The 138,822-nt window shown below is 43.6% G+C and overlaps 1 protein-coding gene across 3 annotated transcripts; it reads right to left on the bottom strand.

The window, feature by feature from the left end:
- Positions 1 to 17,801: 17,801 nt before the first annotated feature.
- creb1 (cAMP responsive element binding protein 1) lies at positions 17,802 to 87,635 on the bottom strand. Of its 3 annotated transcripts, none has more exons than XM_033024357.1 (8): positions 87,437 to 87,632; positions 53,420 to 53,527; positions 44,368 to 44,514; positions 35,531 to 35,631; positions 29,900 to 30,039; positions 24,890 to 25,063; positions 24,132 to 24,288; positions 17,802 to 19,219 (listed from the first exon to the last, which is right to left on the bottom strand). In XM_033024357.1, the coding sequence occupies exons 2-8, from the start codon at positions 53,519 to 53,521 to the stop codon at positions 19,075 to 19,077; spliced, it is 966 nt and encodes a 321-aa protein (XP_032880248.1). In that variant the 5' UTR covers positions 53,522 to 53,527; positions 87,437 to 87,632; the 3' UTR covers positions 17,802 to 19,074. The 3 variants fall into 3 exon arrangements, with proteins under 3 accessions (XP_032880248.1, XP_032880250.1, XP_032880249.1); XM_033024359.1 differs by lacking the exon at positions 87,437 to 87,632 and adding an exon at positions 50,664 to 50,774 and having other exon boundaries at positions 19,050 to 19,219; positions 53,420 to 53,528; XM_033024358.1 differs by lacking the exon at positions 53,420 to 53,527 and having other exon boundaries at positions 19,050 to 19,219; positions 87,437 to 87,635.
- Between the last annotated feature and the right edge of the window lie 51,187 nt (positions 87,636 to 138,822).

Here is a 138,822-nt window from a genome sequence, read left to right as displayed (position 1 = left end):
ACTTGAATTTCATTTTCAAACTACTGGAGTAGTGTTAAAACAGACAGCTGCCTGGCTCTTATGTCTGAATCACCAATACGAAATCAAGGCTGACATCAGTAGATATGATCCTGACTTTCTTCTGGTGCTACGTGCTGTTATCTGATCTTGATTGAGACACTGCAATGAGAAATTGCAGTTAAGTTTCTTGGCCAGGAGGGAAAAAATGTAAAGCAAATTTCTAGATTACCAATAGACTCCTTCTGGAAAATGATTATTTGTTTTAAGGGTATCAAATAAACTCGATGCTCTGGTCCTTTGAGATAGAATAACCATTATAGAGGAAACGGCATCCTTCGACTGGAATGGCTTACTAAATGATGTTACTTCTGTTTGAGCTTGGGCAGTGATAACGCATGGTTCCACAGGGAGAGCTGTTCTTTGCTATTTCACCGATGCAATGCATTTCCATCTTCAAATCCCAACATCCCTTCCATATCCCATGGCTTATTGCAGGCTAAATATTTTTGATAGTTCGTTTTGTCTGCATTAAAGGATGGCTAAGTAAATCACCAAAACCTTCTATGATATGTACATTTTCTCAAGACTGTGAGATGAAATGTTCTCCACTTGCCTGAGTAAGTGTATTTCTAACAAATAACAAGGGTATTATATACAAGATTAATTCCAAAGCTTATTTGCCAATTTATACCAATTTTCCAAATGAGCAACCCCTATCATCTGGAAAGACAACAGCAAGTTCCTGAAATTCCGATCCAGTACTATCCGCTCGTAGAATTATCACTGCTTCTTCATCGTCTCTAGGTCAAAACCCTAAAGCTCCCCATCAAAAGCACTCAGAGCACTTTCATGATGTCTGTTTATGGTCGCCCATAGCCACCTTCACAAAGCTAATTAAATGTTGTCCTTCCAAGTGATATCAGACTAAATTTAACAGCAATCATAGTAGAGATAGTTTCCTCCAAAACCCTAAGCAATAATTATCGCAATCAACAACTAACATTATCTGGTTGTTTTCCCATTACTGTCTGTGAGGATGTACCACTCACATATTGTTTGCTGCAATTCCAACACACTGCATTGCAGAAGTACTTTATTTTGTTCAAAGTGCTTTGGGAGGCCCTCACATTGTGAAATCTATATTACTAAAAGTCTGATCTTGCCCGCTTTTGGCCCACTGTGCTGCGATTTCCGAGAGAACGCCGTACCCAACGGCCGACATTTTTGGCCACCTCACTCAGAGCCCCCCTCCACCTTCCGGGACTGGAGGATTTTTCCCATCGATGAAAAATCAGAGAGATATTAATGTTTTTTTTTAATGCCATTTTCTCTGCTGCCCCCGCTGGCGGCGGGGGGAGGGGCTATAAAACCTGGAAGTGTAGTCCCTCACTCAGTCTCTGCCAGACCCAGGAAGCGAGAGGGTCACGGCTCCCTGAGCTGCGAATAACACTGAACGCACGTCTACTCCACGGTGAGTCCCCTCGATGCGGCTGTAAAGTGGCTGCTGCCCAATTGTTTGCCTCGCCTTTTTAAAGAGTTTGTGTTCACAAAATGAATTTTGGTTGTCAGGTGGCTGCAGCCCAATTGTTTGCCTCGCCTTTTTTTAACAAGTTTATGTTCACAAAATGAATTTTGGTTGTCAGGTGGCTGCAGCCCAATTGTTTGCCTCGCCTTTTTTAACAAGTTTGTGTTCACAAAATGAATTTTGGTTGTCAGGTGGCTGCAGCCCAATTGTTTGCCTCGCCTTTTTAACAAGTTTGTGTTCACAAAATGAATTTTGGTTGTCAGGTGGCTGCAGCCCGATTGTTTGCCTCGCATTTTTAACAGGTTTGTGTTCACAAAATGAATTTTGGTTGTCAGGTGGCTGCAGCCCAATTGTTTGCCTCGCCTTTTTTTAACAAGTTTGTGTTCACAAAATGAATTTTGGTTGTCAGGTGGCTGCAGCCCAATTGTTTGCCTCACCTTTTTTAACAAGTTTGTGTTCACAAAATGAATTTTGGTTGTCAGGTGGCTGCAGCCCAATTGTTTGCCTCGCCTTTTTAACAAGTTTGTGTTCACAAAATGAATTTTGGTTGTCAGGTGGCTGCAGCCCAATTGTTTGCCTCGCCTTTTTAACAAGTTTGTGTTCACAAAATGCATTTTGGTTGTCAGGTGGCTGCAGCCCAATTGTTTGCCTCACCTTTTTAACAAGTTTGTGTTCGCAAAATGAATTTTGGTTGTCAGATGGCTGCAGCCCAATTGTTTGCCTTGGCTTGGCTTTTGAAATCGTTGCAACAGTTGGATGCCAACCCAATAATCCATTCGGCCCACAATGTCTATACTAGCCCTCTGGAAACCAGTACCTTCGGCCCGCAACACCCATACTAGCGCAACAGACAGCCCCCCCCCCCTACTGGCGAGCAATATTGGAATTGGTGGAGAGGTGGAATATTGCGTTGGTGACCAGCCCTCCGGTGTGATGCTGGGACCCAACGGGTCCCACTTAGTCTAGTATATCATAAATGTAAATAATTCCTGGTATGTTGATTCAGTCTGGTTATTGTTGCCACCATTAGGTGCAACAACACCATCCTTTGTTTGCAAACTGGTACTACACAATAAAGAGTCCTTGACCAAAAGCAAATTTGTAGATGCTAGAAATCTAATGGAAGTCAGTAAATGCTAGAAATACAGTAGGTCAAGCAGCATCCATGGAAAGAGAAACAGATTCAACGTTTCTGCTTAACGATCTTTCATTGGGTTTACTAGTACTCCCATTATTTCTGCATGAACATTGGCAATAAAAATTCAGCTTTCTGAACCAGCATGAATATTAAAAGTGTAGGATTAAAAGTGCAATTACAACATTGAGGCAAAACTGGCAAAGGGACAGAAAGTAATGATGGCCTTTCAATACACTGTTAGTCAATATCAGGACCGCTGCCAATATCAGGACCATCTGTTCTTGGGTACACAAAGCCAATTTTCAGTTTGCAGATGCTCAAAATAACAAAGAAAAAATGAAGCACAGTAAAACTTACACAGAACATGGACAGACAAGTCAGTGAATGTGAAGTGATACATTCTAAATCAGTGAATGTGAAGTGATACATTTAAATAGGAAGAATGAGAAGCAATGGAAACCAGAGGGAGGCACAAGAAACTGCAGATGCTGGAATCTTGAGCAAATTTTTATGCTTAGTTTTTTTTAATTGTATTTCATTTTTTCCAAGTCAAGAGTGTTTTATTGTCGCATGACCCAAACAAATGAAGCATAATAGTGCGAAGATGCCCCAGGTCCATGTAGTTTGGAGCATATTTGGAGGCTGTAGTTTTTAATAGTTTAATGATTATTGGGAAGCAGCTGCTCCTGAATCTGGACGTTAGTTTTCACACTCTTGTACCTTCATCCTGATGTCAGGAGTGAAATGAGGGTGTGGTGAGGTGGTGTGCGTCTCTGATGATGCTGGCTGACTTTTTGAGGCAGCGCAACCTGTAGATCCTTTTGATGGTGGGAAGATCAGCAGTGCTCACTTCTTCGTTCCTGGGCTTTTGAGTTGCCGAACCAGACTGATGCAATCGGTCAATATGCTCTGTACTGTGCACCTGTAGAAGTTCAAGAACGTATTCGTCGACATACTGAATACTTTTTCGATATGTTGTTATATTTTGATCATCTGCAAACTGAAATTTGGGTCCGTATGCCCATGAAAAAAATCAAAAGAGCAGTGGTACAGATATTGACTAATGATACAATGAAAAGCAATTATTACTTTCTGTTCCTGAGCTAGTTTTGTCTTGATGTTATCACTGTACCTTTAATCCTACACTACTGGAAGAACCCTGTGGGCTAGGCAGCATCTGTGATAGAAAATGGAAATCATACTTCAAACTTGGTGATATATTTTAAACAGGAACAGAGAGAGCTGAGGTGTGCATACACAAGCCATTGAGAAGGTTGTTGAAAAATCAATTGAGATTTCTAGTTTTGTAACAGAATGGAATATAAAAGCAGGGAAGTTATGACAAAGTTATCAAACACTGGTTAAGCCTCTACTTGGAGAATTATGTTTAAATCTGGGCAATGCTTTTTCGAACACATGTCGAAGACCAGACGAGGGAATAGAAGCAATTTACAACCTTTACGTTGCCAGTCAAATGCCAGCCTTATCACTGATGTCCACACCACTTGCACAGCAATCCAGGAGGTAGATTGGAGTCTTTCTCCAAAGGCCAGGCTAATAATTATTTCTTCTTTCAGTTTAGTTTATGCATTTAATTATTTGGAGATACTGGACAATAATGGGGTTGTCTCTTCAGACCAGAGATTAAAGGAATTTGAGAGAGTAAATAAGTACAATTTTTTTCCAGTGGCGGAAGGGTTGGTAACCTGATTACATGGATTTATGGTGATGGATGAAAGACACAAGGAAGTCATTTGACTCATTACTTGTCTTGTGATCAAAAATTAATTCCGAAAAAGCTGTTGAAAGAAAATCAGATGGCAATTTTGAAAGGGAATTATTGCAAGTGCAGAGCAATTGAGGTATGATTAGTACAGGGATCAGTGATGGATCGACTGTTTGTTATACACATTAACAATTCAAATGACAATTTAATTAACATTGTTAGTCAATTTTCAGATGACACCAAAACTGGTGGTAAAGTGGACAGGGAGGAAGGATATCCAAGTTTACAACAGGATCTAGATCGGTTAGGGAGGTGGGCCACACAATGGTAAATAGAATTGAACTCAGTTGAAGTTCAATATGTCAAACTAGGGCAGGACGTATACAGTAAATGGTGAAGACAGGATTTGGCACACTTGTCTTCATTGGGAAGCGTACTGAGTACAAAAGTTAGGGACATCGTGAAGCAACTGCACGTTATTGCGGAGACCACACATGGAGTACAGTATGTAGTTCTGGTCACCTAGCTAAAAGGATGTCATTAAGTTGAAGGGTGCAAGATTCACCATGATGTTACCTGGAATTGCAGCTTTAAGTTACAGGGAAAAGCTGGGATTTTCCGTACTGAATGGCTCTAAGGAAGTGATATAGGATGAGCAACTTAATGAAGGAGCCAGCTCTGGCATAATGGGCTGAATAAGATCTTTCTCTATTTTATCAGTAACCACCATGTGCTTTTGTAGTCTCATCCTTTCTCCATGCAGCTGGAACATAAAATCAAGATATTAGCTGAAACTAAAAGGACTAATGGATGACTGTTGGCAACCAGTAATCCCAGTGACCCATAGCTAACTTGATTATTCTTGCTCCCACCTTCCTTCTTGCAAGGAATCTATTCTATTCTCCCAATTTCTCTGCTGCATTTGTTCTTGACGAGACTTCCCACAACAGCAAATTTAAACATCTTCCTTTCTCCCTAACCAAGGTTTCCACATGGTTCAGATATTTTAAAACTGCTCCATTTCACCATGTTGGATCTTACCTGGGCAACTTGGGTAGAAGAGTTAGGCCTTTCTCAGTCTAATTATTCATACAAGCAGCTGCTCGTTTATCCATTGTTAATATTCATCTTGGCGGACTATACCTCGTCACATCTGTTTCAGTTTAGTTTATTGTCACGTGTACCGAGGCACAGTGAAAAGCTTTGAATGGTTGTACCAGAAGTGTTGGCTACCAGCATTGCCATGAGGAAGGTCCTGCATGAACGATATGTAGGTAAGGTCATTCTTTCAAGGTCAGTTTCATACAGCGCAGAAACAGGCACTTTGGCCAACTGATTCAGAACTGACCATTAAAACCTCATTTTTAGACTAATCCTACCGTAATCAATTTCCCCCCATATTCATGTTATTGGAGCAGAATTAGGCCATTCTGCCCATCAGGTGAACTCCGCCATTCAATCATGGCTGATCTATCTTTCCCTCTCAACCCCATTCTCCTGTCTTCTCCGCATAACCCAAAACCTGTACTAATCAAGAATCCGTCCATCTCCACCGTAAAAATATCCATTGACTTGGCTTCCACAACCTTTTTGTGGCAATAAATTCCAGAGATTCACCATCCTATGACTAAAGAAATTCCTCTTTATCTCCTTTCTAAAGGTACGTCCTTTATAATTTGGGGCAATGGCCTCTGGTCCTAGATTCTCCCACCAGTGGAAACATCCTCATTCGCTCTATCCAGGCCTTTCACTATTCAGTGAGTTTCAATGAGGTACCCCCTCATCCTTCCAAACTCCAGCGAGTAGAGGCCCAGTATCATCAAACACTCATCATGTTAACCCAATCATTACTGGGATCATTCTCATAAACCTCATCTGAACCTTCTCCAACGGCAGCATATCCATCCTCAGTCATGGGGCCTAAAACAGCTCGCAACACTCCAAACCTGGTCTGACCAGTGCCTTATAAAGCCTCAGCATTAGGACCATTTTTATATCATAGTCCTCTCGAAATAAATGCTGGCATTGCATTTACCTTTCTTACTACCATTCAACTTGCAAATTAACTATTTGGGAATCCTGTACCAGCACTCCCAACTCCCTTTGCACCTCAGATTTCTGAATTCTCTCCCCATTTAGAAAAGTCTACTCCTTTATACCTACCACCAAAATGCATGACTCCATACTTTGTTACGCTGTATTCCATCTGCCATTTCTTTGCCCACTCTAACAAACTGTCCTAGTCCTTCTGCAGAGTCCCTGCTTTCTCTACACTACCTGCCGTTGTACAGAGCCCTAGTGAGACCACACCTGGAGTATTGTGTGCAGTTTTGGTCCCCTAATTTGAGGAAGGACATTCTTCCTTGAGGAAGGGCCACATCTAACTCCCTCTTAAATATAGCCAATGAACTGGCCTCAACTACCTTCTGTGGCAGAGAATTCCAGAGATTCACCACTCTCTGTGTGAAAAATGTTTTTCTCATCTCGGTCCTAAAAGATTTCCCCCTTATCCTTAAACTGTGACCCCTTATTCTGGACTTCCCCAACATCGGGAACAATCTTCCTGCATCTAGCCTGTCCAACCCCTTTAGAATTTTGTAAGTTTCTATAAGAAACTTCTATGTTCCCGATGTTGGGGGAGTCCAGAACCAGGGGCCACAGTTTAAGAATAAAGAGTAAGCCATTTATAACGGAGACGAGGAAACACTTTTTCTCACAGAGAGTGGTGAATCTCTGGAATTCTCTGCCTCAGAGGGCGGTGGAGGCAGGTTCTCTGGATGCTTTCAAGAGAGAGCTAGATAGGGCTCTTAAAGATAGCGGAGTCAGGGGATATGGGGAGAAGGCAGCAACAGGGTACTGATTGGGGATGATCAGCCATGATCACATTGAGTGATGGTGCTGGCTTGAAGGGCCAAATGGCCTACTCCTGCACCTATTGTCTATTGCCCCTCCACAATTCCTATCAGTTCCCCCACTCATCTGTATGCCAGGTGCAAATTTACAGTGGTCAATGAATCTATCAATCTGCAGAGTTTTGGAATGTGGAAGGAAAGCGGAGCACCCAGAGGAAGCCCATGTGATCACAGGAAAATTGCATATTTTACATTAACAGGACTAGAACATGAGCCAGCAGCGCTATGACTTGTGCGACTGTGCCACCCTGTCAGGTACCTGTGAATCCGTATTTATTGACTTGAACCATAAAAGAGCAAGAGGGGATAATGCTAGAATAGTACAGCCTGAGTTGGGTTATAGCTACTACCTCGTAGGTGGCAAGGGAATTTATTTGCTGCTCACCCCTTCCAAATATGACACATCATGAATGTTCATTAGAAACAATCTCCAAAGCAGCTAGAGTTCTGCGATTTTCATTTTTGTCACATGCACAAAGCTCAGACTCAAACCACACCCAAGCACTACAATGACAATTCTTGCATTCTCGGTGCTTCCCCGATTCTGGTCTTCTGTGTTGGACATTTCCCTTGCCCCATGGCACACTTAGTTGCATTTACAGCTGCCTAAGTTCCAAGCAGCACGGTTCTTAAATCTCTCTCCTATACCAATCTTCGCAAAAACATTTACTATTTTTTCACCTGTCCTACAATCTCTGCAAAGGTGTGAAATCTTGTTTGGTCACACACCTGTGAAATGAGTTCTGGTTTTATTGTAAAGGCACTCAACGTGATTGTTGGCAAGCTTTAAGCACATTGCTTAATATTAGAAATTGAAGACAAAATTCAGAATTTTTAAACAGGAAACAATAAAGTTGCCGGTAGTATTCCTATAACATTGTCTAGATGAGAGATTGTTATCTCTGCCACATGGGGGGTGAGTTAAGAATGAAAATGTTGAATAAAGTACTCTTCTGTAACCGTGACAGTTTGATTCATGACTGCCTGAAATGTATTTCTCTTACAGTCAATTAGCTGCTAGGAGGCAACTGTGGCAGAACCTCAATATGAAGATGTTTTGTCTATTCTATGGAAATAACAAATGTTGTAGTATATTATTTTCAACAGGTTGCTTCAGGAGATATTGTGAGATCTGTGAGCAGATTCACCTTCTAAAGAAATAAATTATTTCATAAAAAAATTTTCTGTAACCAATCGGCTGAGCTTTTTTGGTACAAATAAACTTGGCTTTGGCATGGAATTTTTTTGTTCTCTGGGAATTCTTGTTTCTTCAAAGTTTTACACGGTTGTTACCTTCAAGGTAGGAGCCATGGACAGCTTTAAAGCTTCATTCACGGTACATTTACAGCTGTCAGAGAATGAGGGAAAGCAAAGCTCTGGACTATTTGGTCAGCTCTGGATAATTTCCATATGCGAGGACAGAGAGGAAACATTAGTACAAGCAAAGATTCTTGAGTTAACATGGTCCAATTTAAACAACATCACAATGATTTACTTAGTACTAATTTCTTACAAGATACTTCTCGGGGTATCTAAATCCAAATTTTATTCGTTATTTATGTTATGCCATCGGATGGAAGCTGCATACCAAATCTCGTTGCGCTTATGTGCAATGACAATAAAATATATTATTATTATTACATTTGCAGATAATTTTGCTGGCAATTGATCTTTAAGGTGATGACAGTACTAAAATCCCTCAGTAGCGGAAACTGGTTTTGAATGTAAGGTTCTATCTTTAAAATGTAGAGCTCAATTAAAAAATAAACCTCCACATTAATATCATTAACATGAATGAATGGTTGGAGAACAAATGCTTCTTCTTAACGTCATGACATCTATATTACTAAAAGTAAGATCTTGACCGCTTTTGACTCACTGCGATGTGATTTCCGAGAGAACACCACTTACGGCCGTCATTTTTGGCCACCTCGCACAGAGCCCCCCTCCGCCGGACTGGACCAGAGGATTTTTTCCATTGATGAAGAATCAGAGAGATATTACTGTTTTAAAATGTTTTGCCATTCTCTCTGCTGCCCCTGCTGGTGGGAGGGGGGAGGGATTATAAAATCCGGAGGTGGTGTGCCTCACTCAGTCTCTGCAAGATGGCGGAAGCGAGATGGTCACGTCTCTCTGAGCTCTGAATAACACTGAAACATGTCTACTCAACTATGAGTGCCCTTAATGTGGTTTGAAATGAAATATTGTCGGTTGAAGTAAAAAGGTACTGCAAATGGTTGTTTGGGGGTTTGGTTTGAAATAAAAAGGCACTGCAAATGGTTGTTTGGAGGTTTTGGGTTGAAGTAAAAAAGCACTGCAAATGGTTGTTTGTCTAAACTTGACAACTTCCTGTTTGCACTATATTGATTTTAGATAAAACGCTACCATTTACGGCTGTGATTTTTGGCCATCTTACTCAGCCCCCCTCCGCTCATCAGGTGCAGAGGATTCTTCCCATCAATGAAAAATAAAAGTGTTATTAGTGTTTAAAAAATGTTGAGAATCTCTCTCCTGTCAATCATGCCATGAAGGCCACACCTTTTCCGGTGGGAGGGGGCGGGATTATAAAACCCGGAAGTGTGGGTGTGGCTCAGTCTCTGCATGATGGGGGAGGGTGAGGTCACGATTCTGTCTGAGCTGTGAATCAACTGAACACACTGAATGTCTACTGAACTGTGAGTGTGGTGTTTTATGGTGGTTTCACCCTGCTTGAAATGGTATGAAACTGCATTTGAATGTGGTGGCCTTGCACCCTACATGAAATGGTATGAAACTGCATTTGAATGTGGTGTCATTGCACCCTGCATGAAATGGTATGAAACTGCATTTGAATTTGGTGGCCTTGCACCCTCCTTGAAATGGCATGAAACTGCGCTTGAATTTGGTGGCCTTGCACCCTGCTAGAAGTGGTATGAAACTGCACTTGAATTTGGTGGCTTTGCACCCTGCTTGAAGTGGTTGGAAACTGCACTTGAATTCAGTGGCCCAGCACCCTGCTTGAAGTAGGAAACTGAACCTGAATTTGGTGGCCTTGCACCCTGCTTGAAGTGGTATGAAACTGCACTTGAATTTTGTGGCCTTGCACCCTGCTTGAAATGGTAGGAAAATGGATTTGAATTTGGTGGCCTTGCTTGAAACGGAATTTCAAGGAATAGCCGTGAGTCAACTGCCAGCCCACCAGCCGTGAGTGAGCTGTCAGCACATCAGGCTTGAGGGACTGAGCTGGCACCCCAAGAATCCATTTGGCCCACAATGTCCATACTAGCCCTCTGGAGACCAGTAGTCCCTGCAACCAACAACACCCATACCAGCGCTCCAGAAAGCCCCCCCACTGGCCACCAATATTGGTGGAGAGGTGGAATATTACGTCGGGAGACCAGCCCTCCCGTGTGAACATGGGACCCAACGGGTCCCACTTAGTCTAGTATTTTCTTAAATGTAACACGTATATGCTTTTATACTCACCAACGTGCAATTATACAACACATTTAAAACAATAAGATATTTCAAGGACCTTCACAGGAATGCAAAAGGAGCTATCAGGGCAAGGTTCCATAAGTTTGATTACGAAGTCTGAAGAAACATCTTTGAGTAAGAATAGGAAAGGTTTAGGGAGGGAATTTTGGATGTCGGTGCCAAGATAGAAATTCCTCAACAGAATTTTCCTCCAACTAAATCTAAGGAGGCATAGCTACTATCGCCAGTATCCATCATAAACTCTATTCTGCAGCTTCCTTTATATGGAAGCTGTTTCAAAATGAACTAGATTGATCTCAACGTTAGTTCATAATTTTTGTTTTGTTTTGTAATTATTTGTTTTGAACTTTGTAACAGTATAAACACAAAAGGCGTCTATTTTTACCAGCATGACATTATCCTACTTTTTGCTTCTGCTGCTAAAACCCATTTCCATGCAGTTGTTGACACCAGATTCACCTATTCCATCAGCCTCTTGACTATTTTCTATTCTCTGTAAACCCAAGATATTGCAGAGGATTATGGATGCAACACAAACTAACCTCCCTTCCATCAAATCCATTTACACCTTACACTGCCTTGGCATAATCAAGGCAGTGTATTTGGTCCATCAACGCTTACCTCTCCTCAGTCCACTTAGTGCCCCCATCTCATCCTTCCCCCTCTCCTCCTTCAGGGTGCATGGCGCACATTTCCTACTTCCCCCTCTTCACTGCTGCAAGGTCTCAACCTGAAATATGACAATTCCTCCCCTCCCCTACTCTCAATAGATGTTGCTCAACCTTTGAGCTTCTCCAGTGGTTTGCTTTTTTATTGTTCCTTTCAATTTTCCAGATCAGCACTTTAAACTTTTAATCTCCTTGTTGTAAGTCCCACTCCAAGGAGCCATTCAGATAATCCTTTCTGCATACCTTCTGAGACCTTTGCATCCTTCAGATAGTTAAATGGCCAGAATTGGTTGAATATCCAAAATCTGGCTTATCATCGTTTGTCATGCAGATTTAACACCTTGTTTTTGTATGCTATCCTTGTATTTACAGATTCTGGGATATTATATTTTATTAAACATACACTGCCACATTCAAAGTGTACATCCAGGTTCTGCAATTTCTGCACACCCTTGTCATAAATTATCTCCAAAACAAAAATAAAGTGATCACAAACTGATTCCTGCGGAACACTATCGTCAATCACTCTCTAGTCTGAACAACAATCATTGCCCACATCTCTCTGCCTTTCAGTCAGTTTCCTATCCATGCAGCTACTAACTCTAATTAACTAGGTCTCATTTTGCTTAGCAGTTTCTTGGGTAAAACTAAGGCAGCATAGTGGAGCAGCAGGTAGTGCTGCTGCCTTACCACTCCAGCGACCCAGGTCTGATTCTGGCCTCTGATGTGATCTGTGTGGAGTTTGCATGTTCTTCCCATGTCTATGAATTTCTCTGAATGCTCCAGTTACCCCCTCCCTACATGGCAAAGACACACTAGTTAAATAGCTTAAGTGACTGATGTAAATTATCCCTCACACAGCTAGTTGGTAGTAACATCACGAAAGCAATTGATAAGGGAAATAGGATTGCTGTATGAGTTGGCAGAGACTCAATAGGCCAAATGACCTGCATTGCTACAAGCAAATATGAGAAGCTCTTATTGAAAATGTATCTGGATATCTACTACATTGCCTCCATTAACTTTGTCTTTTGCTTGAATTAAACAAAGTTAACTTTTAATAAATCCATTGTGGCTCTCCCTTATGGGCTCAAATGCCTCTTAATGCCTGAGATTTTAAAAAAATCTGTTTTCCTGGATTATTACCACAACCAAGGCTCAACTAACCAACTTTCAGTTACCAGATAGGTGTTTACAACTTTTTTGAATAAATGTGTTACTTCTGGCTTTTTTGGATCTTGGGCACCTCCTTTTGTTCAAGGAAGAAACCAAAGCCCTTGCATTCTCCACTCCATTTATACAAAACAACACAGGATGCATCCCATCTGGACCAGTGACTTCCATTCTCATACTCTCTATGCTCATTTTATCTTTATTTTCACCTTAACCTTTTCATTAGAGTTTTTCTCTTTTGCTATTATCTCCCTAAGGTCATTCAGGGAGCCTTGGTTAGTTCCTGTGCCTTTTCCCTTTGTGTAAATGTGCTCAAAATATCTGATTGTAAGTTATGCATCCTATCTCTAGTTTTCCACCAATATTTAGTTCCACTTTATTTGGGGGCAGTGGATGCTTTCCCCTCTTCCATTCATTGATTAGTCTTCTTTCAGTTTAGAAACTCTACTTTAGATTACTCCTTATCCATATCCATTATTAAACTAAACCTCATTATCCAATGATCAGTGCTCCCTGCACATTCTCAGACTTGATCCATCTCTTACTTAGCACTGGATCAAGCAAAGTGCTCTTCACTGAGTCAATAACATACTGATTAAGGAATCTTCCCCTGGATACACCACAAAATCCTCACCATTACTCCAATCAAGTGACATTGGTGTAACTGAAATTCCTTAGTATTACCATTCTACTTGAAGGAATGCTGGAGGATCCAAACACGTCAAATATCCTTACTTCTGGAATAAAGAAGAAACCAGTGATAAACTAGATAAATATTGCTGAACAAATTGAAGGCTAGCAAACAAAATGCGCAGTGTTTTAAAGCCAGTCAGCAACTACAATACACAAACTAGAGGAAGAATACGACTAAAATATATATATAAACTGATGTCATGAAAATCTGGAGTGCCCGGTCAATAAGCAGATTTAATGGTACTTGCAATGACAAAAATGTAAAAAGGAGCATTTAACTGAACAGGCAAAGAGGCGGGAATGAGACTAACTGGATAGCATTGTGTCATGGGCATGGGTAAATTAGGCACCTTTCATATATAATAGGATGATCCTCTTCCAAAGAAAATAACTGCTCACCAAGCTCACAAAATATATTATTGTTCTAATTTAACCCTTCTATCAAGCTTTTCGGTCAAATTTCTGATCAAGCTTTTGTACAGAACTTCAACATCCATTGTGCCTGTGAAGCGAGAATGTGGTCAGAACTGCTGAGTATTTTCCAGCCTTTTGTTTTTATTGGAATTTTCTAGTCCCTACAGACTTCTGCTCTTCCATAAGCTTTTCAGATACTCCCTGGTAGATAACTTTTACTTCTCAACTGCAGAGTATCCAAAGTTCCTTGCTCATTTTTTAATTTTTGTGGATATTAAGCTATTTAAATTCTGGAAACGAGAATCAGAATGTGAATAGATTTTAAAAAGGTCTCTAGCAGTTAAACTAACCGAGTTCCACAAGATTAGCTCTTTTAAATCAGGTCTCCTGGTTAGAATAGCTGTTACAAAGACGGGAAGAATGAAAATGTTTTTGAATGGTCACCATTCTTTAGTTTTTTTTTCATTTTCAAAGGCATATTTTTGGAATTGGGTTGCAAATTATTCTATGGCAGAGTAAGAAGCCACTTCTCACGTCTTCTCATGGCTGTGACTGTCCTTGAAAGTGTCATTCAATTAGTCCCAATTCCTCTATCCTTATTTTCTAGAATGTTAACAATTGCTTTTTTTTAAAGCTTGATGTTGAATTTGCTTCCACTGTTCTTTTTGTATTTTACTTCCACTGTCATTTTCGCATATTTGGGCAATTCATTCGGATCATAACTTGGTGTGTAAAAGATGGTATTGTTGGAGGTCTGACCATCTGTGTGACCGTCTGTGTGCAATTGTATATTTGTTCATCATCCTTGTATTTGATAAGCAGAATTTTTCCACCTAAATATTGCAGTTTGAAGCATTAATACATTTGTCTTCGCCACAGATTATTTCCCTGATAACAGTTCCATCCATACCCTATGCATCTCGAGATTTAAATATTCCAAGGTACTAACCAGCTTCCCATCCTCTAACATCTGTAAATCTTCTAAAGCTCTGGTGCAGCGCCTCACCTTATACCAAATTATTTTACACCATTATTATACACCATACACAAATTATTTTACGGCTTGCTGACCAGCGCAACCAGTTAAGCAATAATTCAATTGAAGATGCTGATCTGTCTACAAATTCCAAGTGTTAAACCCCATTCCGCCTCTAACCCAGAGGTAGTCACTGCTCTTCTACATGGATAGCTTCTCATATACACCGATTTTAATGGTTCCACTATCAGTGGCTTTACCAAGATCTTAAGTCCTGGAATTCCTTTGCCAAATCTTTATCTCTCATCCTTAGCATGTGCCTTAAAATATACTATTTCGTTCAAGCTTTAGGCCACTTGCCTTAATATCTACTTATTGGGACAATTTAATCACTCACACTGATTTCCAATGATTGCATTAATATCTTTAGGCTAGTAACCCTCCCTATTTAAATGCACTGATAACATCTTTCAATGACAGATTAAACCAAGGGCCCATCTGCTCTCTGTTAAATGTATACAATCCCATTGCACTAATCCCAAGAACGGCAGCTTTCTGGCCAATAGGCATCAGTCAACCAAACTTAACAATAAAAATCAGGTCTTTATTGTTTGTTGAGGACAAATTGGATGCAATATGCCCTAAATTACAAAGTGACTATAAAGTCAATGAACTACGTTTAAAACAAAGTATCTTGGAGTATGATGAAGATAAATATCTCTCTTATGAAGGTCATTTTTTGCACCTGGCTTTGTAGGAGTGATTAGCACATTAAGTGATAGATGCTGTAAATATAGAGCTTGCCACTTAGTTTTTGCATGGGAGAACGGTAGAAAAGAAACATAGAAAATAGGTGCAGGAGTAGGCCATTCGGCCCTTCGAGCCTTTCAATATGATCATGGCTGATCATCCAACTCAGTATCCTGTACCTGCCTTCTCTCCATACCCCCTGATCCCTTTAGCCACAAGGGCCATATCTAACTCCCTCTTAAATATAGCCAATGAACTGGCCTCAACTACCTTCTGTGGCAGAGAATTCCAGAGATTCACCACTCTCTGTGTGAAAAATGTTTTCCTCATCTCGGTCCTAAAAGATTTCCCCCTTATCCTTAAACTGTGACCCCTTGTTCTGGACTTCCCCAACATCGGGAACAATCTTCCTGCATCTAGCCTGTCCAACCCCTTAAGAATTTTGTAAGTTTCTATAAGATCCCCCCTCAATCTTCTAAATTCTAGCGAGTACAAACCGAGTCTATCCAGTCTTTCTTCATATGAAAGTCCTGACATCCCAGGAATCAGTCTGGTGAACCTTCTCTGTACTCCCTCTATGGCAAGAATGTCCTTCCTCAGATTAGGAGACCAAAACTGTACGCAATACTCCAGGTGTGGTCTCACCAAGACCCTGTACAACTGCAGTAGAACCTCCCTGCTCCTATACTCAACTCAAAAGGTTGGAGAAGGGCAGGTTACTTTATCGTGGAAAAAATATTCTGTGGAACCATTAACCGTCATGGATTTCTAAAATGTAAATCAGTACCACTGAATTTAAAATGTATCCATATTTCAAACTTCTGCTCAGAGAAGATAGTTGTAAAATAAAAGCAAAAGTCAAAGGCAATTGATCATTCATGCACTGATTTCTAAGAGATTAAGGACTTCCTTGTACAGGAGGTATGGTTTATACTGTTCCAAGCCTGTTAAGAAGCTAATCCTCAACCATGTCTTTCCTGCATCACTTTGTCTCCTGCTCATTATTTTCTTCTTTCTCCATCATGAAAATGTTCTAAAATATGTCACCTACTTTTCAGTGACTTGTATTTTCAGACGGCTATGAATTCAGAAGATCCAAGCACAAATGCCGAGCTGACAATTCAAGGTAGTACGGGGGAGTGCCATCATTCAAATGAAATGCGAAAATCAATATGCTTGATATCCTCTCAAACGTGTGCAAACAAGCCTGGTGGTGTTGCTGTGAACTCCCAGTATCCAGGCAAAATACATCCCTGAAGCTTAGTGTCCAAACCCATACGTTTCACAGGAGAGGCAAGTCATCAGGGATTTCTTTAGATCTGTGGTTGCATCATTATCCTCGAATTCAGTGGTTAAGGATTATGATTTTGCTATCTTGAGATTTAAATATTCCAATGAACTCCTAACCAGCTTCCCATCCTCTAACATCTAAAACATTAAATCTTATAAAGCTCTGGTGCAGCGTGGTAGGGGTGTCAGAGGTTGTGGGGAGAAGGCAGGAGAATGAGGTTCAGAGGGAAAGATTGATCAGCCATGATTGAACGGCGGAGTAGACTTGATAGGACAAATGGTCTAATTCTGTTCTTATCCCTTATGAACGTATGAATTGTAAATCTCCAACCCACTAAATAGCACATACATGCATGAAGATGACATTCCATTGCCCAGAAATCACTTTGTTGCAGATAACTATTTTCAGATAAGGCATTTCGAGGTCCAACAAGATATTAAAATAAATTCCTCTGGCATTATTTGAAAAGTGATTTCCCACCAATGAACTGGTTAGTAATCATCAATCAACTGTACTAAAAGGAAATATCATGGCTTTTAACCCAGTTGAAGGCTGCCACGTTTCCCTTGTTACTACGACAACCAGAATATTTAATTGGTTGTGAAGCACCTGACCATTGCCCCAAGGATGAGATGTCATATGAATATATATTTGATCTTTTGTAATATTTTTCCCTTTGCAATTTCCTCTTAGAAAAAGTTTTAACAGACAAGACATTCCATTCTGGAGTAGTTTGAACTTCTTAAATGTCAATAGGTTTCCAAGGCTGTGATTGGCAGCAAAAGCCTGACTATATAGAAACCAACTGTTCTGTGTTAAGTACGTAATAAATTTGGTCCGCAATCAAAGCGCTACTTAATACATGGTAGAATTGTCTAATAAGCACATCCTCAACACTATGCCCAGTAACAAGATGTTGATGTATTGCTTGTAGCCGATTTGTCATGCCCCTTCCAAAACATTGAACCTTTGTATGTACTGGTACACAAGTCTTTCCATGCAAAGCTTATTAACTCATTTGTACATCATTTCAAAAAAGGAATATTTGAAAAAAGTAGTTTGCTCTGTTAAAACTTGCACTGGACTAATTTATTTTGCGGAGTGGGGCCAGGATGCTGAACTTTAGGTTAACAGAACAGCATTGCTCTCCATACAGAGTGCAACCACAGATTTGCATCACAAGTCCTTGGTCTTTTTCTAGTTTTTTTCCTTGCAGAGTCACACTTCTTATAGAAATATATATACAGTATAAAAATGTAAAGTGTTATTAATACAGTGCAAAGGCATTCAACAAGGTGACCAGTTTCACAATAATTAACCCTGCTAAAAAAACAGCTCTTCACACCCACATCACCATGGGTGCTGCTTTACAGTATTAATTGGTTTTATGGTTTGATCCATTTCTTACTTATTTGTTGAATGATAAATACAAAACTAGCATTCCTTCCAGCCTCACCTTCCTTTGGCCATAGGTTCAGTCAGTTCAATTTCATTGACAGAACAATCTGGCTTGATCACAACACCATTTAAAAAGAGATAAAGAGGGAGAGAAAAATCTATATAGATACATAATGCAAACCAACAACTCTTAAAATTTCACACTGTTTAAAAAAAAGTAAACTGATTGAATGGCTGGTAAGCAAAGCAGTTAAGGCGCTTGACATTCACAACTCTCTGGTTAAAAGGGGGTATCAGCCTAAATGTGGGCTAACCAAATTGTTTCGTGTGGGTTTTATATTGTTGCTGGGCTGCAGTCAGGCATATTCTGCAAGAGGCACAGTTGAAAAAGGATAATATAGCCACCTGATTTGCCTCAAAGTGTGCGACTTGAATAACTTTGGCCTCTAGATGCAACAAAGGCATGGCCATAGTTGAAGATGCAAGATAATACTTTGCCTGATGGGGCGACTGCCATAACTCAGAGCAACAATGAGAAGGGAAATATAAAGATGGAGGGCAGGGTGGTGGGGAGAGTCACCACACTAAAATTTTGTGTGCGATTTTTTTTCCTGGTTACAATAATTTTTTTTTTTGTACCAATAAGTTAGTCTGTATATAAAATTGTTCACGTGGAAAAAACATTTGTCCAAACCAGGTTGCAGGTTGTTTCGGGTTCCAAACAAGATAGATTTGACCAGGATGGATCCTGCGATCCAATACATGATTCCTGGTGCATGGATGTGCAGCTGCCGGAACTGCATCCATGCAGTTTTGTTTTATTTTCACCCCTACGTAGGAGAGAAAGTAGAAAAAGTAGCAGAGTTGCCCAGCTCATGCCATAGTCTTTTGGGGCAAGTCTGTTTTATCATCCAGAAGAATGACAGGGGTGTGCTAGTCAGATTTATGGCAGTACAGGTCCTTGAGTGCCTTGAGCTCTTCAATAAGCGTCTTGTTTTGATTTTCCAGCACAGCAACTCGATTTTCCAAACATTTCACATACTCCTTTTTCTTGCGACGACACTCTCGCGCTGCTTCCCTGAAACGGGGAAGTGGAAAGCATTAGAAGATGCATTCAACAAGTGACTTCCCTTTACAATCTGTATGCCACCATAAAGCAAACATATGAGCTGACGTAGCTTCTACAGTCCTATACACCACTTCTGCCCCATCCAAAGATCTCTTTGCTCTTTCAACTGGGGCTTCTTGCACATTTCAAACACCACTACAGCCAAGCCATCAGCGGTCCAGGGCTGAAGCTCTGATTTCAGTCAAAAGTTCCCCGTACAGTCTCCTCTCAACTTATAATTTTTGTCCAAATTGTTTGCTACTTAGTGCAGTTAATTTGAAATTGTATTAGAATAGGTTCCAGTGAAATATCGTGAAGTTTTAAACCACATGGAATAAGAATACAATTAGAACCCCCTGAAGGCCACTTGCATCAATCTACATTTTTAGCCAGAATTAAGGCAAAATCTAGTTCCCGTTTATCCAAACAAAAGTGCATTCCCTAAGTGGAAACCAGCTGGCTGTACTGAGGTATGGTGCTGGAGGTGAAGGGGTATGGTGAGTCTGCAGATTTTGTTTTATTCCCATTCCTCCCCCAGTTACAGAAATCAGCAAATGCTGCTCAAATGGGTAAAACTAACAATGGAACGTTATTTGCATTGCATCGTGAAAAGAGAATTATTAGAAAAGATTCTGAGGGACATAAAATCATTTAGAAATACAGTTAAACCAAGGATGACTATCAGTGTTGCTTTGATAGGGGAAGGTCTTATCTGACAAACAAGCGAACTTTTAGGTTAGTACGATTAAAAAAAAGTAAATAAGAGCAATATATGTAGTGTGGTTATGCATGAATTATAAAAGAGATGTTTTAATAGGCCAAATAATCAGAAAAGGCCAATGAGAGTACGAAAAGTAGTAAATTGGATCACAAAATCGATTCAGTGGAAGAAAGTACAGTGATAAACAGCAGCTGTATCGACTAGAAAACTGTAGGCCATTCCTAGGTCTTTTGCTCTTCATGACAGAAAATCAATGACCTGGACTAAATACAGGAGTCATGTTTAAATTTGAAGATGGGTAGCACAGTAGTACAGTTGTTGGAGCTGCTGCCCCACAGCTCCAGCATCCTGAGACCTGACCTCGTGGAGTTTGCACATTGTCCATGAGGCTTTTTTCAGCTGTTCTGGTTTCCTCCCACATCCCAAGGACTTGCAAGTTGGTTGGTCAATTGGCCACTGTAAATTGCCGTGTGTTTGTGATGGATAGAATCGCGGGATGGGAGCGAGGTAATTGGTGGGAATGGGTAGAATAAAAATGGGATTACTGTAGGATCCGTGTGAATGGATGCCTGGTAGTTGTTACAGTACATCAGTGGGCTGAAAGGGACCATTTCCATACTGTATGACTATGATAAATTATTTTGACAGTTTTACTGATTGAGGAAGACATTTGTTGTTTGCAGGAAGCTATTCAATTGAGTAGTTGGACAGGCATTAAAAAAAATAACAGCAAGCAAAATTCAATCCAGTAAAGTGTAACATTTGGAGAGGGCAAAAAATAAATGGAATGAAATATAAAATAGGGGATAGGAAGTGGAGAAGGAGAAATGGATCTTGGAATGCATGTCCACAGATTCATGCAGATACTCAGATTAATATGGTAATTAAAATGACAATTAATATGGCCTATATGGTTTCTTATTTGCTTTGACTGGCTGAGGCACAAAATGTAAAAGTAGGGACATTTAATTGAGAAATACCATTCTCCCAGACAGATTTCCCTTCAATATTTCAGTCTTTCCTGACGATATAGGCCTTTCAACTCACCGAGTCTATGCCAGCTAACAGAACAATCTCATTTCCAGATAAATTTATCCTAAAAACTCTTTGTTCCACATTTCTATCAATTAAACTACCCACCTACAGTGCATTCAGAAAGTATTCAGACCCCTTCACTTTTTCCATTTTGATACAGCTGCTGTTGACCACTGTAGTTTCTTCCAATGAATCGATTTTGTGTTCCAATTTACTACTTTTCGTACTCTCATTGGCCTTTTCTGATTATTTAGCCTATTAAAACATCTCTTTTATAATTCATGCATAAGTCTTATTCTAAAATGGATTAAATTCATTTTTTTAAATCATCAATCTACACACAATACCCCATGATATAAAAGTGAAAACAGGTGTTTAGATTTTTTTGCAAAGTAATTAAAAAGAAATAACTGAAATATCACATTTACATAAGTATTCAAGACCCTTTACTCAGTCCTTTGTTGAGACACCTTTGACAGTGATTACAGCCTCAAGACTTCTTGGGTATGACGCTACAAGCTTGGCACACCTGTATTTGGGTAATTTCTCCCATTCTTCTCTGCAGATCCTCTCAAACTCTGTCAGGTTGGATGGGGAGTGTCGATGCACAGCTATTTTCAGGTCCCTCCAGAGATGTTCGATCGGGTTCAAGTCCGGGCTCCGGCTGGGCCACTCAAGGACATTCACAGACTTGTCACGAAGCCACTCCTGCGTTGTCTTGGCTGTGTGCTTAGGGTTGTTGTCCTGTTGGAAAGTGAACCTCCGCCCCAGCCCGAGGTCCAAAACGCTCTGGAGCAGGTTTTCATCAAGGATCTCTCTGTACTTTACTCCGTTCATCTTTCCCTCGATCCTGACTGGTCTCCCAGTTCCTGCCACTGAAAAACATCCCCACAGCATGATGCTGCCACCACCATGCTTCACTGTAGATATGGTATTGGCCAGGTGATGAGTGGTGCCTAGTTTCCTCCAGACGTGACATTTGCCATTCAGGCTAAAGAGTTTAATCTTTGTTTCATCAGACCAGAGAATCTTGTTTCTCATGGTCTGAGAGTCCTTTAGGTGCCTTTTGGCAAACTCCAAGCGAGCTGTCAAGTGCCTTTTACTGAGGAGTGGCTTCCGCCTGGCCACTCTACCATAAAGGCCTGATTGGTGGAGTGCTGCAGATATAGTTGTCCTTCTGGAAGGTTCTCCCATCTCTACAGAGGAACTCTAGAGCTCTGTCTGGAGGTGACCATCGGGTTTTTGGTCACCTCCCTGACCAAGGCCCTTCTCTCCCGATTGCTCAGTTTGGCCGGGCGGCCAGCTCTATGAAGAGTCCTGGTGGTTCAAAAGTTCTTCCATTTAAGAATGACGGAGGCCACTGTGCTCTTCGGGACCTGCAATGCTGCAGAAATTGTTTTATACCCTTCCCCAGATGTGTGTCTCAACGCAATCCTGTCTCAGAGGTCTACAGACAATTCCTTCGTCTTCATGGCTTGGTGTTTGCTCTGACATGCACTGTCAACTGTGGGACCTTATATAGACAGGTGTGTGCCTTTCCAAATCATGTCCTATCAATTTAATTTACCACTGGTGGACTCCAATCCAGTTGTAGAAACATCTCAATGATAATCAATGGAAACAGGATAAACCTAAGCTCAATTTTGAGTGTCATAGCAGAGGGTCTGAATACTTATGTTCAAGTTTACATTTATTGTCACATGCACCAATTGGTACAGGGAAATTTGAGTTACCTTACAGCCATACAAATAAAAAGAACACAATGCACGATAGAGTTTAATATAAACATACACCACAGCGGAATCAACGTTTCCCCACTGTGATGGAAGGCAAACAGGTGTTCCCGGCAAGGCACCGCCCCGCTCCGCGATGATACTTCAGTGCTGCACCGCTGCTGAAGCTCTGGGCCGTCTCCGGTAGGAAAGGCTGCGCCGATCCAGTTGGTAGGCCGCGAGGGAGGGGGCGAAGATGTGACACAGAGAAAAGACGCATCTCCGTCCAGGTAAGTGATTGAAAAACGGTTTCCCCCTATTTCAGTTATTTCTTTTTAATTACTTTGCAAAATTTTTCTAAACACCTGTTTTTGCTTCTTCATTCTGGGGAATTGTGTGTCGATTGATGATAATAATTTTTTTTTTAAATCCATTTTAAAATAAGGCTGTAATGTAACAAAATGTGGAAAAGGTGAAGGGGTCTGAATACTTTCTGAATGCACTGTATATTTGGGGCAACTTAATGGCCTGCAAACAGCACATCTTTAGAATGTGGAAGAAAACCAGATCCTCACAATCATAGGGAGAACGTGCAAACTCCACATAAACAGTACCCAAGGTCAGGAATGAAACTGGGTTGTCGGAGCTGTGATGCAGCTGTTCTACTATCTTTACCATTAAGACAAATAATTAGAGGGCATAGATACCGGTCAATAGTTTAGATTAGATTAGATGATAGTTAATTTTCAGCAGAACAGAGTCGATGGTGTCGAGTTCATGAAATAAAAATAAAAATTGCTGAAAATATTTAGCAGGCAATGTCCATGGAGAGAGAGTTAACATTTTAGATCTGGAACCCAGTCTACAGTTCATTGCCAAGGAGGTGGCAGATGCAGAAATCTTCAATCCATTGAAAAAAGCATCTGGATGATTATGTAATGAGACTAAAAGTTGGGGAGTGTGATTACCTAAATAGTATTTCTTTTGACTTACATTGGTTTAATTTGCTGAGTGACTTCCTTTGGCGACTTGCATTTATTCAATTCTAAACCCGATTTTTTCTGGAATGTATAGTTAAATACTGCTACATATGTTAGCACCATATCACTGAGTACCCCAAGTTCACTTGCATTAAAAATTGGAAAAATATCTGAACAAATGTGGGAAACTAATACCTATAGTCATCTCTCTCAAAATTACGGAAATTAAAAAAAACTAAATTCCATCAACCACTGCTTCGATTAAAATTAATCTAGAAATCCATAATCAGTGATTCAGAAATATAAGTTTTGACTTACACCAGGTGGCCCTTTTACCCACCAACCCAAAGAGAAGAAACTTTCATGGGTCACAAGGAACCTATTTGGAAAATCTTTCTAGGAGGATAAAACCATTGGCTTTCCAGGAAAATTACCTGTTTTTCATGAGGCGAATTTCTCGTTTGCGAGTGGTTTCCTCAGTGTTTTGTGGCTGGTTCTGAAGTACTGGGGATGATGCCATTACCATTCCCTGACCAGCAGTGGAGTTTGAAGTTGTACGAATTTGATAAGTCTGGACATCTCCCACGGCACCTGAAAAAACCCCGTCAAAAGATAGGCAATTAAGATCTATTTTGTCAACGATGCATGACAACAATGGAGAACTATAGCAAGTACATGACTTGCTATTTTAGTTAGTTAAGGAAGTGAGTGGTATACATAAGGCAGACAGTCAGAACCCTTTTCCCAAGATGGAAAAAACAAATAAGAGAAAGCATAGCTTTAAGGTGACAGGGGTAAAGTTTAAAGGAGATATGCAGAGCAACTTTTCTTTTTACAGAGAGTAATGAGTTCCTGGAACACATTACCAGGATTGGTGGTTGAGGCAGATACGATATTGGCATTTAAGAGGATTTTGGATAGGGATATGATTATAGACACAAAAAGCTGGAGTAACTCAGCGGGAGAGGCAGCATCTCTGTTGAGACGGAATGGGTGAAGTTTCGGGTCGAGACCCTTCTCCTGACTGGATATGGATGGATATGGGTTAAGCGCAGGTAGATAAGAGATGGTCTTGGCATCTTATTTGGCACAGACGGACCTGTTCTTGTGCTGTACTGTTCTACATTGAAAGCTGCCCCAGAGATGCAGAACTCGAGATATCAGTTTTATTTTTGAGAAATCCTTGACTCACCTTGTACGACCACTTGGCTGCTTGGCACAAAGATCTGTTGGCCATCAGGACTCTGGGTGTACTGTACAATGGTTGCTCCACCGTGGCCTGTTCCTGCGTTATTCATAGTTAGTGCCTGCAGTCCATCTGTGCCATTATTGGGCAGCTGCATTGCACCTGCCTGTGTGATGGCAACTGGCAACAGCAAAGAATAAAACAAATTGAAACTTACAATCCAAGAGGAACACATTCAGAAAGATTCAGTAAATTATCTTCAGTTACAATTGAGACAGTTAGAAGCAGTTATTCTTTAGCGATGGGCTGATATAAAATAGGTTCATAACAGCTCCCTCCAAATAATACCTAATCGAAAAGGAATTGCTAATATGACTCTTTTTGCAACAAGAACAGCTATTTATATTCAATATTTGTTTATTACAGAGCATTTTAAATGTGTAAGAGAAAACCAAAAATAATATAGCTATATGGCAGGATAACAAGACAAAGGGGTAGATTTCCAAGGAGATCTGAAAGGAGGGAGTGAAAACTGTAAATTTTAGGGAAGACATTTCACAGCATAGGCAAATTTGATCACAGCTGCAATTGTGAAAAATCGACAATGGCAGAATGGAAACAGCATTTTGTGCCAATATCCTTGATTGTTAATGCAGTTAACTGCATGTTAAGGACATTTGGTTCCTGAAAATTCATCCTTATGGAATGCACAAATCACCTGATTTTGGGATGTGGAATAATAATTTGCTCTTACAAAATTTGAGAAAAATATAAACAATTCAATTTATTTTCAATTCACAATTTTGCATCAATGACGAGGGTTCACATTAGGAACATCACAGGGGTTGGAAACAACTGCTAATTTATTTCTGAGAACTTGAATTCTAGCTCAAATTACAGGCACAATAAGGTCACATACTTTGCTTTTCTAAATAGGAAGGAGCACTTATTTTTAAAGTGTTGCATTGTGCAATGAAGAGGTTAAAATATAGCTGAGATAAGACTTCACTTCTCAACCATGTCCTGTTGCTGGTGTTTTCTGTCTAGCTTCAAAATGATAAATTGTTCTTCCAGCAGCAGCAAAGAGAAAACGTAAATGCTCATTGTTTAATCTGAATATTCTTCCCTATGTTAATATGATGACTTAATAGCACTAACAGGGTTTGATCAGATAGTTAACATTGGCATTCGGCAAGGATTAGTGCCACACCTTTTATAATAATTTAATAAGATCTGTGTTGGAAAGAACTGCAGATAGACTTAAACCGACGATAGACACAAAAAACTGTAGTCACTCTCTCTCCATACCCCCCCCCCCCCACCCAAGTTGTACCAGCCTCAAAGTTGGCTTGTTGAGTCTCATTTGCACCGAACGAACAGCCAACAATGGCCTGTTTCCTTTATCATCGTTACATTTTTGCATATCTTTCAATCATTTGTTCTATATCTCTCTACTTCATTTATATCGCAGATCATCCACGGTGAAGGGGCAGGGAGTAGATGGGAAGAAAAAGTTAAGGAAAAATTTGAGCTTCAAAAATTATTATTGGCTTTAAAAAGCAAATAGGGAGAAACAAATTCTACTGAGAGTTGGTTATAAAAGACCAGAAAAATGCATATTTCTGGTCTCCATATTTAAGGAATCACATACTTGCATTGAAGTGGGCGGAGAGAGGGTTAAATGCGAGAGGCGAAGGATTTATGCAGTTACATAAAATTGGAAAATTCAATATTCATACCGTTGGGTTGTAAGCTACCCAAGAGGACTGAGGTGTTGTTCCACCAGTTTGTGTGGTCTCACTCTGGCACTGGAGAGGCCAGGATACAATAGTCAGGATGGGAATGGGAAGAAGAGTTACAACAGATAGCAACTGAAAGATTCTGCAGTCAGTGGCAAAACGATCGTTGAGTCTTGCATGGTCTTACAGGCTGCAGTAGATGAGGTTAGAAGAGGTGCACGTGAACATGTGTCTCACCTGGAATGACTGCTGGGATCCCTGGATGGAGGTAAGGGAGGAGGTTATAGGGACCAGGTGTTACATGTAGCTGGGAAGGGGGTAGTTGGGTGGGAAGGAATGAGTGAACCAAGGAGTTGCAGATGGAGGAGTTGCTGCGGAAGGCAGAAAGTGGTGGGGATGGGAAGATAGAACCACAATGCATAGTTTCAAACTAACAGTCACCTATTTATGGCAGGGGTGAGAAGGAATTTAATTTGTGTTGCAAATTTTAAGATTTTTAAAAATCTGAGAGAACTGTGGCGGCAGAATTATTGAATATATTCAATGGGGGACTGACAGACATTTGAACTATAAGGGAGTCAAGGGGTAAGGGAAGAGTGGAAAATATGTGATCAAATTGATTGGTCACTATGATAATGTTAAATGGCACAAGTTCATGGGGTGAATGGCCTACATCTACACCTGGTATTTATGGTCAGAGATACAGAACTATTAGAACTGGTTCTTATAGTCAGAGAGATACAATGTGCAAACTCCACAAAAACAATGCCCGACATTGAACCTGGATCATAGGTGCTGAGAGCTCTAACAGCTGTGTCACTATGGCACGTTTTAATAATTAAACTAAGAGACCCAACAAAGAAAGAAATGAACATATCCTGGCACTTTACCTACGCAGCAAAAAATAATCAAATGCAGTATTTAGATCTATAAAATAAGATATTACGTTCCATCTGATAAACATGTAAATGGGGAAGATGATACTAACAACTAGGAATATTAGAAAACGTTCAATCATCTGACAAGTGAGCTTTAATCTGAGTGAAAAACCGTGGGATGGGACTGTATCAACACATCTTTCAGATGAATGATTTTCAAAAACAAGAACCAGATGAAAATTAAGAAAAACTTATTTACTACAAGTAAACATTTTGCCTCAAAGCATTGAGAGACTGAGCCATACTTTTTGTTAGGTACGCTTGACTGAAAAAAACCCAATGTTAAGAGAAAGAGGTAAAAGGAAATGGATAATCCTTTCAAGAGCTGAAATACAAAGAATGGGCCAAATGGTCTCCTGCATGCTTTACAATCATGGTTGATACCACAGTGCTCAAATAAACCTACAATTGATTGCAACTGTGTTATCAGGTGATTGTCCACCATTATTAAGTAAAAAAATGTACCTTGCTCCCTATGTCCAGTGGTAATTTATCTTGTGGATAATATGGTGCTTTTTTCTGTTTATACCTGTTAGTGGTTGCTCCTAATTTTGCAGAACAGCCAGTGGTTGTGAAAATATCATGATGCTCCTGCTTTATAGCCACATAATCAAAGGACAAAGCCAGAGACCCGGTTTCGATTCTGACTACGAGTGGTGTCTGTAAGGAGTTTGTATGCTCTCCCCGTGACCTGCGTGGGTTTTCTCAGAGACCTTTGGTTTCCTCCCACACTCCAAAGACGTACAGGTTTGTAGGTTAATGGGCTTTGTATAAATGTAAATTGTCCTTTGTGTGTGTAGGATATTGTAAGTGTGGCCTGTTTCCGCGCTGTATCTCCAAACTAAATGAAACTAAAACAAAATACGCAATGTTTTTTAATTTTTGTGCAAAAGATTATTGTCTGAACAGAGGAAGAATTTCATCGAAGGGTTGGCTGGAATCAAGAAATTGGACAGGCCCATAGAAATGTTCTCCAAAGTTTCATCCCAACAGTTTCCTTTCCACTGCTCTGTTTCTTTCTCCCTCTACTCCCTCCCCCACCCCCAGCTCAGACCAGTTGAGCTGAAAAGTCTGTTCCAGTGGAAATTCTAGGGGGAAAAAAACAACCCAAAGTGTTCTACAGGCATTATTTAAAAAAAAAGACATTTCAAGGTCTTGGTGCGTGGTGATTCATTTTCTTTAACCAACCAGTAATTCTGGTGAACACACTCCCAGCCGTAGTAGGAAAGTCCAGGATTTAGGCCTGCAATAACTGATGATGCATTTCCAAGTCAGGATGGAGTGCGACCTGGAGGGTAACCTACAGAGGACTGCGTTTCCATGAGCCTGCTCCCCTTGTCTGTATATGTCACAGGTTTGGGAGCTGTTATAGTATCTGCTGTGCATTCTGCTGGTGGGAAACACTGCAGCCACTGTGCTCTGGTGGTGGAGGGAATAAATGTTTAAGATGGTTGATGGTGTGCCAATCAAATGGACTGCTTTGTCCTGGACGATGTTTAGCTTCTCGAGGGTTATTGAAGCTGCACTCATCTAGGCAAGTGTAGAATATTCCATCACACTCCTGATGTGCCTTGCAGATGGTGGCAAGATCTTGGGGCATCACCACAAAATATTCTGCCTCTGACCTGCTGTTGTACCCACAGTATTTATGAGGCTGGTCTTGCAGAGTTTTGGATCAGAAGCAAATCTCAGTATGGGGGAACTCACAAGAAATATGCTATTGAACCATTTATGAAGCAGCTGGAGATGGTCGAGCTCAGGACACTGCCCTGAAGGATTCCTGCAGTGATGTCCTGGGGCTTGGATGATCGACAGCCACAACCATCTTCCTTTGTGTGAAGTATAACTCCAGTCATTGGGGTGTTTTCCCTATGATGCTCATTGGGTTCAGTTTGTCCAGGGCTCCTTGATGCCTTGCTCAAATGCTGCCTTCATGTCAAAGGCAGTCACTTTAACCTCACTTCTAAAATTCAGCTTTGTCCAAGTATGGACTAAGGCTTTGATGAGATCTGGAGCCAAATGGTCTTGCCATACTGGACACTGTAGAGAAAGTTGATAGTGATTACGTGCTGCCTGACCGCACTGTTGATGACACCTTAATTACTTTATTGATGATTTAGAGTAGACCAATACGGTTGCGATTAGCTGGGTTGGGGTTGTCCTGCTTTATGTGAACAGGACATACCTGGGCAGTTAAGTTTTGAAATGTAGTCACTGTAATAATGCTGGTTGATGATTTACAAATTTCCCACATAACTGAAAAGTTTCCAGTCCTGAAAAACGGGTTAGCTGAAATGATAGAATTTTTTCTAGTGCCTGGAGATGGTATGTGTACATACTGTACTGCCCGGTGCTGGTTTGATAGATAGGTGTTGGCATCGTCATTGTAGTAACAGTTGGAACAGACTCTTCTTCCGATTTCTCCTCTTCAATTCTTGGCACACCAGGGGTATCAGACGAAAGCTCGTTCAGGATTTTCCTTGAAAAGGAATGTAACAAGACAATTTGGTTAAGATTGTTGTAATGAAATCTCTCAAGCTGAACAATGAAATTGTCAAAGTGACTAAACATTCAATTATGTTTAACTTTCACTAGAAAACATTGCACAACAAAAGCTAAAGATAGCCATTGGACAAAACAAGCTTGCCAAATAACATGGAGACACAAAGAACCACAGATGCTGTATTTCTGAACAAACCAAGTACTAACCCAAGCTACTATGGACTAATATAATTGAAGATGTTTACTTACTAGTGTTATCTGTGACTTGCATTTATCCTTCACACACCTAATATTAACAAGTTACTTATTTTTAATGCACGTGGAAACCGTGTGAGGACGAGCTGTCACTTTGTGCTAAAAATCATGAGGGGTGACAATTCATTTAAGGAACATTTTTTAATCTTGAAAATATTCCAATGTGATACATAAATCACCAGTAAGAACAATATAGTTGAATTTATGAATTCAGCATTTAAATCGTGTGATACTGGAACTAGGGTAGAAGATTTGCAATTTTCAAACAACCATTAAGAAGCATTTCTTTGGCCAAATTGGTTGTTAACGTGTTAAATCTTTTTGCTAGATATTCTTGTAAGTAATTAAAATTGCAATTCAAATTTTCAAGATGAAGTAGCAATTCATCTGGAATCTAGTCACATACAAGTCATACGAAATTACAGGAAAAGTAGGTGACAAGGGCATGGTTTGTATTTCCAGCCCCCCCTTTCAAACATCTGTGAACTGTTCCATTCCAACCTTCCAAAAATTTAGCATCCCCAGTATTTTGGTCTCTTCTCCAATTTACTTCATCCCACAATAGTACAAAGTACCAGAAACTGAGCTTTAAGTTGAGAGGGGCAAAGTTTAAAGGAGGTGTACAGGGTAAGTTTTATTTTACACAGAGGGTGGTCAGTGCCTAGAATCCTTTGCCAGAGATAATGGTTGAAGCAGATACGTTAGTGGGATTTAAAAGGCTTTTGGATAGGCATATGGATAAGCAGGGAATGGAGGGGATATGGGTATGTGCAGATGATAGTCTTGGCATCATGTTCAGTGCAAAGTTCATTTTCTACATTGAAAGTCAAGCAGAGAGCGTGCGAGCAGCCATTTTGAGAGGAGTATTCAATTAAAAAAATCAGCAGACATATACAAAGAAAACTTTTCTTATTGAATAGGCAGGCCATTTAATGAAGCAAGCCAATAAAAGGAAGGGAAGATTTGGCAGAGGGCCGCACCGAGGGTTAAGCGCAAAACTGAGGCGCTGGTTCAAGAGGCTTCGGAAAGAAGGGCTGAGGTGGCAAGCGGTGTTAGTGTCACAAGGTACACAAAAATGCTGGAGAAACTCAGCGGGTGCAGCAGCATCTATGGAGCGAAGGAAATAGGTAACATTTTGGGCCGAAACCCTTCTTCAGACTGAGTTTCAGACTTAGTTTCACGCCTGGTGGAAGAGTAGCAGCGGGAAGTTTCAAAATAAGCTGTTCGGAATAAATAAAGTAAGGATGCAGAATCATGTGCTGTAGCTGCATGATGTGGGAGCTTTTGGATCCCATTGTGGTTTTTCATGACCACACCCGCTGCTCGAGGAATTCAGGCTCAAATTGATGAGCTGAAATTTGAGCTTCAAAGACTGAGGGACATCTGGGACAGGGAGAATTACCTGGATGCTGTCACATCCAGTGAAAGAGGGTGTGGCTGCAAGTGAGGCAGGTAAGGGGATCAAATAGACAATGTTGGAGGACCTCCGCGATTGTCTAACAAGTCTGATATTATTGCTCCCTGTGCGGATGAGTGGGGGCCAAAGGAAAGAATGCAGCTCTCTAGGACTTTGGTTAGACCGCATTTGGAGTAATGCTTGCAGTTCTAGTTGCTCCATTGCAGGAAAGATTGGAGGCCTTGGAGACGTGCAGAGGTTTACCAGAATGCTGCCTGGATTAGAGGGTTTCAGATACAGGAAGAGCTTGGATTGTTTCCGCTGGAACGCCAGAGGTTGTGGGGGGACTTGATAGAAGTATATACAATGAGAAGCATAGATAGGGTAGACCAGTGGATCCCAACGTGGGGCGTACGCCCCACAGGGGGGCAATTTGATTTTTAAGGGGGGCATCAGGTAAACATATGTAGTTTATGTTTCAGATGTTATTTTGAGTAAATTCCATTTTCTGAGAATTATTTCTTTGTCTGCTCGTGCTAAAATATGGGGGGGAGGCATCAGGATTTTAGAGGTGATTAGGTGGGGCATGGCCAAAAAAAGGTTGGGAACCACTGGGGTAGACAGTCAGAACCTATTTCCCCAGGGTTGACATTTCAAAAACTAGAGTTTTTCAAAAACTTTTTTTTAAAAAATAAAAAATTTCAATAACTACAGAGAAAGGAAAGATTTAATGGAGATGTGCGTTTTTTCCCCACACAGTAGTTGGGCCTGGTCGGCATTGGCATGGGTAGCGGTGGCATTTTAGAGGCTTTTAGATAGGCACATTACAGTGCAGGGAATTTGCACTACCTGTGGTGCTTCTGAATGGAGATTGTAATCATGCAGAGTATAATTTGACTGGATAGCATACAAAGCTTTAACACCGTATTTCAATACACACAACAATAATAAACCAATAATAATATTTATAGAAAGGATTTGTGACATAGATGGTGAGGTTTGTTGTTTAAGACTAAAACTGATGTAGATAAGATCAAAAATCAGACAGAACAATGGCAAATGAAAATTAATCTAGACAAATTCAAGGTTTGGCTTTCCAAAATGCATCACATGGGGAGATACATGCAGAGAAAATGGTCGGGCTCTAAGGTGTGTTGATAAACAGACATTCCCTGGGACACAGGTACACAGAGGTTGTACCAAGTATTGACGCATGAAGGTCATATTTAATAATAAAATGAAAATTTTATTCCTGTACTCAAATCTTCTTTGTGCAAATGTGATTTGATTTCTTGATTGCTTGTTGTACCATTCATGTAAAATGTATGATTATACTTAAGACCAAACATCACAGCATGGCTTGGGAATATCTCCCTCCATGAGAAATTTCAGAGAATCGTGGACGCAGCCGAGACCATCACACAAACCTCCCTTCCACTGACCATTTGCACTTTACGATGCCTCAGCAAAGCCATCAACATAATCAAGGATGAGTCTCATCCCGGTTACTCCTGCTTCTCCCCTCTCCTATCACGCGAGAGGTATAGAAGTGTGAAAATGCACACCTCCAGATTCAGGGACAGTTTCCTCCCAGCTGTTATCAGGCAACGGAATCATCCTATCAACAACTAGAGAACGGTCCTGAGTTACTATCCACCTCACTGGAGACCCTCAGACTATCTTTCATCGGACTTTATCTTGCGCTTAACGTTATTCACTTTATAATGCATCTGTACACTGTGAATGGCAAAATTGTAATCATGTATAATCTTTCCGCAGACTGGTTAGCACGCGACAAAAAGGTTTTCACTGTACCTCGGTACACATGACAATAAACGAACCTAAAACTAAACAATATGCTATTCTATTTTCACACCATAGTGACATTTTTCATTTCCCCCCATATTACCCGTCACATTCTTGTCCACTTACCCAACGGTCTCTATTCTTTTGCAATGTCTCCCAGTCCTCACAGCTTGTATTCCCATATAGCCTTGCATTGTGAGCAAATATGAATATATTAGAGTCTGAAGAAGGGTCTCGACCCGAAACGTCGCCCATTCCTTCTCTCCAGAGATGCTGCCTCACCCGCTGAGTTACTCCAGCATTTTGTGTCTACCTTCGATTTAAACCAGCATCTGCAGTTCTTTCTTACACATGAATATATTACTCATTTATGTTATTGATTATAAATTACAAATACCTAGACCAAGCAGGTACTATTCACTAGGTAGACCAAAATGCTGGAGAAACTCAGCGGGTGAGGCAGCATCTATGGAGCGAAGGAAATAGGCGACGTTTCGGGTCGAGACCCTTCTTCAGACTGATGAGGTACTATTCACTGCTGTCTTAGAATCTAAAGTTTGTCCCCTGGAAAATGACCCAACTTTTTAAATAGTTTTTTAATCCATTAAATCATCCTCTGTCGTATGTAATCCAATTATGCATAATAAGCACACATGGCAACCATATCAAATGCTTCTTGAAAATTCCAAGTGCAATTTATTCCCTCTTGTTACATCTACACAAAAAAATCTCTGGCTAATTGATCAAACACAATTTCCCGTTCACAAATCAAAATACAAGCATATTGACATGCGAAATGCACCCTTACCAAATAACTAATAATACATTCTATGTACTGGCGACTAAAAACCATGTAAATTCAAAACAAATTCATGATAGAATATAAAAGCCAAGAGCAGTGTCTCCATTCATTAAGAAGGGTCTCGACACGAAACGTCACCCATTCCTTCTCTCCAAGGTGTTGCCTGTCCCGCTGAGTTACTCGAACATTTTGTGTTTATCTCCATTCATAAATCTATACAAAGATTGTGCATTGGTCACACATAACTGGGAAAGTTCCCAATTTTTACTTTTAGACTTTAGAGATACAGCATGGAAACAGGCCCTTCGGCCCACTAAATATGCACCGACCAGCAACTGCCCCGTACTAGCACAATCCTACACACTATGGACAATTTACGGAAGCCAATTAACCTACAAACCTGTACATCTTTGGAATGTGGGAGGAAACCAGAACACGCGGAAAAAATCCCTACGGTCACAGGGAGAACATATAAACTCCGTATAGACAGCACTCGCAGTCAGGATCGAACCCGGATCTCTGACGCTGCAAGGCAGCAACTCTATCGCTGTGCCACTCCACTGGCTGCTGTATAACATGTTGCAACATATTCTGTGACATCAATAACTACATCCGCATGTCCTTTAACCTCCCTCCAATCCAAGTAAAGCAAATACGTTTCATCTTTGAATCCACACAGCCAGTGGAAAAAATGACAAAGTGTAATACGAGTACTAAATGTCCACACTTCGAGGCTGCTGTTCAGAAAATTATGAGCCACAGTTGGTTTACATCTTGCAGGCAACCCGCCAGACCAACTATTTCATATCATAAGGTCATAAGGAATAGGAGTAGAATTAGGCCATTCGGCCCATCAAGTCTACTCCGCCATTCAATCATGGCTGATCTATCTCTCCCTCCTAACCCCATTCTCCTGTCATCCTCCCATAACCTCTGACACCTGTACTAATCATTCACTGCCACGGTTGAGATCAGGTTTGGAATACAACTGAAACGGCTTCTTGTCTGCAAAGTTCAATGCTTAGCAGTGGCCCAGGCCAACAAGAAGTCTATTTATACAATCTTTATTTTAGCTTGTGTAGATGAGTTTCAAATTGGGAAAGACAAAATGGATAATGTTTATCTACTGTAGTTGCCTATTGGGAAGAAAAGCCTCTTTTTACCCAATAAAGTTATCAGCTTTGGAAGATTACTTGGAAGTTGGGTTACCTATACGAAGGTCGTCTTGATAGTATTTCTCTACGCTTCTGCGAGTCCGTCATGCTATCCACAGATTCTTGGGAGTCCTCGCTTTCTGGTATAGCGGAAATCTGAAATAAAATCAGTTTTTAACTCACTTGGTTGTTTATTTTCAGTTTACAATTTAGCCACAAAATAAATAGTCTGGCAATAAAAGATTAACAGAAACTACCATCTACAGACCATAACATATACGTTTGTAAAACTCTGATTGACTAATGACATCCATCAGACATGCCTGTGTAAGTTGTAGCATGTGGCTGATCCAGAAACTTAAAAAGTAATGATTATGAATTGTTAGTTAATTGCAGTTTTAATAGCATGAAACGATAATAGAATGGCAACATTTTGGAATGCCAAAGGATATGTTTTGCCTCAAATTCTGAATTTCCCAATAAAAGAAAACAGCCTTTAATGACCATTATTAATGCAATTGAAAATTGTGCTCTAATTCCTTCATGGGGCTTTCTCGGTAACCTCCACTTGTCCTATGACACATGGATCTCCTTGCCAATATAATACCAGTCTCTTACTAATCTCCAATTATTTTTTACCCCATACCCACATTTCCCTCTCCCAAATTGGCCACCAAGAGCGTCATTAACCAATAGCCTGGTTATATTCATACTTAGGTTTACAGAGTAAGAAAGTTATTTTCGGGGATGAGCTATGACAAAGCAAGAGGAGCAAAGAAAAGCAGATCCAGTTTTGGTCTGAATGTCCCTCAACCTTCCTGATGGAGTCAAAATGAAAACAAAAGGTAATTGGTCTTAGAGTGAGGGACCTGAGTCAAAACCATAAGGGATCTTTTGAATTTTTTGAAGACAGTTGACAAGATTCCAAAAGGCCATTAGTGCACAAAATTTGGCCATTTTTGGTGATATGCTTTCAACCTGCAATGTTCACGGTATTTCCCCATTTACAGATGCAACTGGCACGCTGCGAATAACTGGCATTTCAGCATTATTTCAGATTTCCAGCATCTATTCTGTCTCTTTTTGAGGGTCAGAAAGAAGTAAAACGCCTCAATGATCAGTATTTTTATCTCAATACTTACATTTTAGTTTAGTTTAGTTTATTGTCACGTGTACTGAGGTACAGTGAAAAGCTTTTGTTTCCTGCTAACCGGTCAGCAGAAAGATAATACATGATTACAATCGAGCCATCCATTGTGCACAGATACATGATAAAGGGAATAACATGAATAGCGTTTAATGTAAGATAAAGTCCGATCAAAATTTTGTCCGGGGGTCCCCAATGAGGCAGATAGTAGCCCAGGACTGCTCTCTAGTTGTTGGTAGGATGGTTCAGTTGCCTGATAACAGTTGGGAAGAAATTGTCCCCAAATCTAGAGGTTTCACACTTCTATACCTGTTGCCCGATGGAAGAGGAGAGAAGACAGAGTGGCCACGGTGCGCATGTCCTTGATTATGCCGATGGTCTTGCCGTGGCAGTGCAAGGTGTAAATGAAGTCAATGGAAGGGAGGTTGGTTTGTGTGTGGTCTGGGCTGCATCCACAATTTCTTGTGGTCTTGGATAGAGCAGGTCACAAACCATGCTGTGATGCATCCGATAAAATGCATTTTCGCCACTTCCAATGGGATCCCACCACTAGCCACATTTTCGCATCTGTACCCCTTTCCTCAGAGACCGTTCCCTCCGCAACTCCATGGTTAACTCGTTCCTTCCCACCCAAACCACCCCCATCCCAGGTACTTTCCCCTGCAACCGCAGGAGATGCAACATCTGTCCCCATACCTCCCCCCTCGACTCCGTCCAAGGTCCCCGACAGTCTTTTCAGGTGAGGCAGAAGTTCACTTGTACCTCCTCCAACCTCATCTACTGTATCCGCTGTTCCGGGTGTGGACTCCTATATATTGGCGAGACCAAATGCAGGCTCGGCGATGGTTTCGCTGAACACCTCTGATCAGTCCGCCTAAACCTACCTGATCTCCCTTTACACTTTAACTCCCCGTCTTATTCCCACACTGACCTTTCTGTCCTGGGCCACCTCCATTGTCAGAGTGAGGCCCAGTGCAAATTGGAGGAACAACACTTCATATTTCGCTTGGGCAGCTTATACCCCAGCGGTATGAATATTGACTTCTTTAACTTCAAGTAACCTTTGCCTTCCCTCTCTCCATCCTACCCCCCATCCAAATTCTTCGACTAGTCTGACCGTCCTCATTTACATTTTATCACTGTTGGTTTTGTTGTTACCTTCTCCTAGCTAACAATAATCTATTCTACATTTTCCTTGATCTCCATCCCCGTTTTCACACCTTTCTTTACCATATCTCTGTATCTCCCACTCCCCTGAATCAATCTGAAGAATCGACCCAAAACCATCCATTCCGTCTATCAAGAGATGCTGTCTGTCCCACATGGGTTACTCCAGCATTTTGTGTCTATCTTCGATAAAATGCTTTCTATGGCGCATCTGTAGCAGTTGGGGTCCTTTCTTGGCCATTGCTTTAAAATTGGGTGGCCCAGGAAATGTTGCTGGTGATATTTACTCCTAAGAATTTGAAGCTTTCAAACATCTTAACTACTGTGCCGTCAATGCATACTGTATACGGCATCGCTTCCTGAAGTTGATCACTATCTCCTTTGTCATGCTGACAATGAGAGAAAGGTTGCTGTCTCGACACCAGGTCACGAGGTTCTCAATCTCATTCCTGTACTTCGTCTCATCAAAGTTTGAAATCTGGCCCACAACAGTGGTGACATCTGCAATGGGGTCGGAGAACACATCCTTGTGGAGCGCCAGTGTTGCGGATTATCGCAGAGGATGATTTCCTCACTGAATGGTGTTAAAAACAGAGCTGTAGTCTATGAATAAGAGTTTGATGTAGGTGTCTCCCTTATCCAGGTGTTCCAGGGATGAGTGCAGGGCCAAAGAGATGCAACCAAATTAGGCAAGGCAATGAAGGGTAATCCGGCAACAAACCTATAACAAAAAGGGTAACAGGAAAAGCAGCAGAGGGAAATAGGACGAGATGAGAGTGAACCAGTTGGGAGTGGGGAAGAGCAGGGTTGGGGCTGGAAAACAGGGTAAAAGAAAGAGGCCAAGATTTGGAAGCAAGTGGTGAACAAGGAAAGATGAGAAAGCAAGGAGAAGCTCTCCCTAAGCACCCACCACCTTCCCAGTTAGCAGGAGGAAAAAATTAGGACATAAAACTAATTTTTCAGAGTCACAAGAACCTGTAGAGTCTGGAATGGTGAGTCAAAACAACTGCTGGAGGATGTTAATGGATCAGGCAGCTTCTGTGGCTTGAAGGGTAGAAGATGCTTTGGGTCATGACCCTTCCATACGTTATCTGTCCATTTCCTTCTATAGATTCTGCTGACTTTCTCAGACTCAGCTTTCTTACCTGTTTCTTCCCCCCCCCCACTAAGCAGTACATACAAACATTTATCAAAATTATCCCAAAGCTTGTGGGTGTAACCACAATTAATTTATATGATTAGTGTCCATCGAGTGCAAGCAGGTGTATTGGTTTAATTTCTTATGGCCAATTCTGATGGCACACTGAATGCAATATTGGCTGGAATTGAGACGTTCAAGAGGGGACTTCATTGGAACAGATAGCATTCCACCTTTAGCAACGGCATTCAGTCAAACAACAACATGCTGGAAATGCCCTCGAGCGTTCAACATTCAACACAATATTCCCCTATTTATGCCTTTAACTCATCCCATGTCACACACCATTTATAAAAAAACTCAATGAAAATCTCTCATGTATTGAAGGCATTATGCAGTTTCTTTTTAAATGAAGAAAGGATTCACAATCCAAGTGTGAAACGCAACAGTATCTCATGATACATATTTTCTGTGTCCAATTAACTATGAGATGAGAATATTTTTTATATCTTGGGCAGATTGTGTTTACTCCATCAATATAAATCACTTAATATGACTTTTATGAAGGCTCTTTCTCTTCAAGGAGCAGAACTTAAAAATGTGTCAAACAGCAGGAGGCTATTCCCCCTCCAAATCCTTAAATAGCTGGTCATTAATAAACGAATGCTATGCTCTTGTAGTTAATAAATTTAAGGATTTAAGGATCCTCCGTCAAGGATTTGGAGATGACAGCGGATTTTAAAAATCGGACAGAAAAATATAATTAACATTCAATACAAATATAATTTCAATTAATATTCTTAAACCAAGGCAGGCAAACTCTGAACAAAACGGAGGTGAATTACTGTTTGAACAGTGCTGATTAACACTACTCATTCTGTCTGTTCAACTAATTAATTTAGAATGTTTATATAATCCAACCTTGCTGTGCTAACAATTTCCTCGTATTCACACTTTCTTATATATATAGAGACAACTGGGTATTTAAATATCATAGTGGTCAATATATGAACATACAAGTTAGAACAGGAGGCCCTTTGAGCCTGCCCTCCCATTCAATAATACCATGATTGATCAGACAATGAACTCAACACTGAATACCGGCCTACCACAGTAACACATCACCTTTTGATTATCAAAGAACAATCACCTTCTGCCGTACAAATATTTCAGTCTGCTTCTGCTACCCTTTGGTGTAAATGAATTTTTGCTTTACATCTTAAATGGGCACTTTATTTTTAAACAGTAGATTCTCCCACATTCCACCCAGACATCTGGATCATACAAAAACCTAGCACCTAGACTGACACATCTTAGCGCCGATGGATTTGAAGCAACAAAACTAAATAGAAAGGAGAAAGGAATAGTATAATAACAACGCGTTCAAATAAATTATGGTAGAAGCAGTTCATGTGGTGTATAAACTAGAATTCCCTCAAGTTAAATTGGTCATTTTTGTACGGTGGAGTGTGATGAATATTGCACCCAGTGCTGTGCTAGTTCTCCAATGCCAGCTTTGTTGTAAATAATTGTATTGGCAGATGGCATTAATAAAACTATAATTATGGTAGAGGTAATGCAGGTAGTTATTTTCAATTTTGTGAAAAGATTAGGGTACAGAAAATGCTGTTGGTTAGATGTACAGATACATTATTCCAATGCAACACCTTTCACCTCTTTGCTATCGGTCTGTGACCTCATGCATGGTGAAAGTGAAGCCCAATACAAGCTTGAGGAACAGCACATCTTTTTCCAGCTGGGCAAGTTACAGCCTTCTGGAAGCAAAATTGAATTTTATGACTTCAAGTAACTTGATTACTCAGAAGCAAATATCAACGTTTTGGCACCAGTCCTAATTCGGGATCTCTACCCAAAACATCAATTTTTTGCTTCATATTACAGCATCTGCAGTTTGTGTCTTCATTTTACTACCACTTTTATCTTCTGCCTCTCTCACACTCTTCCAAATGTGCCACGGTCTGCAATTTTTCTCTATCTTTCACAGGATTCACTTTCTCAACCCATGGTTCTTCGTGTTTCTGACCTACATAAAGGATCGAAACTTACCCGCTTTCAGACCCCTGATGATGTGCAGGGGCACCACGTCAAGTTCCAAAGCAGGGTCTCAGCCTGAAACAATAGGTGCAGGAGTAGCCATACGGCACTTCAAGCCAGCACCGCCATTCCATGTGATCATGGCTGATCATCCACAATCAGTACCCCGTTCCTGCCTTCTCCCCATATCCCCTGACTCCACCATCTTCAAGAGCCCTGAAAGTTTCCAGAGAACCGGCCTCCACTGCCCTCTGAGGCAGAGAATTCCAGACTCACAACTCTCTGTGTGAAAAAGTGTTTCCTCATCTCCGTTCTAAATGGCTTACCCCTTATTCTTAAACTGTGGCCCCTGGTTCTTGATTCCCCCAACATCGGGAACATGTTTCCTGCCTCTAGCGTGTCCAACCCCTTAATAATCTTATATGTTTCAAAACATGCCCTCTCATCCTTCTAAATTCCAGAGTATACAAGCCCAGCTGCTCCATTCTCTTAGCATATGATAATCCCGCCACCCCGGGAATTAACCTTGTGAGCCTACGCTGCACTCCCTCATAGGCTCCAAAGCCACACTCAGCAAAATCAATAACCCCACTCTCACCATCGACGGCACCACTGTCTCCCCATCTCCCCAGGCCCGCAACCTTGGCGTGATCTTTGATTCCACCCTCTCCCTTGAGCCTCACATCCGCCATGTCATTAAAACCCCCTTCTTTCATCTCCGCAACATCGCCAAACTCAGACCCTCTCTCACACCGCCTGCTGCTGAAAGACTCATCCATGCCTTCATCTCCTCCCGACTGGACTATTGCAACTCACTTCTCCTTGGCATCAGCTCCACCTACATCAACCGACTCCAACTGGGCCAGAACGCAGCCGCCCGACTCATCACCCACACCAAATCCTGGCATCACATCACTCCAGTCCTCAAAAAACTTCACTGGCTTCCCATCTCCCACCGGATCACCTACAAAATCCTGGTCCTCACCTACAAAGCCCTCCACCATCTGGCCCCCACATATCTCATTGACCTCCTCTCCCCCTACCAACCCTCACGGTCCCTCAGATCCACATCAGCCGGTCTCCTCTCCATCCACAAGTCCAACCTCCGCAGTTTTGGGGACAGAGCCTTCTCCAGGGCAGCTCCCAGGCTCTGGAACTCCCTCCCCCAACTGATCCGCAATTCCGTGTCCCTCCCCATCTTCCAGTCCCGCCTCAAGACCCATCTCTTCACCTCTGCCTATCCTTAGCCCCACGTCCCCGTCCCTTTTCATCTGTGCATTAATTGCCTCATGCTGTGTTTTGTATTGAATTCTGTCTTTACTTTGTGTACTAGTCATGTCTCTACTATTTATTTCATTCCCCTTACATGTTTTTCCTATACATGCTCAATTTTTGTAAGGTGTCCTTGAGACTCTTGAAAGGCGCCCATAAATAAAATGTATTATTAATAGCAAGAATGTCCTTCCTCAAATTTGGAGACCAAAACTGCACACAATACTCCAGGTCTAGTCTCACTATGACCCTGTACAACTGCAGAAGGACCTCCTTGCTCCTATACTTAACTCCTCTTGTTATGAAGGCCAACATGCCATTCACTTTCTTCACTGCCTGCTGTACCTGCATGCTTACTTTCATTGACTGATGAACAAGGACTCACAGATCCCCTTTTCCAAACTTGACACCATTTAGAAAATAATCCTCCTTCCTGTTTTTCCTGTTTTTGCTACCAAAGTGGATAACCTCACATTTATCACCATTAAACTGCATCTGCCATGCATCTGCCCATTCACCCAACCTGTCCAAGTCACCCTGCATTCTCATAGCATCCTCCTCACAGTTCACACTGCCACCGAGCTTTGTCATCTGCAAATTTGCTAATCTTACTTGTAATCCCTTCATCTAAATAATTAATATATATTGTAAATAGCTGCTTCCACAAATGCTGCTCGACCAACTGAGTTCTCTCTCCGTTTGGGCTTGTCCTGCTGGCTTTTGTAACATGTACATTCTTTTGTCTACGTTCTCACCCTCGAACTGCTCCCAATACTCATTGAGCAGATAGCCGTGTTTATGTCATCCCCATGGTTCGCAGGTTTTATTCTATCAGAGATATTCCCCCCATCCCAACCACTTCACAGCTTTATAAGCTTCTTTTGTTTCCTTTTATTATTTTATTTCAGTTCTGACAAAGTGTCTCTCTCGGACCTGAAACATTGACTGCTTTTCTTTCCATAGACGTGAGCTGATCTTTTCAATATTTCCAGCATTTTCGGTTTTGGTTTAAAATGTGTTAAGCCTGGCTGGGAGTCAACTTTATAACAAGATGGTTAATTTTGCACTGAAATATCACAAATCTTCACGGTAAAGTCCCAGTATAAAAGGAAAGATCATCATCTGATTTAACTGAATGGTCTCATGACATATTTTCCATTTACAGAAAGTTATTAAACATCTAGTTTGACTAAACAGTTACAGATCCTTAGGATCAAGTACAATAGATACAGGAATGTAATTCCTGTGAAATTTTGTACAATGGTCAAGGTTCAGAAATTGAAGTCAATACTTAGATTTTGATACATGTGTTTTCAAATAGATAATCAAATAATCTGCGTTACATTAATTTGAGAACACAGACGAGTTAATATTTCCATGCTTTATGACATTAAAAGTCGCCATTCAGCCCATCAAACTCATGAGGTCCCAGAGCACTTCCCACAATTATAGGGAACTACATTCAATGAGCCAATGGAATAGAAGCATACTGTTACATAACAATGACATTGAGAAAAACGTTACTAGTTATTTCTGAAGACAAGAAAGCTATGCCAATTGAAAGATTTAAGGAGATGGAATCCAAGGAAAATAAATTTAAACGTATATTCAACCAATAAAATATAATTAAAGCTTTACGTTAAATAAAACTTCATATAAGACAACACATTCGCCTCTTTCAACATTCTGCAAAAGCTCTTAAAAATATGAGGGCTCCTGCTGACTTCAGTAACACCAATAAGAGCAGCGAAAACAAAGGGGGAAATCTGATGGTCACTTCTGGTCTATACTAATAAATTTATCATAAAGATTTCTCTAAAATGTGATAAATCAGCTAACATGGACAAAGCACAACCAGAAACCTCTAAAACAACCAAGTGATCTCAATAAAGGAAATGAAAACTGAGAATTTATTGACACACATAAAAATACTCTTTCCATGATTTAATTCCCTACAACCTATCGCGCAAAAAACTCTCCCAAGAAAATAATTTATGTTTGAATATGGGCAACATATTGAACAAAATCCAATTCTTTGCACATTAAGTATTTGTTATATTTTGAGTCAGTACACTTAGATCACAAAGAACATTGCTATTATCGTAATACTTACGTGAACAGTCTGGACATGAGGCGATTGTATAACTGATGACTGAGCTGCTTGGATGACTCCTTGGACTTGAACAGTCTGGCCATTAGGCAACTGCACTAAAGTTACTGTTGCGCTGTTGCTCGTTGACTGGATCCCAGGCATGGTTACCTGCAAATATGTACAACAAAACTTGATTAATGTACTCTGTTGAATCAATTTAAATATTCTATATTCCTACATAAACACGCTCAATGCACTGAAATACAAAAAATGTTACGAGACATTTTTTTCCAAAAAAGATGCACTCATTTGCCATTTTGCTTTGCAACAAAATAATGCTTCACCAATAGCCTAATAGCAAAAAAAGAGACAAAATGCAGGAGTAAAAATGGGTCAGACAACATCCCGGGAAAACATACACAGGTGATGTTTCGGGTCAGGACCCTTCTTCAGACTAATGGAGGGAGGGGGGGTGGGAAGAAAGCTTGAAGAGAAGAGGGGCAGGACAAAGCGAGGCAGGTAATAGGTGAACACAGGTGAGGAGGGATTTTGATAGGCAGATGGTTTACAAAGGGCAGAGATGAGGGGGAGGGTCATAGGGGAGAAAGGATAGGGTTAAATATTCATACATTTGGATGGTAAGCTACCCACATGGAATATGAGATGCTGATCCTCCAGTTTGCATGTGGCCTCAATCTGGCAATGAAGGTGGCCCAGGACAGTAAGATCAGTATGGGAATGGTAAGGGGAGTTAAAATGGTGAGCAACCAGGAGATCCATTAGGCCTTGGCAGACAAACATGGTCAACAAGTCTATGCTTGGTCTCACCGATGCACAGGAGGCCACATCTGGAACACCGGATGCAGAAGATGAGGATAGAAGAGGTGTACATGAATCTCTGCCTCACGTGGAAGGACTGTTGGGGTCCCTGGAAGGAGGCGAGGGAGGAGGAATAGAGACAGGTGTCACATCGTCTGCTGTTGCAGGGAAAGTACCTGGGAGAGGTGGTTTGGATGGGAAGGAATGAGCGAACCAAGGAGTCATGGAGGGAGTGGTGTCTGCTGATGGTGGAAAGGGATGGAGATGGGAAGCTACAACTGATGGTGGGATCACATTGGAGGTAATGGAAATGTCGAAAGATGACGTGTTGGATACGGAGGTTGGCGGAATGAAGCCAGGTCCAGGGAATCTCTATCTTTGTTTCTTCTAATCCATCTGTGACAGCAGAGAAAACCATGTTTACTAAAGAGGACATCTCGGATGTTCTTGAATGGAAAGCCTCATCTTACGAGCAGAACCCAAGAGGTTTTATAAATACGTAAGGAGGAAAAGGGTAACTAGAGAAAGAGTGGGACCCCTCAGGAATCAAAGCAGTCAACTCTGTGTGGAGCCACAGGAGATGGGGCAATGTCCTCAATGAGTATTTCTCCTCTGTATTTACTGAGGAGAAAAACAGGAGGACGGAGGAACTTGGGGCAGTCAATGGAAGTATCTTGAGAGCAGTCAGTGTTATGGTCGAAGAGATGCTGAAGACGTGTATGTGTATGTGTGTGAAGGTAGACAAATCTCTGTGGCCAGATCATATATATCCGAGGACATTGTGGGAAACTAGAGAGAAAATTGCGGGAGCCCTGGTTGAAATTTACGAGTCGTCTTTAAATACAGAAGAGGTGCCGGAAGACTGGAGGGTGGCAAATGTTGTGCCTTTATTCAAGAAGGGCTGCAGGGAAAAAGCTGGGAACTATAGGCCAATGAGCTTAACATCTGTAGTTGGAAAGTTACTAGAGGGTAATCTGAGTGATAGTATATACAGGCATTTAGACGGACAAGGGCTGATTAAGGAGTCATCATGGTTTTTGTCCGTGGGAGGTCGCGTCTCACAAATCTGATTGCATTTTTTGAAGACATAACTACAAGGTCGATGAAGGCAGAGATGTAGATATTGTATACATGGACTTCAAGAAAGCATTCAACAAGGTTCCTTATGGTAGGCTGCTCTGGAAGGTTAGATCGCATGGGATCCAAGGAGAGATAGCTGAATGGATAGAAAATTGGCTTCATGGAAGGAAGCAGAAGGTGATGGTGGAAGATTGCTTCTTGGACTAGAGGCCTGTGATTATTGGTGTGCCTCAGGGTTCGGTGCTGGGCCTGTTACTGTTTGTCATCTATATCATTGATTTGGATGAGATACACACGATTAGCAAGTTTGCAGATACAAAAATGGGTGGTTTTGCAGATATTGAAGATGGCTGTGAAAAATTGCAGCAGGATCTTGATCAATTGGCCAAATGGGCTGTGGAATGTTTGATGGAATTAAATGTAGAAAAATGTGAGGTGCTGCATTTTGGGAAGTCTAACATGGGCAGGACCTACACAGTGAATGTTGGGGCTCTGGGTAGTGTTGTAGAGCAGAGGGATCTAGGAATACAGGTGCATAGCTGCCTGATGGTGTAGTCGCAGGGTGGTCAAAAAGGCTTGGCTCATTGGCTTTCATCAGAGTATTGAGTATAGGTTGGGAGGTCATGTTGCAGTTGTATAAGATATTGGTGAGGCCACATTTAGAGTATTGTTTTCAGTTCTGGGCACCATGTTATAGGAAAGATGTCTAGCTGGAAAGCGTACAGAGAAGATTTACGAGGATGTTGCCATGTGTAGAGGGTCTGAGCTAAAGGCAGAAGTCGAGTAGGCTGGGACTATTCCTTGGAGAGCAGTAGGATGAGGGGTGAGCTTATAGAGGTGTATAAGATTATGGGAGGAATAGGTCGGGTAGATGCACAGAGTCTCTTGCCCAAAGTAGGTGAACTGAGGACCAGAGGACATAGGTTTAAGGTGAAAGGGAAAAGATTTAATAGGAACCTGAAGGGTAACTTTTTCACACAAGGGGAGAGAGGTGTCTGAGATAGTCCAGATAAATTTGAGGGCAGGGTGGAAGTTATTGGTAATGTTAATGAAATCAACGAGTTATGCACTGATGCAGGAGGCAGAGCCTCTGCAGTCATCGATGTACCAGAGAAAGAGTTGGGGGATGGTGCCAGTGTACACCTGGTACAAGGACTGTTCAACATAACTGACAAAAGACAGGCAGAGCTGGGTCTATGTGAGTGCAATGGATACACCTTTAACTTGGAGAACTTGCATCTTGTACTAATACATTATTTCTTTGTATTGTTTTGTGCACACATGTGTAGTGTGCAAAGTGCACGAGCAATGCGTGGAATTTGTTTGTCTATCCGCCTGTGATCCTGCTACAAGCAGGATTTTCATTATACTTCTACCTCAACATGTTTGTAAATGACAATAAACTCCACTTAATAATGTGTAGGAAGGAACTGTAGATGCTGGTTTACACTGAAGATAGACACAAAATACTGGAGTAACTCAGCCGGACATGCAGCATCTCTGGATGGAAGGAATGTCCCCGAGCCTCTCCATCCTCCACTCATTTTTGTTCATCCTATTAATGATTCAAATTTAAATGCTCAAATTTAAATGCTTAAATGATCAAATTCCTCCATGGCGTCTACTTTGTAAATTACATAACCACACACTTTACATACAAATAAAAAACACTGTGCTCTTCCTTCCCTGATCTATTTATGTAGAGATCGGGGTGTCATCAACAAGTCTAACATCTATTGCACGTCTCTAATTGTGTTTGAGAAGATGATGTAAACTACTTTCTTGAACTTCTGTTATCCTAGTGGTGAGGATATTCATTCAATGCTGTTGATGAAATTCCAGATTAAATCCAACAACAATGAAGAACCACCAATATATTTCCAAGTCAGGATGGAAAAGAACATCCAGATGATGGCGAATCTCTGCCTTTGTTCTTCCTGGCGGCAGAGGTAGCAGGTTTGGAGATGCTATCAAAGCAACCCAAATGAGCATTAGTGTTTTTAGCAGATGACATACACCACAGCCACTGTACATCAGTGATGGAGAGAATAAATGTTTGGGTTGGTTAACGGGATGCCAATCAAGTGAACTGTTTTTGAACCTCAAGTCATTAGCACTATACTCATCCAGGTAAATAGAGAGTATTTCATCATGCTCCTGATTTGTGCCTCACTGATGGTAGAAAGACTTAGACACAGCATGAAGCAAGTTCTTTATTGCACATACCCTCCCATCACTTGCTTTTTTGACTGTTTGTGTATCTAGCCTGTTTGAGTTTTTTGACAAAGGCAAACGTAGAGCGATAACAATAGTCTGGCTGTATTACTACCTTTGAATGTCATTGGGTAGGTTGTTTTCTTGAGGATGGCCATTACCTGGTACTTTTGTGCGACTAATTTTATCTACTAGATTTCAGCCCATAGCTGAATGTTGTTCATGCATTACATGTGGACATGGATGGCTTCATATAAGGAGTTGAGAATGAAATTGAACACTGCAAGTATTTCTACTTCCCACCTCATGATGGAGGAAGGTTGTTGAAGCAACTGACTGGTGTTTTGTCAAGATCACCACCATGAGCATCACCTGCAGTGATGTCCTGTGACTTCCAACAATCATAATCATATTTTATTAGCCAAGTATGTTTTGCAACATACGATGAATTTGATTTGCCATATAGTCATACCAATAAAAAACAACAAGACACACAAAATACATTTTAACATAAACATCCACCACATTGACTCCTCCACATTCCTCTGCGATGGAAGGCAAAAAAAAAGTTAAATCTCTTCCCTTCTTTGTTCTCCCGCGGTCGAGGGCCTCGATCCTTCAGTTGACGGGACGATCTTGGCTTCCGTAGCTGGCGGTCGGCCCCTCCGCGTCGGGGCGATCAAGCTCCCACATCCGGGGGATCCCAGCTCCTCCGCGCCGGAAGGCAAGGGATTGCAAGCTCCAATGGTAAGTCCACGGCCCCGCGGTGGGGCTCAAAGTCAGTCTCGCGCAAGGCCTCCAGCTCCATGATGTTAGGCCACAGAGCGACCGGAGATACGATCCGGAAAACAATCGCATCTCTGGCAAGGTAAGAGATTGAAAAAAGGTTTCCCCTGATCACCCCCCACATAAAACAAACCAGAGAACATTAACACAAACTTTTTAAATCTTTTGGTGATGCACAAGATGAGCCTTTGGAATGTTTTCATTTTAACTTTAGATTTACCAGGGTGCTTCGGTTGGTCATATTCTGCCACAATAACAAGGGCTATCACTCACTTTACATGTGGAATTCAATTCTTTATCCATGTTTGAAACAAGGCCGGATGTCAGGAGATGAGTGGCCCTGGCAAAACCTGCTCACTAAAGCCAATTTGGTTTACTGGTGAGAAAATTCCTCTTGGCAATGGCTTGGCAGTGAAGGTTGATTTGAAAATAATTAAGCAGATTAGATTAGATTAGTCCTGCACTTTTGAGAATGGGACACATCTGGACAATTGTCTACATTTTTGTATTTATTGTAACGAGTGGAACAGCCTGGTTTAGAGATGCAGTTGGGTTTGGAGTATTGCAATTTCTCAATAGTATGTGGAGGAATCAAACTGACTGATGGCCGACTGACTTCTGTGGTGAGGCATGGTTTAAAATGCTTTAGCCTTTTCTTTAGCATGCACTTGCCAGGGCCTGCCAAGATTTGAGAATGGGGTTATTCTGGGAATTGCCACCTCCCAGGAGCTGTTAATTGTCTATCTTCTTGTGGTGTGGTGTGGTGTGGTAGGACTTCAGCTTTTAGTTTAGAGATACAATGCTGAAACAGGTCCTTCAGCCCAGCTTTGAGCTGACAAATTGATTCTGACATTTTCACATTTATGGTGCCACAAAACAGTGGAGGGTATTCTTGGTATGAAGCCATCACAATTTCCACAAATATATACAGTGGTTACTTCTACCAGTTCTGTCATGGACAGATGTAGCTGCCACAGATAATTAGCAAGGACAAACATGGTTGTTCCTTTATTTCCGTTGCTTCGCTATCAGCCACAGACCTCGCCTGGCATAATATCAATCACGACAGCCAGCATGGTCTGTGGAGCTGTTTCCCACCCACTCTTGGTGTTGGACACTGAAATCCCCCACCAAGAGCGCATTCTGCACTTTTACTAGTGTCATGACTCCCTACATTTTTCAACTGATTCAACAACAGAGGGAGGATGGCATGGAGTAATCCAGGTTTCTAGATTACTGTCTGGTAACTCTACTGCTGCACCAATTTCTGTGTCTGACAATATAGAGATCACTTGGGGAGGAGAAAGGAGAAGGATTAGACAGTTTAAAAGGGACGGGATCAACAAATGTCATTGGGATAAAGTTGAATATCAGTAAAGTACGCACGTAAGCAAATCACGTCTATTTAAAGATCTCACCAAAACGACCTTATTGTAATGAAACAAATTTGGTCACAGGTGCATCAATGGAGAACTGCTGGAGTGGCTTTGAAGTGAGAAGAGTTGTTTTGATAGATGCTCATACTACAACTGAACAGACAACAGTTGAATCAACTGAGGGTAGGAAAAGCAAGCAGGCTACTGAAGGAGTGGCATTGGTGGAAAACATCATGGCAAGTTGATACAAAGATAACAAATAATTTTGTTGCGTTAATGCAATTGGAAGGGCAGTCACCTCATCTGGACAGATTGCAGGAGAGCATCGCAAACCTGAGATGACATATACAAGAGTTTTAGGAAAGGTAAATTTTAAAACATGTACTTTTTGAGGTAATAGACAATAGCCAATAGACAATACAGGGCTCGAAATTAGCAGTTGCCACTGACCTCCCAAAGTGCCGCCGGGCAACCTAAACGCAGAGCCATTTTGCCCGGCTTGGCATGCAGATACTGGTTTATACCGAAGATAGACACAAAAAAACTGGAGTAACTCAGCGGGTCAGGCAGCATCTCTGGAGAAAAGGAACGTTTTGTGTCGGCGACGGCTGTAATGCGTGTGTAAGATGCTAAGTGTGGCTTGACGGAGGGTTGGAGCGAATGACGGGCCCCCGCACAGCAGCAGCGGCGGCTCCATCTCCTCCGCCTCCCGCCCGGCCTGATTGCGGCCGCTGCCTGCCACTCTGCCAACGGCGCATTCAAAACAAACCCTCCCGCACGCCGAGGCCGGGAGGAGGGAGGGAGGCAGGCAGGGAGGCAGGGGGAGGCCCCCTTCCGCCATCTGAAGCATCTGCACCGCTTGGCCCCGCATCTTCCTGTTGGTTGGCGGAGGAGGGAAGGCAGTGGCGAGGAGATCCCTCTTGTTATGAAGGCCAACATGCCATTTGCTTTCTTCACTGCCTGCTGTACCTGCATGCTTACTTTCATAGACTGATGAACAAGGACCCCCAGATCCCGTTGTACTTCCCCTTTTCCCAACTTGACGCCATTTAGATAGTAATCTGCCTTCCTGTTTTTGCTACCAAAGTGGATAACCTCACATTTATCCGCATTAAACTTCATCTGCCATGCATCTGCCCACTCCCCCAACCTGTCCAAGTCACCCTGCATTGATAAAAGTGAAGTGAGCACCTTTGAAAGCATAATATGTGGGCTTTTTACAAGGGCAATTTCAGGAATTGACAAATAGCCAATCTAAAACTGATTTGGATAAACACTTGTATAATAGTCTCTAGATTTTAACGAAAGGACAAGATCATCTTAATCTTATTACAACAAAATCTAATCATATGACAGACATCAAAGAGCATGAATTATTCATAAAATGTTGTCCACAAAAGGCAAAGGAGGAGCTTTGTCGTGTATATCGCAGTGAAGTGCTTTGTCGTGTATATCGCGGTGGTGAAGTGCTTTGTCTTGTATATCGCAGTGGTGTACTGCTTTGTCGTGTATATCGCAGTGGTGTACTGCTTTGTCGTGTATATCGCAGTGGTGTACTGCTTTGTCGTTTATATTGCAGTGGTGTACTGCATGGTCATGTATATGTTCAAGAAGGAACTGCAGATGCTGGAAAATCGAAGGTAGACAAAAATGCTGGAGAAACTCAGCGGGTGCGGCAGCATCTAGGAGCGAAGGAAATAGGCAACGTTTCGGGTCGAAACCCTTCTTCAGACTGATGCAGTGTATATCGCAGTGGTGTACTGCTTTGTCGTGTATACAGCAGTGGTGAATTGCTTTGTCGTGTATCACTTTTTTTCCCTTCTCTCGTCTTCTGGAATCATTTATTTACATGGCCATAGTTTTATGAACATCTCCAGCCAACAGCTAAATTCTGGGGTCAAGGAAAGAGCGTTCACGATGCGGCCCTGTTTCCACCAATCTTTCCACCACCACGCACAAGACAGACATTGTACGCAGATGTCGGGAAGTGTGTTCAGCTTTGGCTGAACAACTTCTAATCTTGTGTGTGACTCGATAAGAAGAAGCTAACTTCTATCCAGTAAGGGCCCACACGTTTCTCTACAATGACAATGTAATTGATAAACATGTTATATTCTAGAACATCCAAAAGAAAATTATGTGTATAGTCTTTGCCTACATTCATGTTTTGAGTTAATAGATTGGAATTTACCTTATCACCTTGTAGTTTCAAAATGCATTACAGCCTATTATTTCCTTTTAAAGTGTCATGCAAGAAACATGGCACCCAATTTGTACCCAGTAAGCGCCCACAAGCAACAATGCAAAATGTGTTCCAGAAATGCAGATTGAGGATGTTGCTCAGTACATTGGGGAAAAATCACCCTGCTCTTTGAAATAGTACGAAGCAATTTATTTCACATCCACTTGAGATGGTAGACATGGACTCAGTTCAGCATTTCCTCCAAAAACCATGCCTTAAACAATGCAACGCTGCACGGGTTTTTGTCGACACAGCCTTCTATTTCAAGAGGAGAGTATGCAACTATAGTTAATTATTGGATGCCCATTAAGCAAGAACATTAGTTGATTTCACCTATCTAGCTGGACAACCGAGAACAACTGGAACTATCACCCTCACTAACGTATCTAACAGAATGGTCTGAAGCATTGGGCCGTTGCAAATACGTTGTGCTGGCCAGTGCACAAATTCTCTTAAGTTAGGTTTGAAGAATATTTTGAAAGATTTGCACTGATGCTGTAAATACTCAATCTGTCACTGGTCACAATACCATTTGTAGATAACACTGAAAGTATACCTGCGCTATAGTGGCAAGCTGTGCTTGTGTCTGCACTGCCAGCTGGTGAGTTTCCGCTTCTGAAATTGTGTCACCATGCTGAGTTTCTGCATTGGAATCCATTGTTACCTGCAGTACAGGAAAACATAGAATGAAATCATGCAGAAAGGCAATGCTGGCAGCACAAAATGCAGAGTCAAGCAAGGATCTATGACAATTACATATTTGCCCAGTTATTTTTTTTAAATGATCACTTTCTGATTTCTATAGCCATTTGTAAACATTGAGTGTTTTACTGTCATAAGTTCTGAAATGGTCATGTGTTCTGAAATGAAATTCTTACTTGAAGCAGCATAAGAGATATGAAAACACACTACTCTGAAAACACCATAGTAAACAAAAAGGTTCAGAATATAAAAAAAAACAATAATAGTGCGAAGCAAAAACAATGTATGTAGTCTATGTAGGTCAGAACTTATTTGGAGGTTGTGGTGTTTAATAGCCTAATAGTTGCTGGGAAGCTGCTACTCCTGAACTTGGACATTACAGTTTAAAAGATGTTTAAAAGCTGAAATTGTTTCCAATGGCAAAGATTGAAAGCAACTAAGACCCAGAAGAGAGAGAACATTTATTTGTCTGAAGAAGTCGCGAACTGAAATGTCACCCATTCCTTCTCTCCAGATGCTGCCTGTCCCACGGAGTTACACCAGCATTTTGTGTCTATCTTCATCTTAAATTTGTTTTGACACCATGAATCGATTCAATCTCGAATGGACTTGATGAAAGGATGAGAGAAAGGAACTGCAGATGCTGGTTTACAAAAAAAAGTGCTGAAGTCAGCAGGTCAGGCAGCATCTCAAAAGAATGATGCCGGCAGATTAAATCTTAGCTTTTAAAAATTACAGAACTCTGAGGAAGGAATTGGGAAGTGCAATTAGTCATAAGATCATAAGTGATAGGAATAGAATTAGGCCATTCGGCCCATCAAGTCTACACCGCCATTCAACCATGGCTGATTCATCTAACCCCATTCTCCAGCCTTCTCCCCATAACCTCTGACACCTGTACTAATCAAGAATCTATCTATCTCTTCCGTAAAAATATCCACTGACTTGGCCTCCACAGCCTTCTGTGGCAAATAATTCCACAGACTCACCACCCTCTGACTGAAGAAATTACTTGTCTCCTTCCTAAAAGACGTCCTTTAATTCTGAGGCTATGACCTCTAGTCTGGGACTCTCCCACTAGTGGGAAAATCCTCTCCACATCCACTCTATCCAAGCCTTTCACTATTCTGTATGTTTCAATGAGGTCCCTCTTCATTCTTCTAACCTCAAGTGAGTACAGGCTCAGTTCCGACAAACGCTCATCGTAGGTTAACCTGCTCATTCATGGGATCATACTTGTAAATCTTCTCTGGGCCCTCTCCAGGGCCAGCACATCCTTCCTCAGATATGGTGTCCAAAATTGCTCACAATATTCCAAATGCGGCCTTACCAGCACCTTATAGAGCCTCAGTATTTCATCCCTGTTTTTGTACACAAGCCCTCTCGAAATAAATGCTAGCATTGAATTTGCTTTCTTTTCTACCGATTCGACTTGCAGATTAACCTATTGTGAATCATGCACTAGCACTCCCAAGTCCCTTTGCACCTCCGATTATCTCCCCAGAAAATAGTCTACGGCTTTACTCCTACTACCACAATACATGACTCCACACTTTGCTATACTATATTTTATCTGCCACTTCTCTGCCCATTCTCCCAACCTGTCCAAGTCCTTCTGCAAAGTCCCTGCTTTCTCTACACAACCTGCCCTTTCACCTATTTTCATATCATCCGCAAACTGGGCCACAAAGCCTTCAATCCCCTCGTCCAAATCATTACTATGCAACATGAAGAGTGGCCGCCCCAATACTGACCCTTGCGGAACTCCTAGTAAGCTATAAATTGGGGCTATCGTCTAATGGCACAACATTAATAAAATTGCCAGTTAATGCATTAATTGTGCCTGTTTAAAGGGAAAATTACATTAGAGATTTTGGTAAAAAGTAGTAAAAGTAAATACTTCCAAAGACTGCATAAAGTACATTACAACTGACTAACATTTATGCAATGATTTACAATGATTCCCCGGTCTCCGGGGAGGAGGCAGCCGCTCCAGACTTTTCAAGCCGCCTGCGCTACCTACCTAATCTACGCTAAATATCTTCCATTCGGAAATACGAAATATTCCGAAATCCGACAAGTATCTGGTCCCAAGGCTTTCGGATAAAAGTTTGTGCACCTGTACCTAGATCAGAACTTTTGTCCTGACCATAGCCAGGAAATGAATGGGATGATCTTTGATCAGTGAATAGCTTCATGAAGAGTTCTTGGAAATCATTTTCAACAGCCTGACATCCACACCATGCTCTTCTGAACCAGGCATTGGTCATGTAAAGCACTCCCACTAGTTCAGCAGGCAAGTTCATCAGAGACCCACACCATCTTGGCCACACACTCATCTCACCACTGCCATCAGGAAGAAGGTACAGGAGCCTGAAAACTGTAGCGTCCAGGTTCAGGTACAGCTTCTTCCCTGCAGCCATCAGGCTACTAAACACTACAACCTCATATAAGCTCTGAACTACAATAGACTACTATTATTATTGCACTATTATTGTTTGTTTGTTTTTTATGAGTATGTGTGTATGTATGTATGTATGTATGTATGTATGTATGTATGTATGTATGTATGTATGTATATATGTATATATATATATATATATATATATATATGTGTGTGTGTGTGTATGTATATAAATATATATGTGTGTGTGTGTGTGTGTGTGTATGTGTGTGTGAGAGAGAGTATGTGTATATATACACTGAACTTTTTTTTTCTCTCTCTCGTTTATTATATTATTTACAGGGTACTATGTTTACATATTCTGTTGTGCTGCAGCAAGTAAGAATTTTATGGTTCTATCTGGGACATATGACAATAAAACATTCTTGACCTGAAATAGCCAAGAATGTAACCTGGAATAATGACGAACTTTGGGATTCAGCAGCTTAATCAGCAGAAATGAGAGAGAACTTGAGAGAAATGTTCAGTGCTCTAGTTTTTGACATTTGAAATGCTCAATTCCTTATAATACATTTATGTGAATTACAGAGTAGAAAAGGTAATCTGCTTTTTAATAGGAAAAGTAGTCTTCAATTAATCTCTACCTAGATTAATGAAATATAGGCAGTTCAAGTCATTTAAAAATAATATTTACCTGGCTATGTCTTGCCTTCCAGCACATGGCCCATGGCTCTGAATATTACAGCGAAATTACACATAGAAGTACTGTACAAAGGTGCAAGTTTCTTTCCCGACCCAACCTTTCTGGCAGTCAGTTCCAGATACTTACTGCCTCATCTCTCTTGTAATCCTCCTAATTTAAAATCTTTATTCCTTGTCTTTTTAATCTCTCTGCCAAAGGAAACAAATCCTTCCTATATATTCTGCTTAATTTCCTCAGAACTTTATATACCTCAATTAGGCTACTCCTCCTATTCCAAAGAAAATAGCCTGAGCTCAATTGGCATTTTCTCATAGCTAAACTTTTCCAGTACGAACAACATCCAAATAAATCTTCTGCACCCTTCTCATACAGCCCACTTTCCCATTTAAACCTGCTTATTGTCCGGAACTGCTAATATAAGAACCTGTCATCATACACTCCAAGGCTACTCTATTCCTCTACACTCAAATTCCTCCAATGTACAGTATATTATTTTGCTTTCATTGAACTTTACATGACTTGGTATTAATTATCATTTGCCACTTTTATCTCTGATTAATCATCTACATCTATCTACATTCTTAAGCTTCTCTTCTCAACATCAACCAATTTTTATATCTGCAAGCAGGGGTATTCAGCGAAACGATCGCCGAGCCAGCGGACTGAGCGGAGGTGTTCTACAAAACGATCGCTGAGCCTGCTGTGCCAACCTCACAGAAACTATGACAAATCCATGTGCACAAGATGTAGTGCAATGCAATAGACTGCTAGGCACAAACACTGCACTAATTTTATAGTGACTAGTGTACACAAAGTTTATCTGTGTTATTCATAAACATGTCTTTTCTCACACTTTCCATTTTACTATAAAGACGCATGTTCATCAGTGGAATACATCTGGGTCTGGAGTGGGATGAGCACAGAAACAGAGGCTTAAAAGATTTGGATAGTTCAACATGATCGCTGGGTACTTCATCCCTGTGTCATTGGTCTGAATCTGAGGCAGGACTACTTCAACAAACTGATGGATGGAAGATTGTTCATCGAATGGATCATGAACTCCTCAGGCTTTCAAATAGATATCGAGCAAGTAGACCTTTAATTCTAAAACACATCTCAATCTACCAATGTTCAAAGTCCATGCAACCATGGCCTTTGCTTGCACAGTAGCATATTGCACACTGACCTTTGGTCAATTAAGTCTCAATACGTTACCTGAATTACTCCAGCCCCAGCTTTCCATGGATCAAAAAGGACGTTGGCACATACTCCAAAACGCATTTCAGCCAGAATAGAGATGATTAGATAATACAGAAAAGTGTGAGGTGTTGCATTTTGGGACGTTGAACAAGGGCAGGACCTACACAGTAAATGGTAGGGCTCAGTGTAGTGTTGTCGAGCAGAGGAATCTAGGAGTACAGGTGCATGGTTCCTTGAAGTTCAAGTCACAGGTAGATAAGGTGGTCAGAATGGCTTTTGGCACTTTGGCCTTCATCAGTCAGAGTATTGAGTGTAGAAGTTGGGAGGTCATGTTGCAATTATATAAGACGTTGGTGAGAACGCATTTAGAATATTGTGTTCAGTTCTGGGCACCATTTTATAGGAAAGATATTGTCAAGCTTGAAAGGGTTCAGAAAAGATTTACGAGGATGTTCCCAGGACTAGAGGGTGTGACCCATAGGGAGAAGTTGAGTATGCTGGGTCTCTATTCCATGGAGCACAGGAGGATGAGAGGAGATCTTACATAGGTATACAAAATCATGGGAGGAATAAATCGGGTAGATGCACAGTGTCTTGCCCAGAGTAGGGGAATCGAGGATCAGAGGACATAAGCTCAAGGTGAAGGGGAAAAGATTTAATAGGAATCCGAAGGGTAACTTTTTCACACAAAGGGTGATGGGTGTATGGAACAAGCTGCCAGAGGAGGTAGTTGAGGCTGGGACTATCCCATCATTTAAGAAACAGTTAGACAGGTACATGGGCAGGACAGGTTTGGAGGGATATGGACAAAGCACAGGCAAGTGGGACTAGTGTAGCTGGGACATTGTTGGCCGGTGTGGGCGAGTTGGGCCAAAGGGCCTGTTTCCACAGTATCACTCTATGACTCTAGATATTTTCCACATTCTTTATTCTTTTAATCAACCGGGACCAATCCAAGGGGTAACTTTTAATATAATTTGTATTGTACCTCTTTACATGCAGCTTGGGAAATAATCCTGTTTCTCTTGGGAAAGTTTGCTGCAGATCCAGGTACGAGATGGGTTTCCTAGAGCCTAAACAGATTATTGTGGCGGCTCCCAAGGATCGGGCCATCCCAACTATCAAACCCCTCGGCACGGGAATGGTTCAGTCCAGAGGCGGCCCTTAACTAGAGGGATAAAAGGCAAGGGTTTGGGTGCCATCTTCCTCTCTTGCGGACTTCTCTAATACCAAGAAGGACATAATAAAAGGTACCTCCCGAAACACCTAACTCCTCGCTTTCATTTCGGGACGTACGCCCCACATTATTTTGCTTTTGATCAAAACTGACTCCAAACCTTTTTGTTTTAAATAGGTGTGTTAATGTTCATTTTAATGTTGTAGTCAACAATCTGATTTTATATTTTATAATATTACTTTGTCATTTAGCAAGTCGCCCTTAGCTTTCCAACGTATTCTATGTTTGCTTTCCACCCCATGGCCGTCATGCAACTTCATAATCAGTTCCACCTTTGAATCCAGATAATTCAGATCCAACCCCCACACTCAAGAATGCAATACATTACAACCCAGCATTGCTTCCTGCCTATTGTAGGTCACGATTGTTGGTACATTGACGCAGCGGTAGAGTTGCATCCAAACCCAGGTTCGATCTTCACTACGGGTGCTATCTGTGCGGAGTTTGTATGTTCTCCTGTTGACCGCATGGGTTTTCTCCGGATGCTTAGGTTAGCATATGCTTGTTTTAGCATAAATATGACAGGAATAAGTCACTGGAAAACTCAGTGTATAAAAAAAATGGAAGCTGAATACTATTTCCCCCAAATTTTAACTGTTCACATCTTCCTTATCAAAATAGATCTGTGATCAAACTGAATCTTCAATCTGCTACTTAATGTTGTCAAAATAATTTGGAAATGCTGATTTCTCACATCCATTCGTGCATGAATAAACCCGCAATATTTAACGCTGGAAGCAAATTTGAGGAACATATTATGTAATTTCCCATCAAGATTTAGTGGAGTTTTGAGCCTTATGGGTGTGATGGTAGGAAAGAAAGAATTAGTATTAAGGTACAGGATTCATATGAATGAGACCAGTCAGCCACAGCAGGTAATGCAACCATACATTCCCCTCTCCAAACAGGACAAAGCCGCACCTCTCTCTCTATCTCTCAGATTTTTAGTTTAGTTTATTACTATCACGTATGCAGTGAAAAGCTTTTTTGTTGCGTGTTATCCAGTCAACGAAAAGACCATACGTGATTAAAATCAAGCCATCCACAGTGTACAGACACAGAATAAAATATATAGTTTAATGCAAGATAAAGTCTGTGGACCAGTTGTGGCATTAGATGACCTACGGCAGATCAAGGCTGCTTGGTAGGCTGAATTTAATGTGTGCCATTACCAGCCTGATAATGGATGTTAAGGCCACGGAATGGTAGTTGTTAAGGCATGAGATCTTGTTTGATGGATGCCAAAGAACAACCTCGTTGTACTCAAAGGTTCCATTGCTTTGCCAATCTTATCCCGCCTCCTTACTGAAACATGCTGGCTCTCAACTTCAATCAACTGGCCTTTAAACGACTCCCACTTCAGATGTAGACTTGCCCAAGAACAACTGCTCCCAGTGTGCTCTCCCGAGCTCAGCCTAATAACGTTGTTTGCCTTATTCCAATTTAGCAGCCTCCTGCAAGATCCAGCCTCCCTATTCAATACAGCCTTAAAACATATGAAGTTATGATCACTATCCATAAAATGCTCTTTCACTGTAACACCAGTCACCTGGCCAGGCCAATTTCCAAACACAAGGTCCAGCATGTTCCCTTCTCAGGTTTGATTATTCACATACTATTTCAACAAATCCTCTTGGATACATCTAACAAATTCTGCCCTGCTTAAGCCATTGGCACTGAGAAAGACCCAGTCAAGTTTAAGCAGGAGATGAGGAGGAATTTCTTTAGTTAGAGGGTGGTGAATCTGTGGAATTCTTTGCCACAGAAGGCTGTGGAGGCCAAGTCAGTGGATATATTTAAGGCAGAGATAGATAGATTCTTGATTAGTATGGGTGTCAGAGGTTATTGGGAGAAGGCAGGAGAATGGGGTTAGGAGGGAGAGATAGATCAGCCATTATTGAATGGCAGAGTATACTAGATGGGCCAAATGGCCTAATTCTGCACACATCACTTAAACCCACAAGGCCAAACCTATTGCTTTGGCATCTTTTGGCAATCTGTCTACATATCTGCCCCTCTATCATCTTTTTGCAATTTGGGGGGCGCGCCTACAATACAATCCCATTAGAGTGCACACACCTTTCTTATTTCTAAGATCTACCCAAATCGCCTCAGCGGATAGACCCTCCACTATGTTCCCTCAAGTGCCACTGCAACATTAAGAGAGCAATTCCTCCGTATTTCTCTCCCACTTGACCTTGTCTGCTTTCCACACAATACACCTTGCATTGAAATGCATAGACTTTAGGCCATCAGCGTCACCATATTCCTTCACTTCCCCCCGTCAGTCCTTCCTTTGAGATTTATTGGTGGTGACAGGGCTCGAAATTAACGGTTGCCCGGGTGTCATTGACCACCCAAAGTGCCGCCAGGCAACCTAAACGCCGTGTCATTTTGCCCGGCATGGCACTGCAGATACTGGTTTATACCGAAGATAGACACGAAAAACTGGAGTAACACCGCGGGTCAGGCACCATCTCTGGAGAAAAGGAACGTGACGTTTCGTGTCGGCAACGGCTGTCATGCAGGGCAATGATACTAGGTGCGTGGTGACGAAGGGTCGGAGCGAATGATGGGCCCCACACAGCGGCCGCGGCAGCAGCTCCATTTCCTCCTCCTCCCGCACCTCGCCCGCCCTGATAGCGGCCGCTGCCTGCCACTCTGCCAATGGCGCTTTCAAGACAAACCCTCTCGCACGCCGAGGCGGGAAGCCTCCTTCCGCCGTCAGAAGCAGCTGCACCAAAGATCCTACAGCTATAGGATCTTTGAGTTGCACCGCTCGGCCCTGCGCCTTTCTGTTGGCTGGCGGAGGAGGGGAGGCGGTGGCGAGGAGATCCCAACCGCCTCCCCCTTTGACGGCAGCGAAACTTGGCGGTGGGCAGGGATGGCCAAGGCAGCGGGGCGATGTTGTCCGAGGAGAGCTGACCTTCCTTCCTCCCCACCTACCCCCCTCTCTCTCTCGTATGTCCCCCTTTATCTTAGGACCCTTCCTCTCCATCCCGCACTGATCCCCATTCCGCCTTCTATTCAGTCCTCACTGACATCCCCTGTGCTCCCCTCCCCATCTATTAATCCTGCGCTGATCACCCTATCCACCTTGCATTGATTCTACTGCCACCCACCCATCCAACACTGGTCCCCCAATTCATCCTGTACTTACCCCCCTTCCCATCCATGCTGCACTTCTCCTCCATTCATCCTGTACTGATCCCCTCATTCATCTTTTACTGATCCCTCCCATTCATCCTGTACTGATCCTCCCCCTCATCCTGCACTGACCCCCCCCCATTCATCCTGTACTGATCCCCCCCGTCCCCATCCATCCTGTACTGATCCCCCCCCATTCAAGAAGAATGGGGGGAACAGTCTGAAGAAGGGTCTCGACCCGAAACGTTGCCTATTTCCTTCGCTCCATAGATGTTGCCTCACCCGCTGAGTTTCTCCAGCAGTTGTCTACTCCCATTCATCCTGTACTGATCCTTCCCCCCCATCCATCCCCTACTGATCCCCCCATTCAACACCAGACACCCCCCGTGCTCTCCCCTCACATTTTTACATACTGCAACCAACACGTACTAATTCACCTGCCTCAATCCATCCATACCGCACTGATTGTCTTCTCAACCCCCCCCCCCCCCATCTATCCACCCGCACTGATTCACACCCCCCCCCCTCCCTGACCCTATTGTGCTGGAAATGTCATCAGAGCGAACATTGACTATGTTTGATAACGGAATGCAATCAACTGTGTTTTAATTCCCAATGTTATTATTTGTTTTAGTCCATAAAGATGGATTAATTAAATTGTGAACACGTGAAACATTAAAACCAGTGTTCGATTGTCACTGCTACCATTGACACATTATTACAGAATTCATTTTAACGGCAAATCAGTGCTCTTAATATGGAGTATCAGTACTGTAATTATTTAATAAGCAACATTCACAACTATATGTTGGATTTATCCAGGTTTTACTTCTACAGTTGGTCATATACATCACAAATTTGGTCAGGAGATATTTCAATTGAAATTTTAATGTTAATTCTGAAGTGGGAATGATGGAAACAGCGTTTATCAATTTTTTTTTTTAAATCTGGTGCATTCAAACTGGGTATCTTCATTGCTGTTCACAACACGTACATCTAATCTGAATGTCCGGTAATGTGGCGTTTTTACACCTTTAAACATATTACCAAAAGAACATTTGCTGTAGTTATGTCCTTTGGCCATCTCTTGTCAGTTAGTGTAATGTTTAACCTGTCAGATGGGTATAGTCGGTTTTAACAGCTATTATCATAAAATGCCTTTAGAAATGTCCTTGTAACCTGTATATTTTGTTATGGATAAATTATGTGGGAAGCAAGAGTGTTTCTGTACCAATAGCAATAACGACCCCTGCTATGGCCATGTCATGGTAATTTTCGGTCCTTCACAGAAAACATGCTTGCATCAATCTGTAGTGTGCATGGTTAAGCATATATGTTACCGTGGTCCAGGATTTATTGACACAGGTTGATCATACGCTGAATAATCCAACCACATTTTTGTTTGGAAGTGGAAAGAACTAATAGAAATTGCACTAAAAGAGTTGAGATACTGTATTATAATGTTGCTGCATGTCATTGTGGTATATATCATGTTTTGATTGGTGAATATGTTTAGTTTGTGACTTTATTTGAAGCAGAAATAATATGCGAATGCTTCATTGAGCATAATTCTGACAGGTAACTATGCATTTCGTCCGAGCACAATATCGCACGTGTCATGCAAACCGTCTTAAATGACCACCTAAACTGTCATTTGGCAACCTAAAAAGCTGCCAAGGTTGCCCAGCTGGCAACAGGGAAAAAAAGTTAAGTGAGAGCCCTGGGTGACCTTTACCTTCCCATCGCTCCTTCCACTTTCTGACCTTCTACACTTGTTCCCCACCATCTGCCTCTCCCGTTTAAACCCTCCCAGGTAGCAGTAGCAAACCTCTATCATTTACAACCCATCCCCCTTGTACAGATCACCTCTTACCATAAAGGAAATGCTCCATTTAAAATTGAATGCTTAGGAGTCTGGGTATTTGAGTGGTTTGGAGCAGTATTTTACTTCTGGATTTTGAATTCAGAGTTATTAGATGAAATCAATGGTCCTTTGTCGACACAGGACTTTCATGGATTGAGTTTGGCTCATCTAAATTCTAGTCAAAAGCATGTATTCATGGTTCATATCTGACAGCAATTGACAAGATCAATTACTGCAATTTGCTTTACCTGCAGCTTAAAAACAATGGAGAACTACACTGGCTCCACAGTAATAGAGATACCGCGAATTTAAACCCATAGCTAAAATTCACCCAACAGTCAGGTTTCCCAATTCATGATGTTTAATGTAAATGTGGAATGAAAACTGGAGAACAGCATTATCGTACATGTAACATGTTTAAGAAGGAACTGCAGATGCTGGAAAATCGAAGTTAGACAAAAATGCTGGAGAAACTCAGCGGGTGCAGCCGCATCTATGGAGCGAAGGAAATAGGCAACATTTCGGGCCGAAACCCTTCTTCAGACTGATGGAGAAATTTAAGATGGAGACGTACATGTAACATGGCTGGTTTAGAAAACTGCACATAGACACCCAGAAGTGAAAAACTTCCCAGAGCTATAAATGGTCAGGTTAAGACACCACGTGGAGCAAGAAACAATCAATGACATATCATCAGAAATGTCAGACATGAAAGGTTATGCTTGTCTCTGCATATGATGACTGGCCTGCTGAACATTTCCAGTATTTTCAGATTGTAATCAACCACACATGTGAATTTTTAATAAGAGTTATTGATTCATTGCATAAAAGGTTATTGATTCATTGCATAAAAATGAAGCTGTATATGCCCAGATTTACATATATAATTCAAAAAGGAAACAAATTCTGTTCCCAAATGCTGATTGTTCTCATGATGATAACGACCAAAAATACCTATTTGCCAACTCACCCCATTGGTCAAACAGAAAAAATTGCAACCAAGTTTTCAACTAAGGTTGGTGATACTCTCATTCTACCAAGATTTTTTTTTCCCACTTTCATATTGCATTTATTTCTCATTAATGAGAGGAGGTAAGACTGAAATTAGTTATCTAAGCACAGGGCAGAAAAATACATCAGCACTTTCTGGTCACAGAATCACAAACCAACCCTGCTCTCTTTAATATCCACACACAGGAACCTTCCAGCAGGAACAATGAGATCCGTGAGAAATTTTCACTAGGACAGTAATACAGCTTTGGCACAGATCCATAAAGGGAGCTGCAAATGAGGGGCTGTGAACCTGCAGGTGAAAATAATTTTCTTGGGTCAAGTTACGATTGCAGTGCATAATTGGAATTTATGTCTGGAAATGCTGCAGCTGTTGGTAGTAGGCTTGAACTTTTGAAATGTGGCTTCTAAAATTGTAATTAAATATAGACAAATAGATTGTAATTAAGTATCACTGCAGCACCTTTAGTGCTCCTTTTATCTCTCCCAGGTTATTGATTCATTGCATAAAAATGAAGCTGTATATGCCCAGATTTACATATGTAAATCCCCAGACTTACTGCAGACGGAGGAGCATTGCCAATATACTGGGCAATATTTATCCTTCAAATAATGTCAATGAAAAAACCCCATCAAGTTCTGTTGTTTGTGGGAGTTGGCTGGGTGAGAACTGTCTAGCACATGTCCCAAATGTTAAATGACATTTACACTTCAAAAACACTTCAGATTGCAACGGTTGCAATCACAAAGGTTGATACATACTTTTCCAATCATTCTGTGTGAAGTTGAATATTACCGTTAATTCGAGTAGCACACTATAGCATTTATTGCACGTCTATTGGCATTTTCAAGGTTCATAATAGAGATTCGGCTGTTTTAGACAAAGTAAACATACTTAAGACTAAAGTAACAAGTGCCTTAGTTCAAGTACTGATGAAAGATTAATTGCAGCAAGAGAAACCATTAAGCTCAAAGATACTCCCGCAGTTAGTTGAGGTTACTTCATGTAATATTTATATGTAATAATTTCACAAAATGTTTTGTACACCTTCATTTTTATGGATTGAATCAATTCTGCTCATAAACCAAAGAATTTAAAAACAGCTCCGTGGTGCTATAGAACTACTGTCTCATAGCTCTGAGCATCAGGCTTAATCCTGGTTGCCAATGCTATCCAGGTAGAATTTGCACATTCTCCCCTTGACTGTATTGGCTTCCTGCGGGTGCTCGAGTCTGCTCCAACCTCCCAAAGGCACAAATCAGCAGGGCTAATTGCCCATTGTAAATTACTTCCTGGTGTGTAGGTAGGTAAACAGAAAAATCTGGAGGAGTTGATCAGAATATGCAATGAAATAGGATCCACTTGCAATGTATGTCATTGATATTACTATTGGGCGTAATTTTGGAATGCCTTGCGAGCTTATCTGGAGTTTCGCACAATGGTGCTGTAAATAATACAATCTCGAAGGTGTGGATAATCGTTCCCCAAAAACAATTTGGGCTACTCCCGCTATCAGCCTGACTGCTTGTGGCTGTCAGTTTTATTACTGAACACTGGGATCTCTTCTGGGCCGGGGGTGACCTGTACAAAAGGGACGGGTTGCACCTTAATTGGAGGGGGACCGACATTCTGACAGGCAAGTTTGCTAGTGCTACACGGGTGGGTTTAAACTCAACAGTGGGGGGGGGGGGGGGGGGGGGGGGGGGGGGTGGAGTCTACAACATGGAAGCGTATGCGTGCAGTTAACGGGAAAGAGAATGTAGGAATGGTCACGTTTAAACTAACAGGGAAGGGGGATGGGAACCAATGCATGAAGACAGAGGGCCATAAAATGAGGGCAGAAGCAAAAGGTAGAAGGGAGATAAGAAAAACCAACCAATGGAGGAGACCGAGGACAGAAAGGATTGTGTAGGAATGGGAAGGAGAATTAAAGAGTCCAGCAACGGGGAGATCAGGTTGGTTCAGGCGGGCTGAGTGAAAGTGTTCTGCGAAACGATCGCCCAGTCTGCATTTGGTCTTGCAGAGTCCAGAGTCTTGTATAAGAGTCAAAACCTTGAACAACGGATCCAGTAGATGATGTTGAAGGAGGTGCAAGTGAACCTCTGCCTAACCTGAAAGGACTGTCAGGGTCCCTGGACAGTCGATGGAGGAGGTATAGCGACAGGTGTTGCATCTTTAGCAGTTGCAGGGGAAGGTACCTGTGGAGGAGGGGCTGGTTTGGGTGGGAAGGGATGAGGTAACTAGGGTTGCGGAGGGAATGGTCTCCGTTATTATGGTAGTAATATGGTAGAATTCTGCATGAAGATGGAGAATTACACGGTTAAGTCAGAGACTAGGGTCTTGAACTTAAAGAAAGGAGACTTTGAAGGTAAAAGACGGGAATTGACGAGGATAGACTGGCAAATTATACTTAAAGGGTTGACGGTGGAGATGCATTGGCAAAGATTTAAAGAAAAGAAAAACCCACAAACATTGTCCATCCCTGTCTAGCGAAAAATAAAACGGGGAAAGCGGCTCAACCGTGGCTAACGAGGGAAATCAAGGATAGTGTTAAAGCCAAGAGGCATATAAATTGGCCAGTGGAAACAGCAAACTAGAGGACTGGGAGAACTTTGGAACTCAGAGCGAGGAAATATTATACAATAGAATTGCTCAAAATTATAACTTCTGTGTGAGGAACTTATGTTAAGTTGCAAGAGAAGGACTTGGAGCTGAGGTTTTCAAAAATACATAGCCCACAAAGGAATAAAGAACACACACACACATAGGAGAACAGATGGCTTATTCTAACATGGAGATGTTGATGTAAATGTTGATAGCTTTGGTTGCTTTGAAACGGCTATAACTCTGTCAGAAGTTGTATTTGGTTCAGTTTGGTGTTTAGAGTATAGGTTATTGATGGGTTTCTTCTCAAGACATGGGCATCATGTGTCCTTTCTTTATGACACATATTTGAGCTCTGGTGTGTCATAAAGGGGATTTATGGTTGTCTATATTGGGTCTTGGGCACCAAGGCTAGATAATAGTCTGTGATCTGGTTTGTGCTGTTTAAATGTATTTATGTTGAGATAAGAGATAAGGCATAGGTGATGGTTGTGTGACGTTTGTGTAAGGGTAGTTTCTTATGTTTATAGAAAACTGAGAAAGTAACTCTGTTTTGATAATCTTCCATTTGCTGTGTGGAATGCTATTAGTGAGGAGGCCTTACATTCCTTTCGTCCAGAGATCGAAGGGGGAGGTTGTAATTAAACTAGACCCGAGTTTGGGAAGAAGCAATCAAGTGTGACAATTAGTGGCCTTTGTGTGGTTGGGGATTGTAGAAATAACTTAAGTCCTTACCACTTTGTAAGAATGGGGCAAAACTCATATTTAATCCATAAGTAACTGTGTTTTAACTATGAAGTAGGGAAATTATTTGTGAAGTGTATTGTGTTTAATTAGGATTGTGAGTATTAGACTTTGTTTAAATCTGAAGTTTTAGAAATAACTTACTTTTCCAAAAGTGAAAATATATGTTTTGTGTGTATGTATTGCGTGATTGCTGTATGATGTGTATTTTATATTCTGAGAGATGTTCTCTGAGAATTCGTTTTATATTTCTGTGGTTTTACTTCATTGAAATAAAATGATTTTGAGCAAAGAGGTTAAAGAAAACCACAGAGGGAAAAAGGGTTGTAAAGGGGCTAGAAAAGGGAAAAGCATGTGACTATACGTGTTGTCAATCACTGGAAAGGATTTAGTTGATTGGTTAATGCAAATAAGCTGAATGTATGGTAAACCATAATGATTGGTTAATAGTTTGCCACTCCTTTTGTATCATAATTGTCCAATACCTATATACGTTGTGTTACCAAAGTAGTAGTTCTTTCGACCTGCCCCAGAGTTTCTAGCTGTGTTGGAAGGTTTAAATAATTATCCAGCGCTGTCAGAATAAAGAATTGATTTTAGCAGCAATGGTTTGAATCAAGTTTTCTTGAATTGGACTGACAAAAGAACTTAGTTTAACAAGAGGAGGACAAAGGGGTTAATTAAGAGGGGGGAAGAGCATGACATTAAGCTTGCAGGGAATATAAAAACTGACTGTAAAATCTTCTTTAGATATGTTAAAAGGAAAAGATTAGTGAAGACACATGTAGGTCCCTTACAATCAGAGACAGGTGAATTTATAATGGTAAACAAGGAAATGGCAGAACAGTTAAACAAGTACTTTAGTTCTGTCTTCTGAAGGAAGACTGTAATATAATAAGTTTTAATCTACAATTTGAGAGGGAGAAGGGAAAATAGGAAGTGTCAGTATTATGGTTGAACAAATGGGACTATGGAGGCAGGAGCTGGCCAAAGTTGACTGGAAAGATATCTTAGTAGGAATGACAGTGGAACAACAATGGCAGGTATTTCTGGGAATAATACAGAAGGTGCACGATCAGTTCATTCCAGAGGAAGAAAGATTCTAATGGGAGTAAGGGGCGACTGTGGCTGACAAGGGAAGTCAAGGACAGTATAACAATAAAAAAGAAGAAGTATAACATAGCAAAGATGAGCGGGAAGCCAGAGGATTTGGAAACTTTTAAAGAGCAACAGAAGATAACTAAAACGGCAATACGGGGAGAAAAGATGAGGTAGGTACAAAGGTAAGCTAGCCACGAATATAAAGGATAGTAAAAGCTTCTTTAGGTATGTGAAGAGGAAAAAAATTAGTTAAGACAACTGTGGGTCCCTTGAAGACAGAAACAGGTGAATTTATTATGGGGAACAATTAAATGGCAGACGAGTTGAACAGGTACTTTGGATCTGTCTTCACTGAGGAAGACACAAACAATCTCCCAGATGTACTAGTGGCCAGAGGATCTAGGGCAGGGGTCGGCAACCTATGGCCCCCGGGCCGAATGCGACCCGTAACCCGAAATCATCCGGCCCGCTGGCGGATTTCCCCCCCAGTAATCATCCAGCCCGCCGAGCGCGGTCAAGCTCTGGCTGTACCGCATCCTGCGCAAAGCCGCCAACACGGCCGTGCATCTTCTAAGAACACGTTTAAGAAAGAACTGCAGATGCTGGAAAAAAATCGAAGGTAGACAAAAATGCTGGAGAAACTCAGCGGGTGAGACATTTTGCATGAGGCTGCCTCAGCCACTGAGTTTCTCCAGCATTTTTGTCTACCTTCTGTGAACACGTGATTTGATGCCTGTCATCCGGGGCGGGATCCATGTGTACACGTGATAGATGTGTCCCGTCAACCACTCACAGACATGCTTCCCGGTCCTTATGGGGAACAAGGTTGCCAATCCCTGATCTAGGGTGACGGAGGAACTGAAGGAAATTCACATTAGGCAGGAAATGGTGTTGGGTAGACTGATGGGACTGGGACTGAAGGCTGATAAATCCCCTGGGTCTAATGGTCTGCATCCCAGGGTACTTAAGGAAGTGGCTCTAGAAATTGTGTACATATTGGTGATCATTTTCCAATGTTCTATAGATTCAGGATCAGTTCCTGTGGATTGGAGGGTAGCTAATGTTATCACACTTTTTAAGAAAGGCGGGAGAGAGAATGCGGGGAATTATAGACCAGTTAGCCTGACATCAGTGATGGGGAAGATGCTGGAGTCAATTATAAAGGATGAAATAGCGGCACATTTGGATAGCAGTAACAGGATCGATCCGAATCAGCATGGATTTACGAAGGGGAAATCATGCTTGACTAATCTTCTGGAATTTTTTGACGATGTAATGTGGAAAATGGACAAGGGAGAGCCAGTGGATGTGGTGTACCTGGACTTTCAGAAAGCCTTTGATAAGATCCCACATAGGAAATTTGTGGGCAAAATCAGAGGGTAGGGTAGTGACATGGATAGAAATTTGGTTGGCAGACAGGAAACAAAGAGTAGGGATTAATGGGTCCTTTGCAGAATGGCAGGTTGTGACTAGTGGGGCACCGCAAGGCTCGGTGCTGGGACTGCAGCTAATTACAATATACATTAATGATTTAGATGAAAGGATTAAAAGTAACATTGGCTATTTTGCAGGTGACACAAAGCCGGGAGGCAGTGTGAACTGTGAGGATGCAGGGTGACTTGGACAGGTTGGGTGAGTGGGCAGATGCAGTTTAATGTGGATAAATGTGAGGTTATCCACTTTGGTGGCAAAAACAGGAAGGGTGTCGCCCGAGACGTCACCAATTCCTTCTCTCTCACCCACTGAGTTACTCCAGCATTTGGTATCTACCAGGCAGATTATAATCTGAATGTTGTCAAGTTGGGGAAAGGGGAAATACAACGAGATCTAGGGGTCCTTGTTCATCAGTCACTAAAAATAAGCATGCAGGTACAGCAGTGAAGAAAGCTAATGGCATGTTAGCCTTCACAACAAGAGAAGTTGAGTATAGGAGCAAAGAGGTCCTTCTGCAGTCGTACAGGGCCCTAGTGAGACCACACCTGGAATATTGTGTGCAGTTTTGGTCTCCAAATTTGAGGAATGACATTCTTGCTATTGAGGGAGTGCAGCGTAGGTTCACAAGGTTAATTCCCGGGATGGCGGGAATATGTTGATAGAATGGAACCGCTGAGCTTGTATACACCAGAATTTAGGATGAGAGGGAATCTTATTGAAACATATAAGATTATTACGGGATTGGACATCCTATAGGCAGGAAACATGTTCCCAATGTTGGGGGAGTCCAGAACCAGGGGCCACAGTTTAAGAATATGGGGTAGGCCATTTAGAACGGAGATGAGGAAAAACTTTTTCACCCAGAGAGTTGTGAATCTGTGGAATTCTCTGCCACAGAAGGCAGTGGAGGCCAATTCTCAAGATGTTTTCAAGAGAGAGTTAGATAGGGCTCTTTAAGATAGCAGAGTCAAGGGATATGGGGAGAAGGCAGTAACTGGGTACTGATTGTGGATGATCTGCCATGATCACGTTGAAGGACCGAATGGCCTACTCCTGCACCTATTGTCTATAATCTCGCAGAAATACTCGGTGACCGAGGATCTAGTGCAGTGGTTCTTAACCTGGGGGGAGGGAGGAGCTGAAGGGAATCCACATTAGTCGGGAAATGATGTTAGGTAAACTGTTGGGACTGTTCCCAGAGTGGTCCTAGAAATCGTGGATGCATTGGTGATCATTTTCCAATGCTCTCTCGACTGTGGATCAGTTCCTGTGGACTGGTGGGTAGACAATGTAACACCACTTTTTAAGAAAAGAGGGAGAGAGAAAACAGGAAATTATAGACCAGTTAGCCTTCCATCGGTAATGGGGAAGATTGTTAAAGATGTTATAGCAGCGCATTTGGAAAACGGTGAAAAGAATCGGTCAAAGTCAACATGGATTTATGAAGGGGAAATCATGCTTGACATCTTCTGGAATTTTTTGAGGATGTAACAAGTAGAATGGATGGGGGAGAGCCAGTGGATGTGGTGTATCTGGACTTCCCAAACACCTTTGACATGGTCCCACACAAGAGATTAGTGTGCCAAATTAAAGCACATGGTATTGGGGGTAGGTTATTGACATGGATAGAGAACTGGTTGGCAGACAGGAAGCAAAGAGTAGGAATTAACGGGCCCTTTTCAGGATTGCAGACTGTGACTAGTGGGGTGCCGCAAGGCGCGGTGCTGGTTATTTACAATATATATTAACGATTTAGACGTTATTAAATGTAACATCTCCAAGTTTGCGGATAGCACAAAGCTGAGTGGCAGTGTGAGCTGCGAAGATGATGCTATGAGGCTGCAGGGTGACTTGGATTGGTTGGGTGAGTGGGCAGATGCAATATAATGTGGATAAATGTGAGGTTATCCACTTTGGTGGCATGAACAAGAAGGTAGATTATTATTTGAATGGTAGACACAAAATGCTGGAGTAACTCAGCGGGTCAGGCAGCATTTCTGGAGTGAAAGAATGGGTTGGAGAAGGAATTATCTGAATGCTGTCAGATTAGGAAAAGGAGAGGTGCAACAAGAACTGGCTGGGCTTGTACATCAGTCAAGAAAGCATGCAGGTGCAGCAGTCAATGTAAAAGCGAATGGCATGTTGGCCTTCATTGCGAGTGGATTTAAGTTTAGGAGCAAGGAGGTCCTATTGCAGTTGTACAGGGCCCTGGAGAGACCCCATCTGGAGTATGATAAATTTGAGGAAAGACATCATTGCTGTTGAGGGAGTGAAGCGCAGGTTCACCAGGTTAATTCCCGGGATGGTGGGACTGACATATTATGAAAGAATAGGTCGACTGGGCTTGTATTCACTGGAATTTAGAAGGATTAGAGGGGATCTTATAGAAACATATAAAATTCTTAAAAGGATTGGACAGGCTAGATGCAGGAAAAATGTTCTCGATGTTGGAGGAGTCCAGAACCAGGGGTCACAGTTTAAGAATAAGGGGTAGACCATTTAGGACTGAGATGAGGAAGATTCTTTTCACCCAGAGAGTTGTGAATCTGTGGAATTCTCTGCCACAGAAGGCCAATTCATTGGATGTTTGCAAGAGAGTCAGATTTAGCTCCTAGGGCTAAAGGAATCAAGGGATATGGGGAAAAAGCAGGAACAGGGTACTGATTTTAGATGATCAGCCATGATCATAATGAATGGCGGTGCTGGCTTGAAGGGTTGAATGGCCTATTCCTGCACCTATTTTTCTATAACAATTTTTTCCAAAGAGGACCGGAAGGTTGAAATCAGAGGCAGAACAAATTCCAACTTCTTCATGAATCTTTAATTTTGAACACAATCTTTAAAGTGCCTTTCTTCATTCGTGTTTTTCCTATGCAATATCACAATCTCCACCTTTGCAGTGATAGAGAACTTCTTCAGTGTAAAAGGTGAAGAAGTGATTTAGTAGCTTTGCCACGACAGAGATAGGCAAAATGATGGAGTAACTCAGTGGCTGAGGGAGCAGCACGAGAAAATGGAAAGGTGACCCCTTGCGCCGGGACCCTTCTTCAGGCAGATTGCAGGGTGGAGCGGGAAAAAAACATGAGCGAGAAGGGACCGAATAAATTACAGCCGGCAAAAGATGACCTCAGGTGAGGGGGTCGCTGATAGGCAGATTGATGGATAAAGTTTAGAAATAGAGGCAGGTGTGAGCCAAAAAGGCACAAAGTTGTGAACCAGGAAGCTAGTTAATGGGCTTTTGGTATGGTAGGGGTACAGAAACTGGTGCAAGGCTCAGAGGAAGGATATGTGCATGTGTGTGCTCGTGCGTCAGTGCATTCATGAAGATTGATGGGGGGGGGGGGGGGTTGGGAGAAGTTACCCAAAATTGGAAAACTCAATGTTCATACCGTTGGGTTGTTAGTTACCCAAGCAGAATACGAGGTGCTTTTATTCCAATTTGCGTGTGGCATCACTTTGGTAATGGAGGAGGCCCAGGACAGAAAGGATAGTATGGGAATGGGAAGTTAAAATGGTTACCATCCAGGATATCCAGTAGGCTTTGGCAGACCGAGCATAAGTGTTCAACAAAGCAGTCGTCAAGTGTACACTTGGTCTCGATGTACAGGAGCCCACATTGGGAAAATCAGATATAGTAGATGAGGCTAGAGAAGGTGCATGTAAACCTGTCACATTTGATAGGTCCGCTGAGGTTCCTGGATGGAGTCAAGGGAGGAGGTACAAGGACAGGCGTTACATCTCCTGTGGTTGCAGGGGAAAGTATCTGGGGAGGTGGTGGTTTGAGTGGCAAGTGATGGGTGAACCAAGGAGTTGCAGGAGGAGCGGTCTCTGCGGAAGATGGAAAGGGGTGAAGATGGGAAGATGTGACTGATGGAATGGTTAATGGAACAGTTAATGGCACGGAACATGATTGATAGCCATGCCACTGTTTCACAACATTTGTTTTTAATTCCCAATTGATGACACCCTAATTTCACTATCTGACATTTATAAAAACCTTTGAAATTACTGCTGATCTATTTTAATGCATTTCTTTGATGCTCATACCATTTTACAGTTTACGTTTTCACATGAAGATCGGGAAGACACATTATTATTTGGAAGCTGGAAGTCTAGCGGTGGTGGAGTAACAAAGACCATGGCTTACAAATACATCAATCACTAACAGTGGTGTCACAATTAGCAAGGCCATTAAAAGAAACAAAATAGGCACTAAAGTTTATTTCTAAAGGGGCAGAAGTGAAAAAGGAAGTTCGATTTAACTTTTGACCAGAGTACAGCACACACTACTGGTGCTCATATTATAAAAAAGAATGCAAAACATTTATACAAGTAATTCCATTAATATGAAGTTAAACAATTACAAAAACAGGAGGTCGAACAGTGATGCAACAAGTCTTTGAAAGGTTGTGATAGAGCAGTGCAGAGTGAATATTTCAACTGTGAAGACAAATATAAAAAGGTGGCTGTACAAGATAATACTCAAAAAATCCAGTTAAGCAGACAAGAGATTGCAGAAGCTGGAATCTGGAGCAACAATCAGCTGGATGAAATTTAGCACATCAGGCAGCATTTGCAGAGGAAAGCAACGATCAACGTTTCAGGTCATGACCTATCCAAACGGGAAGACCCAGCAAGAAATAGGTGAGGTGGGTTAACAAACCTGAATCCACCTATCGCATACCAGGTCTTTTTCATGGTCCTATCGCACGCCCCATCCTTTTCACTCAACTCTATACCGGCCATCTCCCCTCTACTCTTTCAATTCAGAAGGGAGTTCAGTTCAGTGTTGGAAATGTGGAACTTGCTTCTGCAGAGAGTGATGAAGTCATTACTGTAGATGCATTTTAGGGGAAGTTGGACAAACATATTGGGAGAAAGATACAGGGTGAGATAGATCTACCCGAGGAAAGATAGGAGTGAAGCTGTATGGATAGAATGGAACGGGCATGTGGCCAAATGTCAGTTTCTATCATACATCTAGGGTTAGCATTATCTTATCTGTAAAATTTTAAATTTAACCTACATATGCCAGACTCATGGTGTTCAAAAGGGAACTGCAGATGCTGGAATATCGAAGGTACACAAAATTGCTGGGGAAACTCAGCGGGTGCAGCAGCATCTATGGAGCGAAGGAAATAGGCGACGTTTCGGGTCGAAACCCTTCTTCAGACTGATGGGGGGGGGGGGGGGGGAAAGAAAGAAGGAAAAGGGGAGGAGGAGGAGGCGCCAGAGGGCGGGCGGATGGGGGAGGAGACAGCTAGAGGGTTAAGGAAGGGGAGGAGACAGCAAGGGCTAGCCAAATTGGGAGAATTCAATGTTAATGCCATAAGGACGCAAGGTCCCCAGACGGAATATGAGGTGCTGTTCCTCCAATTTCCGCTGTTGCTCACTCTGGCAATGGAGGAGACCCAGGACAGAGAGGTCGGATTGGGAATGGGAGGGGGAGTTGAAGTGCTGAGCCACCGGGAGGTCAGGTAGGTTATTGCGGACTAAGCGGAGGTGTTCGGCGAAACGATCGCCCAACCTACGCTTGGTCTCACCGATGTAAATCAGCTGACATCTAGAGCAGCGGATGCAGTAGATGAGGTTGGAGGAGATACAGGTGAACCTTTGTCGCACCTGGAACGACTGCTTGGGACCTTGAATGGAGTCGAGGGGGGAGGTGAAGGGACAGGTGTTGCATTTCTTGCGGTTCTCCCACCCTCCCATCCGCCCGCCCTCTGGCTCCTCCTCCTCCTCCCCTTTTCCTTCTTTCTTTCCCCCCCCCCACCCCCCATCAGTCTGAAGAAGGGTTTCGGCTCGAAACGTCGCCTATTTCCTTCGCTCCATAGATGCTGCTGCACCCGCTGAGATTCCCCAGCAATTTTGTGTACCTAAGCCAGACTCATCTTTGGCATGCTAATGTATAAAGGTATTAGTGCTAAATGCTGATTAATGATGCCAGAAATACAAGCAAGTTACTGGTAGATACAAGGCAAAATTGTCATAAAATATTAATTTCCAGACATAGTACAATTGTATCAAATCTGCAAAAATTGTTCTGCATTTTGTTTTAAGAAATTGGTTAAATATATATTTCAACAAGTTTCCTACTATATCACAGAAGGCACAAAGACATCAGTGCTTGCTAACAACGGTCAATATTAAAGGAAGCACGACTTACCAAGTTTGCTTTGCATAATTCTTACTTAGCCACAAAAGCTCCAAAAATAATAGGGCTTGCTAACTGGTCATTATTGAAGAAAGCATGTGTAACGTGTGAGAGGAAACGTCAGATGCTGGTTTACCATGAAGATAGACACAAAATGCTGGAATAGCTCAGCGCACCAGGCAGCATCTCCAGAGAGAAGGAATGGGTGACGTTATAGGTCGAGACCCTCCTTCAGACTGATGTCAGGGGAGTGGGTGGGACAAAGATAGAATGTAGACGGAGACAGTAAGACTGGTGGGAGAACTGGGAAGGGGGAGGGGATAGAGGGAAAACAAGGGCTATTTGAAATTAGAGAAATCAATGTTCATTCTGCTGGGGTGTAAACTACCCAAACGAAATATGAGGTGCTGTTTCCCCAATTTGCGCAGGGCCTCATTCTGACAATGAAGGATGCCCAGGACAGATTTGAAATGGGTGAGGGAGTTGAAGTACTGAGCAACCGGGATCACAAAATGTTTAAGAAGGAACTGCAGATGCTGGAAAATCGAAGGTAACAAAAATCCTGGAGAAACTCAGCAGGTGAGGCAGCACCTATGCAGCAAAGGAAATAGGCAACGTTTCGGGTCGAGACCCTTCTTCAGACAGTTAAGACAGACTGAGCGGAGTTTTTAGCGAAACGATCGCCGAGCCTGCGTTTGGTCTCGCCGATGTAGAGGAGTTGACACCTGGAACAGCGGATACAGTAGATGAGGTTGGAGGAGGTGCAAGTGAACCTCTGCCTCACCTGGAAAGACTGTTTGGGTCCTTGGATGGAGTTGAGGGGGGAGGTAAAGGGACAGGCGGTTGCAGGGGAAAGTACCTGGGCAGGGGGTGGTTTGGGTGGGAAGGGCCGAGTTGACCAGGGAGTTTCGGAGGGAACGGTCTCTGTGGAAAGCAGCAAGGGATGGAGATGGGAAGATGTGGCCAGTAATGGGATCACGTTGGAGGTGGCAAAAATGTTGGAGGATTATATGCTGTATGCGACTGCTGATGGGGTGGAAGGTGAGGACAACGGGGACTCTCTCTTAGATACGAATGGGGGAGGGGGAGCAAGAGCGGAGCTGCGGGATATCGAGCAGACCCTAGTTGAGAGCCTCATCTATAATGGAAGAGGGGACCCCCGTTTCTTAAAGAATGAGGACATCTCCGATGCCCTGGTATGGAAACCCCATCCTGGGCGCAGATGCGGCGTAGACCGAGGAATTGGGAGTAGGGGATAGAGTCTTTACAGGAAGCACAGTGGGAAGAAGTGTAGTCTAGATAGCTATGGTGTCAGTAGGTTTGTAGTTGCACTTGGGAATGATCAAGAGCTGTAATTTGGAGAAATGCTGACATTTTAGAGGGTTCTCAGACTGAAGGAGATTACTAAACCAGGAAGGAATGAGAAGGGATTTGAAAAGACAATTTTGAAGTTCATGTATTGCTTAGATGGGAGTGTGTTGGTGAGTGGAATGACTGGAACATGAATGGTATTATTTTGGTTGAGTTTTGGAGAGTTTGGCTGACCATGGCAAGTTGCACGAGGGTTTGTCGTCATCAAGACTTGCTGTAAAAGTATAGACAAGAGATCAGGGATGGGCTGAGGTTGAGAATGGTGGATGGAAGCAAGGGAAGCTGGACTCAGTAGCAATGACAAAAGACAATGGCAGCAAGCTTCCCAAGATTTAATTAAATGAAATTTCAGCTTATTCAGCAACGAATGTCAGAAAATCAGTGGACAGTCAAGATGAGTGGTGGCAGCATACAGTTATGCACCATGAGGTTATATGTCTTAAAATATGCAACATTTTTGTAAATATAACAGCCATGTTTAAAATATGTGTGGTCAAACCCTTACAGGCTATCATCATGTAATGAATACAATGTTTTTTCAGATATGTTGATTTTATCCATTAGTCAGAAAATACAAAAGCACTCTAAGGTAACCACACCTCAATGTGCAGTGAATAACATCAAAAGCACACGTCTGATTAAAAATAAATAAAAGTGGGATGAGAGGAAACTTGTTCTACTGCTCATAGGAATAAACATTGGACTTTTGAATTTATGAGATCTCATTCTCTATATGGGTGTCTATTATTTGGGTGGTTGTAACCTGGGGACTGCCTACACATACATTTTGAAATAACTTGCATCTTTTAAGCCGTAATTTTTTCTAATATGATTAACCATAACAGGATTTGCAAACACTTAAGGAACTGGTGCTTTCAGGGCACATAATAGCTGTAACCAGTATTGATAAACAGAAGTAAATTAGGTCCAATTTAAACATATATACTTTTCTGATAATGAAATATTAAATAAGTTTCCTATTGACAAAATGTAGAAACAAAGAACTGCAGATGCAGGTTAATACACAAAAGGACACAAAGTGCTGAAAGAGTCCCCCGGGCAACTATGGTTCACACATCCCTTCCCACCCAAAACACCCCCTCCCCGTGCACTCCTCTGCAAGTATCACCTATCTGTATACTTCCTCCCTCGTCACCATCCAGGGATCCCACCAGTACCTTCAGGTCAGACAGAGGTTCACATGAGCCTTCCCTAACATCATCCATTGCATGCAGTGTTCCTGATGCAGCATCCTGTACATCAGCGAGACCAAATAAAGACTTTGTGACCATTCCGTCGAACATTTACGCTTGGTCGTCAAAGGCTAATTGGATCTCCCAGTTGCTAACCATTCAATTTCACCTTCCTATTCCTGACCTTTCTATCCAGGGCCTCCTCCACTGCCAGTCAGGTCACACACAAACTTGAGCATAATGGTATGAACATTGAATTCTCCAATTTTAGGTAACCTCTCAAAGCCCCCTTGCCTTTCACCCCCAAACACCCCTCTCTCCAATCCTCTCCCTCCCTGGTTACCCACCTGAATTCCATCTATTCCCCCATTTCTAGCTTTACAATCTGCGATGCTTCAAACCTATCTCACACCTTCCTCTTATCATTGGCCTTTCTTTCAACCAACTGTCTATCAAAATCCCTCTCGCTTCCCTTTTCCAGCTTTCTTCCTCCCCATTTAATCAGTCTGAAGAATGGTTTTGGCCCAATACTTCACCTAGCCTTGTTCTCCAGGGAAACCTGAGCTGCTGAGTTACTCCAGCACTTTGTGTCCTTTTTCTATTTTCAAACCTCATATCCTGAACTACTGTTATTTCTAGATCTGGATGTAGTACGCTGAAAAGCTCAAGGTAGAGCATCCTCAGCACTGGAAGTTGGACAATTTTTACATTTTATCAAGCCAATGAACCTACAAACCTGCACGTCTTTGGAGTGTGGGAGGGAACCAAAGATCTCTGAGAAAACCCACGCAGATCACGGGGAGTACGTACAAACTCCATACAAACAGCACCCGTAGGCGGGATCGAACCCAGGTCTCTGGCATTGCATTTTGTTGTAAGGCAGCAACTCTACCGCCCCACCACCGCGACTGCCCCAATTGGTAACCATTTCTCATTAATGTTAGTATGTCATGATGGATTACAAAATGTTTTTTTTTCATGGTCCCTCTCCCAAAAAGAAAAACGCCCCAACATCAGGTTTATATAGGTAGAAGGAAACATGTAAAGTAAGACAAAGGATATAAGGAGGGATGATCTTAAAAAGACCTTAAGAGTATGGTGAATGCTGAGCAAACTGGATTCAGTGACAAGAGAACAGAGGTCGTTGTGTCACAGTACAAGGCTATTAACAAATTTCAACACAAAGGACCACATTTTTTTCAATTCAAGGAGTACATTAATTCATTGAGGACAGCAGTGCTGTAGAAGACAGACAAAATAATAGGTGCAAGATTTGGAATGGAATGGAATACTTTATTGACACATGTACTAAGCACAGTGAAATTCTTTGCGTCATACCCAATGTATACAAATAGCAGCCACCTACAGCGCAGACAAAGTTACAAAGCACGCCGGCTCCTCCTTTTGTTCTCCCCCCTAGCTGAGATAGATCAGCCATGATTGAATGGCAGAGTAGACTTGATGGGCTGATTGGAGTCTGAAGAAGGGTCTCGACCCAAAACGTCACCCATTCCTTCTCTCCAGGGATGCTGCCTGCCCCGCTGAGTTACTCCAGCTTTTTGTGTCTATCTTCCAATTCTACTATTCCTTATGACTTTACTAAATAGTTCCATACACCTACTCATAGAAAGAGACCATTCAGCCCATTGTCACTGCCAGCTCACAGAGCCATCATCAATCCCAATCTTCCGTGTAATTTTTCTGTAAACTATTCTCTCACACACGCCTATCAACCACCCTCCGATTCTCCCACCACCCACCTACGCTACAAGTAATTTACAGTAGCCAATTACTCTATTCTCCTGCACACCTTCTTCTTCGTGTGTTTGAGGCAGCAGAAGCTATGTAACTTCACACCAATGGACGGTGGAAGGAAATCAGAACATGCTGAAGGCAGATCAGGGGCGGCACAATGGCGCAGCAGTAGAGTTGCTGCCTTTACAGCGCCAGAGACTGGGTTCGATCTTGACTATGGGTGCTTGTTTGTACGGAGTTTGTGGACTTTCTCCCCTTGACCTGCATGGGTTTTCTCTGGTTTCCTTCCACATTCCAAAGATGCTTGTAGGTTAACTGACTTGGTATAATTGTAAATTGTCCCTAGTGTGTGTAGGATAGTGTTAATATGTGGGGATCGCTGATCGGCACGGACCTGGTGGGCCGAAGGGCCTTTTGCCGTGTTGTATCTCTAAACTAAACACTAATCTAATCTGAACCTAGTTTACCACAGATGAACCATATGGAAGGTTTAGAATATAAAGCAAGCAGAAAAAACTCAAGCAGGCAATTAGAAGGGGGCAATGAAATGTTATTGGCACATTGAATTAAAGAAAGTCCCATGAATTTTCATATGTACATTGAGTACGTGGATAATTAGATAGGACCACTTAAGGTTAAAGGAGGGCATATATGCTTGCTGTCAGAAGATGTAGATGAGGTACTACATCTGTATGCACCAAGGAGAAAGATGGAAGTGTAAGTAATATGTTGGTTCTGGAAGTAACAAGGAGAGTGAGTTTATAAGCAATAGCAGGCCATTCAATCCCACATGCCTGCTCCACTATTCAATAAGATCATAATTGATCTTTTCCATAGCACCACTTTCATGCTCTAGCTTTGATTCGATTTGCTTACTATCTAAAAGTCTATCAATTGTTGACTTCAATATCTTCAGCAACTGAGTCGACAGTGTTCCCAAAGAATTCCAAATATTCACCACCCTCTGGACAAATACATTTCTTCTCCTTTGACCTCTCATTTTGAGACTGTAACCCCAGATTCTAAACACCCCGGCTATGGGAAGCTTCAGCTCTGCATTTCTTGCCAAGTCTCAAAATAATTTAATACATTGCAAAGAGATAATTAGCAACAGAGACAGGTACCATTGGGAGTGGACACAAGCCACAGGACTGGACAACCAGCTTTGAAATGAGGAAGAGGCTGCAAAGAGTCTAGTTCAAACTTGAGGGGGATAAGGTTAAAGCTCATTTGGGTTTCCATGTACCCAACGTTCTCTGCCCCTACCTCACTAATCTCTTCAACTCCTCATTGTCCCAAGGAATTGTCCCCTCCGCTTTCAAAACTGCTGCCGTTACACCAATCTTAAAGAAACCTGGTCTTGATCCCTCCTCTCTCATTAACTACCGCCCAATCTCAAACCTCCCCTTTCTTTCAAAAACCCTGGAGCGTATCGTTGCGTCGCAACTTCATTTCCACCTCCTTGCGTATAACCTACTTGAACCCCTCCAATCTGGCTTTCGCCCCCTCCATAGCACAGAAACTGCTCTCCTCAAAGTCCTCAACGACCTCCTCACCTCTGCTGACACTGGTTCCCTCAACATCCTCATCCTCCTCGACCTGAGCGCAGCCTTCGATACAGTGAACCATAACATCCTGCTCACCAGACTCAAAGACCTCGGCATTGAAGGCTCTGCACTCAGCTGGCTCCGTTCCTACCTTTCCAACAGATCCCACTTCATCTCTCTCCACAACCACACCTCTGCTACAGCCGCAGTCACTCAAGGCGTTCCCCAAGGCTCCGTACTCGGCCCCCTCCTCTTCATCATCTACATCCTCCCCCTTGGTCAGATACTCCGCCACTTCAATCTGGACTTCCACTGTTACGCTGATGACACCCAGATTTACCTTGGCACCAAATCCCCCCACAACCCCCCCCTCTCCCATATCAACTCGTTTGTCAGCTATAAAAACCTGGATGCAACATAATTTCCTCAAACTCAACAGCGATAAGACAGAATTCCTCCTCATAGGCTCCAAAGCCACACTCAGCAAAATCAATAACCCCACTCTCACCATCGACGGCACCACTGTCTCCCCATCTCCCCAGGCCCGCAACCTTGGCGTGATCTTTGATTCCACCCTCTCCCTTGAGCCTCACATCCGCCATGTCATTAAAACCTCCTTCTTTCATCTCCGCAACATCGCCAAACTCAGACCCTCTCTCACACCGCCTGCTGCTGAAAGACTCATCCATGCCTTCATCTCCTCCCGACTGGACTATTGCAACTCACTTCTCCTTGGCATCAGCTCCACCTACATCAACCGACTCCAACTGGTCCAGAACGCAGCCGCCCGACTCATCACCCACACCAAATCCTGGCATCACATCACTCCAGTCCTCAAAAAACTTCACTGGCTTCCCATCTCCCACCGGATCACCTACAAAATCCTGGTCCTCACCTACAAAGCCCTCCACCATCTGGCCCCCCCCATATCTCACTGACCTCCTCTCCCCCTACCAACCCTCACGGTCCCTCAGATCCACATCAGCCGGTCTCCTCTCAATCCACAAGTCCAACCTCCGCAGTTTTGGGGACAGAGCCTTCTCCAGGGCAGCTCCCAGGCTCTGGAACTCCCGCCCCCAACTGATCCGCAATTCCGTGTCCCTCACCATCTTCCAGTCCAGCCTCAAGACCCATCTCTTCACCTCTGCCTATCCTTAGCCCCACGTCCCCGTCCCTTTTCATCTGTGCATTAATTGCCTCATACTGTGTTTTGTATTGAATTCTGTCTTTACTTTGTGTACTAGTCATGTCTCTACTATTTATTTCATTCCCCTTACATGTTTTTCCTCTACATGCTCAATTTTTGTAAGGTGTCCTTGAGACTCTTGAAAGGCGCCCATAAATAAAATTTATTATTATTATTAATGCTCATCTTGAGGAAATGTGAATTACCAATAAATAAATCAGACAGAAGTTCTAACACCAACCATGGTCTGTGAAGAAATCAATAGAGTTGGAGGTGTCATTCAACAGATATAATTCCCCTTCAGGTGGAAACTGGTTCCAGACGTAAACTGGTTACTTCTATACATGTTAGATGCCAAGGATGGATCCTTGCAGGAGGAACAGGCATTTTAGTGTCCAAATCTGAACATAAGGAGTGTAATATATACCCAAGTGGCTGTTACCGACATACCAATCTGATACTGGAAAACAGAGTTAAGGAGCATTGATGCAGGGGAATGATCTGATCAACAACATTTAGAAACATATCAGTGGTTTGGACGTTGGAGGGGAAGGCCTGAAATCTAACTCAAATAATCTAAAAAGTACATAAATGAAATGGAAACACTGCAATACTAATGAGAGAAAACAGGGCTGGATAAAGGGTAGTAGCTTCCAAGTCAAGAGAAATCAAAAGAACGTGGCAAAGGGAGTACAACTGAAAGGAGTTTCCATTATCCGGAACGAGAGGACACCATTCATATTGCCACATAGCACAAGAATTCGGCAGGGTATTGGTATACTATTGTCACATGAACTGAGGTACAATGAAAAGTTTGTTTGCATGCCGTATACATGAATACAATCCAGCCATACAAAAGTATAACAGAGGAAAATACCAAAGCACAGAACATAGTGTTACAGTATCATAAGTTTCTTGTAAAATTCTTGTAAATAAAAAATAATCAACCATTGAACCCTTGAAGTACTATAAACCCACTGTTTATAAACTTTTATAAACCCACTGACTCCCACGGCTATCTTGACTACTCTTCCTCCCACCCTGCTTCCTGTAAGGACTCCATCCCGTTCCCAATTCCTCCGTCTACGCCGCATCTGCTCCCAGGATGAGGTGTTCCACACCAGGGCATCGCAAGTGTCCTAATTCTTCAGGGGACGGGGGTTCCCCTCCCCCACTATAGACGAGGCCCGCACCACGGTCTCCTCCATACCCCGTAACACTGCTCTCTCTCCCCATCCCCCCACTCGCAACAAGGGCAGAGTCCCCCTGGTCCTCACCTTTCACCCCACTAGCCGGCACATACAACAAATAGTCCTCCGTCATTTTCGCCACCTCCAACTTGACCCCACCACTCGTCACATCTCCCCCCGTCTGCCTTCCGCAAAGACCGCTCCCTTGTCAATTCTTCCCTTCCCTCCCGCTCCACCCCTACCCCGGGTACTTTCCCTTGCAACATCAAGAGATGCTACACCTGTCGCTTTACCTCCCCCTTCGACTCTATTCAAGGACCATAGCAGTAGTTCACTTGCACCTCCTCCAACCTCATCTATTGCATCCGCTGCTCTAGATGTCAGCTGATCTATATCGGTGAGACCAAGCGTAGGCTTGGCGATCGTTTCGCCGAACACCTCAGCTCGGTCCGCACTAACCAACCTGACCTCCCGGTGGGTCAGTATTTCAACTCCCCCTCCCATTCCGTATCCGACCTCTCTGTCCTGGGCCTCCTCCACGGCCAGAGTGAGAAACACCGGAAATTGGAGGAACAGCACCTCATATTCCGCTTGGGGAGTCTGCATCCCGGTGGCATGAATATTGATTTCTCACAATTCTGTTAACCCTTGCTATCTCCTCCCCTTCCTACCTCAGCCCTCGGGCTCCTCCTCCTCCTTTTTCCTTTCTTCTCCCCCCACCCCCTATCAGTCTGAAGAAGGGTTTCAGCCCGAAACGTTGCCTATCTCCTTCGCTCCATAGATGCTGCTGCACCCACTGAGTTTCTCCAGCATTTTTGTGTACCCTTGAAGTACATTGAACAATTTTAAATATGTACATATACAAATTGACAAGTCAGAACTAATCATAAGTTCTGTTTATAACTTTTAATCTGTATTATTATAAGCATTAAAAAACGAATGTTTTGCACCATCCTGTTACATTACCGATTGCAGACCTTTGAAATAGGCACATTAGTAGTTGGAGCATGAGTACGCCATTCAGTTCCTCGGATTCATAGTTAACCATCTTCTTCCAACCCATATTTCCTGCCCTAACCCCATTTCCTTGATTCTTCTAATATGTAAAAATCTATTGATCTTATTCGTCAGTCCCATCTATACGAGGACATTTTCCTCATTGCATTCGTAAAAGGCCTAGCCCTTATTTTGATTGTGACCACCAGGTGTAACTTCTTAAATAGGCAAAGCGTTCGCCATGCATCTCCCCAAGCCCAAAGATTTTTTTTAGTCTCAATTAGACGACTTGAATTTGTGTATTGATCGCATACTATATAACTCCCGTGAACAATATGACAAATTAGTAACGGTAATCGACATATTTTACTTAGTCCTACAGATCATTCTCAATATACAAGTGTGGCCTTCTGTCGTGTAGTAGAAATTTTATTCCACATGTACATTCATTTGTATTTCTGCACCTTTGAATTCAGAGAGCACATCCTTCTTTTATACCTTAAGACATAGAAGTGAAATAGAAATGTTTTGTAGGTGGATGACAGCGGGAGAACTGGCAACATACTAATAGTCTCACAATTTGTTAAGTGGCGGCCTGGCACTTATTTTCTTTAACAGTTAAGGATTTAAAAAGGGGGGGGGGGGGGGGGGGAGTGTTTCTCTTTACATACATCCCAATATCAAAGAACTATTTCAAGCTAAGCAAAAAAAAATCGCGACAGAAAATGGCTGGTGGCTTAAGACTTTTGGCGGGGTTTTTTTTCACCCATGGAAAGGAGGGTGTTGGGAGGGTGGAAATTCGCTTTTTTTGTGTAAACAACACAGAAGACTGCCGCAGAAGCAGAGAGAGCCTTTCTCCCCCTATTTCAGCCTTTGCCTGGGAGCCTTGTTCCACTCGCAGCCGCCATTGTTCGGTTCCAGGAGAAAGCTACTGTTACTCATCCACACCCCACCTCGCAGCCAGTCGAGCGCTCCACCGCTCCCTCCAACCCGCCCAGGGCCCCGTTTGTCTCGCTCTCTGCCTCTTACCGGTTTTATTTCCCTCAGTCCCGGCTCTCTCTGCTGCCACTGGACACTCACACCGAGACGTAAACACCGCGTCAGTCCCTTACACCTCCACCGCGTCACTCTCTCTCTCTCTCTCTCTCTGACTGAAGGAGCCAGCCACTGGCTCGCGGCCGCTCCGAACGCACGTATCCCGCTCCTGCGCGCGCCCAACGGCCGGGGAGCTCCGACTGCGCCTGCGCGTGTGTGGACCCCCCGCGCGCAACAAACCCCCACGCATGCGCACCTCGGGTCTCGAAACCTGCGCCTGCGGTTAGAGTTGAAATCGGGTTTGATTCTAGGCACGTAAATGCACCCCGGCGTGCGGTTCTCGCACTTTGAAGAGATGACAAGTTGTTGAAGAAGACGAAGAAGAAGAAGAATTTTTAATGTGTTTTGTTTTTCGTGAGACTTTGTCGTGAGGGCGTGACCGCTGCCATTGAGAGCGCGCTCGGAACCGAGAGGAATCGCCCAGCCGCTGCGCATGCGTATGCAACCGCCGTCCTCCTCGTGTTTGCTTCGTCTGCGCGCGCAGGCGCGGGCCTTCATTTTATTCTGAGGCGCGGCGCCTTTGGTTCTGTGCAACGTCTTTAGAGAGGCGGTGGAGGCTGACTAGCTGAAATAGAATTAAACTTCCTAATTGACGGGTATGACTAAGAATATAAGAACTGACTTTAGCAATAGACCATACAAGCTCCTCAGACTGTGTTTGTCAGTAAGTCAGTACATTGAATTCTCAATGTTTAGATAAGCTCCAATTAACCTCCATCCCTTTCCTCCCTACCCCATGCCTCCCACCCATTTCTCCCTTCCAAGAGCCCCGGCTCGTCTCCCCGTTACTATCTTCCACCTGGCTTCACAATCCACAACGCTTCAAATGTCGCACATTTATCATTTGTCCCAATCATAAAAAAACCCCCATCTCGTCTGTTCGACCTATTACCTGCCACATTTTGTCCTGCTTCTGCCTTTTTTTCCAGCACTCTTCTCCACTTCAATCAGAAGAAGGGTCTCAACCCAAAATTCACCTGACCATGTTCTGTACCACAAAGTAACCCCCCACCCCCAATCTGTCTCCCCTCTGATTTTTTGGCAGCTAAAAATCTGTCTTAAGTACGCTCAGCATCCACTATTCTGAAAGGTAGAGAACGTCAGTGTTTTAAACTAAAATTATTTAAACTAAATTTATTAAACTTAAAATGTGCTGCCTCAATCTGACAAGATTTGATTCGATATTCCTAAACTATTGTTTTAGATTCACATTCTTATCCTCTTATCAATCCTTTGAAGATGTTGTTCATCTTAATATCATAACCTCTCATTCTTCTACACTCCAATGAGTAGGAACTAATCTGTTTAATTATTTGTAATCATATATGAGGACATACAATAAGTAAAGTCAAAAGAAACGGATGCTGTCCATTTACCTCCACATATGCTACCTGACCTGCTGAGCACCCCTAGCAGATTTTGGCTAAAGGTTCCAACAGATTTTGGCTCGAGGTTCCAACGTCATTAGTATCTACAATAAGTACATGTCTCTACATTTGTTGTACCATCAAATCATCCAAACTAATTGTATTTTCTTCACTTTGGTCTATTCCTCTCACCCCTGGAGTAGTAGTCATAGAGTGATAAAATGTGGAAATGGGCCCCTCGGCCCAACTTGCCCACACCGGCCAAAAGTGACACGAGTCCCACCTACCCGCATTTGGTCGTTATCCTTCCAAACCTGTCCTATCCATGTACCTGTGTAACTGTTTCTTGAATGTTGGGATAGTCCCTGCCTCAAATACCTCTGGCAGTTTGTTCCATACACCCACCACCCTTTGTGTGAAAAAAATACCCCTCAGTCAACAAAGTAGAAGCGTATCCGTGCAGCTAAGGAAAGAGTGTAGGAAAGGTCACGTTTAAACTTAACAGGACAGGGGGATGGGACCCAATGCAAGGAGACAAGGCCATAAAAGGAGGACAGAAGCAAAAGGTAGAAGGGAGATAAGAAAAACTAACCTGAAAGTAAGGTGCCATGATGCGAGGAACATTCGAAATAAGTGGATGAATTGAATGTGCAGTTAGTAGTTAAGGGATATGATAAAGTTGGAATTGCGGAGACATGGCTCCAGTGTGACCAAGGCTGGGAGCTAAACGTGCAGGAGTTTTCAATATTCAGGAAGGATAGACAGAAAGAAAGACGAGGTAGGGTGGCTAAAGAGATTAATGCAATAGCAAGGAGAGACAATAGCTTGGATGCTGTAGAATCGGTATGGGTAGAATTGCAAAATAGCGAAGGGCAGAAAATGCTTGTTGGAGTTGTATACAGACCACCAAATAGCAGTAGGGAGGTTGGGGACAGCATCAAGCAGGAAATTAGGGATGCGTGTGGCAAAGGTACAGCGGTTATCATGGGTGACTTTAATCTACATATCGATTGGGCCAAACAAATTGGTAACAGTGCTGAGAAGAATTTCCTGGAATGTATACGGGATGGGTTTTTAAACCAATATGTAGAGGAACTTGAATAAAGGAGACTTTGAAGGTATGAGACCGGAATTGGCAAGGATAGACGGTTAAATTATACTTAAAGGGTTGACAGTTGAGATGCAATGGCAGCGATTTAAAGACCGCATGGATGAACTCCAGAAATTGTTCATCCCTGTCTGGCAAAAAAATAAAACTGGGAAGGCGGCTCAACCGTGGCTGACGAGGGAAGTAAAGGGTAGTGTTAAATCCAAGGAAGAGGCATATAAATTAGTCCGAAGAAGCGGCAAACCAGAGGACTGGGAGAAATTTAGAACTCAACAGAGGAGGACAACGGGGTTAATTAAGAGGGGGGGAAAAGAGCATGAAAGAAAGCTTGCAGGGAATATAAAAACTGACTGTAAATGTTTCTTTAGGTATAGGAAAAAATTAGTGAAGACAAATGTAGGTCCCTTTCAGGCAGAGACAGGTGAATATATAATGGCAAACAAGGAAATGGGAGAACAGTTAAACGAGTACTTTGGTTCTGCCTTCACTAAGAAGACACAAACAATGTCCCAGAAACACGAGGGGACCGAGGATCTAGTGGGAGGGAGGAACTGAGGGAATCCACATTAGTCAGAAAATGGTGTTAGGTAGACTGTTGGGACTGAAGGCAGATAAATCCCCAGGGCCTGATGGTCTGCATCCCAGAGTACTCAAGGAGGTGGCCCTAGAAATCGTGGATGCATTGATGATCATTTTCCAATGTTCTCTCGACTCTGGATCAGTTCCTGTGGACTGGAGGGTGTAGATTGGATATTGCATGTTAGCCAATCAGAATGCTTAGTAATTATAACTCCACCTAATTATATGATTTATAGTGTAAGAACTCGCCTACTGTCTGGCAGTAGCAGCAGTAGACTGAACGTGTGATGTACTGCATGTGTGATGATGAACTAGACAATAAAGATGCTTGTGCTTCAACCTGTGTGAGACTAAGGTATTTACATGGTCTCAGAAAATTGGGTCTAGCCCGCGTCTGTTTACCGCGATTTATATTGTTTACCAGTTTTTATTTGTGAGTGATTTTGACGACATGGCTAACTCCTGTCGAAAGCCAAGACCGCTCGTATTTGATTCTGATATAGCCGAGCGCTGGCGAATGTTTGAGCGAGACTATGCTCACTATATCCGTGTCGTTCACCGAAACGACCCCGATGACCTAAAGGCATCGCTACTGTTAAATCTAGCGGGTCCGGAAGCAATCATCCGCGCAGACACCTTTGAATTCGCACCAGCACACCTCGACGCGAACGGTCTGGTATTGGTGCCAGCTGAAACTATCGACAACCCGACGGTCCTACTGAGAAAGTTTAGAGAACTGTGCATTTAGAAAAAATCAGGAGTTACATTGCTGAACCCTTGGTTACATTTGATAAGACTTGGGGAAAATGTATTCAACACTTTCACACAACATGAATTGCTCCCTTTCTAACCGTTATAAAAACTATTTTACCTCTATATGGTGGAACGGACTTGACGACAAACAGACTTATATTGTTGAAATCCTCAGCAGATTCTGTTTTGCTTTGTTTTTTTTTAATTTTTCCTTTTTTTCTCTCTTTAGTTTCGTTTTTTCTCTCTTTTTGTTTCTTCCTTTTTTCCTCTTTTTTTTGTCTTTTTATCTTTGAGTTTTTTTCTACATATATACTTTTTCTTTTAAACATGTAATTATATTTACATTGAGACCGGGAGGTCTATATTCAATGTGTATTCTCTGTGCTTCAACCTGTGTGAGACTAAGGTATTTACAGAGGGTAACCAATGTAACATGACAATAAACTCACTTGACTTGACTTAACTCCACTGTTTAAGAAACGAGAGAGAGAAAACAGGGAATTATCGATCGGTTAGCCTTACATTGGGAGAGGGGAAGATGCTGGAGTCACTTATTAAAGATGTTATAGCAGCGCATTTGGAAAACAGTGACAGGATCGGTCAAAGTGATCATGGATTTATGAAGAGGAAATAAGACTTGACTAATCTGGAACAAGTAGAATGGATAAGGGATAGCCAGTGGATGTGGTGGATCTGGACTTTCAAAAAGCCTTTGACAAGGTCCCACACAAGAGATTAGTGTGGAAAATTAGAGCACATGGTATTGGGGGTAGGGTACTGACATGGATAGAGAACTGGTTGGCAGACAGGAAGCAAAGAGGAATTAATGGGTCCTTTTCAGAATGGCAGTGCCGCAAGCCTCGGTGCTGGGACCCCAGTTGTTTACAATATAAACGATTTAGAAGAGGGAATTAAATGTAACATCACTAAATTTGCGAATGACACAAAGCTGGGTGGTAGAGTGAGCTGCGAGGAGGATGCTATGAGGCTGCAGCATGACTTGGATAGGTTGGATGATGGGCAGAAGCACGGCAGATGCGGTATAATGTGGATAAATGTGAGGTTATCTCACAACAAACCAAAGAAACTTCCTCAATTACAGTATAATAACCGGAAAAAAATTAATATTAAAATTTTGGAAAGGCCCTACAACCCCCACAATTAAAATGTGGATTACGGAAATGTCGGAGACCCTATACTTAGAAAGAATTAGACTTGTCTTAATGGACAAACAAGATCTTTTCCATAAAATTTGGGCTCCATTCATTAACTATCTGAAGGGATAGATTGGCACAGCACGAGGACTCAGCTGAAACTTGAACTCAGGAACAGATGAAAAGCTATACTTTATAACCTACGAACCTATCTCCATTGATGTATTACAGGTAACCCATTCCACCTCCCTTGTTTTTCTGTTGTGTTTTTTTTTTTTTGCTTTCTTTTTTATTTGTAACTTTCTACCCTCTCTTTTTCTCGCTTTCTATAAAAAATAAAAATACTAGAAGCAGAAGTAATTGATAATGGAAAATTTTAATAATGTATGACTGATGTATATGAAAAGTTTTTTTTTACTATAATATGTAACTACATTTTATAATATGTCTACTTCTAATAAATAAATTTAAAAAAAATGTTAAAAATAAAAATAAATAAATGTGAGGTTATCCACTTTGGTGGCAAGAACAAGAAGGTAGATTATTATCTGAATGATGTCAGATTGGGAGATGACCTGGGCGTGCTTGTACATCAGTCACTGAAAGTAAGCATGCAGGTACAGCAGACAGTGAAAAAAAACTAATGTAATGTTGGCCTTCATTGTGAGAGGATTTGAGTTTAGAGGCAAGGAGGTCCTACTGCAGTTTACAGGGCCTTGGTGAGACCGCACCTGTTGTTTGCAATTTTGGTCTTCCAATTTGAGGAAGGAAATTATTGCTATTGAGCCAGTGCAGTGTAGGTTCACCAGGATAATTCCCAGAATGGCAGGACTGACATATGATGAAAGAACAGGTCGACCATGCTTGTATTCGCTGGAATTTAGGATGAGAGAGGATCTTATAGAAACACAGAAGGCAGTGGAGGCCAATTCATTGGATGTTTTCAAGAGAGAGTTAGATTTAGCTCTTAGGGTTAAGGTAATCAAGGGTACGGGGGAAAAGCCAGAAAGGGTAACTGATTTTTGAATGGTGGTGCTGGCTCGAGGGGCCAAAATGGCCCACTCCACCTATTTTCTATGTTTCTCTATGTTTCTATGGTCCTCGATTCCCCTACTCTGGGCAAGAGACTGCATCTACCCGATCTATTCTTTTCATGATTTTATACACCTCAGTAATATCACCCCTCATACTCCTTCTCTCTAAGGAATAGAGTCCCAGTCTACTGAACCTCTCCTTATAGCTCAGACCATCTAGCCCTGGTAACATCCTTGTAAATCTTCTCTGTACCCTTTGCAGCTTGACAACATCTTTCCCATAACATGGTGCCCAATTTGGTGTTTTAGGTTGTGTTTATGTGTGTGTGGGGGGGGGGGGGGGGGGGGGGGTTGAAACAGGGCTTGCTGTCTCTCCCTTCGGGGGAATGTGACTTTTTTTGTCGTATCCCCCTTCTCTGCCTCCGTCTGCGCTGAGGCCTAATGGTGGAGCTGGCGACCTCGAGGCCCCGGAGGCAGCCTGTCAGGACTCGCCCTGGACTCGCTCCCTCGCTGGAACGGCGCTCCCGTGAGCGGCTGTGACGCTCCTGTGAGGGCGGCCTGGCGAGGGGCTGAGGCGCTCCCATCGGGGCGGCCCATCCCGAGGGAAACGGCGCTCCCGTGAGGGCGGCCCAACTCGAGGGTGGAACGGCGCTCCCGTGGGGGCGGCCCAGCTCGAGGGAAACGGCGCTCCCGTGAGGGCGGCCCAGCCCGAGGGAAACGGCGCTCCCGTGGGGGCGGCCCAGCTCGAGGATGGAACGGCGCTCCCGTGAGGGCGGCCCAGCCCGAGGGTAACGGCGCTCCCGTCGGGGTGGCCCAGCTCGAGGGTGGAACGGCGCTCCCGTCGGGGCAGCCCAGCTCGAGGGTAACGGCGCTCCCGTCGGGGCGGCCCAGCTCGAGGGTAACGGCGCTCCCGTGAGGACGGCCTGGCGCGGGGCTGAGACGCTCACGTGAGGGCGACCCGGCTCGGGGCTGGAACGGTGCGCCGGTGGCTGAGACGGCGTTCTGGAGGCGGCGGCCTGAGTCCGGGGTTCGGCCGCGGGCCAGTGGACGACGTCAACAGCTGCGTCCGCTGGACTGGAGGGCGGCAGCTTCGACCACCCCGGGCCGCGGTGTTTGAACCGACCCGTTCGCAGAGCTCGGTGAGCCGCGGGACTGATCTACCATCGCCCGGTGGGGTATCGCCTCAGCGCAGAGGGAGAAGAGGAGGGAAGAGACTGCAGCCCTAAGATTTTTGCCTCCATCACAGTGAGGAGGTGCTTGGTGGACTCACTGTGGTGGATGTTAATTTGTGTTTACTGTCTGTTCTGTTGTCTATTATTGTATGTATGACTGCAGGCACGAAATTTCGTTCAGACTGAAAGGTCTGAATGACAATAAAGGAAATTCAATTCAGAACGGAACACAATATTCTAAATGCGGTCTCACCAATGTCTTATACTCTTAACATCGCCAAACTCAGACCCTCTCTCACACCGCCCGCTGCTGAAAGACTCATCCATGCCTTCATCTCATCCCGACTGGACTATTGCAACTCACTTCTCCTTGGCATCAGCTCCACCTACATCAACCGACTCCAACTGGTCCAGAACGCAGCTGCCCGACTCATCACCCACACCAAATCCTGGCATCACATTACTCCAGTTCTCAAACAACTTCACTGGCTTCCCATCTCCCACCGGATCACCTACAAAATCCTGGTCCTCACCTACAAAGCCCTCCACCATCTGGCCCCCCCCATATCTCACTGACCTCCTCTCCCCCTACCAACCCTCACGGTCCCTCAGATCCACATCAGCCGGTCTCCTCTCCATCCACAAGTCCAACCTCCGCAGTTTTGGGGACAGAGCCTTCTCCAGGGCAGCCCCCAGGCTCTGGAACTCCCTCCCCTAACTGATCCGCAATTCCGTGTCCCTCACCACCTTCCAGTCCCGCCTCAAGACCCATCTCTTCACCTCTGCCTATCCTTAGCCCCACGTCCCCGTCCCTTTTCATCTGTGCATTAATTGCCTCATACTGTGTTTTGTATTGAATTCTGTCTTTACTTTGTGTACTAGTCATGTCTCTACTATTTATTTCATTCCCCTTACATGTTTTTCCTCTACATGCTCAATTTTTGTACGGTGTCCTTGAGACTCTTGAAAGGCGCCCATAAATAAAATTTATTATTATTATTATTATTATACAACTGCAACATGACCTCCCAACTTCTATACTCAATACTCTGACTGATGAAGGCCAAAGTGCCAAAAGCCATTTTGACCCCCTTATCTACGTGTGACTCGACCTTCAAGGAACCATGCACCTGCACTCCTACATCCCTCTGCTCTGCATCACTCTCAAGAGCCCTACCATTCACTGTGCAGGTCCTGCCTATGTTTGACTTCCCTGAAATGCAAAACCTCACATTTCTCTGTATTAAATTCCATCAACCATTCCTCAGCCTACTTGGCCAATCGATCAAGATCCTTCTGCAATTTTTCACAACCATCTACACTAACTGCAAAACTGCAATGTATCATCTGAAAACTTGCTAATCTTGCCGTGTATGTTCTTATCCAGATCATTGATATAGATGACAAACAGTAACGGGCCCAGCACCGAACCCTGAGGCACACCACCAGTCACAGGCCTCCGCTCTGAGAAGCAACCTTCCACCATGCTTCCTTCCATGAAGCCAATTTTCTATCAATTCAGCTATCTCTCCTTGGATCCCATGCAATCTAACCTTCCAGAACAGCCTACCATGCGGAACCTGGTCGATTGCTTTGCTAGTCTATATATATACAACATCTACAGCTCTGCCCTCATTGACTTGTTTGGTCACGTGACATCTTCAAAAAACTCAATCAGATTTGTGAGACACAACCTCCCACGTACAAACCCATGCTGACTATCCCTAATCAGCCTTTGTTTGTCTAAATGCCTGTATATCCTATCGCTCAGAATACTCTACTAACTTTCCAACTACAGATGTTAAGCTCACTGGCCTATAGTTCCCAGCATTTTCCCTGCAGCCCTTCTTGAACATTTGCCACTGTCCAATCTTCTGGCACCTCTCCTGTAGTTAAAGAGGACTCGTCAATTTCAATCAGAACTTCTGCAATTTCCACTCTGGGTTCCCACAATGTCCTCAGATATATCTGATCAGACCCTGGAGATTTGTCTACCTTCATTCACGATATGTCAGCACCTTCAGTAAATTTGCATTGCCTCAAAGCAAGCATTTATACTTTAGGTAAAGTGACCAGATTGCTCAAGGGAATCCAAATGAGTTTGCATGAAACTGTATTGTTTTAGCATTTTCTTTTTAGTCATATGCTTCAAACCCATTGCAATAAATAGATAATAGGTGCAGGAGTAGGCCATTCGGCCCTTCGAGCCAGCACCGCCATTCACTGTGATCATGGCTGATCATCCACATTCAGTAACCCGTTCCTGTCTTCTCACCATATCCCCTATCTTTAAGAGCTCTATCTAACTCTCTCTTGAACGCATCCAGAGAATTGGCCTCCACTGCCTTCTGAGGCAGCGAATTCCACAGATTCACAACTCTTTGGGGTGAAAATGTTTTTCCTCATCTCTGTTCTAAATGGCCTACCCCATATTCTTAAACTGTGGCTCCTGGTTCTGGACTCCCCCAACTTCGGGAACATGTTTCCTGCCTCTAGCGTGTCCAATCCCTTAATAATCTTATATGTTTCAATAAGATCATCCTACTAAATTCCAGAATATACAAACCCAGCCGCACAATTCCGGAAGTGGCGGCGCTGTTGAACAGCTGCGGCTCGCCTGCAGTCCGTCTGTTTTTACTTTTTTTGTTGTTTTTTTTGTCTTGTTTTAGTTAAATTTTAGTTTATTAGGCTGTGTTATGTGTGGTGGGGGGGGGTGAAACATGTTTTTTTGTCTTCCTTCGGGGGAATGCGACTTTTTCTTGTCGTATCCCCCTTCCCTGCCTCCGTCTGCGCTGAGGCCTAATTGCGGAGCTGGCGGTCTCCAACTGTCAGGACTACAGCTGGCCGACTTCGGGGCTGAGGCGGCGGCGGCCCGACTCGGAGCTGAGGCTGCGGGACTCGGAGCTGAGGCTGCGGGACTCGGAGCTGAGGCTGCGGGACTCGGAGCTGAGGCAGCGGGACTTAGAGCTGAGGCGGCGGCGGCCCGTCTCGCTGATGCGGCGTTCCAGGTTTCGGCAGCGGCCCGACTCGGAGCTGAGGCTGCGGGACTCGGAGCTGAGGCGGCGGGACTCGGAGCTGAGGCGGCGGGACTCGGAGCTGAGGCTGCGTTCCGGCGGCGGCCCGACTCGGAGCTGAGGCTGAGGGACTCGGAGCTGAGGCAGCGGGACTCGGAGCTGAGGCAGCAGCGGCCCGATTCACTGGGGCAGCGTTCCAGCTTTCAGCAGCGGCCCAACTCGGAGCTGAGGCTGTGGCGGCCCGACTCGGAGCGGAGACGGCATTCCGGCTTTCGGCAGTGGCCCGAATCGGAGCTGAGGCGGCGGCGACATCACTTCGGAGGTCCGCTGGACTGGAGGGCGGCATCTTCGGCCTGGATCGCCTCAGCGCAGAAGGAGAACAAGGAGGGAAGAGACAGAGACTAAGACTTTTGCCTCCATCACAGTGAGGAGGTGCTTGGTGAACTCACTGTGGTGGATGTTAATTTATGTTTATTGTATGTTTTGTTATTTATTATTATTGTGTATGACTGCAGGCAACGAAATTTCGTTCAGACCGAAAGGTCTGAATGACAATAAAGGAATCTAATCTAATGTATCCACATTTGTCAGTCCCGCCATCCAAGGAATTAACCTTGTGAACCTACGTTGCACCCCCTCAATAGCAAGACTGTCCTTCCTCAAATTTGGAGACCAAAACTGCACAAAATACTCCAGGTGTGGTCTCACTAGGGCCCTGTACAACTGCATAAGGACCTCTTTGCTCCTATACTCAATTCCTCTTGTTATGAAGGCCAACATGCCATGAGCTTTCTTCACTGCCTGCTGTACCTGCATGCTTACTTTCAGTAACTGATGAACAAGGACCCCCAGATCTCTTTGTACTTCCCCTTTTGCCAACTTGTCACCATTCAGATAGTAATCTGCCTTCCCGTTTTTGCCACCAAAGTGGATAACCTCACATTTATCCACATTAAACTGTATCTGCCAAGCATCCACCCACTCACCCAACTTGTCCAAGTCACCCTGCATCCTCATAGCATCCTCCTCACACTTCACACTGCCACCCAGCTATGTGTCATCTGCAAATTTGCTAATGTTACTTTGAATCCCTTCATGTAAATCATTGATGTATATTGTAAATAGCGGTCTCAGCACCGAGCCTTGCGGTACCCCACTAGCCACTGCCTGCCATTCTGAAAGGGATCTACTCTTTGTTTCCTGTCTGCCAACTAATTTTCTATCCATGTCAATACCCTACCCCCAATAACATGTGCTCTAATTTTGCCCACTAATCTCCTATGTGGGACATTATCAAATGTTTTCTGAAAATCCAGGTATACTACATCCACTGGCTCTCCTTTGTCCATTTTCCGAGTTACATCCTCAAAAAATTCCAGAAGATTAGTCAAGCATGATTTCCCCATCGTAAATCCATGCTGACTCGGATCGATCCTGTTACTGCTATCCAAATGTGTCGCTATTTCATCTTTTATAATTGACTCCAGCAGCTTCCTCACCACCGATGTCAGGCTAACTGGTCTATAATTCCCTGTTTTCTTTCTCCTGCCTTTTGTAAAAAGTGGGATAACATTAGCCACCCTCCAATCCACAGGAACTGATCCTGAATCTATAGAACATTGGAAAATGATCACCAATGCGTCCACGATTTCTGGAGACCCTTCCTTAAGTACCCTGGGATGCAGACCATCAGGCCCTGGGGATTTATCAGCCTTCAGACCCATCAGTCTACCCAACACCATTTCCTGCCTAATGTGAATTTACTTCAGTTCCTCCGTCACCCTAGATCAGAAGGCGGCAACCTAGTTCTGCGTAGGGGCCAGGACGCATGTCTGAGCGGATGGCGGGCCACATCTATCATGTGTACATATGGATCCCGCCCCGGATGGCAGGCATCAAATTATGTGTTCACATAGATCCCACCCTTTCGAGGATGCCACCCGAAGCATCGGCCCCTAGTTACGGGCACTCACGAACATTGCGTACCTACGGACCATTGCCTTGGCTCTGTCCTGAAGGCGGTGGCTCAAATACTCACTCGTCCCCGGCCTATTGACAACACAGATCCCGACAGTGAAGCCAAGACACAGAAGGGGCGCGGCCGTGCCGGCGGCTTTGCACAGGATGCTGTACAGTCAGAGCTCTGTGCGCGGCGCTGCTCGGTGGCTCCGCCATTACGGCCGCCAGCGCAGGCCTCCTTGCATGCTTGCATCACCGCGCCTAGGCGCTGCGGTCTCGGGCCCGGGAAATACCGGAGATGACGGAAGTTTGCGGGCCGAAAATTACGGGGAAAATAATACGCCTGCGGGCCGGATGATTTCGGGTTATGGGCCGCATTCGGCCCGGGGGCCGTAGGTTGCCGACCCCTGCCCTAGATCCTCTGGCCACTAGTCGATCAGGGAAATTGTTTGTATCTTCCTTAATGAAGACGGATCCAAAGTACCTGTTCAACTCGTCTGCCATTTCCTTGTTCTCCATAATAAATTCACCTGTTTCAGTCTTCAAGGGTCCAACTTTGTTCTCAACTAATTTTTTCCTCTTCACATACCTAAAGAATCTTTTACTATCCCCCTTTATATTCTTGGCTAGCTTGCCTTATACCTCATCTTATCTCCCCGTATTACCTTTTTAGTTATCTTCTGTTGCTCTTTAAAAATTTTGCAATCCTCTGGCTTCCTGCTCATCTTTACTATGTTATACTTCTCTTTTATTTTTATACTGTCCTTGACTTCCTTTGTCAACCACGATCGACATATCAGCACCAACTTAATTATTTACTCTATATTCACCATATGCATCTTGTAAACACACTTTGGAAACAACTGTTTGGCATTGTTTTGAAAGTATTTTGTCTTGCTGTTCAAAACAACACATTTCCACATCGTACATTACCTGACGTCCTACCTATTTCATATCTTAGTCCATGCAAGACTTCCTGCATTCTTAAAGCCTCCTTTCTCACGTAGTTTTGTATTGGAAATAAATTTGGATTCATAATACTCTGTACACGAATAGGGTATGTGGCAATTAACTCTTATGGATTGCACTATTGGTTGTTAAATCCACTCTTGTTAACAGCTTGGAATGCTGAGAAAACGAATGCTGGACGACTGATTGATTTTGATTTAATTTATTGTCATTGTCTTCAATTAAGAGACAACAAAATTCTTTTTCCCTCACAGTCATACAAAAAAATAAAATTAAAAAACCCCACAAAAACACAGAACACAGTAGTCCACAACACAAACATCCCCACAGCGGCACCAAAGTTCCTCACTGTGAGGGAAGGAACCAAAGTCCAGTCAACCTCCTCACTGATGTTCACCCATGGTCGGGGCCTCCCGAGCACCCCGTAGTCGCCGCTACGGGCAGCCCGATGTTCAGGCCCTCTCGCCGGGAAAAATAGAACCCCGACGTCGAACGGGAGAACATCCTCAGCGGCCTGGACCTCTGAATCGGCCATCTTCCACCAGAGTCCGCGGCTCCCGATGTCCACAGGCCGCGCTGGGCGGAGATTCGCGCTGGCGACCCCCGGCAAAGGGTCCCAGGACTCCGCGATGTTAAAGTCAGCGCCGCCCGCGTTGGGAGCTCTGCACCCACAGCTCTGCGATGTTGGAGCAGCAGCCCAACACCCCGGAGCTCCAAGCGGCGATCCCAGGTAAGGCCTCGCCTGCTCCGCGATGATTCCAGCGCCTCGCCGCCGCTGCTGAAGCTCTGGTCCGGTCCGGCAGGAAAGGCCGCGCCAATCCAGTTGGTAGGCCACCGGGGTGGGGGGGGACTCGGATATTAGCCGCATCCTCGCCAGGAAGCGACTGAAGGACGGTTCCCCCTTACCCTACCTGCTTCCCCCCACATAAAATACTGAAAAAAAACTAAAAGTCACCATGCACACAATCATATTTCCCAATGTCTCAATGCAGAAGTAGAACAAAGATGGTGTTACAAATATCTGGACAGTTTAGTTTCATTATGAGGCATCAATCTGATTAAAAATCCACTTGCTTGCAGAAAGAAATGCTTATTTGATGCAGAGAGGATATGTGTGGTATATACTTTGCTTATTTGGTTTATCACAATTAGCACAATGATTTTTTGAGTCTGAGGTGATTGCCATTCTATTTTTCCCACTGTAATGAGTCGACTCGAACACACATCAAGATACACATATTTATTAAATCTACATACAGCAAGGATCTGCAGTCATCACATCTCCGAACTGCTATTCATTCTAACTAGCGCAAGCAGGCTCTTGATAATATGAAGTACATAGTAGGCGGAGTCACTACTGACAAACACTATAATTAACTAGTATGAAATAGCCAATCTGCATCCTTCCTTGTAGAAACAAAAGAAGCATCGGTGGCTAAGCAATATAGGAGGGATATTAATAATACATTTGCAGAATTACACAAAATCGCCATATCTAACGGGTGGCCTGCAAACCCTTCCAGCCATTGTGCGGTACGAGTCCGCCTCACCTTTAATTGGAGAAGAAACCGGGGAGGGAAATGGGGAAATGACCGGTGTCCCGACAGGCAGGGAGGGTGACGAGATAGGCGAGCTAGACGCCAAACGCCACGGGGAGACTGCAGTGGGAACAATAGGTGGCAGTTGGAACGCGGGACCGACTGTGGGAGGGTATACGAAATGCGAGACATCAGGATACGGAGTCGCAGGATGCTGTTCCTTCACCGGAAGGATATGTTGATGGTTGCGTCTGTAGATGGCTCCGTCTGCTTCGACCAGATAAGAGCGCTGTTCTATGGCAGGGCCGTAGATGCGTCCCAGACGTGCATAGCCCTTGTTTGTCTGGAGACAGACCACTTGTCCACCAGTGAGAGATTTAAGTGGCTTGCTGAACTTGTCGAAGAAGACTTTCTGCGTATCACGTTTGGATTGTCGTTGCTTCTGAACTGCAGTTGGGGAACGAACTTGTGGCTGAAAAAGCTGTTGGGACACAGGCAGAGGAGCACAGGTTTGGCTAGACATCAGTCGTTGGGCTGGAGAACCCAGTATGGGATCCCGCGCAATATTCTTTAGGTTGAGCAAGTCCAGGTACACGTCTGATTTGGCAAGGTATGACCACTCCATGAGTTGTTTTGCACTCCGGACCGTGCGTTTGGCGAGTCCGTTGGACTGTGGGAATTCAGGGCTGCTGGTAATATGTTGAAAGTCCCATCGTTGTGCAAAGTTTTTTAAAAGCTTGGCTGGTGAACTGTCTGCCGTTGTCGGACTGGATACGTGCAGGGGAGCCGAGCACGGAGAGGTGGCGCTGCAACTTTTCGATTACTGCTTCAGAAGTAGTGGTTTGAAGTAAGTCGATTTCGAAGCAGCCAGAGTAAGAGTCTACAAGGACCAGATAGTGTTTCCCATGCCATTCGAAGATGTCAGTGGCTAACGTGGACCATGGGAGAGGGGGTACTGGGTGCAGCAGTGGAGGCAGCTTTTGCTGATGTGGCGTCAGGCTAACAAACACTATAATTGGCTAGTATGAAATAGCCAAGCTACACCCACCTTGGAACAGTACTGAGTTTGAAACAATAGGAGTTATTCCAAGTGCACAGCACATAAAAACCTACATGTCAACATGGGCCTTCCCTACTTTTCTTCATCTAACTCTTATAATGCTTTTCCTTTTTTTCTTAAATATATCTAGTGCCTATTAAGTACGTTCATGCTATTTGTCTCAACCATTCGATTTACTGAGTTGCTTATTCCTATCACTCTTTGTGAAATTGCCCTGAATAGCTGAATTTTCTTTTTGATATGAGAATAAAGATATCTTTATTCTCATATCAAAAAAAATTCGAGAATGGGCTCCTATATATCGACGAGACCAAGTTTAGACTTGGCAATCGTTTCGCTGAACACTTACACTCAGTCCTCCTTCAACTGTCTGAAGAAGGGTCTCGACCCAAAACGTCACCCATTCCTTCTCTCCAGAGATGTTGCCTATTCTGCTGAGTTTAGCTTTTTGTGTCTACCCAGCAGTATGAACATTGATTTCTCAGATTTCAAGTAACATGCATTTCTTTTCCCACCCCTCTTTCTACCCCCCCCCCTCCCCTTTCACTCCCTCTCCTTTCCCCGCCCCCTCCTTCCCCGACCCCTCCCACAGAAGTTATGTGAAAAATTAAATAAACACGATAATTTTTTCAACTCGCACTATATATTTTTCCAACTATACACAGATGATGCAGCTCACATTAGAGAATATCGTAATACAACCATTTCCTAGGTACGCACCCCCCCCCATTACATGGATTGCCTTTAATCTAGTACCATCCTTATGAATCTTTTGCACCGTCAAGAGCTATGTAATTTTTTTATATGTTGATCAAAACAATTCATATGCGATCCTGTGTTTGATATAACTTGCCTGCAATTCAATGCTTTCCATCTAGAACTGAATCCTAACGCTTGTACTTTAAATGGACTAAATAAACTTTCACTGAACACTTCCGCTCAGTCCGCCTTAGCCTAACTGATCTCCCGGTTGCTCAGCACTTTAACTCACCTTCCCATTCCCAATCTGACCTTTCTGTCCTGGGCCTCCTCCTTTGTCAGAGTGAGGCCCAGCACAAATTGGAGGAGCAGCACCTCATATTTAGCTTGGGTAATTTACAACCCAGCAGTATGAACATTAACGTCTCTAACTTCTAAATAGCCCTTGCTTTCCCTCTCTCTCCATTCCCTCCCCCTTCCCAGTTCTCCCACCAGTCTTACTGTCTCCGACTATATTATATCTGTCCTGCCCACTCCCCTGGCATCAGTCTGAAAAAGGGTCTCGACCTGAATGGTCACCCATTTCTTCTCTCCAGAGATGCTGCCTGTCCCGCTGAGTTACTCCAGCATTTTGTGTCCACCTTCGGAATAAACTTTGACATTCTAATTTCATATGAAGAAAGACTGGATAGACTTGGTTTATACTCTCTAGAATTTAGGAGATTGAGAGGGGATCTTATAGAAACTCACAAAATTCTTAAGTGGTTGGACAGGCTAGATGCAGGAAGATTGTTCCCGATGTTGGGGAAGTCCAGGACAAGGGGTCACAGCTTAAGGATAAGGGGGAAATCCTTTAAAACCGAGATGAGAAAAACTTTTTTCACACAGAGAGTGGTGAATCTCTGGAACTCTCTGCCACAGAGGGTAGTTGAGGCCAGTTCATTGGCTATATTTAAGAGGGAGTTAGATGTGACCCTTGTGGCTAAGGGGATCAGAGGGTATGGAGAGAAGGCAGGTACGGGATACTGAGTTGGATGATCAGCCATGATCATATTGAATTGAATTGAATTGAATCCTTTATTTGTCATTGAGACCTTTCGGTCTGAACGAAATGCTGTTGCCTGCAGCCATACATGTAATAATAACAAAACACAATAAACACAAATTAACATCCACCACAGTGAGTTCACCAAACACCTCCTCACTGTAATGGAGGCAAAAGTCTTAGAGTTACTGTCTCTTCCCTCCTCTTCTCCCTCTGCGCCGAGGCGATACCCCACCGGGCGATGGTAAGTCAGTCCCGCGGTTCAAGCTCCGCGGCCCGGGGGTGGTCGAAGCTGCCGCCCTCCAGTCCAGCGGACGCAGCTGTTGCAACGGGTGCTCCGGAAAACAGGCACCAGCCTGTGACCTGCGAGCTCCCGACATTGCCATCCACTGGCCCGCGGCCGAGCCCCGGATCCAGGTCGCCGCCGCCAGAACGCCGCCTCAGCCGCCGGTGCACCGTCTCCGCCCCGCACTGGGCCGCCCACACGGCAGCGTCTCAGCCCCGCACCGGGCTGCTCACACGGCAGCGCCTTCCAGCCGGTAGCCGCGCCGCCCGCACGGGAGTGTCTCAGCCCCGCGCCGTCCGCCCTCACCGGAGCGCCGAGTCGTGCAGCTACCCGGACGTCGCCACAGCTCGAAGACGGCCAGCCTCGCGTTGGTGAGTCCTGGCTGGCTCTACCTCCGGACCCTCGAGGTCGGTCGCAGGTTGGAGGCCGCCAGCTCCGCCATTAGGCCTCAGCGCAGACGGGGGAAGAGAAGGGGGATACGACAAAAAAGTCGCATTCCCCCGAAGGGAGAAACAGAAAGCCCTGTTTCACCTCCCCCCCACACACATAACACCACCTAATAACCAAAAAAAATTACTAAACTAGACAAAAAAAAAACAAAAAAAAAAACAACACAAAAAAGTAAAAACAGACAGACTGCAGGCGAGCCGCAGCCGTATCACAGCGCCGCCACTTCCGGACAAATTTTGAATGGCGGTGCAGGCTCGAAGGGCCGAATGGCCTACTCCTGCACCTAATTTCTATGTTTCTATGTTTCTATGTAATGTGATTTGTAAAGTTTGAACTCTAAATGCTACCTGCATTCTTTTCAGACTCGCTAAGCTATAGCTATAGGTGGCTTCTTTATTCTTAACAGAATGGACTTCCTCATAGCTTTGGTTATTGAAATCATCTTGGCAAATTAAGCTGTTTTACATTTTTTTACTTTGTTAACTTTTAGCGACTACAGCGCAGAAACAGGCCCTTTGACCCAGCTTGCCATACCGACCAAAATGCCTACCTAAGCAAGTCCTGTTTACCTGTGTTTGGCCCATATCCCTAAAAATATTTCCTATCCATGTACCTGTCTAAATATTCTTTAAACATTCTAATTGTACCTTTATCACTTCTGGTTAACATGCACACCTTCTCCGTATGATATCACCTCAGTTCTCCAAACATTTAATTTTGTATTAATTAAACCTTACAATTTGCTGTAGCCGAAACATTTTATTACTTTTAATTCCGATCAAATCATTGTTGCATTTAATAAACAACGGGGGTCACTGATCCGTCAGAAATATTTATTCCACTTTTATTTTTACCACTTTTTAATGATGTAATCAGAAATTACTTCTCAACCAATACCACAAAAGAAAGCAAGGGGATTACCAAGATGTTGTCATAATGCTGTTCATGGGATCATCTTTTGCACAACCATATATCTGTGCTACATATTATATTAGTCATCATATTTCAAAAGTACTTCTATAGTACAATGTTTTGACAAACTGGGATGAAAGCCACGTTCGAAATGAAGGCGAGTCTTATTTGAAAATTATGCCTTTGAAGCATGTCTGTTTAATGAATTGAATATCAGCAGGAGTTAAGTGTGCGATCCAGTTAGCACTATTAACATTTACATTTGAATGACACTAATATAACATTAAAAAAAAGCTTTCTTTTCCTAGCATCTTGTTCTGTAGTTTTGGTGAATGGAAGACAGACAAGAATGCTTTGCAGCATTGGCAAGCCAGTTTTTTAACTATATATACACACCTCTGGAATGACTGCTGCAAGCAGGCAAGTATGATCATGTCAGGAAGTAGGAGTGTGATCTCTAGTAGGAAATGCTTGAATGGAATGCTGAAGAAAAGGAATAAATAGTAAAGCCATGTTCTAGGTTACACGATATAATCAAAACTAATGGTGAGATTCAATAGGCCGGAAATAGTGGTGAACTGAGATTTAAAGACTGAAAACACACCAAAGAAAGACTAAAGAAGTAAAACATCAATCATTCCTCATTGGTATTGCTGGGGCACAACAATGGTTATGGAACCAAACAATTTCCTGGTAAAGACTTGGCTCCATAACTAACTATGGCTCAAACTAAGCTGTTCCACTACATTCGAATACTGGCAGCTACTTGACAATCTGGAAATTGCTCAGTGTGTGTCCTATCCTCAAAAAGCAGAACAAATCTAATCATGCTAGTAACCTCCCAGTCAGGCTCCTCTTGAGCACAAACAAAGTGATGAGAGATATAGTTGACTGTGTGATCAAGTAGCACTTACTCTGTTAACATGGTCACAAAGGCCCAATGTAGGTTTTGTCAAGACCACTCAACTCCAGACCACATTATTGACTGGACCAAAAGGATGAATTCCAGAGATGAGATAATTGCCTTGTCCATTAAGGCAGCATTTAACTGTGCGTGCCATCAAAGAGTTCTGGCAAAACTGGTGAATGGAGAGAGAGCACTCTAAGATGGAGTCAAAACTCACACAAAGGAAGATTGTTGTGATTATTGTATATCAGTCATTCCTGCCCCAGGACATCATTGCGGGAATTCCTCAGGGTAATGTTCAAGGCATATCTATTGTATGCGGCTTTATCAATGAACTTCAGCTGGGGAGATTCATTGATGATTGCATAGTCTTGAATTTAATTTGCAATTCTTCAACAAATGAAACAGGGCAACTAAATAAATCATCTGGACCAATCACGTAAATATTGTAGCAGCAGGAACAGATCAGAAGCTGGGTCGTCAACAGTGAGTGAGTCGTGATGCCTGTGAACCTATCCATCATCTGTAAGCCACGTCAGAAACGTGAAATAATATTTTCCACATATCTGAATGACTCCAGCTCAACTCAATTAATTTAATACCATCCAGGACAAAGCAGAATATAACAGATCAACCACTCCAAATATTCATTCCCTCCACCACTATGCACTAGTGTGCACCATCTAGACTCATGGTTCCAGACATCCCACCCAAATATCATCTCTTCAAGCCCCAGAAGAATGTTGTATGTTTCAATGAAATTACATCTCATCCGTATAAATTTAATAGACTATTCCCACCATCCCAACTTCCATTAAATCGCTCCTTGCACAACAAATCCACAATCCTAAGAATTAATCTGGTGATCCGTAACTGGACTCATTCAATCATTCATATCTTTGGGAGAACAAATATGTATATAGGGAGACATTTATGTTTATAGGAAGACCAAACATGTATTCATTTTTCTGACATGGTTTCACCAGGGCCCTATATGATTGAAACAAAATATCATTCATACTTCAATCTGCTTGAACTAGAGGCCAACATGCCACTTGCCTTCACAAATGCTTCTGACACTTGCAAAATTCCAATGATTCAGTCATAAGGCCATTCAGGTGTCACTGAACACCTTTCAATCTGAATCCTTTTAAAGGAAACATTTTCCTAGTATTTCTATCAAAGCGGATGATCTGGCATTTTTATTTATTCTGCCATATCCTTGTGCATTCACTTAAGATGTCTATGCACCTCAAAGCATATCTGCATCTCCTCACAATTCAACTGACCATCATCAAGAAATTTGGATATATTTCAATTGACTCCTTGAAATCATTGATGTTGATCAGTTAATAAACAGCTGGGGCCCTACCGCTGATTGTAGCATCTTACTTCATAGCTGCCTAACATGAAAATTATTAATTCATTCCTACTCTTTGTTTCACAAATTAGCTGTTCTTACTGGTGTTTTACCCCCAATACCATGCACTTAATTTTTTTTCGTAATTTTGAGGGGCATCTTATTGAAGGTCTGCTGATAAATCCAAATACGGTATATCAACTGGTTTGCTCAATTCTATTTTGCTGTTACAACAGAAATATTATTACAGATTTTTCAATTGTGATTTTGTTTTTATAAATCTATAAATATTCTGCCAAATCCTTTTGCGTTCCAAGTGCTTTATCACAATTTCCTTGATAATAGATTATAATATTTTATCTGTTCCTGGTGCATGCAAACTACAGTCATGTTTTCTTTCTCCCTTCTTTCTTACAAAGTGGGGTTATACTTGATACCTTCCAGTATGTGGAATTTTGGAAGATGTCCACAATGGTGATATATCCACAATGTCCATTAAAACTTCATTCAAACCTATGGCTTGCAGCTCATCAGGGGATTTATCAGATTTTAGTTCTGTAATCTTTACAATTTTATTTTTTAAATACATATCTATCTATCTATCTATCTATCTATCTATCTATCTATCTATCTATCTATCTATCTATCTATCTATCTATCTATCTATCTATCTATCTATCTATCTATCTATCTATCTATCTATCTATCTATCTATCTATCTATCTATCTATCTATCTATTATTATATAAAACTCTCGCCCCAGATTCCGAAACGGAACTCCGTCCGGCCGTCCGTCCGGCAGCCTGGCCCACTCCCTTTGCTGGCGCGCTCCCTTTGATTCTCCGCAACTCCAAAACCGGACGCAGGACCGCCCGCGTCTTTTCAACTTCGGCAGAGATTTCGCTTTTCTTTCTAAGTATGCGCTTCTCATTCCATTCCGTCGTGTTTAAGCGCACGTTTTAAATCAAAACTTTACCCCCCCCCCCCCCCCAAAAACAAGCCTCACCAGCACCAGCCCCTGCTGAACATTCCATCGTGTGATGTCACAATGCCCAATGCTCACAGATGACCAATCGGAATGGATCCATTTACATATGCCATCACCAGCCCCAGCCATTGGAGAACATTCCATCGTGTGATGTCACAATGCCCGATGCTCACAGATGCCCAATCGGAATGGACCCATTTACATATGCCTATGCAGGAGCCCCAGCCAATGGTGAACGTTCCATCGTGTGATGTCACAATGCCCAGTGCTCATAGACATCGTTGCCATAGTGACAGTACAGAGAGTCAGATGTGGGCCGAGGAGCCTTCAAGACAACATGAGATGTTCCCATATTGTGTGAAAATATTTACGTCATTCACCCCTGAACCTCGATAAGAACACCACCTGCACATCTTAATTAAATTAGAGAAAAACGGAAAAGAGGTCGGGCATTTACACTTTTAAGGCTCTGTGTGTGTCGAAGCTTCGTGTGTGTGATGCCGCACCGCAAACCCCCCCACCACCCCCCCCACGCGTTGCCGAGACGGACCCGACTTCGACGACTTCAAGATACGCTATTTTAAGACGGCAGGGACCCGACTTCGACGACCAAATCTCCCCTGGGGGCTACAGGTAGGGAACGGTCTTTATGCACTTTTCCAACTCTGTGTGTGGGGGTGGTTAGTGTGTGTGATGCCGCCCCCCACCCCACAGTGGGGGCTACGGGTAGGGAACGGCTGCGTTGGGGGATCAGACCCAACGGGTTTGCCATTGGTCGTCGTGTTTAAGTGCACGTTTTTAATCAAATCCTAACCCACCCCCCCCCAATATTTCAAAAATAAACTGGCTTCTCACCCCTAGAAGCAGCACCAGCCCCAGCCCCTGGTGAACGTTCCATCGTGTGATGTCACAATGCCCAATGTTCAAATACATTGTTGCCATAGAGGGAGTACAGAGAAGGTTCACCAGACTGATTCCTGGGATGTCAGGACTTTCATATGACGAAAGACTGGATAGACTCGGCTTGTACATGCTAGAATTTAGAAGATTGAGGGGGTATCCTATAGAAACTTACAAAATTCTTAAGGGGTTGGACAGGCTAGATGCAGGAAGATTGTTCCAGATGTTGGGGAAGTCCAGAACAAGGGGTCACAGTTTAAGGATAAGGGGTAAATCTTTTAGGACAGAGATGAGAAAAACATTTTTCACACAGAGAGTGGTGAATCTCTGGAATTCACTGGCACAGAAGGTAGTTGAGGCCTGTTCATTGGCTGTATTTAAGAGGGAGTTAGATGTGGTCCTTGTGGCTAAAGGGATCAGGGGGTATGGAGAGAAGGCAGGTACAGGATACTGAGTTGGATGATCAGCCACGATCATATTGAATGGTGGTGCAGGCTCGAAGGGCCGAATGGCCTACTCCTGCACTTAATTTCAATGGTTCTATGTTTCCCTCTCCACACCCCTCTCCCACCCATCCCTCTCTCCCCCCCCCCCCTTCCCTCTCTACGCCACCCCCTTCCTCCTACCCCTCTGTCCCTCTTCCATCACTCCCCCTACCCCTCTCCCCCTCCCTCCCCACTCTTTCCCCTCCCTCCCCCACCCCTCTCCCCCTCCCTCCCTCCTTCCCTACCTCCCCATCCTCCCCCTCCACCACATCTCTCTCCCCATCCCCCTCTCTCACCCCCTACCCCGCTCTCCTTTCCCTCCCAAATCTGTCCCATTTCCTCCACCTCCTCTCCCCTCCCTCCCCTCTTCACATCCCCCCTCCCTCCCCCCACCTGTGTGTTTGGGGGTTGGTTAATATGAGTTTGATGCCGCCGCCCCCCCCCCCCCCCCCCCCCCTGCAAAACGCCGTTGGGGAAACAGACCCAACGGGTCTGCACTTGGTCTAGTCTATCTTTAAAACTGTGTGCCTGTCGCCTGCCATCCGTCCGGCTGCCTGCCTGCCTTTCCATTCGTTCCCATCGTGTGATGTCACAATGCCCAATGCTCGCAGATGTCCAATCGCAATGCCAAATGCTCGCAGATGTCCAATCGGAATGGATCCATTTACATGTACGGCTTCCGACTGCATTTCTTCCTTTGATTCCCTGCAACTCCGAAACCAGACGCAGAATCGCCGACATCTTTTCCATTTCGGTAGAGATTTCACTTTTCTTTCTAAGTATCTGCTCCTCATTACATTTCGTCGTGTTTAAGTACATATTTTTAATCAAATCCTTCCCCCCCCCCAATATTTCAAAATATTATTTCAAAAATAAACTGGCTTTGCACCCATAGAATCAGCACCAGCCCCAGCCCCTGATGAACGTTCCATTGTGTGATGTCACAATCCCTGATGCTCACATATGTCCAATCGGAATGGATTCATTTACATATGCCTTTGCAGGAGCCCCAGCCCCTGGTGAACGTTCCATTGTGTGATGTCACAATGCCCAATGCTCAAATACATTGTTGCCATACAGGGAGTACAGAGAGGGTTCACCAGACTGATTCCTGGAATGTCAGGATTTTCAAATGAAGAAAAACTGGATAGACTCGCGTTGTACTCGCTAGATTTTAGAAGATTGAGGGGGTATCTTATAGAAAAGTATAACATTCTTAAGGGGTTGGACAGGCTAGATGCAGGAAGATTGTTCCGGATGTTGGGGAAGACCAGAACAAGGGGTCACACTTTAAGGATAAGGGGGAAATCCTTTAGGACAGAGATGAGAAAAACATTTTTCACACAGAGAGTGGTGAATCTCTGGAATTCTCTGCCACAGAAGGTAGTCGAGGCCAGTTCATTGGCTATATTTAAGAGGGAGTTAGATGTGGCCCTTGTGGCTAAGGGGATCAGAGGGTATGGAGAGAAGGCAGGTACAGGATACTGAGTTGGATGATCAGCCATGATCATATTGAATGGCGGTGCAGGCTCGAAGGGCCGAATGGCCTACTCCTGCACCTAATTTCTATGTTTCCATGTACAGGATACTGAGTTGGATGATCAGCCATGATCATATTGAATGGTGGTGCAGGCTAGAAGGGCCGAATGGCCTACTCCTGCACTTAATTTCTAAGTTTCCCTCTCTTCAACCCTCTCCCTCTCCCACCCATCACTCTCTCCCCCACCCCCCTTCACTCTCTACCCTATCCCCTTCCCTCTCTCCCCCCGCCCCCTTCCCCCTACCCCTCTGTCCCTCTTCCACCACTCCCCCATTCCTGCTACCCCTCCCTCCCTCCCTCCCCACTCTTCCATTTCTCTCCCCATTCTCTCCTCCCTCTCCCTCTCCCTCTCCTCACCCCTCTTCCATCCCTCTCTCCCCCACCCCTTCCCTCTCTACCCCACCCCCTTCCCACTCTCCCCCGCCCCTTCCCCTCTGTCCCTCTTCCACCACTCCCCCTACCCCTCCCTCTCCCACTTCTCTTCCCTTACCCCACCCCTCTCCCTCCCTCACCCCCCCTCCCTTCCCCTCTCTCCCCCACCCCTTCCCCTACCCCTCTGTCCCTCTTCCACCACTCCCCCTGTCCCTCTTCCACCACTCCTGCTACCCCTCTCCCCCTCCCTCCGTCCCTCCCCTCTTTTCCACTTCTCTCTCCCCCCACCCCTCTCCCCCTCCAATCCCACTCTCCCCCTCCCTCCACACTCTTCCCCCTCTCCCTCCTCATTCCCTTACCGTGCACAGTCTCTGTCTTTAAGAAGGAACTACAAATGCTGGAAAATCGAAGGCAGACATAAAAAAAGCTGGATAAACTCAGCGAGTGCGGCAGCATCTATGGAGCGAATTGAATGGTCAACGTTTTTGGCCGAAACCCGGAAGAAGGGTTTCGGCCAAAAACGTTGCCCTTTTCCTTCGGTCCATAGATGCTGCTGCACCCGCTGAGTTTATCCAGCTTTTTTGTTGTTGCACCAGCCTCTCTCTCTCTCTGCCCTTTTCTCTTCTCTCGACTCATGCACGCCCGCTCCAACCCCTCCCCCCCCTTCACGTCTCCCCCCCCTCCCCCTCTCCCTCTCCCTCTCCACCCTCCTCCTCCCCTTCGTCACAAAATAATTTTTGTGGGGGCGGGTCCTCAGTGTGTGTGACTGTTTGTGGAGGCGGCCACGCGCACTCCATTCAAGAAGACGCTCATCTGTTTGTGGAGGCGCGTGCTTAGTATGTGACAAAAGATCTTAAGATCTTTGTGTGTGACGACACACGCTCACCCCCCCCCCCCCCCTTTTGGTGCAGGAGGCGCGCGCAGCATCTGAACGCTCAGCGATTATTCGAATTCTTCACTAACCGTCATTCTGACTTTGCTTGTGAAGAGAAAAGTCCTGAATTGCATTTGTCTGATGCAGGAAGATTGTTCCCGATGTTGGGGAAGTCCAGGACAAGCGTGGTCACAGTTTAAGGATAAGGGGGAAATCTTCTAGGACCGAGATGAGAAAAACATTTTTCACACAGAGAGTGGTGAATCTCTGGAATTCATTGCCACAGAAGGTAGTTGAGGCCTGTTCATTGGCTATATTTAAGAGGGAGTTAGATGTGGCCCTTGTGGCTAAAGGGATCAGGGGGTGTGGAGAGAAGGCAGGTACAGGATACTGAGTTGGATGATCAGCCATGATCATATTGACTGGAGGTGCAGGCTCGAAGGGCCGAATGGCCTACTCCTGCACCTAATTTCTGTGTTTCTAAGTTTCCCTCTTATCACCCCTCTCCCTCTCCCACCCATCCCTCTCTCCCCCACCCCCCTTCACTCTCTACCCTATCCCCTTCCCTCTCTCCCCCCGCCCCCTTCCCCCTACCCCTCTGTCCCTCTTCCACCACTCCCCCTACCCCTCCCTCCCCACTCTTCCACTTCTCTCCCTCACACCACCCCTTTCCCTCCCCCACCCCTCTCTCTCCCCCTCCCTTCCCCTCCCTCCCCTCTCCCACCACACCCCTTCCCCCTACCCCTCTGAGCCTCCCCACTCTTCCACCTCTCCCCCCTCCCACTATCCCTCCCCACTCTTTCCCCCCTCTCCCCCCACCTCTCTCCCCCTCCCTCCACACTCTTCTCCCTCCCTCCACACTCTTACCCCTCCCTCCTCCTCTCCGTCCCCATCCCTCCCCCCCACATCTCTCTCCCCTCCCTATCCCTCTCTCTTCCCTCTCTTCCACTTCACTTCTCTCCCCCCTTCCCCCTCCACTCTCCCTCCCCACTCTTTCCCCTCTCTCCACCAACCCCTCTCCCCTTCCCTCCCTCCTCCCCTCCCTCCCCATCCCCCCCCCCTCACCCACATCTCTCTCCCCATCCCCCTCTCTCACCCCCTACCCCGCTCTCCTTTCCCTCTCAAATCTGTCCCGTTTCATCCTCCTCCTCTCCCTCCCCTCTTCTCACCCCCCCTCCCCCCACCTGTGTGTTTGGGGGGTGGTTAATGTGAGTGTGATGCCTCAGCCCCCCCCCCCCCGCAAACGCCGTTGGGGAAACAGACCCAACAGGTCTGCACTTGGTCTAGTTATTATATAAAAGTCTGTGGCTGCCGCCTGCCGTCCGTCCGTCCGGCTGCCTTTCTTCCTTTTGATTCATTCCATCGTGTGATGTCACAATGCCCAATGTTCACATATGTCCAATCGGAATGGATCCATTTACATATGCCTTTGCAGGAGCCCAAGCCCATGGTGAACGTTCCATTGTGTGATGTCACAATGCCCAATGCTCAAAGACATTCTTGCCATAGAGGGAGTACAGAGAAGGTTCACCAGACTGATTCCTGAGATGTCAGGACTTTCATATGAAGAAATACTGGATAGACTCAGCTTGTACTCGCTAGATTTTAGAAGATTGAGGGGGGATCTTATAGAAACCGATGTTGGGGAAGTCCAGAACAAGGGGTCACAGTTTAAGGATAAGGGGGAAATCTGCTAGGACCGAGATGAGAAAAACATTTTTCACACAGAGTGGTGAATCTCTGGAATTCACTGCCACAGAAGGTAGTTGAGGCCTGTTCATTGGCTATATTTAAGAGGGAGTTAGATGTGGCCCTTGTGGCTAAAGGGATCAGGGGGTGTGGAGAGAAGGCAGGTACAGGATACTGAGTTGGATGATCAGCCATGATCATATTGACTGGAGATACAGGCTCGAAGGGCCGAATGGCCTACTCCTGCACCTAATTTCTATGTTTCTAAGTTTCCCTCTTATCACCCCTCTCCCTCTCCCTCCCATCCCTCTCTCCCCCACCCCCCTTCACTCTCTACCCTATCCACTTCCCTCTCTCCCCCTGCCCCCTTCCCCCTACCCCTCTGTCCCTCTTCCAGCACTCCCCCTACCCCTCCCTCCCCACTCTTCCACTTCTCTCCCTCACACCACCCCTTTCCCTCCCCCACCCCTCTCTCTCCCCCTCCCTTCCCCCTCCCTCCCCTCTCCACCCCCACCCCTTCCCCCGACCCCTCTGACCCTCCCCACTCTTCCACCTCTCCCCCCTCCCACTATCCCTCCCCACTCTTTCCCCCCTCTCCCCCCACCTCTCTCCCCCTCCCTCCACACTCTTCCCCCTCCCCCCACACTCTTACCCCTCCCTCCTCCTCTCCGTCCCCATCCCTCCCCCCACATCTCTCTCCGCTCCCCATCCCTCTCTCCTCCCTCTCTTCCACTTCACTTCTCTCCCCCCTTCCCCCTCCACTCTCCCTCCCCAATATTTCCCCTCTCTCCACCAACCCCTCTCCCCTTCCCTCCCTCCTCCCCTCCCTCCCCATCCCCCCCCCCTCACCCACATCTCTCTCCCCATCCCCCTCTCTCACCCCCTACCCCGCTCTCCTTTCCCTCCCAAACCTGTCCCATTTCCTCCTCCTCCTCTCCCCTCCCTCCCCTCTTCTCACCCCCCCTCCCCCCACCTGTGTGTTTGGGGGGTAGTTAATGTGAGTGTGATGCCTCAGCCCCCCCCCCCCCCCCGCAAACGCCGTTGGGGAAACAGACCCAACGGGTCTGCACTTGGTCTAGTTTCCTTTATATATATCTTTAGAAGTTCTCTCAATCTACATTCATACATCTCACTGGTCTATTCTTGTATTTTACTTTTCCCTTCTATATCAATGCCTTGGTCCTCAAAAGTTGATTTCCAATTGCGTTCTTATCCACAGACGTAATGCTTTTTGGGCATAGTTTTAAATCAAGTTAGAAACAAATCACTGTGGTAACATCAATCAGGTCTTTCTGCTCCTAGGTCAAAGGAAAGATCATCACTAGGATCTTCCTTTATTTTCCTGAAAAATGTATGACCATTTTTGATATCAGTACAATTGCTTTCAGGTTAAAATCTCATAGAATGTTGCAGAATAGAAGGAATGTCTCCATCATGTCACCAGGTTCTTTGAGGAACTATTATATTAGCATGAATCTACTTATGCTTGCAATATTTCTTACTTTAAGAGTGTTTCTGGAACTTTTGGAAAACTACTACTGACAGCTTTTATCTCTCATTCAGAAAGTGCATTCCAGAACAGTACATCCTGTACATGTTGTTTCAATAACTTCCAAAACAATCAACTGTAAATGAGGTTTATTAAATCTCAAAGTGATTAAAATTAGTTATTTAGATCAAATCTGGATAACATTGATATTTATTTTATACCAACAATGATACAAAAGGAAACCATTTGAATCCATGTTGATTCCCAGGGAGCAATCTCATAAACCCCATTTCCCCTGTGTCCCTGCAGCCTATTCTCTCGCACATGTGTGCATCAACTCCCCTTTGATTCTTTTTGTTAATAAGCTATAGTAAGAGATAACTTACAGCAGCTAATTAACTGGCCATCATGTTTTTCGTAATGGGAAGGAAGTGGATGAAATCCAAGGAGTGATGGTAAAATGATCTTTGTTTTGCAGCTTGCTCTTTCCATCTTTTAAACATGAAAAATAATTAATATTCTCAAATGATTTCTTACCTTTACTGATGTTAGTTGAACAGCTCTGGGAAATTTTAGAAAAAAATATCTGATATCCTAAACAAGCCCAGTATATGTCCTAGAATAATGTAGCAGGTTATTTTTATGGCTGTCTGAAATGCCCAAGCAAGACTTTCACTTCAAAGTCAATCATTCTGGCCTTGTGGTATCCTTTAAAGTAAGTAATTTAAATTACAAAGGCAAAAAAACCCCCCCATTTCGTTGAACAACCATGCCCTTCACATTGTGGAATACAAAGCTTTACATTCTCCCAGAAGGACAGAGGGTTTTCAGTTTTCAAGCTCATTCAAGCAATAACACTTCTACATTATTTCTAATGAAAGGTTGCTGACCTACTACACCTGTCTCTCTTTCAATAGACATGCTCAGTTTTTCCAGGATTTTTTTATATTCCTTTTTCAAACTTAGTCTGATACCGCACAAAGAAAATGTCTACACATATGTAAACTGCGAAGAGGTTGAATTCCAAATGCTCAAAATATACAAATAACTCTACCATCACCAAATCAGCAGTGTAAGCTAACTCAGAATTAAGTCTTCCTCTGAAAAATTCTACTTGAACCTTAGAGAAACTACACCTAGAGCAGCAATGTGCTATTTCTCACACTAAATATTTCTAAGATACACAAAAATGCTGGAGAAACTCAGCGGGTGCAGCAGCATCTATGGAGCGAAGGAAATAGGTGACGTTTCGGGCCGAAACCCTTCTTCAGACTGAACTAAAAAATAATTCTAAGATATTGATTTTCATGGGTTTGTGTCAGTTTTATGCAGAAGACCCATACATTCTGACAGGAATCATTTGGCAGGCAGAGACTGAGCATATTTATTTTTAAGTGTAAAATAAATTCAAATACAAGTCACTGGAATAGATTAATCATTGCATCGCACAGTCTCTTTTGCCTTTCATTTTGAACTATCCTTCAAGAACAGTTCAATTTAAATTTCCAAGCTTTACAAAGTGTTGGATACTTTCTTTACTTCTCTCAATCCTGTGAGATTTAGGTCAGACCTGGACCACTATTTTTGATATGAAGTCAAGTTGGGCTGCTGGAGGATCCTTTGCAAGAGATGACATTAATGTCATAGTCATAGAGTGATACAGTGTGGAAACAGGCCCAACTTGCCCACACCGGCTAACATGTCCCAGCTACACTAGTCCCACCTGCCTTCGCTTGGTCTATATCCCTCCAAACTTTTTCCTATCCATGTACCTGTCTAACTGTTTCTTAAATGTTGGGATAGTCCCAGGCTCAACTACCTCCTATCTTTTCCCCTTCACCTTGAACCTATGTCCTCTTGCCCTCGATTCCCCTTCTCTGGGCAAGAGATTGAGCATCTACACAATCTATTCCTCTCATGATTTTATACACCTCTAAAAGATCACCCCTCATCCTCCTGCGCTCCAAGGAATAGAGACCCAGCCTACTCAACCTCTCCCTATCGCTCAGACCCTCTAGTCCTGGCAAAATGCTCGTAAATCTTCTCTGAACCCTTTCAAGTTTGACAATATCTTTCCTATAACATGGTGCCCAGAACTGAACACAATAAATGCGGCCTCACTCACCATACTCTGACTGATTTTGACCACCTTATCTACCTGCGACTCGACCTTCAACGAACCATGCACCTGCACTCCTAGATCCCTCTGCTCTACAACATTCCCCAGAGGCCTACCATTCACTGTGTAGGTCCTTGTTAGAAGTCCCAAAATGCAACACCTCACATTTCTCTGTATTAAATTCCATCAAGTATTCCCCAGCTCACCTGGCCAATCGATCCAGATCCTGCTGCAATCTTTCACAACCATCTTCACTATCTGCAAAACTACCCACTTTATTTTATAATCAGCAAACTTGCTAATCATGCCCTGTATGTTCTCATCCAAATCAGTGATGTAGATGACAAACAGTAATAGGCCCAGGACCGAACCCTGAGGCACACCACTAGTCACAGTCCTCCAGTCCGAGAAGCAATCTTCCACCATCACCCTCTGCTTCCTTCCATGAAGCCAATTTGCTATCCATTCAGCTATCTCTCCTTGGATCCCATGCGATCCCTTGCAGGGCAGCCTACCATGTGGAACCTTGTCGAATGCCTTACTGAAATCCATGTATACAACATCTACAGTTCTGCCCTCATTGACCTTTTTGGTCAGGTCTTCTAAACACTCAAATCAGATTTGTGAGACACGACCTCCCACGTTCAAAACCATGCTGACTATCCCTAATCAGCCCTTGCCCATCCAAATGCCTGTATAACCTATCCCTCAGAATACTCTCTGGTAAATTTCCAACTACAGATGTTAAGCTCGTGTGCTGATGTATACACTTAACTGAAAAAAGTACTTAAGGCTTGAAGGACGATTGTTAACATAAATTGAGAAACAATGTGGTCTCATGAATTACAGTCAAAGTTTAGCTGTAAATTGGTAGATCAGAGCCATCTGGTGTGCATGTCCATGTAAGTGTCTCATAGGCTCCAGACCGTAGCTATTGTATAACTTTTCTGCCATTTTTTGCCAATGCGTGGTGTTCAAAATCTAAAAGTTGTGTGATTTTCTGAGGAAACGTGTTTTTAACAATATATGTGTAACATGTTAAATGCTTTATCTCCATGCCTAGTGTACAAAATATGAAATGTGCCAACAGTCCCATTGTTATCTGCACTCTAATTTCACAGAAATATGCAAAATTCTAACAGGACTAGGCAGACACGGTACAAAAATGATTTTTCCTGTTAGCAGGGCAGCCCAGGATCAGGAGTCACAGGTCTAAGTATAAGAGGTAAGACCATTGAATAGATGAAGAGAAAATTATTCTCCTGGAGAGTGATGTACCTCTAAGATGCTCTATTGTAGAGAGCAGTTGAAGTCTGAATGTTAAATATTGTCAACAAAGAGGCAGATCAAGGGAGAAAAAAGGAACGGGGTGCTGAATTTGAATGATATTGATTGTGGAGCAGGTTCAAAGGGTTGAATAGTCTTCTCCTGTTCCCATTTATGTGGTTTTCTATGTTGGTGTATGTTTGGAGAAATTCTCATCTGTAGTTAAATTACTAACTGTTCAAAGAGTGCAAAACATGAATAATAATGCCAGAAATCAATGACAGATAAGTAAAGTTGAGTCAGTTAAAATAAGATTCACAACCTAGATTTCGAAAGCAATGTATGATGGCCAATCATGCATTCCATTTCTTGCATACTATACATGCAGATAAAGTGACATACAAAACATGTATGGATAAAAATTCCTTCTCACTGGATGGTCACACATTAATTGGATTCAAAACATGTCATTAAATACAATTGCATAATATTTAGGTGCAATTATTAAAATTCTGGAAAATTTAAAAGAAGGCTCGTTATTTATTAAGTAGTAAAGGAAAGGAATGGCATGCTTATAGTGTAAAATAAATGAACATATGTTGACATTAATAAAACATACTTACACAGTTTTAGGCTACAAAAGATTTATTTGGCGCCTTTCAGAAACTCCTGTAGTAATTTAATGATTTTTGAGTTATCGCCTCCATAGTTACTATAATAATATTGAAAATGAGGCAGCCATACCACACATCACAAATAGTAATGTCATTACGTCCAGATGGTGAATAACAGAATATGAGGAACCATTTCCTGATCATCCTCAAAATAGCATCTAGGATCTTTTATATTCATTTAAGAGGATAGATGACGGATCACTTTTTGTTTCACCCAGAAAGCGGCGCAGCACTCCCCACGTATGAGCACCAAGGTAGAATCAGTGCTTGATGCAATAAAAATACACAGCTCCAGAGGCTCGTGTTTGAATTTGACTGGGAATGTATGGTTTCCTCCAAATGGCCTGGTTTACTCCCACTTCCCAAATATCCCTTCTATGTAACAAGAGACCGTGCAAAGAACTAACTTTCTGAGCAGCTGATTAGAAACCTAAAGCTACGTACTATTAGCTCAACTCTTTTGTGTGCTTGTGAAAGCTAAACAGCACTAAACTGTTCAGACATTTAGTACACCATGGGGAGCAGCAAAACCTTGCAAGCCCAGTCAGTCACTTATAATGATCATTATGGTCCCTTGGCTGAATCGATCATTATAACAGGATTCACCTCTCTCTTTGCCTAGCACAAGCATCCCGTCTGTCCTCTCTAGAAATCCTAGGTATTTTAATAATGTATTAAAAGGGAACCAAGTTTTTGTAACCTCTGCACTAACTCCTTCAGTACCCACCTCATTGGCTGTCCAAGTCTCATTCTTTATGCACTTGATCTCATCCAAAATTTCTGTAGTGCCTATCCAAACTTATATGGTCATTTTTACTCTGATTCACATATGCTTTTATTTAAAAATTCCATCTTTGTGTACAAATCCCCTAACCCCACCCCCGAGGCCTATATTAACGCTGTAATCTATGCCACTTACAACATTGTTCCAATATTGGTAATCATTCTCAGCCATTCTCAACTATTAGAAAATGACATGGCTGAGAATGTTTTTTTCAGAATCTGAAAGGCCTGTAAAATAAGGAGCACACTGTGAGCATGAATACATGTTTAGGGATCCTAAAATAGGAAATCTTGTTGCACATGAGTCCCTAGAATTGTGTGTTATGGATTGTGGCTTGCTTGCACCAATATCTTACATAAGTACACGTCACAAAACATCTCTTTGCTAAAATCGATTGAAAGATACAGCATGGAGAAAGACCTTTCGGCTTAATGGATTCAGACTGACCATTGTTCACACTAGTTCTATGTTATCCCACTTTAATATCCACTGCCTACACTGAGAAATTTACAGAGCCCAATTAAACTGCAAACCAACATGTCTGGGATGTGGAGGAAACTGGAGGACTTGTAGGAAACCCATGTGGTCACAAGGAGAACCAGCAAATTACACAGACAGCACCCAAGGGCAGGTTAGAATCCAGGTCTGGCATTGTAAGTCAGCAGCTCATCAGCTGCACCAGTGTGCCACCTTGATACTGTGGTTTTACTCTTCAATTAGATAAACAACCACTTCAAAAAGGTCTTCTCTTCCCAGATACAAAGGTTTCAAAGATCTTTTGTTGTCACGTACCAATTAAGGCACAGTGATATGCAAATTACCATACAGCCATACGAAAAAAAAAATGCAACAAGACACACAACTACGTAAAAGTTAACATAAACATCCACCACTGCGGATTCTCCACATTCCTCACTGTGATGGAAGGCAAAAAATGTCCAATCTTCTTCCTCTCTATTCTCCCGTGGTCGGGGCAGTCGAACCATCTGTCGCGGCGATCGAAGCTCCCGCAGCCACTGGTCGAATTCCCCGCGTCGGGTTGATCGAAACTCCCGCGTCGGGGTGATCGAAACTCCCGCGGCTTGGAGTTCCCGAAGTCGCTCTCTGACCAGAGACTGCGGGGTCTGTGATGTTAAGTCCGCAAGCACCCACGGTTGGACCTCCGAGGTCGACCCCTGGCAAAAGGATCGTGAACTCCGCGATGTTAAATACGCAGGCGACCGTGGTGGAGCTCAAAATCGGTCTCCAACAAAGGCCACCAACTTCCTACATAAAACAAGCTAAAGAACACTAAAAACAAACATTTAACACATACAATTAAAACACAGAGAAGGAAAGGACAGACAGATTGTTGGCGAGGCAGCCATTGCTGGCGCCACCCGGTGGAACAAACAGAGATAAATAGATCTAAAAAGGTTGCTGGTCTAGATTACAGAAGCTATGTCATGGAGAGAGACCCAATGGTCAGAGTAGAGGTCAGGCAGATTTGGGACCTCAGGAGCTGGGTCATATTCACTTTATGTTATATTAGATGCAATTGAATCTTTTCAAGAGGTTCAAATAGTTGAGGGGCTCAATGGAGCGCATTCGTGAGAGGTACATATGTTTTTCAAGTTAAAGGGGATCTGCCTAAAGTGGGTTTGCAGAATTGGGCTGCAAAGGTCCTGTTAAGGCATGTCCCTTTGTATTAACAATGAAGCACATCTGAGGTTCTACGATGGACTGTTTTACATGAATGGCATGGACATGTCTTATATGTGCCAATGAAAATTTACAGAAGCAATGTCCCAGCATACATTGCATGCTATCAGATGCCACTGTGCATGTCTGAGATGCTCATACATTAAATAAATCATTAACTCTGCAATTCACATGGTAAGTTACTAATTTTCTGTATCAAATATGTTTTGATAGAAACCAGAAATTCTTTATTCTTTTGCTGCAGATTTCTGCATGTGGTCTCTCGTATCTCCATGTTTTGATAGGTCCATTCACATGCTGTACAAGATTTCAAAGGACCATGTCTTTTGTTGCTTTTATTTCAATATAGACCCTCATTTATCAGCTCTGATGGATTCTGTGCTTTGTAATAGAAACATATGCAGAAAGTCTGAGGAAATTAATACTTCCTTAACTGGTGTATGCCTCTGTTGTGACATGTAACAGATTAATGTATTCATTCAAGTGACAGCTATGCAAACGAACTGTTCAGCAAACTTGAGCTAATTCTGCTACCAGTACCTGTACCTTGTTTCAAGTATCACTCTCTTGCTTTCCTGTGTTTGCTGACATGCACCAAATCCTAATATGACAATGCCTTGATTTAAAAAATGTCATCATCATATTCAATTCCCTGCGTCCTTGACCCCTGACTATATTTGTAACCATCATTAACCACACTATCCACAGTGGCCTTTTACATAACCTTTATTTTCATCACTCCAGCATTGGCGTCAACTATCCAGGTTCTAAACTCTGGTGTTAAATAGATAACCGTGTTACCAAGTATTACTGATTATTAATTTATTACACTATTAATGAATGAATGAATGAATACGTTTATTAGCCAAGTATTCACATACAAGGAATTTGCCTTGGTGCTCCGCCCACAAGTGATAACATGACATACAGTGACAGTTAAGAATGATACATAAAACATTAAACATTAATAATAAAATATTATTGATTAAACATGTGAATTAAATAAAATACCAGAGCAAAAGGAGGCTACAGATTTTTGGTTATTGAGTAGAACTACTACTCGTGGAAAAAAGCTGTTTTTATGTCTGGCTGTAGCAGCTTTGACAGTCTGGAGTCGCCTTCCAGAGGGAACTAATTCGAAGAGTTTGTGGCCAGGGTGAGAGGGGTCAGAGATGATCTTACCCGCTCACTTCCTGGCCCGTGCAGTGAACAGTTCATCAATGGAGGGAAGGTTGCAGCCAATAACCTTCTCAGCTGATCGGACGATTCGCTGCAGCCTCCGGGTGTCATGTTTGGTGGCTGAGCCAAACCAGACCATGATGGAGAAGGTGAGAACAGACGGCTGTATAGAATTGGACCATCATTTTCCTGATGGCGCTGGAAGTACATCCTCTGTTGCGCCTTTTTGACTGTGGAGTCGATGGTAGCCCCCCACTTAAGATCCTTGGAGATGATGGTTCCCAGGAACTTGAAAGACTCCACAGATGTGACTGTGGTGTTGTTGATGGTGAGTGGGGTGAGGGGAGGGGGAGCTCTTCTAAAGTTTACATCAATTCCACATGTACATGTATTTCATTGTTCTGTTCCCAGTACTAAAGACAATTAAAGATTCTTGACTCGTCTCTTAAACATCTATTCCTCTCTTTCCTCTTTTAAGACACTCTCCAATACTCACCACATTAACCAAACCTTAGGTTACCAGCGTGAAAGTCTCCTTGCACAACCTATGAGTTGAATACATATCCATGAAGCGATTTGATTTGTATTATTATTTGAAAGGTGCAATATATATACAAGCTGTTTAAAAAAAAAAAGTAAATTGCTAAGCACATCCCAAGAGCGACTCAGGAGACTCTTCAACAGTAAGAAATTAGTCAATTTTAGCAATTGTCCTGAATCGTGCAATTTTTTTCACCATAACCCACAAGCTTGGTGCACATGTCAAAAAACATTTATTTTGCCAAAACGCTCTGCCTGTGCCCTTGAACAAGGTAACCTACTGATTAAAAAAGTAGTCTCTAGTTTCCAGATACCATCCCTTGGAACCCGACCTTGCTGCACCAAAATGGAGAAGTCCCTCTATGTGTTGCTTCAGCCATTTTTCAACAAAAGTCCTCATAAGCCAACACTAAGTTGTGTCCTGTATCACTTCTGCCTAAATAAGACTAGGAGAATGAACAATTATCCTCCTTTTGGTTTATGCCATGTAATGGAAATAATGTAACCTTGTGCTAATCTAACAAATGGTAAATACATATTTTCAAATGAATGTAGTAGTTATTAAAGGGAAAGATCAGAATTCAGCACTCAAAAATTAACATAAGCATCATGCATCAAGCATCAAAGAACAGCAAAGCAAATCCATGAATGTAACACTGCTCTCAGGGATTTAGAGTGAGTAAAGTATTTTTGTTGTGTAGGTCCTACTTTAATATTGGAAACAAGGTAGTCATTTTACATACAGGATTGCATAAACAGCAATGTGATTACAATTTCATTTCCTTGTATTTATATAACACCTCTAATGTTGTAAAATATTCCAAGGTACTTTATAGAAGCAAATTTGGCACCAAGCTATGTAAAAAAAATTAGAACAGATCTTCTATTCTCTTTAGGCGGGATCAAAGATGAATTGCTTTCACTCCAGTTTAGTGCGTTCTGAGGTGGCTGATAAAGCCAGTGTGGGACGTGCAGACTCTGCCACGGACAAGCAGGAGGTCCTTGATGAGATGGGTAGGCAGGTCATTTGGGAGGTGATAACCTTATTTCATTGTTCATTATACACTTATGGAAGGAATGTCATAAATAAAATCTGTTGGAATGTTTTGAGATTGCAACAAGCAGAATAGATAGAACACATCATAACCTCTATACTCAATTCCCTGACTGACGAAGGTCAGCATGCCGAAAGCCTTCTACACCATCCTATCTACTTGTGATGTCACTTTCAAAGTACTATGTACTTGTACTCCTTGATCCCTCTGCTCTACAATACCTCCCAGGGCCCTACCATGGATTAAGGCCCTGGATGAACTTTCCAAAATGCAACACCTCACACTCTGAATTAAACCAGTAACCATTCCTCAGCACACTTGCCCAGCTGATCAAGATCCCGTTGTAATTTTTAATATTCTTCTTCTTTGACTATGGTACCATCTACTTAAATGTCATCTGCAAACTATCATACCAAATCGTTGATAGAGAATGCAAACGGCAATGTATCCAGGACCTGAGGCAACCTTCCACCACCACCCACAGCTTCCAACCGTGAAGCTAATTCTCTATCCAGTTAGCTAGCTCTTCCTGGTTCCCATGTGATCTAACCTTTCGGTCAAATCTGCCATGGCTGCAAAAGACGTAATAATTCCTGGAGATGCTGCAGATCCACACAACGAGTTTACAACAAAGACAAGACAAAACAACCTGTACATCAGCTACAGTCCGAACCACTGTCCGATCCATCTGATAACAGCAGAGAAGAGACACCTAACGTCGATGGTATCACACTGCAAATGCATTCCATTGAGGGAAAAAAAGTAAAGAATAACGAGGCCATGGTCACAGTGTTGGTAAACGGCATCGCAGTTGAAATAAATAGACACCGGTGCCAAGTGCAATGTTGTGTCTAAAATAGAAATCAAGCGCATTCAAAGTACTGTGAAGGCCAAGCAACTAAAAGCATGCAATGCCACCCTATTGGCGTATGGTGGCAGTAAAGTCAATCCTATCGGAAGGGTAGAGCTACAGTGCCACCTGGGGGTACAGACATACAGATTGCTGTTCTATGTCGTCAAAGGTAACGTGATACACCCTACGAGGAATAGAAGCCTGTGAAGATATGAGGCTGGTTTCGTTCAGCAAAGTTGTTCATCAGCTATCTCCGATTCCTGATTCAACACAGCAAATCCTCACTGAATAGCACAATCTCTTCTCTGATGAACTTGGAAAACTACCAGTAACATATTCAATGACTCTGGACCCAGAAGTGCGACCCGTGGTTTATCTTGCTCATCGCATTCCCATTGCTATGCGGGACCGGGTTAAAGCCAAACTAGACAGAATACAAGCATTGGGGGGTCATCACACCTGTTTTGCAACCAACCAATTGGGTGTCCTCGATGGTAGCTACCACCAATAGGCTGTGGGCCGAGCATCAAAAATGTGTCTAGAAATCGATTTTCGTGATCCACGTCACGGAACTACATGATATTTTCCACAGATTTAGATTAAATATAATTGAGAAGGATGTCATAACTCGTCAGTGCCGAAAATTGCACATTAATTAATTAAACTAATTTGAAAATGAGATCGGGAAAGTAAGCACCATCTAGTGGCCAATGCCCATATTACACCATGTGCAGCCTATTTCCGTGTTGCAGTCCATTTAAACCATATATTATTATACCTATATATATATATGACGTGTAAATATGACTGTAATCATATATAATTAAATATAATTATATTATATAAAAATAATATGATGAATATAATTGTGAGTGTTTGTTTAATGACACTGTCACAGAGGTCCTGCTCCTGAACCAGCCTAATTAATGGGTGAGGGCAGTTCTTGTGGGTTCCTCCCTTTACTGAACCCCACTGACTGCCAGTGTGCAGAGTGGGGGTCACGGCCATAGTGGGACTGGGGCAGTTCCAGGCTGGGGGACAGTCCTGCAAGGCATCTTCCAGTCGCTTTAATAAGAAATATAATGAGACTGCAGCAGAGGTCCCAGGTTTGAAGGGCTCATGAACCTGCCTAATTAAAGGGTCAGGATAGATCCTCTGGGTTCCCCCGTTTACTGAACCCCACTAGACTAACACCCAAACCGCAGGATGATTCAATAATACGATAAACAAATTGCATAACAGGTTGTACAAGTTGCACGTGCACGATAAGAAATACATAAATTGTATTTATCAATTCAGGTGATTGGATGACGCTAATGAGCTGTTGTCTAATGACAATGCTGATAGGATAAGAATGTGTCGTACCATATTGTAATATTGTATACGGATGCAGAGTTTTTTTCTAGTTTTTATATCTTATAAGTTTAGTTTTTGAATCTTTAGTTGCTATATGGTTAAGAAATGTGACGGATTATTGGACTGAAATAAAGGAGAAATTTGACGATGTGTCCCAGGACATGTGTATAGAGTCTTTCACCTCTGTAAAGGAGATGTGGTACAGTACAATGCCCCGGATGCCTTTGGATCCTGGAACGTCACCAAGATTGACTACTGTAGCGGGATACTGCGTCAGCCTGATCGGCAGGTAGACTTAGATAACCGACACCTGTGGGGATTACCCTGTTGGTTTGGGGAGTGCAAATTTGACTTTTTCTGCAGACGGAATCCCTTGGAAGACAACTTGCAAATGAACATTTGTATGATGAACTGTGATATAAAGAGGCCTTGGTTACTAACTCATGGCCAGAGGAATGGAAACCGCTCATACAAACAAGGTGAAAAAGTGCCATTTTGACAATACAGACTGATCAGAACTTGTTCTTACGGACACATGATGCCTTGTTTTTGCCTGAGTCGGTAGTATGTTACCCATCCACCGCAGTTGAAGGATTGTTCACACCCACTCCTGTTATAGATCCCCGACAGTATATACGAGGATACTATGAAATACCCCAGCAGAAAATATAACGTTTACGTATGCCTAAAGCTTACTTGCCACGTGTGTAAATGTGACAAGGCAAGGAAATTCAGGATACCCCTCTTGTTGGAATGGGACGGGCTAAGTGTGTACTAGCGTCGAGGTGACAGGAAATATGTCATATGTTTTGCAATAATTGTACTGTGTTTGTTTGTTGGGATTGCTATTATTAAGTGCATATTAGGTAATAATAATAAATAATAAATTTTATTTATGGGCGTCTTTCAAGAGTCTCAAGGACACCTTACAAAAATTTAGCAGGTAGAGGAAAAACATGTAAGGGGAATGAAATAAATAGTAGAGAAATGACTAGTACACAAAGTAAAGACAGAATTCAATACAAAACACAATATGAGGCAATTAATGCACAGATGAAAAGGGAGGGGGACGTGGGGCTAAGGATAGGCAGTAGTCCAGTCGGGAGGAGATGAAGGCATGGATGAGTCTTTCAGCAGCGGGAGGTGTGAGAGAGGGTCTGAGTTTGGCGATGTTGCGGAGATGAAAGAAGGAGGTTTTAATGACATGGCGGATGTGAGGCTCAAGGGAGAGGGTGGAATCAAAGATCACGCCAAGGTTGCGGGCCTGGGGAGATGGGGAGACAGTGGTGCCGTCGATGGTGAGAGTGGGGTTATTGATTTTGCTGAGTGTGGCTTTGGAGCCTATGAGGAGGAATTCTGTCTTATCGCTGTTGAGTTTGAGGAAATTATGTTGCATCCAGGTTTTTATAGCTGACAAACAGGAGTTGATATGGGAGAGGGGGGGGTTGTGGGGGGATTTGGTGCCGAGGTAGATCTGGGTGTCGTCAGTGTAACAGTGGAAGTCCAGGTTGAAGTGGCGGAGTATCTGACCAAGGGGGAGGATGTAGATGATGAAGAGGAGGGGGCCGAGTACGGAGCCTTGGGGAACGCCTTGAGTGACTGTGGCTGTAGCAGAGGTGTGGTTGTGGAGAGAGATGAAGTGGGATCTGTTGGAAAGGTAGGAACGGAGCCAGCTGAGTGCAGAGCCTTCAATGCCGAGGTCTTTGAGTCTGGTGAGAAGGATGTTATGGTTCACTGTATCGAAGGCTGCGCTCAGGTTGAGGAGGATGAGGATGTTGAGGGAACCAGTGTCAGCAGAGGTGAGGAATCGTTGAGGACTTTGAGGAGAGCAGTTTCTGTGCTATGGAGGGGGCGAAAGCCAGATTGGAGGGGTTCAAGTAGGTTATACGCAAGGAGGTGGGAATGAAGTTGCGACGCAACGATACGCTCCAGGGTTTTTGAAAGAAAGGGGAGGTTTGAGATTGGGCGGTAGTTAATGAGAGAGGAGGGATCAAGACCAGGTTTCTTTAAGATTGGTGTAACAGCAGCAGTTTTGAAAGCGGAGGGGACAATTCCTTGGGACAATGAGGAGTTGAAGAGATTAGTGAGGTAGGGGCAGAGAACGGGGAGGCAGGACTTCAGCAGGGGAGTGGGGAGAGGGTCGAGGGAGCAGGTAGTGGGTTTGGAAGAGCTGATGAGTTTGGAGATTTCAATAGGGGTGACCAGGTCAAACTGGGAGAGGAAGCAGTGTGGAGGAGGGGTAAGGAGGTCAGTGGAGATGTTGAATGGAGGGGCCTTGGTAGGTGGTGGAGTAGATGCTGGGGAGTCGGGTACAGGGAGATAAAGATTGATAGGTGGTGCTGATTTTATCAGCAAAAAAGTGGAGGAATGAGTTGCAGAGAGCCGGAGTAGAGGTAGGGAGAGTGTTGGCTCGAGGCTTGAGGAGGTTGCCCACTGTGGAGAAGAGGGTTCTGTGGTTTAGGCAGGGATCGGTGAATATGGAGGAGAGGTAGGCAGATTTTGCAGCATCTTTGTAGTCAGTGAGGTGGAGTTTGTAAGCTTCAAGGTGGACTGTGAGAGATGATTTCTTTGTGAGTCGTTCAAGTCGGCGACCAGTCTGTTTCAGTTTACGAAGTGCAGGTGTGTACCAGGGTGAAGATGTGTTGAAAGTTACGATTCTTGTTTTGAGGGGGGCCATAGTGTTAAGGGAGGTAGACAAAGTGGAGTTGAGATGGTTTGTGAGATCATCAGGTGAGATGGGAGTTGAGTCCAGGGGGAGAGTGGTGGAGAGCAGGTCAGAGAGATGGTGGGGATCAATGGATTTTAGATTACGGAAGGTGATTTCTCGGAGGAAGCGGGGGCGAGGTGTCGGAGAAGGGATGGTGAACCGTATAAGCTAGGTAAGCTCATGCTGGCTATGGGAAGCATGGGTACTAATAAAATACTGTTACAACATTTAGAGGAAGATGAAAGCATCCCCAGGTTGAAGCATGAGGAAGTTGAAAGGATGGTAAATGCGCAAGTTAAGAAAGAATTGTAAGAAGACAAATGTATTAGAATGAATAAAATGGAGATAGACCAGTGGTATTAAGTCCAGAATAGTTGAGCACGGTAACGGATAGGGTATGAGACCCAGCAGAGGAGTAGGGAGCAGCAATGGTGTCAACAAGCCAGCCTGTCGACCTACGTGGTCTGGGTTTTGAGGGCTATGAAGCATTTTAAGATTAGGAATAAACTTGGATGACTAATAAGCCACTGCTGATGAATCTCTGCCTGTGTTATTATCCTATTAGTGGTCATTAGAATGACCAAAGGGGGGAATGTGGAATTAAGAATAAAACAAGATCACAGATAATAAAACAAACTAACCATTCATTTTTATATTATTGGGCTGCAAGCTTAGCTGACAGTGAAAAGGCTGTGTGTTATCGGTGCTAAAAAGCTGTTTGCTGAAAGCACGTATTGCCGTGTTTTATCAGTGCTAAGGAGCGGTTGATGACACACGTATATTGCTGCTAACTACTATCGGTACTGGGGAGCTGTTCGCGCACCTCACTGCTGCTGCTATCAGCGGCATATGAGTAGTGGTCACACGTACTACTAGTGTTGTGTAGGACGCATCCTGCCTGTAACTGAGTAACACCTAAACCGCAGGATGATTCAGTAATACGATAAACGAATTGTATAACAGGTTGTACAAGTTGCACGTGCGCGATAACAAATACATAAATTGTATTTATCAATTCAGGTGATTGGATGATGCTAATGAGCTGCTGTCTAATGACAATGCTGATAGGATAAGAATGTGTTGTACCATATTGTAATATTGTATACGGATGCTTAAATTACTATACAACCTCTGCATTTCTGTACTGTTAGTTAGTTCTTAGAACTTGCACCCCGGAGCTGCTGGCTTTGTGTGGCGAGTGCTAAGAACTCAGCAGTGCTGTAATAGAATTATTAAGTTGTAACAAGTGTTTGTGTCGAGTTTTATTAAACTAAAGATTGACTTAAAAGAATCCGATTCCTCACAGAAGGCATGCTATGATCGATCAAGCCGACCACTCAAACCATTGATGGAAGGACAGACTGTCAGGCTACAAATCGCATGGGCACGGTCTAGGAGACATGCCATAGCCAAGATCCTATCTGGTTCAGTCAGAAGGAAGTTTCTACAGAAAGAACCGGAGACACATCCTACCAGTAAATGAGCCGGTGCTATCGCAACAAATCCCATACGATCCTAAGAATGACCCGGACGACATGATGTGGACAGAAGACGGAAATGCTCTTTTAAATGATAGATATGTGACAGCAAACTGTGAGCAGCTTTAGGATCAGGAGCCCGTCTCTCCACCAGTGGAAGAACCACCAGTGCCGGTGGAGAAATCATCTGTAAAGCCACCCATCGAGAAATCACCGGTGAAGCCTGTGCCCGTTGAGAGATCGCCAAGGATGCAATCGCCTGTGAAGTTTGTGCCGGTGGTGGCATCACCTGTAAAGAGTACCACGGAGGGGCCATACCGGACATGTGCAGGACGAGTCTGCAAGCCGAATCCCAGATACAAAGACTGACTAAATGTGTTTTTTTGGACTCTAACTGACATTACTACATCGTAATTTACGTTACTTTATACTCCTGCGTTTTGCTGCAGTTCTTAGTTAAATTTTCATATCTATACACATTATGTATATGCATGCTTAATGTTTAGTTTAAGGGGCAGAAGCTAAAGAAGGAGGATGTAGATCAATCACTATATTACTGATCTGATGCATGCCCGGTTTTACTATATTGCTGACCCGATCCATGAACCATGTCGTGTTTCCACAATGCCATCTTGTGGAATGCGGTTAGCTGGGCGCGGTAGCCACTCTAATAAGGATGTGAAACTACACACAGGCTATTACCTGGTGGCTGACATCTATATGGATATTAAAGAAATTCATATGAAGTAAACGACTTGTTGTTTTCACTACTTCATACACAGCCTACCATGCGGACCTCAGTTGACATATTCCTTACTGTTTCATTTGACAACCTTCATTACAATCCACAACTCCACCAATTTATGTGTTATCTACAAACTTATTAATCAGCCCATCTACATTTTATTCAGACATTTATATATATCACAAACAATAGAGATCCCAGCAATGATTCTTGCAGAACACCATTAGTCACAGACTTCCAACCAGGGAAATACTGCACCACTACCCTCTGTGTATTATGTTCAAGCCAATTTTGCATCCAATTTACCAACTAACCAATGGATCGCATGTGACTTAATATTCTGGACCAGCCTACCACGAGGGACCTAGACAAATGCTTTACTGAAGTCCATATAGACAATATCCACTGCCCCTTTCGTCATCAATTTGTGAGACAGGATATCCCCTGGCATAAAACCATGCCGACTTTCCATAATGTCAATGTTTTTCCAAAAGCAAGTAAATCCTGCCCCGAGAAATATTTTCCAGTAGTTTCCCTAGCATTGATGTAGGTTCACTGGCCTATAATTTCCTGGTTTGCCTCTGTTGCACCTCCGAAACAAAGTTACAACATTGGCTACTCTCCTGTCTATTGGGATCTTGCCTCTGGCTAAAGAGGATACAATGACCTCTTTCAAGCCCCCAACAATCTCCACCCTCGCTTCTTTCCGTACCCTAGCAAATATTCCTTTAGATCCAGAGGACATATCCACATTAATGTTTCTCAATACAGACATCTTTTTAATATTGACATGGCCTGGAATATCAACACAGTACTGACTGGTGGTGTGCCTCAAGGTTCGGTGCTGGGCCCATTGTTGTTTGTCATCTATATCAATGATTTGGATGAGGATGAACAAGGCATGATTAGCAAGAAGGTACATCTATCTATCTATCTATCTATCTATCTATCTATCTATCTATCTATCTATCTATCTATCTATCTATCTATCTATCTATCTATCTATCTATCTATCTATCTATCTATCTATCTCTCTATCTATCTATCTATCTATCTATCTATCTATCTCTCTATCTATCTATCTCTCTCTCTGATTTTATGCTCTTCTGGTTTGCATAGTTTTTCTATTTGCGCAAAAACGGTGCACGATAGCACTGCGATTTTTTGCCTCCTTACTCACCATTCTCCTGTGCTGCGATTGCAACAAGTTTTGTTCTGATCGATGGTATATTATAAAAGTCCTCAAGGTTTAAAAATCGTAAAAACTGCGCATACGCAGATTGGTCTCCACTCCTGTCAGTCGCCGTCACGCAGATTGGTCTCCTCCTGTCAGCCCCAGTGACATCTTCCTGGCACCATCAGCGCACTGATTGGCCGCGTCCGCTGTCATTCGGCCGGAGGTCGCCACATTGAAGAAGTGGTGGCGGCCGGCGACACGTTGCTGCGGTACCTGGTGGGAAGGGTGGTGCCGCGGGCTGAGCACAAGCCCGAGCCTGAGACCGGGGACTGGGACTTCGCCTGAGACTGAGCCTGGGCTGAAGTCGGAGCCAAAGTCAAAGCCGAGCCTGATGCTGGAGCTGGAGTGAGGGCCGAGCCTGGGGCTGGGATGGGGCCGTGACCGGGGCCGAGAAAGAAGCCGTGGCCTGAGCTGGAACCAAAGACAAGCCTGGGTCCGGTGTCAGGGACCAGCCCGGAGATGAAGTCGGGCCTGGACTGGAGCCCAGGCAGCGGCCGAGCTGAGGGCTGGAGTCGTGCCCAAGCCCAGGGCCTGATCAAGGTGTACCAGCGCCTCGGGGGCCACCGCCATCCTGGAGCACAGCCTCCGCTTCCTGCTCTGCAGGCATCTCTGGTTCGGCCGCTCGCCGCCCTCACCCTGCCCCCGGCACAGCGAGCCCGGCTCCGTCAGAGGCCCAGGTCCGCGAGTCCTTCGGCCGCCAACAGCCAGGGCCGGGCTGAGTACGAGAACCAGGCCGAGTTCCAGACCCTGGCGCTGCTCTACGACCTGGGTAGGTGCTGGGACAGGGAATGAGAGTGAGGAGAGGAGGATGAGGGAAATGGGGAGGGAGATGGGGGGTGGGGGGGTGTGGAGGGGGGTGGGGGGGTGGGGGGGTGTGGAGGGGGGTGGGGGGTGTGGAGCAACGCGGAGCCCCGCTGTCTACCCGCTGGCAAGGGATACCGCGGGTCCCGGGACGGGCAGCGCTCCAACGGCTCCTGCCCGCCGGTGCGGACTCCGGGAGCGGCCCTAACGCACTACACCATTACACGGAGAGGGGGAGCACCACAGCCGGCCCACAGGACAGGGGGGGGAGAGAAGAAGAAGGGAAGGGGGAGAGAGGGATGAGGAAGGGAAGGGGGGGAGAGGGATAAGGGAGGCGTGGAGAAAGGGAGGGAGGGGGGAGAGAGGGATGGGGCAGAGAGGGATGAGGGAGGGATAGGGAGGGAGGGAGAGGGATGAGGGGAGTGAGGGAGGGAGGGGGAAAAGAGAGGGAGGGAGTGGGGTAGAGGGGTGGTGGAGTGCAGGGGGGTAGGGAGGGGGGGTAGAAGGAGTCGGGTGATGGGCAAGGTGGGATAAAGGGGGGAGAGGGGGACAGGGAGGGGTGGATTTGATGGGAGGGGGATAGGCGTGAGTGGTGGGATATTGCTTTGGGGATGGGTTGCGTTGGGGGACCAGGCCTCCTGTGTGTCAGGGACCCAACGGTTTGGGATGAAAGGCCTGTTTCCGCCCTGTGTGACTATGGCCCCTTCTCAAAATCACCATTTTCCAAGTCATTTGCCTTGGTGAATTATGAGACAAAGTACTCATTAAGGACCTCACTCGCTGTCTCTGGCTCTACATATTAATTCATTACATTGTCCTTGAGTGGAACTACCTTTCACCAGCTATCCTCTTGCTCCTAATATACAACTAAAATGGTTTGACACTATTCTCCTTAATTTTACTGGTTAATGACATTTCATGGCCACTTTTAGTCCTAATTTGTTAATTCCTGCTTCCTTTACATTCCCTAAAAGGCCTGTCTGATTTTAGCTTCCTAAACCTTACACATGCATCATTTTTATTTTTGACTAAACTTGCAATCTCTCTTTTCATACAAGAAAAGGACAAACAAGTTGATGCCATACAAGATTAGCAAACAAAGTTAGAGTGCTATGTATTAGCATGGAGTGAAGATTGGTCAATGAACAGGAAACAGAGGGTCATTTTTAGGCTGCCCCCAGTGGGATGCCACATTATACTTCAATGTCTGGATGAAGATCAAACATAATATGTCCAAGTTTGCCCATGTTACAAAGCCAGGTGGCAGTGTTGGCTGTGAGAATGATACAGAATGGCTTCAGCAGAATTTTGACTGGCCATATGAATGAGCAAAGATGTGGCAAATACAGTATAAGATAGACAAATCTTATACTGTAGAGGTGGAAGAGGTTATCCACTTTGCAATAAAAATGGAAATGCAGAGTTTATTTTTTAAATGGTGAGATAAATTGTAGGGCATTCAAAGTTTTCAATATTAGTATGCAAATCACTGAAAATTAACAAGTAAGTTTAGCACACAATTTGAATGGTAAAAAGTATACTGCCTTTATTTCAAGTAAATCTGGAATATTGTCTGATCTCCCTATTTGAGGAAGGATATGTGTGTGATTGAGGGAGTTTAGGGAAGGTTCACCAGCTTGATTCTTGGGATAGTGGGTTTGTCGTGTTAAGCAGAAGAGACTTATTACAAACTTTTGAGCTGATGGAGAGTTGATGTTTCCCTTGATGTGGTGTCCAAGACAGTCTCAACATAATGGGGTCACCCGTTTGAGTCAGAAAGGAGAAGACATTTCTACAACCGGAGATTGATGAAGTCTTTATCCAGAAGGAGTGTGGAAACTCAGACGCTGAGTATGGTCAAGACAAATATTGATATATTTTTAGGGAATCAAAGAATATAACTTCTTGGGCGGCGCGACTCTCGTCAGCAGCGGCCCCTGCAGTCCGTCTGCGTTTTTTATTATTTTATGTCTATGTTTTTATGTAGTTTTTGTTATTTTTGTTGGGGTATGTGTGTGGGGGGGTGGGGGTGGTGTGGGGGGGGGGGGGTTGGGGGTAACTTTTAAATCTCTCCCTGCACGGGAGACCCGACCTTTTCTTTGTCGGGTCTCCGTTGTCGTTGGGGCTGCAACGAGGAGCGGCCTCCAACAGGAAGACCGGGGGCTGTGGTGCCGACTACTCACCTCACCGTCGCGGAGCTGGCCGAGTCCAGAGCGGGTGGAGCTGTGGTGGACGCTGCTGCGGCCCGACCTCTGGAGATTCGGTGGTTGCAACTGCGGGTTTGGCGGACGGCGATACCGGGAGCCCGCGGGTCCCTGGAGGGAGTCCTCTTTTCAGGGCTCCCGCAACGGCGACTTCTCCCGCCCGAGTTGCGGGGTTGAAGAGCTCCTGGAGCGGGGCTTTACAGCACCGCCCCGCGCGGCTTGGAATGCCCGCGGGAGTTTGCGAGCGCACGCCGGGGGCTCTAACACCAAGACCCGGTGTGAGACCTTGCATCACCCGGCGTGGTTTAATGGCCACGGGACAATTCGCCATCGCCCGCCGGGGGCTTTGACTTTGACTCTGACATCGGGGGGGAGAGTGCAGTGAAGAGATAAGTTTTTTTGGCCTTCCATCACAGCGATGTGATGGATGTTTATGTAAATTATGTTGTGTCTTGGGTCTATTTGTTTGTAATGTATGGCTGCAGAAACGGCATTTCGTTTGGACCCCAAGGGGTCCAAATGACAATAAATTGAATTGTATTGTATTGTATAAGGTTAGTGTTGTGAAGTGCTGTGGCAAAAGATCAGTCTCAATCATATTGAGCAGCAGACCAGGGAGGAGGGTAAAATGGCAGCTCTTGGTTCCATTGCTTATGATGTCACTATATTTCACATAATAGTGAAAATGTTCATTCTTATGGCAGCTTTGAGATTCCCGGCAGGTCCTCCTCTTGTAGGCCATTAGGCTTTGGATTTGTGACTGAAGGAAAACCAAGATGCTAGTGAGGCTGCACTTGGAGTATTGTGTTTAGTTTTTGCCACCTTGTAATAAGAGAGATGCCAAGGGTACAGAGAGTATTTTGGAAAGGTTCAGATGGAAATTACTATTAATTACCAGAAAAGTAAAAAAAATGCCTT

This window comes from Amblyraja radiata, chromosome 7 (assembly GCF_010909765.2).
Source record: "Amblyraja radiata isolate CabotCenter1 chromosome 7, sAmbRad1.1.pri, whole genome shotgun sequence".
Lineage (NCBI taxonomy): Eukaryota > Metazoa > Chordata > Chondrichthyes > Rajiformes > Rajidae > Amblyraja > Amblyraja radiata.
The sequence above is the reverse complement of the archived record's forward strand: the minus strand, read 5'-3'. Positions and strand labels throughout refer to the sequence as shown.

Coding starts and splice junctions, on each gene's coding strand:
- creb1 (XM_033024357.1), bottom strand. CDS start 53,521: ATGGATTCCAATGCAGAAACTCAGCATGGTGACACAATTTCAGAAGCG. Junction 44,515..53,419: donor AGCTTGCCACTATAGCGCAG/GTATACTTTCAG, acceptor ACATATTTGCAG/GTAACCATGCCTGGGATCCA. Junction 24,289..24,889: donor CAGCCAAGTGGTCGTACAAG/GTGAGTCAAGGA, acceptor GGGTTTTTTCAG/GTGCCGTGGGAGATGTCCAG.